The following is a 133,305-nucleotide window of genomic DNA, read 5'->3' as shown; positions in this document are numbered from 1 at the left end:
CTTAAGCATAAGTCTGAGGCTTAACCAACTGAGCCACCCAGGCAGCCCAAAGGAACATTTTAAAATTAGACCAAAATTAAATGTCACATAGCTATTACTAAGGAAGACACCAAATTAGATGTATTTAATATATGAAATCTATGAAATGTTTTAGGAACTCTTTTAGGACACAGACTGAGATAGCAAGTTATCTGTTTTTCTGAACTTATAATCCTAGTGTTAAAACTTGCCACAAAAACATAAATAGACAATATGCCCAGAATTGGTAATTAAAATGTGCAGTGTTATAAATTAGTAAATAAAATCTAGTAATCTATCGAAAGAAAACAAGTATCTGTCATAATCTGGATTTAGGAACAAAATGTCTCTGATAAACCATTATCCAAACTTCCTACTTGCTTTCTGAAACTTGAAAATCAAATTGATTTAGATAACACGGTATCCCTTAGTATCAGAAACTCAGGAACCAAATGGATTGGGAGAGCAAGGAATTCTTGGAATGCAATACAAGATAACTGACATGGAATTTCTAGAGTTCAAATAACTAAAGCACTTCAAGTGAAAATGCACTATCAAGCCCCAATGCCTTCTAGATGCACTCTTCTTGTTTTTTCTTAGCAGTATTTGACAGAATGGGATTATTTTATAAATAAAGAGTTATCCTACTTGCTGCAAAACCACAGCATTCATCCACTTACACCCTGTCTACTTCTCACTTGAAGTCTTTAAAACAGCCAATGAATGCAATCATTGCCATGTATGTTAGTACGAGGGTGAAGTGGGAGGTGGGAAAGAGATTATTAAACACAGAATTTCAACTTTCATTGCAATTAGAATGTAGAGGGGTACGAAAGGCCTTTACTTCCGCAACAGCAAGAAAAACCTTGACAAGATAAAAGTAATAGTTTCCTAAGGGACTAAGAGTGGCGGAGGCAAGGAAGTACTGAACTGAATTTCTGATAGAATAAGCCCTTTTTAGATGACCAGATTGCTATATGACTTTCCATACCTGGGTGCGGTGCATGGGATGGGGATGGGAATGGATATGGGTGGATGAAGGGAGTACAGATGAAGAGACTGCAGGGATAAAGAGAAATTAGAGCCTACAATGATACTGAGGACTTTCCGGATGGATTAAAATCCAGATTAAACAACACTATTAACCAACTTTCCCTAACGGATTTAATGATACTCTGTACTCTGTACCACAGAATATACTTGCTTTTCAATTGTACAGGAAACACTCAGACCACATGTTGAGCCATAAAACATTCAGTAACTGTCAACATACTAACATCATACAGATTATGTTCTTTAGTGCAGAACTAAACAGAGCTCAGTGATTAAAGATTATATAGAAAATCCTGTTTTCTTCCAGATGCTTGATAGTCTTAACTTTAGGTATGTGATTCATTTAGAATTGATATTTGTGTATGGGATAAAGTACAGGTTGAGGTTCATTTTCCCCCCTCACATAGATACTCAGTTCCAGTACTTTTTGTTAAAAGACTTTCATCTCCACTGAGGTGGTTTGGCACTGTTATCAAAAATCAATTGACCATAAATGTATACCTTTACATGAGCAATATACAAGTGTAAATGAAACAAAAAGCAAAATATAGTTTATTGAAGAACATAAGATACTTAGTTGAATAAGTGTAATAAAAGATATGAGAGACCTTTATGTAGAAAAGTACAAAACATTGCTGAAAGAAGTAAGACAAGATCTAAATAAATGGAGATGCTATGGCTATGGCCGGAAAACTCAGTATCTTTCATCAAACTTCCCCAAATTTATCTGTAGATGTGATGCCATTCCAGTCAAAATACCAGCATGCTTTTTAAATTTGCATTGGTAAATCTATTCTAAGATGTGTACATTAGTTCCCCTTCCCTTATCTGTAAGGGATATGTTCCAAGACCCACAGTGAATGCCTGAAGCTGCAGCTAGTGCAGAATCTGATTTTTTTTCTTTCCTTATGAAGTCAAGAACTTGCACCTTTTCCCTTACAGGAAGTAGTTTACAGCTTCTCTTTGACATTGTCAAATTGCCAGCATCACTACTCTTGTGCTTTGGGGCCATTAATTCAAATAAGGGTTACCTGAGTACAAGCACTGTGATACCACAAAAATTGATCTGATAACCTAGACAGCTAAGTGACTAACAGGCAGGTAGTATAGAAAGTGTGGATACACTGGACAAAGGGACACATCCTGGGTGGGGTGGAGCGGAATAACAGGAGATTTCATCACAGGACCCAGAATGGTGCACAAGTTAAAACATGAATTGTTTACTTCTGGAATTTTACATTTAACATTTTTGGACTGTGGTTGACTGTAACAGAGTAACTGAAACCTGGGAAAGGGAAACCGCGGATAAGTGGGGAGCTACGGTATAGAAACCCAAAGACCTAGAACAGTTAAAAATAAGCATTGAGAAAAAGCAAACTGGATGACTTACGGCATCGGATTTCAAGACTAGCTAGAAGACTATGATAAGGCAAGAAAGACTGTAGTGGCTGTCTAAGGATAGACAAACAGGTCAATGCAGTAGAATAGAGTCCAGAAATAGCAGTAAGCCTCAGAGTTCAACTTGTATATTGCAGCATGTCACAAATTAATTTGAAGGGGTGCCTGGGTGGCTCAGTGGGCTAAGTGTCTGACTTTGGCTCAGGTCATGATCTCACGGTTCATGAGTTCTAGCCCTGCGTCGGGCTCTGTGCTGATAGCTCAGAGCCTAGAGCTGCTTCGGATTCTGTGTCTTCCTCTCTCTCTTCCCCTCCCCTGCTCACACACATTCTCTCTCTCTCTCTCTCTCTCTCAAAAATAAATAAACATGGGGCGCCTGGGTGGCGCAGTCGGTTAAGTGTCCGACTTCAGCCAGGTCACGATCTCGAGGTCCGTGAGTTCGAGCCCCGCGTCAGGCTCTGGGCTGATGGCTCAGAGCCTGGAACCTGTTTCCGATTCTGTGTCTCCCTCTCTCTCTGCCCCTCCCCCGTTCATGCTCTGTCTCTCTCTGTCCCAAAAATAAATAAACGTTGAAAAAAAATAAAAAAAAAAAAGAAAGAAAAATAAATAAACATGAAAAAAATTAATTTGAGGGGCGCCTGGGTGGCTCAGTCGGTTAAGCGGCCGACTTCGGCTCAGGTCATGATCTCGCGGTCTGTGAGTTCGAGCCTCACATCGGGCTCTGTGCTGACAGCTCAGAGCCTGGAGCCTGTTTCAATTCTGTGTCTCCCTCTCTCTGACCCTCCCCCATTCATGCTCTGTCTCTCTCTGTGTCAAAAATAAATAAATGTTAAAAAAATGTTTAAAAAAAATAATTTAATGAAGAAAACCATTTTCCTCCTAATGGCCACTAACATTTGTGAGAAATAAACACAACTGGGAAGGATTTAGTTGACTAAAATGCATAAATAGCAGGATAAAGTTTAGGAGATTGCTGTAGGTAGCTAGCTAAGTATCTGGCATTAGAGGTTTTTCCAGGGCTCTAATACCAGGCCCTGGTTTGTCTGAGAGACTGGTCCTGCTCTGCAAAAGGAAATGTCCCTCACCAAAGGTGTCATAAGTCTTTCCTTCCTCTATAACTTTCTGTCCAGCCAGATCCTGTGAGAGAGATTTTCTTGAACATGATATTTGGGAATTATGGTAATTTCTACAGGAAAAATGATAATACATTAAATTGCATCGTTACAAATGTTTGAAAAAATCAGCAGTTATATTCTAAGGAAGAAAAACACGTGAAGACTTTAAAAAGACAGAAGTATCTGGAATTTCAGCTCTGGCTTTGTTTCTACTTCTACTTGAAAATTTGAATAGGAGCTATCCAAAATTGAACTTTTCTTTTCCTCGAATGTACATATTTTTAATATGTCTTTTATTATGTTCCTCTACCAAAATTACAGCAGTAATATATTTTCACAACTAGTAAACAACAATGAAAAGACATATAAATAAATATCATGCCCCGCTTCAATTCTTTCAGACCTATCTATAACTTCAACAAAGCTTATTTATCTTTTCGTACCTTTTTCCTTGCTCATATCAACATTACACGTTAGATTTGATTTGTCCTTGTTCAAGTTTTTAAATGGCACCAAGCTAGGGGCACCTAGCTGGCTTAGTCAGTTAGAGCACTGGACTCTTGATCTCGGGGGTCATGAGTTTGAGCCCCACATTGGGTGTAGGGATTACTTAAATAAATAAATGGCACCAAGCTCTGCATTGGTTCTCTCTCCTGCTCTTGGTTATTTGTGCCTTGTCTTTTCCACTTGATTAGTTTTTGCAGTGGTTAATAAACCATTTTTGAAGTCTTTTGAAGGAATGACTTGTTTTGTTTTGTTTTGTTTTTTACAAGAGAACAAGTCTACACCTTTATTTATTTACTTTTCAGTTAGTTTAAATCCTTGAGAGGTACAGCATCACAAGGATTCCGTGGCTAATGGCTTTAGCAGGAAGGTTGCTTCGGAATTTGGTGCAAACCATGCCACTGTTTCCATGAGCACGGGTTACTTTTCCCCAGATTACTCTGGTTTTATTCGGTTTGCCACCAGGAGTCACTGTGTTGTTCTTTGCTTTGTACACATAAGCACATCTCTTGCCTAGAAAGAATTCAGTTTCATCTCGAGCAAAATAAACACCTTCAATTTTAAGAAGAGCTGTGTGCTCTCTCTGGTTCCGGAGACCCCGCTTATAGCCAGCAAAAATGGCTTTGGACCACAGCCTTCCAGACATATTTGTCGTTTCAGGAGTCCTGTTCCCAGCAGGCCTCCACAAGTTCCAAGATGGTGGAAAGAGCTTGCTCTCTTGATTGGCTCTATTATGTGACTGTATTCTATTTTATTTAATCATTTATAATTTTCTTATTCATCTTTGGGTTTAATTTAATGTAATTTAAGGAATTGAGGTGAATTTCATTGATTTTCCCCATTTCTTCTTTTCCAATGTGTTTATTTGTGACTATAAATTTCCTATAAGTTTTACCTCATCTTGTTTCTTATGTTTTATTTTGATTACCATTTAATTCAAATAATTTTATAAGTCCAATGGTAATAATTTTCTTTATAATCGTAGAAGGAGGTCCCATGTACTCGGCACTCAGTTACCCTCAATGGTATATATTTTGCGTAACTATAGTACAATATCAAAAAAAGATTTCACCAGTTTCATATGCAGTTATTTCTGTATGTAACCGTTCTATATGGTTTTGTCATGTGTAAGTTTCATGTAGCCACCACCACAATACACAAAACTGTTTCATCACCACAAGGCTACCTCATGTTACCACTTTATAGCCATGCCACCCCTTCCCACATCCTTAAGCTGTGGCAACTTATATTAATATGTTTACCATTTTAATAATTTTTAGAATTTCAAGAATGCTATATAAATGGAGGCATACATATGTAACCTCTCATGAGTGGCTTCCCCCCCTTTTTTCTCAGCCTAATAGCCTGGAAATCATCCAAGTTGTTGCATGTACCAGTGGTTTGTTCCTTTTTATTGTTGAGTAGTATTCCATGGTGTGAATGTGCCACAATTTTTTATTTGTTTTTATTTTAATGTGCCACAATTTTAAAAATTGAAAGGAATCTATTCAAAGCACTCCTCCCCCTGCAGCCATGCTTATAGGCAAAACTCACAGGTGTCTACACTTGGTCCTAACTCTGTTTTTCTATGTCACAGTCCCCTACACTCTTGGAAAGTAGACCCCAACTACTAAACATATTCTTCTCTAGGGACACCTTGGTGGCTCAGTCAGTTAAGCATCTGACTTTGGCTCAGGTACGATCTCGCGATTCATGGGTTCAAGCCCCATGTCGAGCTCTGTGCTGACAGCTCGGAGACTGGAGCCTGCTTCAGATTCTGTCTCTGCCCTTCCCCCGCTCACACTCTGTTTGTCTCTCTCTCTCTGAAAAATAAATAAACATTAAAAAAATAATAAACATACTCTTCTCTAGCCTGACCACAACCCACATCCCTAGCAGGCCTCAAACAGAGTCCCTCAAAAACCTGCCACCTTCTGCTCTACCAGTCGACCCACCTGCTCCCCACATCCTCCCATGGGCACAGCTTTAACCCTCTCACATCCTTCAAAACCCCTTCAAAGGCCCAGACTGACAGAAACTCGGGGCTGACATTTCTCTTGATGTCTGACCCCTCTCCTCCCTTGGACAGTGAATAAACTCCGTCCTGCTTTTTGCTCCACTCTTTGTGCAATTCTTTGCCACATGCATCACCAGCCAGCCTAACAAAACTATTCTTCCACTTAAGGATATTTGAATGATTTCCAAGTTGTGGATATAATGAATAAAGCTAATACGAACATTTGTGTGCAGATTTTGTGTGAACACAGTTTTCATTTCTCTGGGATAAATGCACAAGAGTTCCACTGCTGAATCACATGGTAAGTGCATTTTGAGTTTTATAAGAAACTGCCAAACTATTTTCAACAGTGGATGTGCTTGCTGTATTACTATATGTACCACAATATATGGGTGATCCAGTTCTTCACATCCTCACCCCCATTTGCTGTTGTCACAATATTTTAGCCATCCTGATAGGTGTGTGGCTCTCCCAGAAATGGAATCTTAAACCAGTTATTCAGGAATTGCCTGATCAGCACTAATTAGGTAATCTGCTCGATGGACTCCCGCTATGCCTTAAAGGAAAGTAACTTTGCAATAACTACTCTAATTTTTTTGCCAAGTACAACTTACCTGTTCCTGCTCCTTTCTGCCTATAAAATCTCTTGCTATGTATGGCTCTTTGGAGCCCCTTTTTACCTGCTAGGTTGAATGCTGCCCGATTAATGAATATTGAATAAAGCCAGTAAGGTCTTTTTTTTTTTTTTAAGTTTATTTATTTATTTTGAGAGAGAGAGAGAGAGAGAGAGAGAGAGAGAGCATGAGCAGGAGAGGAGCAGAGAGAGGGAGAGAGAATTCCAAGCAGGCTCCATACTGTCATTGGAGATCCTGACATGGGGCTCAAGCTCATGAACCGTGAGATCATGACCTGAGCTGAAACCAAGAGTCAGACACTTAACCGACTAAGCCACCTCGGTGCCCCAAGCCAGTAAGATCTTTAAATTTTACCCAGTTCAATTTTAACACAGCAGCGGTCTTTAGTTGCCTGGTACCTGGTCCTGGGATGATTTAGGTTAGAGGAAATATTGACTTCATGTAGTTAGATAAGGAGATGGTTGGGGTCTATAGACTCTGGTTTGGTTGGTTTGTATATACAAGACATGCTTCTGACTAAGCCCCTTGCTTTCTCTAAGAATTGGTTAGCCCTAGGAGGGAATCTCTCTCTAGGTCTATAAGGCTCCCAAATGCCAGACCATCAATAATATAGAAAACAAGAAAATATAGTTAATGCAATTAATCCTGTGAAGAATAGATGCCAAATAGACAAATACAGACTCTAAGAAAACACAGATCACATATATACAATAGAATAATACCCATTAATAAAAAGGAGTTAGCTATGGATATGTGCAACAACTTGGATGGGACTTAAGAACATTACGCTTAATGGAGGAAAAAAAAGCCAACACCAAAAGGTAAATTTTGTGTGCTTCCATTTGTCATCTTCAAAATGACAAAACTCTAGTGAAGAGAATAGATAAGCAGTTCTCAGGGGACAGGAACCTGGATGGGGTTGAATGGGTCTGGCTATTAAGGCATGGCGGAGGGAGTCCCTTTGTGGCTACGGAACAGTTCTATCTCCTGATTGTGGTGGTGGTTACAGGAATCTGCAAACGCACACATACACACATGAGCAAATGTACAAATTGATGACAATGGGGAGTAGGGTGTGTGGCCTGGTTAACAGAATTGTACAAGATCAATTTCCTAGTTTTGATATCGTACCACAGTATCACTTCTGGGGAAGTTGGGTGAAAGGTTCAGGACTGAATGTACTATTTTTGCAACTTCCTGTGAGTCTATAATCATTATGAAATAAAAAGCTTAAAAATTATTTAAAAAGTAAAAAAAAAAATTTAAAAAAGAAGAGTCAGTGCCAATCCCAGACCAATCTAAAAGTCTCATTTTTGGGGCGCCTGGGTGGCGCAGTCGGCTAAGCGTCCGACTTCAGCCAGGTCACGATCTCACGGTCTGTGAGTTCGAGCCCCACATCAGGCTCTGGGCTGATGGCTCAGAACCTGGAGCCTGTTTCCGATTCTGTGTCTCCCTCTCTCTCTGCCCCTCCCCTGCTCATGCTCTGTCTCTCTCTGTCCCAAAAATAAATTAAAAAAAAGTTGAAAAAAATTTAAAAGTCTTATTTTTTAATTTTTTGTCCCCATTTATTACACTGATCACAACATGTGGTCATAAACTGCTGGTACCGGAAGCAAGAGTAATGCTGTCCTCAAAAACATACACCCAAGGGGGCCTCTCTCATGCAAACAAAACAAAGAAAAGCAAAACCAAACCAAACCAAAGGTTGCAAGCGGTAAGAGAGAGGATGGTCTCTCGATGTTTCATGTTCTTATACAAATACATTTTACCCCCAGTTTTCAGCCTTGGCGGAGCAGCTCTGGTCTCAGCCTTTCCATCCCCGCACAGGCAGCTGGGGCTCCTGCTCCCAGACCAGCGCCACCATCACTGGGGAGCTGAAGACTGTCAGGGCTGTTGCCTTGTGCACAGCCTCCCCTCAGGATGCCCTGGTCAGGATGTCCTCGCAGGCCGGAGTACGTGGCAGCCTCAGAGCAGGCTCCCCGGTGGACCCACTGACTTGTACACGCATGTGGGCAGCCCGCACGCATGCACAGTGCTCTCACTGGGCTGGGTGGGCAGTGTCTGCGTGATGTCTACCTGGACAGGCTTGAAAGGTCCCTGGGTGGACTGATCCCCAAATTCTCTAGAAGTATCCTGATGAGCGTCAGAAGTTTGAACCCTAGATGTTGACAGAAGCTATGGGTGCGAACAAAATCATCCATGTTTTTTTAAAATATTTTAAAAAATATTTTTATTTATTTTTGAGACAGAGAGAGACAGAGCATAAGCAGGGGAGGGGCAGAGAGAGGGAGACACAGAATCCGAAGTAGGCTCCAGGCTCTAAGCTGTCAGCACAGAGCCCGACCCGGGGCTTGAACTCACAGACTGCGAGATCATGACCTGAGCTGAAGTCGGACGCTTAACTGACTCACTACCCAGGCACCCTCATCCATGTTTTGAGAGATGGAGCTTCGGTTGTTGTGAAGTCGTTTTAAACTCTTCTTGAGGGAGGTGATGGGATAGGAAACCCTTGGCACGAAGGATGAAAGACCCAAAAATGAACAGTGGAGAACACTTCTTGGGAAACAACAGCATAAGTTACTCAGAAAGTGGACGTGAATGCTCCTTTTAGTTCCAGTCCAGGGAGTTGTACACATCAATCCCAGCCTCCGGGGAGTCACAGGATTCTGCTGTGTTGGGCTGGAGAGAACTGCAGTCTTGGTTTCCCCAAGGTTTATCACCATGGCTTGAAGTCACTCAGGCCCAGAGAAGCTCCTGGCAACAGCCACAAATCCCCTTGGCTGATGGCTGTGACAGGCAGCTGGTGGACTCTAGACTGGCAGAATGGAACCCCTTCTGCTCCATGCTACTTTCTAGTAGAAAGTCAGGGGAATGGAAATGGTCCCAGGGCAACCTCAGAACTGTTGGGAGAATATTAACTGCAACCATCTGGGTAAATTTCTAGGACTCTTCTCTGTTTTGTTATTGAAAAAAAAATCCCCCTTTGTTTGCCACTTGGGTCTCCTAAGGCCTACCCATCCAAGGTTATTGTATTAGAAACGGGAAAATTTTCTTAATTGGCTCAGAGGCAGGGTATTGTAGAGATTAAGAACATGGGACACTGGAAAGGTGGGGAAAACAGGGAGATGTTGGTCAAAGGGCACAAACTTCCAGTTTTAAGAGGGATTAATTCTGGGGATCTGATGTATAGCATGGGACTATATGCTAAGAGAGTAGATGTCAAATGTTCACGCACACATACACACAAATGGTAATTACGTGATGAATGTGTTACCTAACCATATTGTGGTAATCGTTTTCTGCAATATATACATGTGTCTAATCACCACATTTTACACCTTAAGCTTACACAATGTTATATGTCAGTTATATCACAATAAAGCTGTGAGGAAAAACGATAACATGGGACACTCACGTCAGAAATGTCTAGGTTCACATTCTTGCTTTACCACTTTGTAACTTTGTGGGTTGGGCAAATTACCTATCTGTAACCTCAGTTTATTGATATTGAATATGAGGGTAATGATAGAATATACTTCAAAGGGTTGTAGCAAGGATGAAAAGAGTTAATATACATGGAATACTTAGAAGAGTCCCTGACATTATTTATATTTAGTGTTTTCTCTTGTTATTGTAAGATAACTAAATTAAGGCGATCCATTTGATTAAACTATTTTATCTTCTTGGTGAAACAGGGGTTTATTTATGAAACTAAGCATTTTTGCGACTGATGACTCCTGACACTTTTTTTTTCTCCTATACAATGATTCGAAACAGTACATACTAAAGTAAAACATTCAGCATTTCAACCTAATCACCCCATATGTACATTAAACTTATTCAATAACCATCACTTTTGGTGATGTGTCCTGAAGCATTTAAATATTGTTCTAAAGGTCTTATTTTCCTCATGAGTAAAAAGAGAATAAAAACATCCCATTTATATTTGTCAGCAAGAATTAGCTTAGGAGTGCCTAGAGAGCTCAGTCAGTTGAGCATCTGACTCTTGATTTCAGTTCAGGTTATGATCCCAGGGTCCTGGGATCAAGCCCCATGTTGGGCTCTGTGCTGAGCATGGAGCCTACTTAAGATTCTTTCTCTCCCCTGCTCACACCCCACACTGAGTATAGAGATTAATTAAATAAAAAACTAAAAAATAATAAAATAAAATAATAAAATAATTTATTTCCCAGGGTTACATACACCTACAGAGGTTCATTTAAACAAGGATAGGATAATCATGCCCTACACTACCAGTCTGAATTCTTGTCTGGTTCTCAGTTCTGCAAGTTCTTCAAAATAATGTTTTCCAGGAGGTTCCGGGTACTAAGCAGCTAAATTAGCAATGTGTATTGTCTTTGGCAAAATTAAACCTCTTTGGGCTTTTGTATATTCTGGCTTAAAGTGTATATAACATAACCATACCTTCTGCCTCATAGAGTGGTCATGAAGATGGGTGAATCGATGTAACTAAAAATGCTGAGCAAATGGTAAAGGGATATGTTTTGTTATGAATTCGACAAAATTTACATTGAAGGCATAATAAAACTGCAGAGAATTGATTGGTGAAGTACCCACAATAAGGACAAAGAAAAATCTATGTTTGTAAGATTATTTTCTATCTCAAGAGTCTGAGCACTTTCCTAAGCAAGGAATTTCCTAAGCAAGGAATAAACACTGTCAATTTTTTTTTCAGTCAGCTACAAAACACTTCCAATTCCACTTGTTACTAAACTCATTTTGTTATAGCAGTCCTTCTTCACACTCTCCTGTGTTCAACCGCTCATGTCTCCCTTGGACACCATCACTAGCACACGTTGTATTTATCCTCACTATGTGTTCATGGTTATTCATTTCCCTTTCCAAAGCTGTCCTTTCTACCAAGGAGGCGGCTCTTTATCACAGCATATTGATATTATCCCTCACTCCAATTAGAATGAAACACAGAAGACCAAGATCCCACCACATTGATTCTGATAACAGTTGGTGCAAGTCAGTATTATCAATGCATATCTGAATTGACTTGACTGCTTTAACCAGCTTTATCTCAAAGATGGTTCCTTCTGGGAGGGTTTCCTATCAAACCAAGGATTAATCTAGAGTGATCAACCCTGCTGGTTTTCCCAGGATGAGGGATTTCATGGAACACAAGACTTTCAGATAAACCAGGATGACTTTGCCCTAAACTAAATATACTTTTCTCCCTCTGAGCTTCATAGAGCCCTCTGCTTTGGGCATGCTACCACTGCTCATAGTTCTCATATTTCTCTCTCACGTGGACAAGGCAAAGGCCTGAATTTGTTCTTTCTTAATCTAGGAGACACGACAGAATGGGATGAGTTTGAATCACTCTGTACCATCTGGTGGAATGGTCTCAAGGAAGCGGTCACCATCAAATGTATGGTTACCCCACTATCCTAGGACAAGGACAGCTGCCTGTCAAGTCACCTCAGCTTAACTCAGCCTAGAAAAGCGGTCTCCCAACCAACCTCCACACGTGTGAATATAAATACTTGTTTTACACCAGAACTTAAGGGCAGATTATTATGTAGAAATGGCAGACTGACATAGGGAGGTAAAATCTTCCGGAACTGAAAAGTTGGGAAGTAGGAACTCATACATTTATACTGGTGGGAGTGTAAATCTATGCAAGCACACTGGGAAGAAACTTCTCATTAATTAATAAAATTTTAAATGTTTGTACCCCAAAAATTCTATTTGTAGGAGCACAAAATGGAAAAATGTATATATATTCTCGTATCATAATGAACACATAAACTGAAATACATTGAGAAAATAGAATACTAAATTGAAGCTAAAAGAAATAAACTATGGGTTTCCAACTATTGCTCAACTATCAGACATGTAAAAGTACTACTTGAAACGTAATAATTTGCTTTAAGTACTTGCGGAGATTATACATGAAAATGATACCATTAAGTGGCTTGTAGTGCAACCAATGATATAAAACAAAAATATGCAGAAACAACTGTATCTAATGCAATGTATGGAAAATGTCACTAGAATACAGTAGTGATGACTCGTGAGAATTCTGAAAAGAAAACCTCATTCTGCTTGCAAGCAAAACTACAACCTTGAGCACCTGGGTGGCTCAGTCAGTTAAGCATCCGAATTCAGCTCAGGTCATGATCTCACGGGTGAGTTCCAGCCTCTCTTGGGGACTCTGCTGTCAGCACAGAGCCTGCTTCGGATCCTCTGTCTCCCTCTCTCTCTGCCCTTCCTCCACTCACGCTCTATCTCTCTCTCTTTCTCTCAAAATAAATAAACATTAAAGAAAGAAAAACTATAACCTTATAATTCTTGGGAACTATGCAGACAGTATTGGAATTTGTGGGGAAAAAAACTATTGCTATTGATATTGTCATATTTCTGATTATATTAGGTCCAAAGTGATAATTATCAACAAAGATTATTCTTCACCATTAGGGTATTATGGCTAACTGGGCTCAATCAAAAGAAGAAAGAAGACCACCATGAAAAAGAGATGTGAGAAAGTGACAACATGAACACCCAGCGCACCCACAACACAGTTTGAAGGACGTGGGAGTTAACTTTTAGACAGAATGGAAACACACACCCAAATGCTTAGAAACACAGTTTTTTTCAATATTGAGAACTAATGAGCACAATGAAAAACCATTCAAATTACAAAAGCTGCTTTTACTTATTTATTTAATTTGCAATGTTTACTTATTTTTGAGAGAGAGAGAAAGACAAAGCATGAGTGGAGGAGGGGCACAGAGGGGGACAGAGAATCGGAAGCAGGCTCCAGGCTCTAAGCTGTCAGCACAGAGCCTGAAGCAAGGCTTGAACCCACGAGCTGTGAGATCATGACTGGGGCCAAAGCTGGACGCTTTACTGACTGAGCGCCCCCCCGATACCCCATGAAAGCTGTTTTTAAGAATAGCAAGCTTTTACTTTTGCCCAAGGAAAAATAATTTTTAAGAATGAGCTACTTCAGGGACGCTGGATGGCTCAGTTGGTTAAGCATCTGGCTCTTGACTTCGGCTCAGGTCATGATCTTACGGTTCATGGGGTCTAGCCCCACATCAGGCTCCAAGTTGACAGTGCAGAGCCTGCTTGGGATTCTCTCTCCCTCTCTCTCTCTACCCCTCCCCCCTCTCAAAATCAATCAATCAATCAATCAATCAATAAACATTTTTTAAAGAAAGAATGAGCCACTTCTTCACCTCTTTAAATAAATGAATCTGGGAAGAGCTATTAACAACTAAAACAAAGCAAAATCATCTTTTATATGGATAGTACCAGAAGTAGTAACAAGCATGCTTAAGTGATGCATGCTTAGGCAAAAGGGAAAAACCCAAATCACCTGGTAATACTTTGGTTACAATTTTACAGGCTATTTATCATTTCTTTTTCTATCTCTTATGTATCAATGGATCTATTTTTATGTAATCATCAAGTTGATCAAGCAATACTCAAGGAGAGTAAAAATAAAACAGCTTCATTTTTATCTCTCATTGTCACTTTAAATATGTTAGGTGGAGCTAGATTTTCCCTAATCCTGCTGAAAATTTTATTTAGAGGTCATGATTTTTTTTTTAATCACTCCTACCTACTACAAATGGTTTCAGCTCAGTAATATAAATAAATGTTCAGTCTTCAGTGAAAATTAAGACTTATTCCTCTGCTTCTATCTGTTTGTAGTTTATGGTAAATTGCATTTTCTTTCTTTTTCTTAATTTTTTTATGTTTGTTTATTTTGAGGGAGAGAGAGGCAGAGCACGAGCCAGAGAAGGGCAGAGAGGGAGACACAGAATCCGAAGCAAGCCCCAGGCTCTGAGCTGTCAGCACAGAGCCCGACAAGGGCCGGAACCCACGAAGCACGAGATCATGACCTGGGCCAAAGTCGGACACTTAACAGACTGAGCCACCCAGGCGCCTGGCAAATTGCATTTTCCAAAAATGACCACAACTATATTTTTGGTGTCAGATGGTCTTCCAGAACCTTGCCACTTTCCCGTAAGGAAGTGGAGGCACTTTCCCTTTCCACTGAATCTGGATAGGCCTTTTAAATCATGAGCACAGTGTTAATGATGCGATGTGATTTTGAGGCTAGGCGTAAAAAGTGATATAGCTTCCATCTGGATCTTTCTTGGGACTCTTGCCTTTAGAACCTTGAGGTGCAATGTAAGATGTCTAAGGCTACCATGCTGTTAAGAAACCCAAAGTAGCCCACACAGAAAGACCACATAGAAACCCAGAGGTTACATGAAATAAGAGAGATGCCCAGCCAGCCCCCAGTGGCTCCCGGAACTGTGCACAGCTATCATGAAAAATTCAAGCACAAACTGTCAAGCCAGATTGTTCTAGAATTTCTGATCGAGAGAAACCATGAAAGATAATAAATGAGTGCTGTTGTTTGTAACCATTAAACTTGACAGAGTGGATATATACAAACAGATCGTATATAAAACAGAATTCTGACCTACAAACTCTGCAGCAGCCAACCAGTTTCCAACAGGAAACCAACCTACGACCTTGGCAGCAATCAGCCCACAACATCCAGGATTTGGACAATGACTGCTAGCTTCCCTAATTTTTTTTTTCCCCTCTGTCTCTGCATCCAGTTCAGGACCAACCACAGAAAGCCAAATTCTATCTTCAAACCAGTCATATAAAACGGACTGCTTCTCATTAGTCACCTCCAGCTTCTCTATACCAATAACCAGTCAATGTATTCCTGAAGGCTTCTCTTTTCAACTATAAAGTTTTCCCACTCCCGTGCCTGCCTTTGAGCTCTGCCAAACACACGTTATGGTGGCTGTAATACCGGTAATTTGAAAAAACCTAATGACAAGAAGATAAGACAATTACATAAGCGGCATGTAGAATTTACAAAATACTGCGGAAGAACACTTAATGTTCAATATATTTTTGATTTAAAAAGCAGGTTAAGATGACATAAATATTCATATAAAGGATATAAGCTTATATACAGCTATCTCTGGAGAGAGTAATTACTGGTATTTTTTATACCTGATTGCAGACGGCAGAGGCACGTGTCCGTTTTTGTGTTTGGGGTCCAGCCCTGCCAAAGGGGATGTCCCCGGCTGAGACTCTGGGTTCACCTGCACGGGTCTGCCCGGGTCTCCGGGAGGGGCTCCCTGCGCGCCCCCGGCCTGCGCGGGGGCTTCTGGGAGATGTGGTCCATCCGCCGGACCCGCGCACCTCCGTGCACCGCGGCACCAGCCGCTGGGTCTTATTCCGCGGTGCGTGTGGGCAGGGCTGGTTCCGGGGGACGCGCCCCGTGAAAGTCTAGTGGCGGTCTCCGTGCCCAAGACCTCCAGGCGTATACCTGGAGAGGTGAGTCCCCCAATCTTACGGGGGCGCTGATGGCGGCAGGAATAGCCGAGAGTACCCGGGTCGTGCGAAGGACGAACGAAAAACGTTCGGCGCTCGCGAGGTCTGAGGGATGATATAGGATCTTCTTGGTTCTGTTGAGATGTGGAGGATGGCTACGACTTTGTGTTCCCAGGCTGGTGGGCTGTCCGCATCCTTGGGTTGGGGGGCAGAAGCCAGGGGTCCTTGGATTTAAGGGACAAATCTCGCCGGGTATTTTGGTTTGGGGGCAGCTGCGACACGACAACCCCAGGTTGGGGGAGAGGACAGTGAGGTAGGTAGTACAGGGATTTGGGGGACCGTCTGGGGCTGTATGTTCTTAGGTGTTTGTGGTTCGTGGCTAGATCTGTGTACTTTGGGGTTTGGGAGATGAGGGAGGAGTTAGGAAGTGGATGCCCCTGGTTTGGGGATGTGGTGGGGTCTTCAGGGTGAGAATGTGTTCTGGCATCCCAGGATTTGGAGATGTGGCTTGGACTTTGAGGAGGGGGGTCAGAGTCCCCACTTTCCTTGTAGATGTTCCTTCCTATGAGACCACCTTCACCTCTGACTCAGAGGGCTTTTCCGAAAGTGGGCCAGGGGATGTGTTATCAGAGCGATGGGCAGGTTGTCCTGGACACCAGGGTGGGCTGTTCCTTTGGCCAGGCCCTCTGTGGGTTGCCAAAAGACTGCCCCTACTTTGCCTCTGAGAAGACCCAGAGCTCAAAGGGGTCAGCAGCTTCGCTACACACCCAGGTGCTGTGGAGTTAAAAGACCTAATCCTGGGGACTTGTTTCTGGCGGTAGTGAAGCCAGGAGTATCACACCTTATAATCACCAGCACAGATATCTGCAAAAGAGAATTCCCCATACTCTTGGCCACAAAGGCTGTAGAGATGTTGTTTTAACTTTGTTGTCCCAGTGGAAGTTATAGCTCCACATGTTACAGGTGGAGATGTGAGTTTAGTAACAGATGAGCCCTGAGTCACAGCCTGGCTGTGCAGAGATTCTTTACATTCTTTAAATTTTTTTTTTCAACGTTTATTTATTTTTGGGACAGAGAGAGACAGAGCATGAATGGGGGAGGGGCAGAGAGAGAGGGAGACACAGAATCGGAAACAGGCTCCAGGCTCTGAGCCATCAGCCCAGAGCCTGACGCGGGGCTCGAACTCCCTGACGGTGAGATCGTGACCTGGCTGAAGTGGGACGCTTAACCGACTGCGCCACCCAGGCGCCCCGAGATTCTTTACATTCTTTATGGTCTTGCAGGTGGAGGTTGTTTTTGTTTTTTGGGTTTCTTTTAGTTTTTATTTTAATTCCAGTTAGTTAACATACAATATTATATTAGTTTCAGATGTACAATATAGTGATTCAACACTTCCATACATCACCCAGTGCTCATTACAAGTGCACTCCTTAATCCTCATCACCTATTTAACCCATCCCCCAAACCTCTCCCCTCTGGTAACCATCAATTCTTTAAATTTTTTTTTTAACGTTTATTTATTTTTGAAACAGAGAGAGACAGAGCATGAACAGGGGAGGGGCAGAGAGAGAGGGACACACAGAATCGGAAGCAGGCTCCAGGCTCTGAGCCATCAGCCCAGAGCCCGACGCCGGGCTCGAACTCACGGACCGAGAGATCGTGACCTGGCTGAAGTCGGACACTTAACCGACTGAGCCACCCAGGCGCCCCAACCATTAATTCTTTATATATAATTAAGAGTCTGTTTCTTGATTTCTCTCTCTCATTAATTTTCCCTTTGTTTTGTTTCCTAATTCCACATGAGTGAAATCATATGGTTTTTGTCTTTTTCTGATTTATTTTGCTTAGCATTATACTCTCTAGTTCCATCCATGTAATTACAATGCAAGATTTCATTCTTTTTTATGGCTGAATAATATTCCATTGTAAATATAAATATAAATCCCACATCTTTTTTATCCATCAATTGATGGACACTGGGCTGCTTCCATATCTTAGCTGTTGTAAATAATGCTGCTGTAAACATTGGGTGCATGTATCTCTTTGAATTAGTGTTCTTGTATTCTTTGCGTAAATACTCAGTAGTGTGATTGCACAAGGTAGTTCTATTTTTAACTTTTTGAGGCACTTCCATACTGTTTTCCACAGTGGCTGCACCAGTTTACATTCCCACCAATAGTGCAAGACGGTTCCTTTTTCGCCACATCCTTTCCAACACCTGTTGTTGTGTTGTTGATTTTTGCCATTCTGACAAGTATGAGGTGATCTCATTGTAGTTTTGTAGTTTTGATTTGCATTTCTCTAATGATAAGTGATGATGAACATCTTTTCACGATGGCCACCTGTGTGTCTTCTTTGGAGAAATATATGTTCATGTCTAATGCCCATTTTTCAATTGGATTATTTGTGTTTAGGGTGTTGAGTTATATCAGTTCTTTATTTTGGATACTAACCCCTTATTGGATAGGTCATTTGCAAATATCTTCTCCCATTCTGTAGGTTGCCTTTTAGTTTTTGTTGATTGTTTTCTTTGCTGTGCAGAAGTTTTTTATTTTGATGTAGTTCCAATCATTTATTTTTGCTTTTGTTTCCCTTGCCTCAGGTAACATATCTAGAAAGACGTTGTTATGGCTGATGTCAAAGAAGTTACTGCCTGTATTCTCTTCTAGGATTTTTATGGTTTCAGATCTCGCATTTAGGTCTCTAATCCATTTTGAATTTTGTGTGTGATGAAAGTGGTCCAGTTTCGTTATTTTGCATACTTCTGTCCAGTTTTCCCAACACCATTTGTTGAAGAGACTGTCCTTTTCCCATTGGATATTCTTTCCTGCTTTGTCAAAGATTAACAGACCATATGATTGTGGGTTTATTTCTGGACTTTATATTAATACTTTTATTTTCCTTTTAGGTAGAGTGGATCTGCAGAGACTGGGTATGAGGATTTCTGGCATGTGACTCAATCCTCACTGCTCCTACCTCCCTATTCTGCCCTCTTGGAATCTGCTGGCCCTGAGAGATCTGTGAAGAGAGGAGAAAATGGCCCCTAGGTTCCTGGCAGCGAGACCCCAGTGAGTGGGATTTAACCTCTTTCATGCAGTAATCTCTTCCCCCAGTTAGATGACATGTGTTTATTTACTGCTTTGCAGAGCTCACTAAGTCTCTAAGACAAATATGAAATGTGGAACAGCTTTAAGAAAGTCCTCTTTCCCTCCTCAATGTACTCTCCCTACCTCACCACCATATCGGAACCCTGGCACACCTTAACCTTTGCCCCTACTTTCCATTAATTTAGTTCACAAATGATTCAGTATCTCTTCCACAAGCCCCAGTGTCTGCTGTGTACATTGAGAAGTGCTGTCTTTTCTTGAGGGCTTGTAGGCCTTGTTGAGATTTTTGTTTTTGTTTTTGTTTTTTACTGCAGAAGATTTTAAAATTTAAATAGCATCAAGTTTATAGATGAATTGCAATAATAGTACAAGAACATCAACATTCCCTTTACTCACATTCATCAATTGCCAACTTTTGCCCAGTTTCTTTATCTTTGTATCTCTGTATATTTATAATTTTCAGAATCATTTGAGAGTAAGTTGCAGACATCATCATGTCTTTTATCCCTAATTACTTTGGCATGCATCTTCTGATCTCTCCTCTCTCATTCATGGTTTTACCTATTTGGGTCCTCTGTCTTTTCTTTTTGAGAAGTCATATGTATATGTCATATGGAAGGTATATCAAAGCCTATGAGGACAGTAAAAAGATCAGCGGTTACCAGGGATTGATGGGAAGTGATGAATAGGTAGAGCGCAGAAGGTTTTTAGGGTGGTGAGAATACTCTGTATGATACCGTAATAATGGATACATAGCATTATACATTTGCCCAAAGCCATAGAATGTGCAAAATCAAGAGTGAACTCTAATGGAAACTATGAACTTTGAGTGATTATGATGTGTCAATATAGGTTCATCAATTGTACCAAATATATCCAGTGGGGATGCTGACAATGGAAGAGACCATGCATGTGTGGAAGCAGGGGATATTTTGGAAATCTTTGTACTTTCCCCTCAATTTTTCTGTGAACCTTAAACTGCTCTTAAAAGATAAAGCCTTAGGGGCGCCTGGGTGGCGCAGTCGGTTGAGCGTCCGACTTCAGCCAGGTCACGATCTCGCGGTCCGTGAGTTCGAGCCCCGCGTCAGGCTCTGGGCTGATGGCTCGGAGCCTGGAGCCTGTTTCCGATTCTGTGTCTCCCTCTCTCTCTGCCCCTCCCCCGTTCATGCTCTGTCTCTCTCTGTCCCAAAAATAAATAAACGTTGAAAAAAAAAATTTAAAAAAAAAAAAAAAAAAAAAAAAAAAAAAGATAAAGCCTTAAAAAAAACCTCACATAACACAAAATTAACCATTTTAACCATTTTTCAGTGAACAGTAGTACAATAGTGTTAACTATATGCACTTTGTTGTGCAACTAATCTTCAGAAATATTTACTATTTATTTATTTATTTATTTATTTTTAAAAGTTTGTTTATATATTTTGAGGGGGGAGAGCTGCAGAGAGAGTAAGAAAGAGAATCCCAAGCAGGCTCTGCACTGTCAGCACAGGACCCGACGCAGGGCTCAAACTCACAAACTGAGATCATGGCTGAATGGAAACCAAGAGTTGACTGATCAACTGAGCCACCCAGGAGCCCCTAGAGCTTTTTTGTTTGTTTGCTTTTTGTTTTTTAATGTTTATTTTTTTGAGAGAAAAAGAGAGAGTGAGGTGGGGAGGAGCAGAGAGACAGGGAGAGAGAATCCCAAGCAGGCTTCTTACTGTCAGCACAGAGCAAGATGCAGGGCTTGATCCCACAAACCATGAGATAGTGACCTGAGCTGAAGTCAGACACTCAACTGAGCTACCCAGGCAGCCTGAGAACTTTTTTATTTTGCAGAGTTGAAATTCTATGCCCATTGAACTATAACTCCCTATTTCTCCCTCTACTCAGGCCTTTCCTTTACTTCTTTAATCATGGTTTCCCTTAGGTCTGTGAGCATGTTTGTAATGGCTCTTTTGAAGTCTTTTTCTGATGAATCTGACAAGGCAGTTTCTCTTGCCTGCTTTTCCAGGGTATGGGTCATACTTTTCTGTTAATTTGCATGCCTCACAATTTTTGTTGGGAAATGGACATTTTAGATAATAGATTGTATTTAAAAATATTTTTAATATTTACTTTTGAGAGAGAGAGAGAGTGTGTGAGAGTGGGCAAGGGGCAGAGAGGGAGCCACAGAATCCGAAGCAAAATCTGTCAGTGCAGAGCCCAATGCAGGCTTGAACCCACCAACGGTGAAATCACGACCTGAGCCGAAGTTGGACACTCAACCGACTAAAGCTACCCTGTTGTCACCCTCCCCCCCTTTTTTTAAATCATAGCTGTGTTGGTGGCTGTTGATATTTTATTGTGGTTTTCATTTACATTTCTATAATTACTAATGATGTTGAGTTTCTTTTCATGTGTTTATTGTCTATTTGAATATCTTCTTTAGAGAAATGTTTATTCAAGTCCTTTGCCCTTTTATTTTATTTTATTTTATTTTATTTTATTTTAAGTTTATTTACTTTGAGAGAGAGACAGAGAGACAGAGAGAGAGCACATGTGCATGCAAGTGGGGGAGGGGCAGAGAGAGGGAGAAAAAGAATCCAAAGCTGGCTCCATTATCTGAGCTGTCCGCACAGAGCCCGACAAGGGCTGTATCTCATGAACCATGAGATCATGACCTGAGCTGAAATCAAGAGTCAGAGTTGGACACCCAACTGACTGAGCCACCCAGGTGCCTGAAGTATTCTTTATTTCTTCATGTGGATTGAGTTATTGTGTAGTGACATTTTGGTTAAGCCTAAAGGACTTCTCCCCTTATAATTTTTCGTTAAAAACCAGAACTCCTGACTATTATGACAACGCTAGAGATTATATTTGCCCCGTTCCCCAGGTTTACTTTGGTTGCTTGTTATAGTTGTTGATATTTGTTCATTTACTGGCTTTTCTGAACTAATTTTGTAAAGTCTAAATTCATTGTTGTATGTGGCCATAGAAGTCTCTTGTTCTACTGGTGAACTAGTGATTCAATAGAAATTTTCTTTCCCTGGAACCAGAAATAATGCCCTAGTCTTTGCAGATGGTGTGTGTGTGTGTGTGTGTGTGTGTGTGTGTGTGTGTTGTGGCACACTTTCAACACTTAGGCATTTGGCAACTATGCCTTTACTTTCACTTCCTGGTTGGATAGAGCCTGAAGGTAAATCAGAGGTGAATCTTAGGGCCTTCTCTAGTAAAAACTCATAAAGGGGTGCCTGGGTGGCTCAGTCGGTTAAGCGTCTGATTTTGGCTCAGGTCATGATCTCACAATTTGTGGGTGTGAGCCCCACATCGGGCTCTGTGCTGACAGCTCAGAGCCTGGAGCCTGCTTCGGATTCTGTGTCTCCCTCACTCTCTGCCCCTCCCCCACTCATGCTCTGTCTCTCTCTGCCTCTCAAAAATAAAGAAACGTAGTAAAAAATTAAAAAAAAAACCAAAACTCATAAAGATACAAGTAAAAATAATTTATTGAAGCTTTAGTTTTAGTGACAAAAGTATTTCAACATCTTAAATTATTATTATCCTATTATAGCCTATCATATAATGGAGGATACTTTAACTCTTACAAGGGATGAGTTTGCTCATTATCTACTGTTCTTTTTGTTTGTTTGTTTTATCTACTGTTCTGAAGTGATAGCCACGGTAAATTATTATATGAAAAAACTGAAATCATTTATAATAAAATAATGAAAACACAAAACTTTATGTATACTTTTGAATGTTTTCAAATACTTATATGAATCCTGGAGAACATTGTGGAAAGATGTTCATCATCTTGTTAACATTGGAATTGAGTTAGAGGATGAAGTGGAGGGGAAATACTGACTTTTCCATATATAATTAAACAGGGAAAGGTGAAGAAAACTGATTAAAAATGCCCAAAGGGAGAGGGAAAAATACAGCAAAATTTTAAAAAGAGTATAAAAGTAGCAGTATAGGGGCACCTGGGTGGCTCAGTCATTTAAGTAGCTGACTCTTTATTTCAGCTCAGGTCATGATCTCAATGGTTCATGAGTTCAAGCCCCACATCAGACTCTGCGCTGACAGTGCTGAGCCTGCTTGGGATTCCCTCTCCTCTCTCTCTGCCGCTCCTCCTGCTCGCACACGTGCTCTCTCTCTCAAATAAATAAACTTAAAAAAAAATTAAAAATGTAGCAGTATATCATGGTGACCAAGCTTGTGGACTCAGAAGCCAGTCTTTGTGGGTACAAATCCATTCTTTCCATTTGTTGTGTTACATGAGGCAAATTCTTCTAATGCCTTTTCTGGTCTTATTTTATTTTTTTTTTAAATTTTTTTTTCAACGTTTATTTATTTTTGGGACAGAGAGAGACAGAGCATGAACGGGGGAGGGGCAGAGAGAGAGGGAGACACAGAATCGGAAACAGGCTCCAGGCTCTGAGCCATCAGCCCAGAGCCCGACGCGGGGCTCGAACTCACGGACCGCGAGATCGTGACCTGGCCGAAGTCGGACGCTTAACCGACTGCGCCACCCAGGCGCCCCTCTGGTCTTATTTTATACATTTAAATAATAGGAGTAATTGTATCTCTCTCTCTCTCTCTCTCTCTCTCTCTCTATATATATATATATATATAGAACATATATGTTCTTTCTCTCATATATATATGATATATGTTTATTTATTTATTTAAGTGATCTCTACACCCAACATGGGGCTCAAACTTATGACCCCGAGATCAGGAGTCACACACCCTTCTGACTGAGCCGGCCAGGTGCCCCTATATATATATTTTAGCATGGAATGGCATAGTCCTTTTTTTTTTTTTTTTTACAATCCATGTAAAATCTGTACATGAGCCTGCTGTGTAGTAATAGCTTAACATTGCTTTAAAAAAAAACTATTACTTTTGATTCCTTAGAAGAATGTTGAATTATTGGATGAAAAGAGAAAGACTCTAACATTGGAAAAGAAATTTCCAGCTACATGGTGTTTATAAGAGACAGCCAAAACAGATTCATACACGCTAAAAATAAAAAGACGTTTTAAAATGGTATCACAAGAAAGTGTTAACAAAATAGTTTCAAGTGTAGCAATAATATCAGACAAATAGGAAGCAAGGAATAATATTAAATAAGGCAAAGGGATTAAAATTCTGTATCACTATATGGGAAGAAACTAAAATGAGTGGAACAAAAGTCAGGAATAAAAGAACAAGAAAGCAAAATAAATAGGATTTCTTGAATATGAAGGGAGCAGTGAGTTTAAATATTAAGCATACAAATATGTTAAACATAAATACCCTAATAGGAAAAAGCTACTTATTGTTGTACAATGTTAATTTTTTGGTTTTGATAATTATACCGAGATTCTATAAGATGTTAATATTTAGGGGAAGATGTTAACACACAGAAGGTCTCTATACTATTTTTGCGTCTTCTATGGTAGATTGTAGTTAAAAAGTTAAGCACTTACAGAACCAAGGCAGATGGCTAATAAAGAAAACAGGGCAGAATATTAGAATGAGTCTAATTACTCTGATCAGTGAAATATGAGAAGTTACTACTTTAAAATAACTTGGAAAATAAAAATGAACTTGTTGAAATTAAAAGCATAATAAATGGGCTGGATGGAAGAATGAATACAGTTTATTTAAAATTTTTTTAAAATGTTTATTTATTTTTGAGAGAGAGACAGAATGCAAGCGGGGGAAGGGCAGAGAGAGAGGGAGACACAGAATCTGAAGCAGGCTCCAGTCTCTGAGCTGTCAACACAGAGCCCCATGAGGGATTTGAACCCATGGACCACGAACCCATGGACTGAGAGATCATGACCTGAGCCTAGATCGTGACCTGAGCTGAAGTAAGATGCTTAACAGACTGAAGCACCCAGGCTCCCCAAAATGAATACAGTTTAAATGCATATGTTGAACAGGAAGATAGATCTGAGGAATTTTTCTGGATTCAGTGCAATTGACAGCTATGAAGCAACAAATGAAGGGCATGGAGGATTCTGAAGGTCTACTATGTTCTCATCTTAGAGAAATTCCAGAAGGAAAGAGCAGCCAACACAGGGGAGGAAAACACAGAAGCCTGTTCTTCATCCCCCGCCCCCCACCTCTGTCCCCAGCTACAGACCAATGGGAGTCCACTAGTCCAAGGGGCCACAAATGGTCCTGAGTGGTCATGTTGGCAGCTGTGGTAGAAACAGACACCCCAATAGGTGGCTTCTGGGAAAGAATATTTGACCAGACAGTCTCACAGTGCCTATGAAAAGTCAAAATGCACAGACTCTTTGGTGAGCAATTCCAACCTAAATCAAAAGTCACATCACATAAATGAAAAAAGGTAACACTTTAAAAATACTCATTACAGTGTTGCAGTGAAATCAAAACACTGAAAATAATTTAAATATCCACCAGTAGGGAATGGGTAAATAACCATGGCTCATCTTTACTGTGAAACTAAGCAGTTTAAAACAAATTTTTTAATGTTTATGAGCGAGAGAAAGCACGTGCAGGTGGGGGAGGGGCAGATAGAGGGGGGAGACAGAATCTGAAGCAGGTTCCAGGCTCCTGAGCTGTGAGCACAGAGCCCCACACGGGCTCAAATTCACAAACTGCAAGATCATGACCTGAGACCAAGTCGGATGCTTAACCAACTGAACCACCCAGGCGCCCCCAAACTAACGAGTTTAAAAAAAAACTGAAATACTTGTATGTACTGAGATGGAAAAATTCCCAAGAAATAATGTTAACCAACTAAAACAAGTACAAAACAGTATGTGTAATTTATTTAAGCAAAGCAAAACTACGTATTTCTTTTATTTATTTATTTATTTATTTATTTATTTATTTATTTAATTCCTTTATTTATTTTAGAGAGTGAGAGTGTGGGAGCAGGGGAGAGGAGCGGAGAGAGAGAGAGAGAGAGAGAGAGAGAGAGAGAGAGAGAGAATCTTAAGCAGGCCTCACACTCAACACGGAGCCTGACATAGAGCTCAGTCCCACAACCCTGGGATCATGACCTGAGCCAAAATCAAGAGTCAGGCGCTCAACTGCCTGAGCCACCCAGGCCACCCCCAAAACTACCTATTTCTACATGTTTTATACTCAATATAAATAAGTTCAACTCTTAAAAATGTACACACTAGTAACAATCACTTAGAAAATGTAGTATATAATCACAATATAAACTATCATACAAATAAGACCTTAGACAGGTCTAAAAATAAGTCTTGGAATAAAGCCTGAGAAAAGTCTAGAAAGAATAATGGTAGATCTGTATAAATAAAAGTATAAAATTTTACTGAAGGACATAAAAGACCTGAATAAAGGGAAAGAGATATCCCAATTCTAGATAGGTAGGTTTAGTGTTAAAATGTCAGTTCTTTCTAAGGTAATCTTTAAATTCTAGGCCATCGCAATCAGAATGCCAGCATCAATTTTTAAAAATAGAATTCACTAGCTCATACCAGTTCTCAGTTGGAAGACAAAATGGGCCAGAAGAGCCAGAAACGTTTTGGAAGGTAATTACATTAATGGAAAGACTTGCCCTATCAGGAGCCAAATATTCCATAAAGCTTCAGAGTGGTATTGGGATAGGAACACAAACATAAAGAGAGCTGGAAAGAATGGCTGTTCTGTAAATGGTGTGTGGACAGTTGTTTATCTGGGGAAAAAAAAGTTACATCTCTACCTCACACTGTGCTCACTTCAGCAGCACATAACTAAAATTGGAATGACAGGCTCCGTAGCTCAGGAGTTAGAACACTGGTCTCATAAAATTGGAATGACAGAGATCAGCATGGCCCCTGCTCAAGGATGACACCCAATTTCATCTCTACCTCACATGGTACCCCAAAATCAACTCCAAAAGAAATTTAAGAATCAGAACGCTAACATAATTAGAAGAAAATAAAGGGTTTTTAAAAATTTTTTTATTTAATGTTTATTTATTTTTGAGAGAGAGGGAGATACAGAATCTGAAGCAGGCTCCAGGCTCTGAGCTGTCAGCACAGAGACCCACAGGGGGCTAGAACTCATGAATGGGGAGGGGCTCATGACCATGAGCCACCCAGGCGCCCCTAAAGGTGTTTTTTTTTTTTTTAAACGAAGGATGAAAATACCTTTGCATGTAAGAAGCGAAATTCAGAATCCATAAAGGAAGAGAGTGATAAATATAACAGCAAAAACTGAATATTTTAAAAGTTCAAAGACGCCACCCCTTCCACCCAAGATGTGTAAATTGAGATTGAAACCTCTGGGATCAATTCCAATCCAGTCAAGGGAGGAGAGACTGGGGACTAATATCCTCCTCAGATCCCCGTAGAAGAGAGAGGTGTGCCTAGTACAGACTGGGAAACCTGACTAGGCAAAGGTATGGTGTAAAATAAAGATAGCGGAATAAAGACACCGCCTTAGTTGGCGCATCTCCCACCCTTCCATGCTCCCTCCTCCCCAGTTCCTACCAGGCTCCAATTCTGCCCTCTCCCCAGGTATCTCATATTTAAAACCTTCCGGAAAAGACAATGATTCTTCTGTCACAGCCTGGGGATCCTGCGTGGGCAAAGGTGTGGAGAAGCCCGTTCCCCCTCCTCCCCTCCTCCCCCACAACAGGTACCCCGGACCTGCCCCCTCTTCCAAAATCCCTCTGAGAAGCGAGCGAAACAGCCAATCTAGCTGGGACAAGAGCCAGCACGCGACAAATACTTGCGGTAATCAGAGGCAGACGAGTGAGATTAGCGCAGTGATTTAGGAAATAGTCCCGAGACTAGAGAAAACTCCACAGCGGAAATCGGCACACTGGGACCTCATAGGGAGATGAGCCAGTAACAGAAAAATTCTGGGAGAAAGGATCTAATCAAGACCTGAAAGGCCCTTGGTTCCCAAAGCAACGCTTCAGCGTCCCTTGGTGCGGTGGATTCCTCCCAGGGACCTTTTGCTGTTGCGAAGACCTGCCCCCACCGGTCATTCACAGCCTGATTGGCCCGGCTTCGCAGGACTCCCCTTAGCGCCGTTGTTGTTGGAAGGTCCAGCCTTAGGAGCGCTGGTCTGTCGATCATGGTCTCTTTCCGTCCTCCTGTCCCTCAAAACCACCGTCCACGTGCATGGCACTGTCTGGGCTTGAACGCAAATGCCCAGATCAGAACCAGAGAGCCAGTCTGCATAATACTGTTCCCTCTATTTGGAAAACAGTCGCGGAGCAGAATAGGGCTCTGAATTCTGTGGGTGGAGATTGGAGTCGACTGGCTCGCGGGTCCCAGGGGAGGAAACAAACAAACGCAAGAAGGCCACAGACCCTTCGAAATGGAAATTTTAAACTGTTCCCTCCAAAGAGAGTTCCAGATACCTACATAAGAGGAGTTTGCTGAAATTAAACCCGTTGGTCATGGCTTCCTATAAGCGAAGCGCAGCGCCCAGAACTGAGGCAACCTGGAGAACATTAAAATGGCTGCAAACCCTGGGACTTTACTGACAAGTTATTTGAATCAAATGCAAAGCCCTGCTACCTGCTCTCTCTGTACTCTGATTGCTGGTTGGAAACCTGCAACTTGCCCCTGGATTTGGTTTTTGCAGAGAAGGGGCCCTTCACCGCAATAGTCTGATTTTATTCATTAATATCTTCTCTGTCCATTTCCTTTATTATTTATGATTTATTAGTCCATTGGTAAAGAGACCTGCCGTGTACCAAGTCGAGTCTCGGAGTTTACGGGTCGTAACAAGGCCAGAGGGTCTCCTGCGCCGAGTGCAAATCTCCGAGAAGATGAAGCCAAAAGCGCGAAACATGATTGCAAGCCGAGATGCTGCGCCCAGGGCAAGCGTTCCTGCCCAGGGTCGCGCAAGAAACTTTTGTTATTGTTTGTAGGTGGGCGTCCGCAAACGCTTTTTATTTGTCAAGAAGAGGAGAACCCCTCTTCCCTTGCACATCCATTGGCTAAGGACTCTTATGTTTGAGATACCTTCATTCTTCCCTTCTTCGGTGTTGCCTTGAAACCGAGTACAGTTATTAACATTTAATCGGGTTTCCCTTTGACCGCCGTTTCCGAAAGCCCGTCCCCACGCGAAGGCACAGGCGAGCGCGGGGCCGAAAGAAGCCGTACTGGCAGATGGCGCTGAGCGTTGTTCCACATTTTTGCGTTGTCCCGGCAAGAGACCGCCCGACGAGGGACGCAGCCACCCTGAAGTCTCCGGGTGCGTAGTGCGTGCCTGGGATTTCAGCAGTCGCTAGGGTTCCAAATCCCAGAGGTAAACCTTCAGCTCTGCCTGCTCCAACCGGATTTGGGCGCCGTCGCAGGGACTGCTCCACGTGGTTTCCCGACCACCGACTGGCAGGGTCTTGATATTAAAGGTAAAAGCGAGCATTTTTCAGTCCACCCGGGTAAAGGATCCTTTTATTTTTCGGCAGGTGTTTTTTGCAGGACACCCTTCAGGAACAGTTGGCTAGTGGGTTCAAGTTTATTAAACAAATTCCTGGTTTAGAATGTATTGATACTATAGCGCCCAACCTTTAAAAAAATTCCATTCTCGTTAGCTCTATTATTTAGTGGAATGTCTGTGATAAGGACAGCCAGTTATAGCGGCTTGGGGGATTTTATGTTAAAACCAACTCTTAGTTTTGGGGCGCCAGGGTGGCTCCTTCGGTTAAGCGTCCAACTTTGGCTCAGGTCATGATCTCGAGGTTTTGTGAGTTCAAGCCCCGCGTCCAGCTCTGTGCTGACAGCTCAAAGCCTGGAGCCTGCTTCCGATTCTGTGTCTCCCCGTCTCCCCGTCTCCCCGTCTCTCGGCCCTTCCCCTGCTCGTGCTCTGTCTCTCTCTGTCTCTCAATAATAAATAAATGTCAAAAAAATTTTTTTAAACCCAACTTTTAGTTTTGATTGTCCTAGGCTTCATAACATTTATTTTGAGAAATTGCTGTGAAAGGCACAGCAAGTTACTCTGGAATTTTGTTTGTTTGTTTTAAGGGAAAATAAGTTACTGATTTTTATATTTTAGTAATAATTCCCCAATTTCTTTAAAATCTTATTTTTTGGGAAGAGATATATAGAGTGGTTTTTGTAAAAGGAACAGCTAGTTAAGGAGGTTTAGAGATTTTTGTTTTGTTTAAAAAACAAAAACAAAAACCCCTGGTTTGACTCTTTTAATAATAGGTAATAGCACTACCTTCCCAAATTGACCTTCCTACTACCTTCCTTTAAAATATTACTCAGTGGATCTCTTATTTTGGTAGGATTTATTTCATGACTTTGGGTGAGAGACCTCATATAGGCTTAGGTCCCTATGCCAAATGAAATTTTTTCCTTGGGAATATTGCATTTTCTTCTTTGACCATGCATCAGTTTAGAAATGTGTTTACTGAGTTTTCATTTTCTCCTTTTTCTTCTGCCTTGTCTAGCTCACAAAGCAAATACTAACCAAAAAGAATAACTTGATGGATTTGGAGAGATATTTTGATTGTACTTATCACTATGAGAGGTTGATTTTTACTCATTGAGCATCAGGCACAGTCCTGGGAGGCCAACAGCCTCATTCAGATCACATATCCAGCCTTTATTACCTGTCTGACCTTGAACCTACCAATGAACCTCTCTGTGGCTTTGATTTGTCATAGGGAAAATGGTAGCATTCAGAGTGACTGGCTGCCAGGTTCACATTGATGATCCAGGGGAAGTGCCTGCTCCTTGCTGCCCCAACCTTTGCCCTGTTAATTGAAGAAATACTGCTATAAACACTTCCTGGAGGTGCATTTACTCTCCTAATGGCTTATGGAGAAACCCCTTCACATTTTCAGTTGCTTCCTCTGCTTTTTGTCATTCTTAACCCACCTCACTTGACCTCGTGTGATCTTAATTGTGTGTGTTTGCACTGATAGAATTTTGGCTTACCTTTCTCTTCAAAGCCTGATTGCCCACCTCCTACCTCTGCCAGAATGTGGAATTTCTCAGGACCCACTTGCAGCCCATCCCTAGAGTCTTGTATGACTCCTCCCCCATCCCCATCACTGCAACTTTATTGATTTAATATTTCATGGTGGGCATCCCTTCCTGACTTTGTATTATGTTAAATTATATTGAGTTTCTGTGCTGTGTTACAGTTCATGGAGGTAGGTGGGCCTGGGTAAGATTTTGCCTTCTGCTCCTGAAGGAGGGTCACAAGAGTTGTTGAGAGAGATGGGAAGACACTGGACTGATATTTATTTATTTAAATTCCAGTTAGTTAACATATAGTGTAGTTGGTTTCAGGAATAGAACCCAGTGACTCATCACTAGCATATAACACCCAGGGCTCATCCCAAAAAGTGCCCTCCTTAATGCCCATCACCCATTTAGCCCATCCTCCCACCAACATCCCCTCCAGCAGCCCTCAGTTTGTTCTCTATTTAAGAGTCTCTTATGGTTTGCCCTCTTCTCTGTTTTTATCTTATTTTTCCTTCCTTCCCCTATGTTCATCTATTGTGTTTCTTAAATTCCACATGAGTGAAATCATCTGATACTTGTCTTTCTCTGACTGACTTATTTCGCTTAGCATAATACACTCTAGTTCCATCCACATTATTGCAAATGGCAAGATTTTTTGATGACTGAGTGGTATTCCATTCTATATATATACATCTTCTTTATCCATTCATAGTCGATGGACATTTGGGCTCTTTCCATAGTTTAGCTATTTTTGATAGTGCTGCTATAAACATTGGGGTGTATATGCCCCTTTGGATAAGCATTTTTGTATCCTTTGAATAAATACCTAGTAATGCAATTGCTGGATCGTAGGGTAGTTCTATTTTTACATTTTTGAGGAACCTCCATATTGTTTTCCAGAGTGGCTGCATCAGTTTGCCTTCCTACCAGCGGTGCAAAAGAGATCCTCTTTTTCCGCATTGTCACCAACATCTGTTGTTGTCTGAGTTGTTAATGTTAGCCATTCTGACAGGTGTGAGGTGGTATCTCATTGTGGTTTTGATTTGTATTTCTCTGATGATGGGTGATGTTGAACATCTTTTCATGTGTCCATAAGTCATCTGGTTATCTTCTTTGGAAAAGTGTTTATTTGTGTCCTCTGCCCATTTCTTCACTGGATTGTTTGTTTTTGGGGTGTTGACTTTGGTAAGTTATTTATAGATTTTGGGTAACCCTTTATCCGATATATCATTTGCTAATATCTTCTCCCATTCCGTCAGTTGGCTTTTAGTTTTGTTGTTTACTTTGCAGTGCAGAAGCTTTTTATCTTGATGAGCTCCCAACAGTTCTTTGCTTTTGTTTCCCTTGCCTCTGGAGACATGCCTTGTAAGAAGTTGCTGCAGCTGAGGTCAAAGAGGTTGTTGCCTGTTTTCTCCTCTAGGATTTTGATGGTTTCCTGTCTTACATTTAGGTTTTTCATTCATTTTGAATTTGTTTTTGTGCATTGTGTAAGAAAGTGGTCCAGTTTCATTCTTCTCTATGTCACGATCCAGTTGTCCCAGCACCATTTGCTGAAGAGACTGTCTTTTTTCCATTGGATACTCTTTCCTGCTTTGTCAAAGATTAGTTGGCCATACGTTTGTGCGTCCGTTTCTGGGTTCTGTATTCTGCTCCGTAGATCTATGTGTCTGTTTTTGTGCCAGTACCATCCTGTCTTGATGATTATAGCTTTGTAGTACAGCTTTAAAGTCCAGAATGTGATGCCTCCAGCTTTGGTTTTCTTTTTACTTTGGCTATTCGGGGTCTTTCCTGGTTCCATACTAATTTTAGGATTGTTTGTTCTGGTTCTGTAAAGAATCCTAGTATTATTTTTTTTTAATTTTTAAATGTTTATTTATTTTTGAGAGAGAGAGACAGAGCGTGAACAGGGGGAGGAGCAGAGAGATAAGGAGGCAGAATCAGAAGCAGACTCCAGGCTCTGAGCTGTCAGCACAGAGCTGGATGTGAGGCTCAAACTCACAAACTGTGAGATCGTGACCTGAGCTGAAGTTGGACACTTAACCGACTAAACCACCCCACCTAGGTGCCCTTTGAATGCTAGTATTACTTTGATAGGGATTGCATTAAATGTGTAGATTGCTTTGGATAATATAGACATTTTAACAATATTTGTTCTTCCAGTCCATGAGCATGGGATGCTTTTCCATTTCTTTGTGTTTTCTTTCATTTCTTTCATAAGCTTTCTATAGTTTTCAGCGTACAGATCTTTTACCTCTTTGGTTAGGTTTATTCCTAGGTATCTTATGATTTTTGGTACATTTGTAAATGGGATTTATTCCTCAATTTCCCTTCCTGTTGCTTCATTATTGGTGTATAGAAATGAATCTGGTTTCTGTACATTGATATTATATCCTGTGACTTTGCTGAATTTATGTATCAGTTCTAGCAGTTTTTTGGTGGAGTGTTTCAGGTTTTCCATGTAGAGTATCATGTGACCTGCAAAAAGTGAAAGTTTGACTTATTTGCCAATTTGTATGCCGTGTATTTCTTTTTGTTGTCTGATTGCTGAGATTAGGAATTCCAGTACTATGTTGAACTAAGTGGTGAGAGTGGACATCCCTGTCATGTTCTTGACCTTAGGGGGAAAGCTCTGTTTTTCCCCATTGAGGATGATATTAGTTGTGGGCCTTTCATATATGACTTTTATGATGTTGATGTATGTTCCTTTTATCCCTACCTTCTTGAGGGTTTTTACCAAGAAAGGATGCTGTATTTTGTCAAATACTTTTTCTGCATCTATTGAAAGGATCATATGGTTCTTATCCTTTCTTTTATTAATGTGGTTTATCATATTGATTGATTTGTGAATATTGAACCAGCCCTGCAGCCCAGGGCATGATCAGGATCCCACTTAATCATGATGAATAATTATTTTAATGTACTGTTGAATTCAATTTGCTAGTATCTTGTTGAGAATTTTGCATCCAGGTTCATCAGGGACTGTAATTCTCCTTTTTGGTGGGGTCTTTGATTTTGGAATCAAGATAAATCTGGCTTCATAATATGAGTTTGGAAGCTTTCCATCCATTTTTATTTTTTAAGAACAGTTTGAGAAGAATAGGTATTAACTCTTCTTTAAATATCTGGTAGAATCCCCCTGGGAGCCATCTGGCCCAGGACTCCTATTTGCTGGGAGATTTTTGATAACTGATTCAATTTCTTTGTTGGTTATGGGCCTGCTCAAATTTTCTATTTCTTACTGTTTATGTTTTGGTAGTGTGTGAGTTTCTAGGAATTGTCTATTTCTTCCAGATTGTCCAGTTTGTTGGCATATAATTTTTCATACAGTTGTTTGTATTTTTGTGGTGTTGGTTGTGATCTCTTTCATTGTGATTTTTATCTATTTGGGTCCTCTCTTTTCTTTTTGAGAAGTCTGGCTAGGGGGTTATCATTTTATTTATTCTTTAAAAAACCCAGCATTTTAGTTTCACTGATCTGTGGTATTTTTTGTTTGTTTGTTTCTATATTGTTTATTTTTTGCTCTAATCTTTATCATTTCCCTTCTTCTGCTGGCCGTGGGCTTTATTTGCTGCTCCTTTTCTAGCTCCTTTAAGTGTAAGGTTAGGTTGTGTATTTGGAACCTTTCTTGCTTCATGAGATAGACCTGAGTTGCAATGTACTTTCCTCTTAGGACTGTCTTTGCTGCATCCTAAAGGGTTTGGACTGTCATGTTTTCATCTTCTTTTGCTTCCATGTGTTTTTAAATTTCTTCCTTAATTTCCTGGCTAACCCATTCATTCTTTAGTAGGATGTCCTTTAACCTCCATGTATTTGGGGGCTTTCCAAATTTTTTTGTGTAATTGATTTCAAGTTTCATAGTGTTGTGATCTGAAAATGTGCATGAAATGATCTCGATCTTTTTGTACCTGTTGAGGGCTGATTTGTGACCCAGTATGTGATCTGCTCTGGAGAATAATCCATATACACTCGAGAAGAATGTGTATACTACTGCTTTAGGATGAAATATTCTGAATATATCTGTTAAGTCCATCCAGTCCAGTGTGTCATTCAAAGCCATTGTTTCCTTGTTGATTTTCTGCTTAGATGATCTGTCCATTGTTGTAAGTGGGGTATTAAAGTCTTCTACTATTATGGTATTATTATCAATGAGTTTCTTTGTGATTAATTGATTTATATATTGGGTTCTTCCAAGTTGGGAGCATAAATATTTACAATTGTTAGCTCTTCTGGATGGATAGACCACTTAATTATGATATAATGCCCTTCTTCACCTCTTGTCACAGCCTTTGTTTTAAAATCTAGTTTGTCTGATATAAATATAGCTACTCCATCTGTCTTTTGACCTCCATTACCATGATAGATGGTTCTCCATCTCCTCACTTTCAATCTGCAGGTGCCCTTAGGTCTAAAACAAGTCTCTTGTAGGTGGCATATAAATGAATCTTACTTTTTATCCATTCTGATACCCTATGTCTTTTTTTTAACGTTTATTTATTTTTGAGAGAGAGGCAGAGTGTGAGTGGGGGAGGGGCAGTGAGAGAGAGGGAGACAGAATCTGAAGCAGGCTCCAGGCTCTGAGCTGTCAGCACAGAGCCCGACACAGGGCTCAAATTCACACACTGCAAGATCAGGACCTGAGCCAAAGTCAGCTGCTCAACCAATTGAGCCACCCAGGTGCCTCCCTTCCCCCCCCCCCCCCCCCCCGCCCCGGTCTTTCAATTGGAGCATTTAGTCCATTTACATTCAGAGTGGTTATTGACAGATATGAATTTAGTGCCATTGTGTTACCCGTGGAGTTGGTGTTTGAGGTGGCGTTCTCTGGTCCTTTGTATTCTTTCATTGCCTTAGCCTTCTTTTTTTTCCTCCACTCAGTCCCCCTTAAAATTTCTTACAGGGCTGACTTAATGGTCATTAATTACTTTAGTTTTTGTTTGTCTGGGAAAGTCTGTATCTCTCCTTCTATTCTGAACGATAGCCTTGCTGGATAAAGCGGTCTTGGCTACATATTTTTCGTATTCAGCACATTGAGTCTTTCCTGCCACTTCCTTCTGGCCTGCCAAGTTTTCAGTGGACAGGTCTGCTGCTACCCTTATGTGTCTACCCTTCTAGGTTAAGGACCTTTTGTCCCTAGCTGCTTTCAGAATTCTCTCTTTATCTTTGTATTTTTGAGGGGAGTTGATTTTGAAGAGAGTTCTCTGTGCCTCTTGGACTTGAATGACTGTTTCTTTCCCCAGATTAGGGAAGTTCTCTGCTATAATTTGCTCCAATAAACCTTCTTCCCCCATTTCCTGCCCTTCTTCTAGAATTCCTATGATACGGATATTATTTTGTTTCATGGAATCACTTAGTTCTCTAAGTCTCCCCTCATGATCTAATAATCTGCGTTCCCTCTTTTTTTCAGCTTCATTATTTTCCATAATTTTATCTTTTTTCACACATTCTCTCCTCTGTTTCTTCAGTCCTTGTTGTCAACTGTGTCCAGTTTATTTTGCATCACAGTTACAGCATTTTTTAATTCATTCTGACTAGTTCTTAGGTCTTTGATCTCTGCATCACGGGTGTCTTCTATGCTTTTTCCAAGCCCAGCTAGTAGTGTTATGACTATTGTTCTGAATTCTTGTTCAGATATATTGCTTATATCTGCTTTGAGCAAATCCCTGGCTGTGATTTCTTCTTGACTTTTCTTCTGGGGAGAATTCCTCCCTCTTGTCATTTTGGCTAAGTTTCTGTCTTTTGCATATTTTAAAGGTTTGTTATGTGTCCTGCACCTGAGAGTACTACCATATTAAAAAGCGGTCATACACTGTCCAGGGCCTGGTACTTCAAGAAGGGTTTCTGGTGTATGTTGCATGCACTCTGCTGTTGCATTTTTGGCTTCTCTTCCCCACTGGTCAGTCCCCTGCAGAGCTCCTCCTTGCTTGTAGTGATGGAATGTTTGGACCTTAAAGCAGGTGTGCTTTGATTTGTTTGTTGAAATAACCCTGGAAACAAAGGAAAAAGGGGGTCAGGGAGACTGATCCCATATAAAGAGAAAAATGAAAGGGGAGAAAAGAAGACCAAACAGAGAATCGAAAAACTATAAAACTGATTCCAAAAAAACAGAAAGGGAAAAAAAAGTACAAGGAAAGAAAAAGAAGGAAAAATAAAAGAATAAAAAAGACTGATCTGCCCCCCAAAAAAGAGAAAAGAAAAATGAAAAAAATAAAAAAACAGATAAGAAACTATGAGCCTGAAACCAAAAGAAAAAAAGGAGCAGGAGACAAAAAAAGAGTTGTCTTTTGGCGCATGTGGAGTGCTGGCTGTGATGGTCTGTAGGAGAGGCTGGCTGTGTTGGCTCAGAGTCAGTCTTGCCCCAGTAAATAAACAGTTGCCAGGCACAGAGTGGCAGGGTTTGGTGTTAAGTGATCCCGCCTCCACTGGGGGCTTCTGTGTTGCTCTCTGAGGTCCCACAGTGTTGATTTTGGGGGGGAAATGGCACCACGCAATGTCTCGTCCCTGCCCAGGGATCTCAACCCCTGCTTATTCATACAGCCCTAAAGGAATAGCGAGGGCAGTTAGCTTGCCCTGCACCACAGTTCTGCAATTTTTTATTTGGTGTGTGGCTGGGATTCAAAACCCAAAGTGTTTCTTAAAAATTTTTAATGTTTATTTATTTATTTTGAGAGGGGGGTGCAGACAGAAAGAGAGAGAGGGAGGGAGGGAGGGAGAATCCCAAGCAGGTTCTGCACTGTTGTGTAGAGCCCGACACAGGGCTCGATCCCATGAACCATGAGATCATGACCTGAGCCAAAACCAAGATCTGGAGGCTTGACTGACTGAGCCACCCAGGCACCACCAAAACCCAAAGTCTTAAAGGACCCAGTAAGGCACGGATCTGCTCCCCTTATCTGGAGTAGAGCCTCTCCACCCTGCTCATGAAAGGCCTTTGGCTGGCACCTCCAGGGTCTCTTGTCCTTGGGGAGGCAATATATCCTTTTCCAAAAATACTCCAGGAAGGGGACTGTTCTCTCCCAGTGCACCCTGGAGATCTCTACACCACACTATGCACTGTGGGGGCAGCTCCCTCCTCCCCAGGAGCACCCGCCACAGCTCTGCTCTGGAGAAAGTCATGCACTTTCAAAACCCCAGAGTTTGAGCTCCAAAAGCTGTTTGTAAAAAAGATCTGGGACACTCAGTACTTCTTTCTCCCCAGTCTGTGGTCCAGAAAAGTTTGCCTGTTGTGCTAACTTGATGCCACACTAACTCAACTCTTTCTCTCTTTTTTGACTTTCCATGGAAAGGGTTCCTTCCCCCTCTGTGGCACTGCCATTTTTTTCTCCCAGTTCACATCCACGCACTTCACATCTGCCAAGCTGTCTCCCTCCAACTGTGGAGATCTTTCTGCCACTTTCAGTTCAATTTCTTGAGGGTTCCAAGTGATCTGACCTCAATAGAGCTATATTTGAGAGACAAGGAAAGCCTAGGGTGCCCCTACTACTCCGCCATGTCAACTCCTTGGACTAATAGTTCTTTAAAGGTTCCTCTAAGAAGGAAGAGACTGAACCTTCTCAAGCAAATCTTGTTTTTTATTCTTTCAGGTCGGAATTTTGGGCAAATCTTGTAGAGATTGAAGAGGTAAGGCTAAGCTTTCAAAATTCACACCAAGAAAGGCCCAGGAGATGACTTGGGCTGTCGTTCGGGGTGGCAAAATGGTAGATGAGTGGACAACAGGAGGATTTAAACATAACCCAGAGGGAGAAGAGAAAATGCCCTTCAGAAATCAGGGCAAAATTCCAAAGTATCTCTTTCCCCATGGTATTGCTAGGATGTGGATTTCCCTCCCAGCTCCACCCTTGCAGTGCCAGTGAGGGACAGAGGAGCTGTGGGGTGAGAGTTTGATCCTTCTGTTCAAATGCACACCTAGATGCATGTGTGGCACCTCCTGGTGTGCTGCCCCAGTGGATAAGTTCAGTTGCCTCATCAGGCACAGCATATATTTATTTCAGTTGAGACATCCAGTTTATATGGCACCTGCTGATTTGGTTTTGATCTCACGTCATGGTGATAATCGAGACAATGACCCTACCAGTTTAAAATTATTCAGCTTGTGGGTAGGTGAGTGGGAGATAGTTTTTATGTCTTAGTCACCTGTGATAGTTGTTATTTTTTACACAAACTATTGAGAATGTTTTTATAACTATATATAATAAAGAAAGCACTAATCATGTTAAAATTCTCCCATTTTTTGGTCCAGAGCTGGGACTGGACCCCTCATCAGTGAGGACCCCTGAAAGTTGGAGTAAAAAAGCAAGTGTTCCTTTAAACCTCTCATCTGTCTTTCTCTCCCAATGCCTTCTTTAATTTTATTCACATCATTTTAAGGGGTTATATTTGGCTTGTTTAGACTCCAGGATAGAAAATGTCCCAGCTGAAGACTTCATTTTTTTTTTTAAGTTTATTTATTTATTTTGAGAGAAAGAGAACAGGGGAGGGCCAGAGAGATAGGGAGAGAGAAAATCTCAAGCATTCCTAGTGGAGAGCCATAATGGGGCTTGAACTCATGAATTGAGATCATGACCAGAGCCAAAATCAAGAGTCAGACGCTCAACAGACTGAGCCACCCAGGCACCTCTGAAGACCTCAGATTCTAACCATATTACAAGAGTTGTCTGGTTTTGTTTTGTTTTGTTTTGTTTTATTGTTATTGCTAGGTTCCCATTGTGGGTATGCCATGAAGGAGCAATACAGATTCCTTGAGTAGTTTCCAGATCTGTAGGCCTCTTCTGTTCTCAGGAGCAGTTCTATCAGAGTAGGAAAACCTGATCTTGGATATTTAGTTTCAATCTTTTGTGAGAAGTTATAAAGATAATTTTCCACCTCTAGCTGTAAAGTGCTCTTGGTGCGTAGGAAATTAAGTCCTTCAGGGGGATTAAAATCTCATCTGGGTTACCCTAATTCCAAAAGTTTCGGTTGTTAGAATTTTCTTGAATTTTCATGAAAAAGTATTTCATATTTCCCATGAAGATTCATTCTCCTTAGCAGTGAATTTTGAACTTTGTTTTCTTAAACATCCAAATTAGGTTTTCCCCTAGTTTTTCTGTTACTGATTTCTAACTCAACATTAGCGGTAACTTCGTCAAAAGGGCACAGTGCAGAGATCACAGTAGAAGGCACCTTCAACGCCACTGGGGAAGTGAGATTCCTGCTCCAAACAGAAACATTCTCACAATCTCAGCTTATTGGTTTGGAGCTTCAATTCTCTTATAATTTGCACTTTAATGGAATTGGAGGGGGGCGGTGTGGAGAAGTGGGACTCTGTTGTTACCCAGATAGTTTTGATGCTGTGTATGTATATATTATTTGTCCTAAGTATTTCTTGTTTCAATTACAATTTTTTCTGTGAGCTGTCATTGATATAACAGTATTTTTTAAAAAGTTCTGTAAAACTAGATAGTTTCGAATGTCAGCCTAGCACCCATAGGTGTCACCCATGCTAACCCTGCTGCTATGCATAAATGAGGCATGTCCACACCTGAATCGCCAGTGTCCCCCAGTGCCAGCAAGTGAAGCTGCTTCCCAGGGGTGTCTCTGTCACTTCCCTCCACCCACCCCTCCTATGTCCTTATGACCCTACCCTGCTAGAGACCATTTCTCTCCAGAACAGTACTTATAAATAGATATATAATGCAAGCTGCATATGTATTTTTAAATTTTCTAGTAGCTACTTTTGGGAGATTAAGAAGAAACAGGTGAAATTAATTTTAACATTTGGATAACCCAATGTTTCCAAAATAGTATGGTCTCAACATTTAATTGATATAAAACTTATTAATGAGTTAATTGACTTTTTTTTTGAGATTTTATTTTTAAGTAACACGCAACGTGGGCTCAAACTCACAACTCCAAGATCAAGAGTTGCACACTCCACGGACTGAGCCAGCCACGTGCCCCTTAATTAGCATCCTTTTGTGTCTTCAACATCTGGAGTGTATTTTGTACCTATACCATTTCTCAATTCGGCCTAGCCATGTTCAAGTGCTCAGTAGCCACGTGTGATGAGTGGCTACATTATTGGACAGCACAGCTCTAGAGAATGATTCTATGTACACACTCCACCTCTCTTGCAGTGTCCATTATTCTCATGGACCTCTACATCCCTGGAGTCTGTGAGCAACATCCCTGTTGCTCCCTCTTTTCTCTCTTTTCATTTGTCGTGTTTCTTTTCTGATCTGGAGACTCATTTCCAGTTCCTTAACATTTTGGCCTGATTTATTCTGTCTTGCTTTTCTTTGAGGGTCATAGTTTTTTCCTGTAACCCTCATTTCAGCCTTTTCCCATAGGAGGTGACATGCTTTTTTATCTTGGTTGGGTATTTATTTGCAGTTACTTACTAATGATTATTTTCTTTGCCCCATTAGTTGAGTTAGACACTTTCCCCATTTTTTTTCAATATATGAAGTTTATTGTCAAATTGGTTTCCATACAACACCCAGCGTTCATCCCAAAAGGTGCCCTCCTTAATACTCATCACCCACCCACCCCTCCCTCCCACCCCCCGCATCAACCCTCAGTTTGTTCTCAGTTTTTAAGAGTCTCTTATGCTTTGGCTCTCTCCCACTCTAACCTCCTTTTTTATTTTTCCTTCCCCTCCCCCCATGGGTTTCTGTTAAGTTTCTCAGGATCCACCTAAGAGTGAACACATATGGTATCTGTCTTTCTCTGTATGGCTTATTTCACTTAGCATCACACTCTCCAGTTCCATCCACGTTGCTACAAAGGGCCGTATTTCATTCTTTCTCATTGCCACGTAGTACTCCATTGTGTATATAAACCACAATTTCTTTATCCATTCATCAGTTGATGGACATTTAGGCTCTTTCCATAATTTGGCTATTGTTGAGAGTGCTGCTATAAACATTGGGCTACAAGTGCCCCTATGCATCAGTACTCCTGTATCCCTTGGGTAAATTCCTAGCAGTGCTACTGCTGGGTCATAGGGTGGGTCTATTTTTAATTTTTTGAGGAACCTCCACACTGTTTTCCAGAGTGGCTGCACCAATTTGCATTCCCACCAACAGTGCAAGAGGGTTCCCATTTCCCCATTTTTTTTTTAATGTATCTTTCTTGACAGATCTCCAAATTAACTAGCGTTAAACTGGACAACTGGAATGCATAAATTTAGAGGTGTGTAGCACCCCTTATGTTTTTGCCTTGATTAAAAAAATTTTTTTAATGTTTATTTATTTTTGAGAGAGAGAGACACACAGAGTGTGAGCAGGGGAGAGGCAGAGAGAGAGGGAGACACAGAATCTGAAGCAGGTTCCAGGCTCTGAGCTGTCAGCACAGAGCCAACATGGGGCTTGAACTCACAAGCCGTGAGATCATGACCTGAGCCAAAGTCAGATGCTTAACCGACTGAGCCACCCAGGCGCCCCTGCCTTGATTTTTAAAATATCATATGTAGCTATATATAATTTAGGATGTATAAGACCTCACTCTTAAGTACTGCTTTGCCTCGTTGAGTATTTTTGATAATCATTTTTATATCTTTTCTATGTATTTTAGGATTTCCATTAAACTGATAAGAAATTTTGTATTCTTTTATATGAAAAAGAAAAAGAAAATTTTATTTTTAAAAATTTCTACATGAGTGGTATTTTTACCTAAGAAAGTCCATAAATACCATAAAATGGGCATATCAATGATGTTCTTTCCTGTGCTGTGATGGGATGTTATCAGCGAACAGAGTATCAGATCTCAATGAGAGAGGGTGGAAAGTAGGATTTCTCAGAGCACCAGGGTCACAGGTTTTGGGGAAGGTTTACATAGGTACATTGCTTGGGCCTGTCACTCTACCTGACAGAGCACTCCCTCCATGGTACCTTTTATTGTAGACATGATGCTGTAAATGCTCTTTCAGCGTCTTAAAGGTTTTTACGTTTGAGGAGTTTACAGAGAAGCCCCTCCACGTAGTCTTTAAGTTCCTTCTGTTGCTTCTTTTATCTTTAGTACCTCCTCCTGACCTGGTGTTAGACTAGATCTATTTTTTTTTTAATGTTTATTTATTTATTTTTGAAAGAGAGAGAGAGAGCAGTAGCAGGGATGGGGCAGATAGAGATAGAAAGAGGGAGATACAGAATCCGAAGCAGGCTGCAGGCTCTGAGCTGTCAGCATAGATCCAGATTTGGGGCTCAAACTCACAAACCGTGAGATCATGACTTGAGCTGAAGTCGGACACTTAACTGACCAACTGAGCCACTCAGGTGCCCCTAGTGTTAGACTAGATCTTAGTATGGTCCTTGGACCAGCAACATCAGTGTCATCTGGAAACATGTTAGAAAAGCAGATTTTTAGGCCCCACACAGACCAGTGAATTAGAAACTCCGGGTGAGGCCCAGCAATCTGTGTTTAACAAACCCTCCGGGTGGATCTGTTGCACCGACATTTGAGAAGCACTATAATTAGATGATGTTTGAGTTCATGCTAACGTACTAGTCACATATGTCTGCTCACTGCTTGGCCCTTGCACAGGCATCTGGATCCTCTTGGAATCACTACTCCCCAGTGCCTTCTCCTGGACTTTATAGTCCCTCTTACTTGAAGTCTGTCTTCCGCAGTCTCTGCACTTCCTGGCTTTAGTTTCTAGTGAGGTCTGTGGTATGTATATCCATGTTTATGACATTGTAGAAGTAGCCCGTGCTGGAATTGGCCTCTACTGCTGCAGGCAGTAGTGGTGTTCAGAAGGGAGGTGAGAAGCTGTGTTTGTGTGTGTCTCACAAAATAGAGTGATGCTCTCTAACCGCTTTGTTTTTACTTCATCTTCTGTTGACTTCACAGTGTGAGTGCAGTTTGTGTGAACATCTCTACTGGTTTATGCATCTCTATGGTGCATAAATATAAGTATTTATGAACATATAAAGCCTGCATATGTGGATAAACTCTCCTTACATATAATTTATTTATCCATCATTACACATCTGTGGTGTCTGATTCCTCTGTCTTATTTTCTGCCACTGTACCCACCTCTATTTGAATGTGTATGAAATATTTTATTATAAAAATATACAAATTCTGTGTTTACTTCGTGTTTTTTCTCTCACTGTGGAGCCTCCTCCCCGCTGGGGAGTCACTGTGGCACCAGCGGGTCTCCAAGCCCTTTGGGAGGCCCTGGCTTCTCCCTGACTTCTGCTCTAACTGCCTTCTCTGGCCAACTCTGTTGGAACAGAAGGTGTTGCCTGCTAGCCTGTGGCTGCAGGGACATAGCAGAGGTGTGGGCAGCCATCTCTTACCCTCGAACCCCAGAGTTCCCACATGAGTATTTTACTGGTGTTTCTTTCCGAGGACAGGATTGTGCACATTTTCCTCATCTCACTCTTTCTTTTTAAGAGTTTATTTATTTATTTTGAGAGAGACAGAGATGGTACAAATGGGGGAGGGGCAGAGAAAGAGAATCCCAAGCAGGCTCCTCACCATCAATGCAGAGCCCAACATAGGGCTTGAACCCATGAAGAAGCTGTGAGGTCATGCCCTGAGCTGAAACCAAGAGTTGGACATTTAACCCACTGAGCCACTCAGGTGCCCCCCTCATCTCACTCTTGAAGGCTGTTTCCTCTACTTATTTATTTACCCCATTTGCCCATCATGTGCTGATGTCACTCATGCCACCCTCCCATCTGTGCATAGGATGGGAAAGGCTCTACACTTGACTCTTTCGTAGGTTGTTTTTGTTTTTTTTTAACAATCTGATATCAACCCCTGAATATACCTTCCAGGGGTAACTGTCATCTTCCACATCTAGTATGATCCTTTGTGTACCCCCCCCCCCCGCAAGGACTGTCTCTGTAATGACTTTACGCACAAACTGCACTTCTGCCTCCTACGTTCCCATAAGTGCCCCCACCCACCCTCATCTGATTATTTCTTTACTCTCTCATATCCTTGTTTTCCTGTTCATTTTCTGACCTAAGAGGTGATTGCTAGCTCCTTAGTTTTCTGCCTCTGCCTTAATGTCTAAGTCATAGATTACTTTCAGGCTAAAAACTTCCCTCTAACCATCATTTTTACTCATGATCATTCACTGGAAATTAATTTTTAATGATTTGACTTTTTGGTGATTTAGACTCACCCACACCCCCTCACTGTCCAGTTATGGAGTTTTGTCCTTCCCTTTTTGTGATCAGTTTTATTTAAACTTTCTGAGTTTATTCCAACTAGAAATTCCTCCTATAGTGCTTTTGGGGAGGCACTGTTTTTAAGATCTCTGGGTGCCAAAGTACCCTTATTCTAGTATTTTCACCATTGTTTCTTCCAGTGATTTAATAGATTGCAGGTCAATTTCTTCTTTGTCATCAGTGACACAGTAGTTTGTCTGGCTTTTAATTTCAAAGAATATTTCTTCAATTTTTTTCTTCTTAATTGATTTTCCTAGATGGGCATGACTAGTTTTTTTTTTTTCCCCCACTGTGTTTATAATTTAAATGGATTTTCACATCTCTGAGCCTCAGAGTGCAATTAGGAGTATGGGAAATAGGACTTCTCAAAGCACAGAGATTGAATCTCAAAGCACAGAGATTTTGGGGCGCCTGGGTGGCGCAGTCGGTTAAGCGTCCGACTTCAGCCAGGTCACGATCTTGCAGTCTGTGAGTTCTAGCCCCGCGTCGGGCTCTGGGCTGATGGCTCAGAGCCTGGAGCCTGCTTCCGATTCTGTGTCTCCCTCTCTCTCTGCCCCTCCCCCGTTCATGCTCTGTCTCTCTCTGTCCCAAAAATAAATAAAAAACGTTGAAAAAAAAATTAAAAAAAAAAAAAGCACAGAGATTTATTAAGGAAACTCAGGTTCAAGATAAAGGGGTCCTGCAAACTGAGGGTTGATGGGGGGTGGGAGGGAGGGGAGGGTGGGCGATGGGTATTGAGGAGGGCACCTTTTGGGATGAGAACTGGGTGTTGTATGGAAACCAATTTGACAATAAATTTCATATATTGAAAAAAAATTTTTTAAATTAAAAAAAATAATAAAGGGGTTCTGCACCTTAATTCCAACTGTGGGTCCCCCCCCCACCCCGACACACACATTCAAGAAAGTCTCAGACACCAGCTGGGTGTCCTACATTTCAACTCCATTCTGACATTGCCTTCCTGGAGACAGTATCACATGGCACAGGTTAAGGGCTCAGTCCTACAAGACTCCCTCCCATCCCCCCATTTAAGATGCCAATTACAAGTCCACGTTGTCACCTGGGCTTTGACCAACTGGCTATAGATTGGAGGCTCCCACAACTCCCTCTTCAGGTTTATTTAATTTGATAGAAGGCTCACAGATTTCAGAGAAACATTTTACTTACTGGATTACCAGTTCATTATAGAAGGATATAGCTCAAGAACAGCTAGATGGAACAGCCACAGGGCAAGGTATGGATAAGGGTCACAGAGCTTTCATGCTCTGAGTGACCACTCTTCCTGAATCTCCACCAACCTGGAAGCTCTCTGAACTCCGTCTTTTTGGCTTTTTATGAAGGCTTTTTGGGTTTTTGCACAGGCAGGCATGATTGATTAAGTCATTGGCCACTGGCGATTGATTCAACCTCCAACCCCTTTCCCCTCCCTGAAGGAGAGAAAGGGGTATGAGTAAGTTTGCAGAGTCACATCATCACCTGACCTGCTTTTTTTTTTTAATGTTTATTTATTTTGACAGAGAGAGAGAAGAGAGAGCAGTGTTCATCTGATCAGGGGAGGGGCAGAGAGAGGAAGAGATAATCCCAAACAGGCTCCACACTGTCATCGCAGAGCCCAACAGGGGGGTTCAAACTCATGCATCGTGAGATCATGACCTGAGTAAAATCAAGAGTCAGATCCTTAACTGTCTGAGCCACCCAAGTGCTCCTCACCTGACCTGCTGTGTTATATTATGTTTGACTTCTTACAGGTAGCCTATCAGCCTAGGTTTCTCTTCACTGACTGTGTACACACATGTCTACACATAGGGATCTGGATAATCTCAGAATCTTACCTCCAGTCACCTCCCCCCACCAGCACCCCAATCCTTTCTCTAAAGCTTTCAGTCCCTCCATTTCATGTATGCTCTTCACAGCCCCATGCCTGACTTTGGTTCGTAGTGAGTTGTTAGCAAGCATTTCACATTCATGGATACGAAACTCTTGGTGAGGTATGCCACCAGGACTGGAATAGGTCACTGGGCCGATCCTCATTCCTAAACACCATCCAATGGGGAAGGCTGATACTAACATGCAAACTTTGTTTTTTTACTCCTTCAGGTAAAGAGATATTGGAAGATATTCTGGAGTAGGGTGTGAAGATTCAAGAGTAGTCTTCGAATACGTGCACCATGATAGGTCGTGGAGGTGTTTTGTGGGTGGGGCTTTGGAAGGTTCAGTTATCAGGAAATTGTAGATACTAAGGAAATCAAGAAAGAGAAGATAACCCAACTCAACCATTCAGGGTAAGCTCCCAAAGGGCTCTTTCTGGCTACTTAATGCCCAGAAGCCAGGCCTTCATCTCCTATCAACTCTACAAGCCAGTTAGGTGCCAATGAGGTTCATATAGTGTCAGATCTATTCATGCCTTTCCCTACAGCCAGGACTTTGGGGGCAAAATATAAGGGGCACCATAAAAGTTCAGTATTCAAGATAAATATTTTAAGGTAGTATCTTTGAAAATCAGAATTCATGCAAAAAAATCATGATGAACAAAACTGTCAAATTATGCTTCCTCTTCACTCCTCATCCCCCCCGACCTCCCAACCACAACCCCTGTAAATTTATTCTAAGTGTCACCTGTCACCTAGCTACCAATTAAAAAACAAACAAACAAACACCAAAAACAAACAAACAAACAAAAACAAAAAACCCAGGGACTACGTCTACCACCAGGGGGCCTTGTGCTCTCGGCCTCAAGTCCGGCCTCCCTATCTACCAAAACCCCGGGGACACAAGACCAAAGCTTGGAGTTAGCCCAGCCAATCCCGCTCTCCTCAAAAATAGCCTTGGCGTTCTCTGTCCATACTGGCGCCCCTCCTACCTCCGGGGACCAAGGCGATGTCGCTCTTATCCCCGAGTCCCAACAAAGCATCACTCCACCGCTTCATCCCTCAAGTGCTCTGCCGTGACCGGCGCCCACTCGCGCCAATCTGGACCCTGGTTTCTGCTACGGGAAGGGCACACGGGGCGGCGCCTTGGCATGAGTTACCCCAGTTCGTCCGCGCCGCTGACCGTCAGTGCACAGCCTGGCCACCCGCCTCCGTAGCACCGGCGGGAAGCCAGGATCACATATCCTAAAATCCTCGGGCACTTCTGCGACTCTCTCGTGGTCCGCAAGATCTCACTGCCCTTCGGAGGAGAAATATGTGCACCTTGCGGTCTGGGCATCTTAACAGTGGGCTCCTAAACTTGGTTGTATGAGAGGTGCAGAAGTCAAAGTCACCTTGCAGTTAGCAAGCCTACTCACCCACCACCTCTCTGTCTCAAAGACTACATAGTCCAGAAGCCCCTGCGGCCACTTCCGCCCTCCCTTCCGCTCCCCCTGTTTTTGAGTTGACGTAGCAGGAGCATTTCCGGTCCGTGGGATCCGCCACTCGCTGTTTGGAAGTGGCGTCGGCACTTCATTCGGGATTTTCCCGTACTTCTGCACTTCGTTCCCGAGTCTCAGCCTCAGGATCGGCAACGTGCACCCCGCGTTCCGTGAGTGCCCTATAACCATTGCCTCGTCCAGTCAGCGCATCCCTCTGCTTGTCCCTGTTTTACTCGTGGGGGAACAGGCTGCCTCTGTACTCGGGCGTTCTTCTGTAGGCACCTCCAGGCCTTTATATTTTCATTCCAGCCCATAAGGTTAGAGACGGACCCCCCACGCCTCTGCAGGGGGCCATGGGCTCCACTCCCTGGCCAGAGCTTGGGGCTGAACGTGAGGGTGCTCGGTCACCCTGGACCCTTTTCCCAGGGCTCTGGATGGGAATTGGGTTGTGCTGGTGATTTCTGGACACTCTCAACCCGCAGTTGTGGGGCTCCGGAGCCGACCCCCCCCACCCGACTCTTGGGGAGGGGTTTCTCCATAGGGGCATTTCTCTTCACATCCCCAGATCTGTCTTCTGAGACTTTGCCCTTCTCCAGAGAGAGCATTCAGGAGACCAGGAAAATGGCCACGGGGCTCCTGAAAGCCAAAAAAGAGGTGAGAATTTTCATCAGATTCCATGCTGACTGCCAACAGAATGGCTCTGTTCCTTTTTCTTGCACTGCAGACTGCCTTGTTGGTATTGGGCCAAGTTCGCTCCTGTTCGTGGAGGCGTGGTGGCTCATCTTACATAGAATCCCCCCTTCACCATTCCTTTCTGTTTCTTCCATACCTCGGCCATCCTCGAAATGGTCAGTTTGAACAGCACAGGTAGAACAGTTTAAATAAAAATACAGGAACATCCAAGCTTAATTGTCCAGTGATAAGGATGAAGGGTAGGGACAGCAGAGATGCTTGTGACCTGAGGTGGTTAGGGAGGGCTTCCAGAAGAAGGGCTGTCAGAACTGCCCCTGAGGGTTTGGCAAGTTGGAGAGTTGGCAGAGCAGGGAGGAGAGCAGGAAGCATGGTTAGTCTGAGGCAGGGCACACTGCCCTCGCCACAGTGTGGCAAGGTTGTAGTGGTTAATGGAATGCTTTCAGGTTGATTTTTATGTGCTGGTGAAGATACAGACGCATGGAACAGAGAGGAGTTTGATGGTCTGACCTGAATTTTACATTGAGAGCCTTTTCAGCATTTGGAGATTTCACCAAAAATTCTGGATTGCCTGCTTCTCTGAAAATAAACTGCACTTAACTCTGGTGTCAGGTAATTCACACTGAACAGTGTCTTCATCATTTGGACAGGTCCTGCCGAGTTTATTTGCTGCACTTTTCACAATATCTTCCAAACTGAGGTTGAAACTATTGACCAGCTATCATTTTGCCTGCCTCTCTCATTTATTACCTATCTTGCCCCTGAAGGATTTTCATTTTTCACCTCTGAGTCTGGGTGTCTAGGTTGAGTGCCAGACTGAGGCGTGTAGATTTTGTCTTTGAGTAAACTAGGTTTTGAAGGATGTTGAGAAGGAATTTGACATACAGAAATCAAAGGCATGGATGTATAGGGATTTAAGGGGAAACTTTCTAACCCCTGTCAATGGTAGCTATGATGACCTTCCCTTAATTGAATGTGATTAACATTTATCGAGCACCAACACAGTTGCCAGGCTGGTTTACTGTGATTTTTGACACACATTACTTGGTTATTTCAGATCTGCTTTGACTATCCATATAAAAACAAATCAGGAAAATTTAAACAGAAAATGAGACGTTGATTTAATCCTGAGCTTCTGTGGTAGTGATTTACAATTTCCTGGATGTGATCAGAACAACTATGAGAGTTCTTTGTTTCTCATTTGTAAAATATTTCATTCATTTGAAAGTGTTAGTACCAAGAATGCATAATAAATCTGAGGACATTACCTAATGTAACATTGAGTCTTTTGTGTGTATTTTCTTCACCACTCGTAATGTTAATAGGAAAGCGTTATGATTTCTGGGAAAAGCTAGATATTTGTGTGGGCTGATTTTTCCTGCCCCTAATACTTAAAAAAAAAAAAGTATTAGGAAAAATTGATCAAAGGGTACAAGCATTTGAATGGATAAGTTGTTTAAGATGAAACTTCTGTGCCTAGAGGAGTACCTGACACATAAATGTTTGGTGCATAGAGGAACCACAAATTTAAATAAATTTATTTGAAGGAACTAAGTAACAAAGGAGTTTCTGTTGTTTGTATTGTTATGTTATTTGGGGCGCATAATTAACTATATGTTTCAGGGGGTTTGGGTAGACCATGCAGGTACTCCGATATGCATGACATCTGAATTATGCAAACCAATTTAAACAAATATGCAGCAGGATATTGGGTGTCACTGCCAGGGACCTTTGCCTGAGAGAACAAATGAGAATTTGTAACAAATGAGATGGGCTGGCAGACACAGGGTATTGCTAAGCTTCAGCATTTTTTCGTTGATTTCATTGAACAAATTTGCTGAATGTCTGCTGTGTGCAGAGTACTTGGTGGACAACATTCAGTAATGTGGAGGGGCACAGCCTGCACACTAATGAGTCTTCCATTTTGTTTTGGGATTCTGTTACCATTGGGGTTTTTGTTTAATTTTACACACACACACACGCACGCACGCACGCTCGCACATACACATTTTGATAGACCTTAATGATAAAATCACTATATTAAAGCTAGTACAGTGTATCTATCCAGACGAATTTTTCATAGGTGGAGGGTTAGGGTTACCAACACTTATCCCACTGGATGTGATTTATATAATAGTGCAATGAGTGGATGAACCCATCCACTATTAACCAAGTTGGGGGAACGTTTTTATTATTATTTTTTAATTGTAGTATAGTTAACATACAGTGTTACCTTAGTTTCGGGTGTACAATATAGAGGTTTAACAATTCCATACATCACCCAGTGCTCACCACCAGTGCAGTCCTTAATCTCCATCACCTAGTTTACCCATCCTGCCACCCACCTCCCCTCTGGTAATTATCAGTCTGTTCTCAGTAGTTAAGATTGTGTTTCTCAGTTTCTCTCTCTCTCTCTCTCTCTCTCCTTTGCTTGTTTGTTTTGTTTCTTAAATTCCACATATGAGTGAATCATACGGTATTTGTCTTTCTCTGACTTATTTTGCTTAGCATTATACGCCCTAGTTCCATCCATGTTGTTGCAAATGGTGTGATTTCATTCTTTTTATGGCTGAATAATATTCCATTATATATTTATACCACATTTTCTTTATCCATTCATCTATGATGGATACTTGGGCTGCTTCCATTATTTGGCTCTTGTAAATAATGCTGCTATAAACATAGGAGTGTTTGTATTCCTTTGAGTTCATGTTTTTGTTTTGTTTTATTTTGTTTTGTTTTGTTTTGGGTAAATACCCAGTAGTGTGATTACTGGATGGCATGGTAGTTCCTATTTTAACTTTTTGAGGAACCTCCATATTGTCTTCCACAATGGCTGCACCAGCTTGCTTTCCCACCAACAGTATAAGAGGGTTCCGTCCACTTTGGGGGAACATTTAACTTGTTCGCAGTTATTTTAATTATTGTAAATTTTGCTTCTATGATCAATCTTGTGCATGCAGTTCTTTTTATAGATTTGTATTTACTCTCATAACAAGAATATGATAAGGTAAATGGAAATGACTGTTTTGAAGCAGTGGGGACTCACACCAGTTGGAGCTTTGGAACTTTGCCTGTTCTAAAACATTTGATACTGTGGATTATTTCTTCCATTTTTGAGGCCCCCTTCTTCCATCACGAGGTCTGCTTCATGTTGTGCAGTTTTCTTGTTTTTGTTTTTATTGTTATACTGTGTAGTTTTACATCCCCAGGGTAGACCTGCTAGTGCAGATCTTTTTTCTCATGTGAATGTTCAGAGTCGTGTCCCAATTTGTTTCCGCGTGTTGATATAGTCCTTTGCTACCCACTGTGTGTTTCTATGATTCTCATTTTCCCCAAACATTACGGTAACATCAGTTTTCTGTTCAGAAACCCTCCTTCAGTGGCTCATGACAGTGTCTTAGATATTCAGGACACTCTTCATTTCAAATGTGTGGTCCTTTTCTGACATGTTCTGATTATTAGTTCTGTAAGTGTGTTTATTGTCAGCACAGTGGAGCCATCATATATACTTTTAACTTAGATTAATTCATTTTTTAGGCACTTGGCTGAAGAAAGGGAAAAAAATAACTGTTCAGGTCATTCAGATGAATCTGTCCTCTTTTCCAAGTAATGACTTCATGCTCCAGAGTGAGAGAAAAACAGGAGGACTGAATCTATTCCTTGCCAAATCTAAGGAGTTTCTGACAGCGTTAGCATCACAGCAAGTCAAGGATGATATTAGTTGTAAAGTATTTTTCATCTAACATGACATTCCTTTATCAGGTTATCAGTGAGCCTTTGCTGCGTAACAGACCACCCCAAAGCTTATGGACTTAAGACAAAATAATTTATTCGCACACAATTTTCTAGGTCAGCATTTTGAACTGGGTACAGATGGGTGTTTTGCAGGTTTCACCTGGGCTTGCTCATGTTGCTGCAGGCGGGGGGCAGTTTGGGACTGGAGACCATCCATGCATGACCGTTACCAGGCTAGTTGATTAGGGTGCTCGGTTTGTTTTTTCCCCACGGGTCTGTATTTTCTCTATGTTATACTTATAAACTGCTTAGTTGCTTCTTTAGCTCTTCTCTTTCTATAGGTTATCGTATGTAGCTAGGAACATCCAACGGAAGCCTATAACGGGGTTCCCAGAGATCTCTTTAGCCAGATCTGAAAATCATGAAGTGTTTTTTTCTATTTTCCAAACTAGCACAGGTGACATCTTTGCCAGCATGTAGAATGCATTCCCTTTCTCAAGCCGCCATAGTGGTTTCCTCGCTACGTTTCTAGTCTGCACTAACAGTTTGTTTACTACTTTTCCAACTTTTGCTAATAGCCTGTTTTTTTTTATATTAAAAATTTTTTTTTAATTTTATTTTTTTAATTTACATCCAAATTAGTTAGTATATACTGCAACAATGATTTCAGGAGTAGATTCCTTAATGCCCCTTACCCATTTAGCCCATCCCCCCTCCCACAACCCCTCCAGTAACCCTGTTTGTTCTCCATATTTAAGAGTCTTATGTTTTGTCCCCCTCCCTGTTTTTATATTATTTTTGCTTCCCTTCCCTTATGTTCATCTGTTCTGTGTCTTAAAGTCCTCATATGAGTGAAGTCATATGATATTTGTCTTTCTCTGACTAATTTCACTTAGCATAATACCCTCTAGTTCCATCCACATAGTTGCAAATGGCAAGGTTTCATTCCTTTTGATTGCCAAGTAATACTCCATTGTGTGTATATATACCACATCTTCTTTATACATTCATCCATTGATGGACATTTGGGCTCTCTCCATACTTTGGCTACTGTTGACAGTGCTGCTATAAACATTGGGGCACATGTGCCCCTTCGAAACAGCATACCTGTATCCCTTGGATAAATGCCTAGTAGTGCAACTGCTGGGTCGTAGGGTAGTTCTATTTTTAGTTTTTTGAGGAGCCTCCATACTGTTTTTCAGAGTGGCTGCACCAGTTTGCATTCCCACCATCAGTGCAAAAAGATCCTCTTTCTTCGCATCCTCGCCAACATCTGTTGTTGCCTGAGTTGTTAATGTTAGCCATTCTGACAGGTGTGAGGTGGTATCTGTGGTTTTGATTTGTATTTCCCAGATGATGAGTGATGTTGAGCATTTTTTCATGTGTCGGTTGGCCATCTGGATGTCTTCTTTGGAGAAGTGTCTATTCATGTCTTTTGCCCATTTCTTCACTGGATTATTTGTTTTTTGGGTGTTGAGTTTGATAAGTTCTTTATAGATTTTGGATACTAACCCTTTATCTGATATGTCATTTGCAAATATCTTCTCCCATTCTGTCAGTTGCCTTTTAGTTTTGCTGATTGTTTCCTTTGCTGTGCAGAAGCTTTAAAAACAATTTTTTTAATGTTTATTTATTTTTTGAAAGAGAGAGACAGAGGATGAGCGGGGGAGGGGCAGAGAGAGAGGGAGTCACAGATTCCGAAGTGGGCTCCAGGCTCCGAGCTGTCAGCACAGATCCTGACACGGGGCTCTCAAACTCAGGAACCATGAGATCATGACCTGAGCTGAAGTCGGATGCTTAACCAACTGAGCCACCCAGGTGGCCCTACTAATAGCCTCTGTTGTTCCTGTTCCCAAAGCTAATGCCATGTGTTTTCGGTATTTGTTATGGTAGTTTATTTCTATCTATTGGTTCTTCATTTCTTCATTTCTATGGGGCTTAAAACAAAAATCATTTGTTAGCTCACAATTCTGTGGGTCAGCCATTAGGCTTGGCACAGATGAGTGGCTCTTCTGTTAATTTACCTGGCCTTACTCATGTGGCTGTGGTCAGCCGGCTGCTCAGCTAGAGCTGAATGGCCTTCCATGTCTGGTGGTTGACAAGCTGAGGTACCTGAGTTCTTGGTTCTCTCTGTGGTCTCATTAGCAGGCAAGCTCAGTTTATTTACATGGTAGCCTCAAGGTTTACTGCAGAGAGAGAAACAAAGCTAACCCTGAACCCAAATGCTTTTCAAACCTCTACTTACATCATGTTTGCTAATGTCTCATTGGCTAAAGCATGTCACATGGCCAAGCCTAGAACTAGTTCAGGCTGAAAATGTATAAAGGGTAGAAAAAGAGAGGCATGAGTGAGTAGGGGGCCATCCATACAAGATAGGATGTTATACCTTTTTGGCTCTAGGCAACAGGAAACCCTACTTAACTATTCTAAACAATAACTGAGCCCACCTAAAATAAAACCCAGGGGTAGGGGCACCTGGGTGGCTCAGTCAGTTAAGTGTCCGAATTTGGCTCAGGTCATGATCTCACAGTCTGTGAGTTCAAGCCCTGTGTCAGGCTCTGTGCTGACAGCTCAGAGCCTGGAGCCTGCTTCAGATTCTGTGTCTCCCTCCCTCTCTCTCTGCCCTCTCCCACTCGTGCTCTGTCTGCCTCTCTCTTTCTCTCCCTCAAAAATAAATAAACATTAGGAAAAAAAAAAAGAAAGTCCAGGGGCGCCTGGGTGGCTCAATTGTTTGAACCTCTGACACTTGATTTTGGCTCAGGTCATGATCCCAGGGTCGTGCAATCCAGCCCCATCGGGCTCTGCACTGAGCGTGGAGCCTGCTTAAGATTGTCTCTCTCACCCTGTCTCTCTCTGCTCCTCTGTCTCTCTCTGCTCATGCACTTGCACACACTCTCTCTCTCTCTCTCTCTCTCTCTCTCTCTCAAAATAAAAAATAAAAAGAAAGTTCAGAGCCAGGGTACACTTGGAGGGGTTGGTTCTCTCGCTTCATAAGCTTATCAAGGACTAGGAGTCTTTCATTCCTCTCATCAACTCTGCTCACAGTGTCAGCCTCATCCAGGCTGGTTCCCCTCACAGTCATAGGATGTTTATTAATAGCAACTTTAAACTTCACGACAACCCTAAAAGTAATATTATTTAAATACCCATTTTTAGAAAATTGAGACACAGAAATGTCATGTTACTGGTACAAAGTCATGGGAGAAGGAGGGCTGTCATTTAAACATGGTTGTCTCCAAAGTGTGCTTGTAGCTACTATTTCTCAAACTTTTCTATGAATCAGAGTCACTGAAAAGGCTTGTGAAAGCAGATTGCTGGGCCCCACACCCTAGAATTTTTGATTCAGTGGTTCTGATGGGGCCTAGGAATTTGTATTTCTAACAAGTTCCTCAGGGGTGCTGGTGCTGTGGGTTCAGGGACCACACTTAAAGCCAGTGCACTTATCTCTACTGCCTCAGTTGGGTCATCTGTGCCCACCTTTGTGAGCATCACGAAAAGGATGGACTCCCCGTCACTCCATCTGAAAAATGAAGTCTGCTAGGATCCAGCAGCAGGCTACTTGTGTCTTGTCAGGTAGCATCAGCCTCAGATCCATTTTCCAGCTGACAAAGGGACAGATTGCTTTTACACCAGTCTGGCCTCCCCTTGATTTGGCTTTAGTGCCCCACGCTGCCAGCTGAGTTGCTAGCCAGTGAGAGAGGTTTGGAATAGGTCATGGAGTGTCATCCATTTAGAGTTAGCACACTCCCTATGTGTATGGTTCTCCGACAGAGAAACCACGAATTTTTCCAGGGTTGCAGGAATACCAGTTGTGTTAAACTTGTTGAAAAAAATGTGAGTTGGTCTCCAGTGTAGCTACTTTATCGGAGATTTCAAAGCATTTGTGTGTGTATGTGCGTGTGTGTGTGTGTGTGTGTGTGTGTGTGTTCATTCTAAGAAGGGGTTGTAAAATCGAATCACCAGAAGGACTAGGCAGGTATCTGAAGGAGTGAGTAGTCTTTTTCTTTCCAATATTTAATTATGAAAAGTTTCAAATCTACAGAAAAAATACAAAGACTTTAACATTGACTCACACACCCACCACCTACATTCAATAGTATTTTTTTTTAACGTTTCATTTTTGAGAGACACAGAAAGACAGAGCATGAATGGGGGAAGGGCAGAGAGAGAGGGAGACACAGAATCCCAAGCAGGATCCAGGTTCTGAGCTTTCAGCACAGAGCCTGACATGGGGCTCGAACTCATGAACCATGAGATCGTGACCTGAGCCGAAGTTGGATGCTTAACTGACTGAGCCACCTAGGCACCTCTAGATTCAATAGTATTTTGCTAAATGTACGTTACCACCTGTCTATCCACATGTACACTCCTCTACCATCAGTTCAAGGGTATTACTCAAATACTACCTTAAATGCACAGTACAGGATAGGATTTTATATTCCTTTGGCCTTTCAAACCCTCTGTAGTCTGTTACAAACTACCTACTGTCTTTTCCAGCTAGCCACTTTTCTTTTTTTTTCTTTAATTTTTGTTTTAAATTTATTTTTGAGAGAGAGACAGAGACAGAGCGTGAGCAGGTGAGGGGCAGAGAGAGAGACAGAAACACAGGATCCGAAGCAGTCTCCAGGCTCTGAGCTGTCAGCACAGAGCCCAATGTGGGGCTCGAACTCGTGAACTGCGAGATCATGACCTCATCCGAAGTCAGATGCTTAACTGACTGAGCCACCCAGGAGCCCCATAGCTAGTCACTTTTCATTCTTTATTTCCTCCCATCCTATATGTCTTTTCTGGAGTGCCCACCTCTGTTCTTTCTCTTTGACCCTTCAAAATACTGTGTGCCCTTTAAGACCAAGATCATACCTTCCTCTCATAAAACCTGGTCTCATCTCTCTATCCTGAGATTCCTCTGCCCCAGTGATTTTAAGCCATGGCTGTACTTAAGATCCTTTATTCATTCATTCATTCATTCATTCATTCATTTTTAAGTTTATTTATCCATTTGAAAGAGAGAGAGAGCAGGGGAGGAGCTGAGAGAGATGATCCTAAGCAGGCTCCATAACACCAGCACAGAGCCTGACAGTGAGATTCAAACTCATGAACCTTGAGATCATGAGACCTGAGCCAAAACCAAGAGTCAGACACTTAACTGACTGAGCTACCCAGGTGCCCTTACTTAGGCACCCCTATGGAACTGGGTGAGTCAATCGGTTGAGTGTCTGACTCTTGATTTGGGCTCAGTTCATGGTCCCAGGGTCTTGGGATCAAGTCCCACATTGGGCTCCATGCTGAGCATGGAGCCTGCTTAAGATTCTCTCTCTCTTTCCCTCTGCCACTCTCCCCTTACTCACACTCTGAAGGAAGGAAGGAAGGAAGGAAGGAAGGAAGGAAGGAAGGAAGGAAGGAAGGAATGGAGGGAAGGAGAGAAAGGGAGGAAGGAGGGAAGAAAGGAAGAAGGGAGGGAGGGAATGAAGGAAGGAAGAGCTAAGGATGAGGGGTAAGAACCATAGCTCTCATTCATCCTGTCTGTGTTTTATTTATAATCATTAGTTTGGTGGAGGGCTGGTTCTGGGATTACTGTAGGTGGGGGACAAAGTGGGGTCCTGTCTTAAAGCCATTCTACAACCAGTATAGAACAGTTGCACTGATAGGGGACAGGAAATTTGGGGAAGGGTCCCCTGAGAGGGGAGAGACACAGTATCATCCCTCAAGGAGTGATGATGTTCTGAGAAAGGATGCAAAGTCAAATCACCAAAGGGAACAGGCAGGTAGCTAAATGAAACAGATAAGGTAGGAGTTGCAGCAACCTGCCAATAACATGCCTAGGGTAATGGACCCCCAGTGTGAGTCACGTTCAGCCAACTGTGGCCCTGCAGCAGTGCAAAGCCCAGAGTAGTCAGATTTATGAATTTTTTTTTAACAGGACTCATAAGTTGATATTTTCATGTGAAATCATCCATTATATAAGTAATCTAAATAAAACTTTTAATGCTTTGTATGGCTCAAACTAACCCTATCTGTGGACTGCAGGTTTTGCCCTCTTTTAAATATTTATTTTAGGGGCACCTGGGTGGCTCAGTCGATAAAGCATCTGACTTCAGCTCGGGTCAGGATCTTGTGGTCTATGGGCTCAAGCCCCACGTCGGGCTCTGTGCTGACAGCTCTGAGCCTGGAGCCTGCTTCAGATTCTATGTCTCCCTTTCTCTATGCCCCTCCTCTGCTTGTGCTTGGTTTCTCTCTCTCAAAAATGAATAAACATTTAAAAATTTTTTAAATAATAATAATAAATAAATATTTATTTTAGAGAGAGAGCATGAACGCTGATGGGGGTGGGGCAGAGAGAAAGGGAGACAAAGGATCCAAAGCCAGCTTGAGCTGACAACAGAGAGTCTGATGGGAGACTCATGCCCCGAGCCAAAGTTGGATGCTTAACTCACTGAGCCACTCAGGCATCCCTTGCCATTTTTTAAAAGACAGAAAAACTGATGGGGTAGGAAGAATCTCAGAACTGGATACCTAGGCTCCTTGGAGCTTGGTTTCTGCACACCTCCAAGCCAAGACACCTCACCAGTACTTTCATGCCAAGGGCCATTATATATTCCCACTTTCCAAAGTACAGCGTTCTAGGTAGTAGAAGGCCATTTGAAACTTTGTTCAGGGAATAATAATAATAAATGCACATTCAGTCATCTAAAAATATTTGACTGCTTAGTGTTTGCAGGCTCTGTTCTGGGCACCAGGGCAATAGCCCTGTGAACAATGCATATGGAACTTAGAGTCTAGCACAGAGTCAGAAAATAAATATGAGTAACATGTGCGTTATCTAGAGTGAAGGGGATACATTAAAGCAGGAGAGGGGAATAAGAACCTGAATGAGAAGGAAGAATTTTCATAGAATGGCCAGGGAATTCCTCTCTGAGCACTCACTGTGTGCAGCAGACATTTGTCTTGAATCCTTACATTTACCAACTTCTCTGATCCTCAGCATAATCCAGTAAGATAAATGCTGTTTTTCTTGGTTCACAGAAGAAACGGAAGTGCTGATAGGTTAACTAATTGGCTGAAGAGTACTCTAGTTGGGGACAGGTGAGTTCCAAATCTAGTTGGGGACAGTGTGATCTGAGTCCACAGTCTTCCCAACCACCCACTTGCACTCTTCAGGCCACATCAGGGCAGTGGCAGTGTGAGGGAGAGGGAGGGATGGGTCCTGCTACAAATACCCAACCAATACCCCTGTTGGTTGGTATTCACCCCCTCAAGACGCTCAGCTGCTTCAAGCAGGTAGAACATAAATGCTTAGATCAAGTAGTCTCTAATATCCTTCAAACTCAGTAAGATGATTATTTTTTATTGTTTAAGTTTGTGCCTGTGATGGCTTCCTCTTCTTTCTACCTAGATTTAAAGCTCTCAATGTGGGGCGCCTGGGTGGCGCAGTTGGTTGAGCGTCTGACTTCAGCCAGGTCACGATCTCGCGGTCCGTGAGTTCGAGCCCCGCGTCAGGCTCTGGGCTGATGGCTCGGAGCCTGGAGCCTGTTTCCGATTCTGTGTCTCCCTCTCTCTCTGCCCCTCCCCCGTTCATGCTCTGTCTCTCTCTGTCCCAAAAATAAATAAAAACGTTGAAAAAAAAATTAAAAAAAAAAAAATAAAGCTCTCAATGTGAAGGGACTTGTGTTTTACTTTTATTCCCCATAGCAGCTAGTCTAAGATGTTGGCAGTAATAGGTGCACAAATGGTGCCAGCTGGATAAAGATAGGAGAATAATGGTCTTTTATTTATTTATTTTGAGAGAGAGAGAGAGCACAAGCAGGCGAGGAACAGAGAAAGAGGGAGAGAGAGAGAATCCCAAGCAGGCTCCACACTGTTAGTGCAGAGCCTGATGTGGAGCTCGAATTCACAAACCGTGAGATCATGACCTGAGCCAAAATCTAGAGTCAGAAGCTTAGCTGAGCCACCCAGGTGTCCCCAGAATAATGGTCTTTTAACCCTTGGCACTAAGGTCATATATAGGGGAAGAAAAAAAAAATCAGTTTTCCTCTACCTGTTTTGAGTTCATTGGCCAGGGCCTTGTAAATTACACTGACAAAAAGACAGATTAACAAGAGAAAAACAGAAGTTTACTAATATGTACCTCATACCTACCATGGGAATTTCAGTGTTGAGTAACTCAAAGGGGTGGTTAGAACTTGGGCTCATATAGCATCTTAACAAAAGAACAGTAACTTTTTAGAGATGTGACAAGACAAAGGAAAAGGATTTTGAGTTTCCAAGGTGGCAAGTTGTGGGGAGGTAAATACATGGGAGAACTGATGGAAGGTAGGGGCTAGTTAGTAGGGTTTGTTGTATAAATTCCTCCGGTGCCATCTCCTGGCTGATAAATTGTTTCCAGTGACTAACTTCTATTCTTCCTGGTTGAAGGGAGGGAGGGGAATACCCTCACAAATTTATGTTCTTCTTTTAGGCAGATAGGAGGAGTGCAGAGAACTTTTCTTGTGTCTGCTTCTGCTCAGTTTCCTTCAGCTCAAAATAATACTTATTTCAGGGGCTCCTGGGTGGCTCAGTTGGTTGAGCACCCGACTTCGGCTCAAGTCACGATCTCACAGTGGGTTTGAGCCATGCATCCGGTTCTGTGCTGACAGCTTGGAGTCTGGAGCCTGCTTCGGATTCTGTCTCCTTCTCTCTCTGCCCCTCTGCTCACATTCTGTCTCCCTCTCTCTCAAAAATAAACATTAATAAAAAATAATACTTAGGTCAAAATGGCGTAGTGGCATATCCTGTTACCCTTCATTTACAAAGTAGGGTTTAGAAATGTCTGCCTCCCACAGGGAAGCCTTTTCATTCCTCATCCTGAGTTGTGAGCAAGGCGAACTCCTGGATGAGCAGCAGTGTGTTTTGTGTTAAAGGCATTCGTGGCATTCAGGGATGTGGCTGTGGACTTCACCCGAGAGGAATGGAGTTTGCTGAGCCCTGCCCAGAGGACCCTGCACAGGGAAGTGATGCTGGAGACCTACAACCACCTGGTCTCACTAGGTAAGGATGGCTTCCCTTAGCACTTAAAATCTGTCCCACAGAGTATTTTCTACACACCATGAGGAAAGCCTACCATGAAGCAACTGGCCTAGGGTTGGGCTTAAAAACAATAATTTACATTTTCCCTCAGGGTAAATCTGGATTTATTAGAATTAGAAACAGGCGGATTTACTCATGTTGCATATAATACTGTGTTTCCAGTCCTCTTTCTCAAGTCTGGGGGCTCTCCTCTCTTTTTACTTTACCTTGTTTGAAACCTAGGAGATTTTCATTCACCAAGTATTAATATGCTGATTTTCTGATTAGAGTCACCTTTACTTACTCAACTCTTCTTCTGTAGAGAGTTCACTATTTTTTTAATGGGTTTTTTTAATGTTTGCTTATTTTTGAGAGAGGGGGAGCAGGGGAGGGGCAGAGAGAGAGGGAGACAGAGAATCCCAACCAGGCTGTCAGTGCAAAGCCCAATGTGGGGCTTGAACTCACGAACCGTGAGATCGTGACCTGAGCCGAAGTTCGATGCTCAAACAACTGAGCCACCCAGGCACCCTGAGAGTTCACTGTTATAGGTCCTTTGTACCACCCTTTGGGTTTCCCTCCCCATTTTGGCTCTGAGTTCTGGAATGGCCCCTTGAACCCATAACCAAAAATCTCCTTGTTTGTTTTTTTCCCCCTATGAACAGAAATTCCATTTTCCAAACCAAAACTCATTTCTCAGCTGGAGCAAGGAGAAGAGCCCTGGATTGAGGAGAAACGATGTCCGCTGGTCCTCTGTCCAGGTAAGTATGACACAGGGAAGATGGGACCATCTGCAGCTTGACAGATAGGGAAGGAGGACGCATCTCTCAGGTACAGGAAAGAAGCTCTTCTCGGGTCTCCTAGGTCGTTGGTAAGTCTGCCTGGCATGAGTTCCCTTCCAGAATATCATTTTCAGTTGAGGGAGGGACTTTCTTGGTTTCCTTGTCTCTTTCCTCTACCAGGAAGCCTCCCTTCCTCTTACTTGGCTTGCCTTCTTCATCATGTTTAGTCTTTCCTCATGCGTGGGCTTCTTTCTCTCATCGTGATCTTAAAAACTGTACCTGCCCCATGGATATGAAGTCTGCTACTCTTCAGATACTTTCCAGTTTCTCTTAGGCAAAACATAATCGATTATCTCTACATGTCCAATTCCCATAGTTTAAAAAATGCATTACTCAGTAATGAAGATTAAGTTCCCATGAGCCAACATCCAAGCTTAAAAAATAAAACATTACTTAAACAATTGAAGTTCCTATTTCCCTTTCCCAGATTCTACCCTATACCTTCCCACACCTCTGCCCAAAGAGTAGTGTTTTTTCAAAATTAGGGATTTATAATTTTATGCATGGCTTTTTGTTTTGCTTCATAAATATGAATCCCTCAACTATCTATAGTTGTTTGGCATATTTTTAAACTTTACATTAACGTCATCATAATATGTATATCCTTCTGTAGTTTGCTCTCTTGACTGACACTGAGTTTATAAGATTCATCCATGTTGATATAGGTTGTTCTGGTTCATTCATTTGCACTACTATATCGTGTTTATTGTAGTCTATGCATAATTAAAATACAAAATTCATTTATCCATTTTCTTTTGTTGGACATCTGTGGTTTTACCAATTTTGGCTATTAAAGAATGCAACTATAAACATTATCATACAGGTGTCCTTGGGCATAGAAGCATTTGTGTCTTTAAGATATGTGCCCAGGAGTAGAGTAGCTGAGTCAGAGAGCATGCACTTGTCCATCTGGCCTAGGCAATGCCAGCTGGCCCTCAACAATTGTTTCATTAGTCTGCAGGGTTGCCATCACAAAAGGTTTTAGTTTTTGACCATCCTTTGGGTATGAAATGGCCTCTCACACTAGTTTTAATTTGCTTAGCACGGAGTTTGAGCATCTTTTCAAACGTTCATAGGTTGATTAGCATTGAATTCTGTGAATTGCCTGTTCAAATCTTTTGCCTGCTTTTCTCTTTTCTTGTCCATTGGCAGAAGTATTTAAATAAATCCTGGAAATGAATCCTTGGTTAAATGTATTATGTCCATCTTCTTCCAGTCTGTGGGCTGCCTACATGCTTTTCAAAAAGCTGTTTAATTTTGAAATAATAGAAGTCTCAATCTAAAAATAATGCAGAAAGTTCCCATCTACTCTTCTCTCCGCTTTCTCCGATTTCAAAACCCAAGAAGTTGACATTGGTACAGTACTATTAAATAAACTGCAGACTTTAATCAGATTCAGATTTTGTCAGTTTTTACAGGTACTCTTTTTTTTAAGTTTATTTATTTATTTACTTAGAGAGTGTGCAGGGGAGGGGCAGAGAGAGAGAGGGAGAGAAAGAATCACAAGCAGGCTCTGTACTGTCACTGTCAGCCTGGAGTCCGACATGAGATCATGACCTGAGCCAAAATCAAGAGTCAAATGTTCAACCAACTCAGCCACCCAGGTGCCCCTCATTTCCTACAGCTTTACAGTAAGTCTTAGTGTTTGGTAGGTTAAGTCCTCCCATCTTATTCTTCACGTGTCTTTGTAGCTTTACCCATTGAACTTTTACAATCAACTTGTCAGATTTCATAAAGTATCCTGTCAGGATTTTTGTTGTAGTTGCATTGAATTTATATATTAATTAATATACATGTATTAATATATTAATTTGGAGAAAATTGACCTCTTTTACAATATTAAGTCTTTCTCTTAGTGTGGTGTATTCCTTCACTTATTTATTAATACATCTTTATTGCTACCTTTTGGTAGGTTTTATAACTTTCTGTAAATGTACGTCTTTAAATTTATACATAGGCTTATTTTTTTTTTTTAAAGACTTTTTTTTTTAATGTTTATTTATTTTTGAGACAGAGAGAGACAGAGCATGAATGGGGGAGGGGCAGAGAGAGAGGGAGACACAGAATTGGAAGCAGGCTCCAGGCTCTGAGCCATCATCCCAGAGCCTGACGCGGGGCTCGAACTCACGAACTGTGAGATCGTGACCTGAGCCGAAGTCGGACGCTCAACCGACTGAGCCACCCAGGCGCCCCTACATAGGCTTATTTTTTTGGAGAGTTATATTTTTACAAACTAAATTTGTATAATTTATTTGTTAAAATATGTAACTAAAATTCATTTCATCATAATGATCATATACCCAGTGGCCTTGTTGAGTGGTTTAATTAATTCAATAATTTGTCCTGTTGTATATTCTTTGGAGTTTCATACGTAGACAACTGTTTTACCTGTTTATTTTGCCTTTTGTTGTTGTTTTTTTTTGTCTTTGTTGATCATGTCTATTGTATGTTTTATGTCTGAACTTCTGTTTAATATTTCCTTTCTCTTCTTACTTTGGGCTTATTTTATTATTCTTTTTCTGTTTTTGAGATAGATGCTTAACATTATTACGTTTCAGCCTTCCTTCTTGTCTAGTATAAGGATTTAAGACTATAGATGTCCTTGTATCCCTAACACATATTTGCAGCTTCTGTTCCACCTCTGAATCCTTACCTCTGGTACCTTGAGCCCATAAGGCTTTGGTGTTTCATCACTATTTCTCCACTGCTGTGGTTGTGTGTGTCAGGAGTGCTCTTTAGCAAGAAACTCACAAATGAAATTCTTACCCTTCCCTTTCCATTGCTTTTTTAGTGTAAACTCTCTCCTCCAACCAGTTTCTGGTTGCTTTTGAGTGTTTTCCAGTGACTTTAAGTAATTATTTCTTGTATTTATCCAGTTTCATCATTGTTTTCTGTAGGGGATTCTTGTGACCAATTCAATATATATATATTTTGGACTTGAGATTTGGAAATTACTTCAAAATTACAGAAAATTTGCAAAAATAAAATTAGTACAGGGGCACCTGCGTGACTCAGTTGGCTAAGTATCCAACTCTTGATTTCGGCTCAAGTCATGGTCTCACAGCTTGTGAGATCGAGCCCCACATCAGGCTTGCTGATAGTGCAGAGCCTGCTTAGGATTCTTTGTTTCCCTCTCTCTCTGCCACTCTCTCTCTCTCTCAAAATTAAATAAAAATTAAAAAATAAAATTAGTACAAAGAATACCTTATATCCTCTACACACACATATGTGTAAATATATATGGCATATATGTTATAAAATAGCATCATAAAATTACCTATTAATATTTTACATTTGCTTGTGTGCCATCTTATGTACTTGTTCTCCCATCGCCTTCTCCCCTCTCCAGATGTATGTGGATATATTTATGTATATATATGTGTGCATGTAGGTTCATATGTGCATTTTGTTAAAAGATTTTTTTAAGGAGGGCAATGTTGTCATATAACCATGGTAGTTATCAACGTCAATAAATTTAACTTTGATACAGTAATGTTATCTACTATCTACTTCTCATATTATAATTTTGTCAGTAGAAGCAGTAATATCTTTTTTTACTCTCCAGAACATCCAATCCAGGTTTAGGTAGCACATTGACATGTCATGTCTATTTAATCTCCCTTAATACAGATCATTTCAGTAACCTTTCCTGTCTTTTGGATACTGACATTTTAGAAATACACAGTCTTACAGTTCCTGTTTTTTTTAAACTTCATTGAGATGTAATTTATATACCATAAAATCTACTTACTGTAAGTTGCATTATTTTTGGTAAACGTTTATTGTTGTATGATCATTTCTTCCATTTAACTTTAGAATAGTCCATTGTTCCAAAAAGTTCCTTTCTGCCCATTTGCATCTATTCTTCCAGTGGTTCCTCCTAGGGAACCACTGATATGCTGTCTCTCTAGATTTGCTGTTTCTGGACTTTTTCTATAAATGGTATCATAAAATATATAGCTTTTTGTATCTGGCATAATGTTTTTGAGTTCATCCGGGTTGTGGCATGTATCAGTAATCCATTCCTTTTTATTTCCATATAATATTCCATTGTGTGAATAGAGCAATTTTGTTTACCCATTCACAGATTGATGGATATATGGGTGGTGTCTACTTCTGACTATTGTGAATAGTGCTGCTAAGAACAATCATGTACCAGTCTCGATGTGGGCATACATTTTCATTTTGGGGTAGATAAGTAGCTATAAAATTTCTGGATTGTATGCTTTGTTCACATTTAACTTTTTAAGAAGCTGCAAATTGTTTTCCAAAGTGGCTGTACATTTCTATTAGCATTTCTATGTTACATTTCCGTTTTCTATTTTTACATTTTCTGTTAGCGGGATGTTAGAGTTTCACTTTCTCTGCATCCTTGTCAGCACTTGGAATTGTCTCTAATTGTGATTATAAACATTCTGGTGGATGTGTAGTGGTATTTCACTGTGGTTTTAATTTGCATTTCCCTAGTATTGATGATGTTGATCTTTTCATGTGCTTAGAACCATTACATATCTTCTTTAATGAAATAGCTATTCAGTTCTTTTGCCCATTTTTCAATTGGATTGTTTTGTCTTCTTTTTCACTTGTAAGAGTTGTTCATATATTTTAGACACAGTCCTATATCAGATATACGATTTTCACATACTTTCCACTCTGTAAAATGAAGTTTCAGAAGACAAGTCTGTGGCTTGGCTTTTCACTCTCTTTAATGGTGTCTTTTCTTTCTTTAAAAAAAAATTTTTTTTAATGTTTATTTATTTCTGAGACAGAGACAGAGCATGAGTGGGGGAGGGGCAGAGAGAGAGAGGGAGACACAGAATCCGAAGCAAGCTCCAGGCTCTGAGCTGTCAGCACAGAGCCCGACATGGGGCTCGAACTCACAAACCATGAGATCATGACCTGAGCCGAAGTCGGTTGCTCAACTGACGGAGCCACCCAGGCACCCCAATGGTGTCTTTTCAAGCATAAGTTTTACACTTTAGTGATGTCCAGTTTTTAAATGGATTGTGCTTTTGGTGGTGTAACTAAGAACTTTTTTGCCTTTTGTTTGGAGTGTTCGGTTTGTTCATATTTAATACAATTATTGATTGCATTAAGTCTGCCATTTAGCTATTTTTTTTTTTTACATGTCTCATGGTTTTTTTTATTCCTCTCCCTTCCTTTTGGCACAAATATGGAGTTTTGGCAGTTATTTTCTTAGTGCAGCTCTAGGAATTAAAATATGCATCTAATTTATCACAATCTAGTTAATAGTTTCAGTAAAATAGATATTTTATAAAGCCCACAATATGGTGTTATAGGCCTTTTATGATAATCTTAGGCACTTTAGAGAAGTTAAGAGAAGAAAAGAGAAAAATATACAGACATAGTCTTTTATATTCACTTACATATTTACCAGTGTTGATGGTCCTCATTTGTTCCTGTGGATTTGAGTTAGTGTCTGGTGTCATTTCTTTTCAGCCTGGAGGACTTACTTAGTATTTCTTGTAAGGCACATTTGCCAGCAATAGATACTTTCTGAGTACTTTTTAATCTGTGAATATCTTTGTATCAATTTTTTTCTTCTTTTTTTTAAATTTAAATTTTATTTTTAAGAGAGAGAGAGAGCGAGCATGCACATGAGTGGGGGAGGGGCAGAGAGAGAGGGAGACACAGAATCCGAAGCAGGCTCCAGGCTCCCAGCTGTCAGCACAGAGTCCGATGCAGGAGTTGAACTCATGAACCGTGAAGTCATGACCTAAGCTGAAGTCGGACACTGAACCCACTGAGCCACCCAGGCACCCCTATCAATTTCATTTTTGAGGGATACTTTTGTAAGAATAGAATTCTCCCTGGCTAGCTTTTCTTTCTTTCTTTTTTTTTTTTAATTTATTTTGATAGACAGTGTGCACATACATGCACGTGGGGTAGGGGCAGAGAGAGAGGGAGAGAAAGAATCCCAAGCAGGCCCCTATACTGTTAGCTCAGAGCCCAATGCAGGCTCGAACTTATGAACCATGAGATCATGGCCTGAGCAGAAATTGGAAGCTTAACCAACTGAGCCACACAGGTGTCCCCTTCCTTGTTAACTTTTTAACCTTTATTTCAGCACTTTGAATAAATCACTCCACTGCTTTTTGGTCTCCATTACTTCTGATGAAAAGTTAGCACTAATCATACTGTTTCTTCCTGTGCATGTTGAATCATTTTCCTTTTACTGGTTTTAAGATTTTCTCTTTGTCTTTTTTTTCTGATAGTCAACCATCTGGCTATGATGTGTCTCTCTAGGACTTTATGTTTTTCTTGGGGTTTGTTGAGCTTCTTGGATTTGCAGATTAATGTTTTTCATCAAATTTCAGACTTTTTAGTTACTATTTCTTTGGACATTTTTTTCCTGTTCTTTCTCTCTCTTGTCTCCTTCATGTGTCCTCGTTGTGCGTAGATTGGTTTATTGGATGGTGTCCCACAGGTTTCTGGGGCTCTTTGCTTTTCTTCGATCTTTCTTTCACCTGTTCTTCAGTTTAGGTAATTTCTATAGATTTATCTTCAACTTCATTGTTTCTGTTACCAACTCAAATATGCTGTTGGATCTCTCTAGTAATTTTGTAATTTCAGTTATTTGACTTTTTAATTCCAGAATTTCCTTTTACTCCTTTTTAATAGTTTTTATTCTTTATTGAGATTTTCTATTTCTTAAGTGGTCATACTTTCCTTTAAGTTTTTACACACTGTTTCTTTTAGTTCTTTAATTATATTCATAATACCAGCCTTGAATGCTCTTTTTCCCTCATACATCAACATCTGGGCCACCCAGCAGAGTTTCTGTTGGCTACATTTTTTCCTCCACATAGGTCACTCTTTCCTGTTTCTTTGAAAACTGGATATTTTAGATACTGCATTGTATCCCTTCTGGTATCTCATGTTTCCTGCCTAGATGTTGTTGCTGTTTTTGGTTTAGAAACATTTCTAACCTTAATACAAGGAATATGCTTTTTCTGTGAAGATGATGTTTCTGTGTGATTTGTTATTTTATTCTTGTGTTTATTTTTAATCCTGGCTTCCTGTTTTCAACCTTGTGTCTGCAGAGCTTAGTGAACTGTGACATTAGCAATAGGTTGTGTTCAAAGACTTTGAGCCAGTAAGGCTTCCTGCCTCTGCCACTGGATGAGTGTGTGGGGTGGGGAGCTCAAAGTTCAGATAGCTTTCAAGCCTTTTCTGGCCTTTTACTTTCCACTGACCCCTCTGATGTTTTCCTCTTTACTTGGTTGTAGCCTCTGTATCAGGAGGGTTATGTGCATCAGTCACATCAATCTTCCCTGCTTTTGCAAACAGCCTTTCAGTCAGCCAGGATTGTGTGGAGAGTTTATCAAGCCCTTCCCTGGCTCTCTCACTTTCAGGTTTCTCTTGCTACATTTCTGGATGGTCTACCAGTCTTTTTTGTTGTTGTTCCCAACCAAGACTGAACCTCAGACAGCAGTCCCTGGTGGCCTTCCGTGTTCATTTACCACCTAGATCACATTTATGGACAGTTCCACTGGGCATTGGTTTTTCACCTCCCGCTCAAATCAAGTGACTGCCCCTCTGGCAGCAGCAGCACTGATCCTTCTATGGCCTGTCCTAGTATAACGACCACACCAACCAAGCTGGGGGATTGGAAGGGTGAGAGCAGCTCCAGGCAACAGTGCTGCAGATTCCCACTTTTCTTATCTGGAGTTCAGTATTTTTTGTGAATAAACACTTCTCAAGTTATTGTAGGTTTTTGATTGATTTCTGGAATTAAACTTTGTAGTCTGTCAGGTATTGTGAAAATAAGTTTTTAGTATGAGTTTTCCACATTGCCATAGAACAAGGGTCAAAAACTTTTTCTGTAAGGGGCTACATTAGTAAATATTTTAAGCTTTCCAAGTTATGTGCCCCATTGGTTGGTTGGTTGGCTTGCTTTTCTTTCTTTCCTTTCCTTTCCCCTTCCCTCTCCTCCTCTCTTCTCTCCTCTCCTCCCCTTCCCCTCCCTTGCCCCTCCCCTTCCTTCTCTCTTCTTTCTTTCTTTTTTCTTTTCTTTCTTTTTCTTTCTTTCTTTCTTTCTTTCTTTCTTTCTTTCTTTCTTTTTCTTTTATCCTTCCTTCCTCTTTCTTTCTTTCCTTCTTTCCTTCCTTCTTTTTCTTCCTTTCTCCCTCCCTCTCTCTCCCTGCCTCCCTCACTCTCTCCCTCTCTTTTTCTTTCCCCTTCCTTCCTTCCTTCCTTCCTTCCTTCCTTCCTTCCCCTAGAAAGGTAAAATCCATTTTTAGCTGGTGGGTCATACCAAAACAGGTTGCAGGCTGAATCTGGCTTACTAGACAAGTTTGCTAACTCCTGTACTTAAAAATGTAATGTTTAAATTCAAATGAAAAATAGCCATTTTTTATGGATGCAAGGATGTCTGAGTGGGAGACATGCTGTGATATAAACATATTATGAATGACCAACAGGCAGAGTAAAATGGCCCAGGCAACCCTATCTCTGGCTACTCTGACTAAATATATTCTTTTTTCACCAGGATCAAAGCTAGAAATTCAACCTTATCCCCCCTGTCCGCTGGCATTCTCTAGTCAGCGAGGCCTCAGCCAACATGTGTGGCTCAGGCATCTTCCTCAGCTCTTCTCAAGTTACTGTGCAGGAAATCATCTCCGTCTGGGGAAACCCTATCCAGAAGATCAGAAACAGCAGCAGAAACAACTCTTTGATCAAGCCTGCTTGAATGACAAAGCAGAAATTCAAGAGACAGAAGACTCCAAGCCCTTGTTCAGGAGAGTAAGCAGAAGAGGCACTTGGGAGGTGTTGTCCAGCCCACTGCAAGAACAGCCAGTCAGGTCCAGGGAAGACAACACGGTGCTGGATTTAGGGCCCAGCCTAGGCCAGAGGACAGACCTTGAGGAATCAGACAAAGGATCGCGTGGTGTAGAAGTCTCAAGATTTGGGGCAGTCAAATGTGGGGAGTTTGGGCGAGGCTTTTTGAGGGAGTCAAACCTGCTCAGCCTCCAGAAGATGCATACAGGGGAGACACCTTACATGTACACTGAGTGGGGACAGGGCTTTAGCAACATGTCAATCCTCATCAAAAACCAGAAGAAACACTCTGGGGAAAAACCTTATGTGTGCAAGGAGTGTGGACGAGGCTTTACCTGGAGGTCAAACCTCATCACACACCAGAGGACACACTCAGGGGAGAAGCCTTATGTGTGCGAGGAGTGTGGACGAGGCTTCACCTGGAAGTCAAACCTCATCACACACCACAGGACACATTCAGGGGAGAAACCTTATGTGTGCGAGGAGTGTGGACGAGGCTTTACTTGGAAGTCAAACCTCTTCACACATCAAAGGACACATTCAGGGGTCAAGCCTTATATGTGCAAGGAATGTGGGCAGAGTTTTAGCCTGAAGTCAAACCTTATCACACACCAGAGGGCACACTCTGGGGAGAAGCCTTATATTTGCAAGGAATGTGGGCGTGGCTTTCGCCAGCATTCACATCTCATCAGACATAAGAGGACACATTCGGGAGAGAAGCCTTATGTGTGCAGGGAGTGTGAGCAGTGCTTTACCCAGAAGTCACATCTCAGTAGACACTTAAGAACACACACAGGAGAGAAGCCTTACGCGTGCGCGGAATGTGGGCGCCGTTTTAGTTGGAAATCAAACCTCAAGACACACCAGAGGACTCACTCCGGGGTTAAACCTTATGTATGCCTGGAGTGTGGGCAGTGCTTTAGCCTGAAGTCAAACCTCAACAAACACCAGAGGTCACACACGGGGGAGAAGCCATTTGTGTGCAGAGAATGTGGGCGAGGCTTTACCCGGAAGTCAACCCTTATCACACACCAGAGGACACACTCAGGGGAAAAGCCATTTTCGTGCAGGGAGTGTGGACGAGGCTTCAACGATAAGTCAACCCTCATCTCACACCAGAGGACACATTCAGGGGAAAAGCCTTTTGTGTGCAGGGAGTGTGGTAGAAGGTTTAGCCAGAAGCCAAACCTCTTTAGGCACAGGAGGGCACACTCGGGTCATATGCCCTTTGTGTGCAAAGAGTGTGGGCAGGGCTTCTGTGATAAGTTAACTCTCGTCACACACCAGAAGGCACACTCCGGGGGAAAGCCTCACGTGTGCAGGGAGTGTGGGCAAGGCTTTAGCCGGCAGTCACACCTCGTTAGACATCAGAGGATACATTCAGGAGAGAAGCCTTACATTTGTAGGAAGTGTGGGCGAGGCTTTAGTCGGAAATCAAACCTCATCAGACATCAGAGGACACACTCAGGATAGACACCTTGGGTGTACAGCGAGTGTAGTGAAATCTTCAGTCAAGAGTCCTATTTCACAAGATGCCAGAAGTCACACCTAGTGGTTTTAGTAAGAAGTCAGCCATTACCAGACACCAAAGTGGAGACAGCTACTTACGTGTGACAGGAATGTTCACGAGCCCAATGGGAAGAGTCAACCTCTCCAGTCCGCCTGAAGGAGAACTACTGGCTCATTTTCAGGAGCTCTGGCTTCCCCTAGTGGGGATGGTGGGTTGTGGAAGATCAGGTAACTTGATGGAGGGAGCACTTAGAAGTAGATTGAAATAAAGGAATGGAGACTATTCTAATGTCATTTCCTGAGAATATTTAAACCCTCCTTACACAGTAGCCTGGATGTTAGAGATAACAGCAATAATAGAGCTTGCCCCTTAAAATCTGTCCGACTTTCTGAGAACAAGGGACGTGACAGAGACCATTGCTGATTTAATCTTGCTTTCCCAGAGCAGGACCCAGCAGCAGTCAGCTTCAGGGAAGTTTGGGAAATGATGAATTCATGGAGACAGAGGTAGTACGTGGGTAGAAGGTTTTATTATGCAAAAGGGCTTACAAGTGAGGAAGACCATGACTGTCCTAGCTCTAGGTTTTGGGAGGAAGTATCCATTTTTGCTTGCTTCCAGGGGCTGTCTCTGGTTTCCAGGTTGAATCCATACTGAAGATATTCTTATTTACCGATGTATTTAGACTAGAAATGTATTATATGCTTTTATGAAGAAAACTGGTAGTAATTTTTGTGAATTTGACTTTCAAACCAAAAGTTAGAATATTGAAAAACAACTGTCGCCATGAACTTGACAGCTTTCCACTACTTAGTCTTTTGTGACAAGATTGCTGATGATATTAATGAATGTGATTTTGTAATACCATATAATGAAATACGTAAACATTTGGAAGATCTGCCTAACTATTGAACAAGTATTTTCCAAATGATTAGTGTGTGATGCTACAAAATCATCCATGGTGATATTAAAGTATAATATAGGCAAATGGATTTCAGTTTAAAAGATAAAGGTACCTGGCTGGCTCCGTCAGTAGAGCATGCAGCTCTTGATCTTGGAGTTGTGAGTTCGAGCCCCACCTTTAGGGATAGAGTTTACTTTAAAAAAGAAAAGAAAAACCAAAACCAAAAATTAAAATTAATACCAATCTTTAAAAAAAAAAAGAGAGAGATAAAGGCCAGATTCCACATTACAGTAACCTTTAAAAAATTATCACTTGTTGACTTTTGGTATACTTTGGTATAGTCAAAGAATAATATTAACAAATATCTGAAAAGGTCATTAAGATACATCTCCATTTTTTAAATTTGTACATGTGAGGTCATATTATTTATCTCAGCAAATTAAATGCAAGAGCACATATAAAATACTAGCTATATTAAGATTAAAGAGATTTTCTTTTTTTTTTTTTTTTAATTTTTTTTTCAACGTTTATTTATTTTTGGGACAGAGAGAGACAGAGCATGAACGGGGGAGGGGCAGAGAGAGAGGGAGACACAGAATCGGAAACAGGCTCCAGGCTCTGAGCCATCAGCCCAGAGCCCGACGCGGGGCTCGAACTCCCGGACCGCGAGATCGTGACCTGGCTGAAGTCGGACGCTTAACCGACTGCGCCACCCAGGCGCCCCAAGAGATTTTCAAAAATACAAGATAATGCCACTCTTCTCACTGATCTATTTTTTTTTTTTATTTTTTTGGTGGAAAATATTCAAACCCAAGTGAAAGTGAAGCACTTTACTTCTCATTTAAAGTGCATTGTTTCTAGATGTTTATGGTTTTGGGGTACCTGGCTGGCTCAGTCGGTGGAGCATGTGATTCTTGATCTCAGGGTTGTGAGTTCAAACCCCACACTGGGTGTAGAGATTACTTAAAAATAAAGGTTTTTAAAAAAAACCAAACAGGTTTGGGGTTGCCTGGCTGGCTCAGTTGGTGGAGCATGCGACTCTTGATCTCAGGGTCATGAGTTCAAGTCCTGTGTTGGGTGTGGAGCTTAACAACAAAACGTTTAGATGTTTATGGTCTATATCTCACAGCAAAAAATACTTCACACACACTTAAACACCAAAAAACAAAACAAAACAAAACAAACAAAAACGTTACCTAACATACTATTATACTTAATATAATTTAAACTAGGCATGGGGCACCTGGCTGGCTCAGTTGGTGGAGCATGAGAATATTCATCTCTGCATCATGATTTCGTCCCCATGTTGGGTGTAGAGATTACTGAAAAAAAAAAAAAATAAACTTAAAAAAATTTAAACTAGACATAGAAGAAAATTACCAAATAACACAAATGCAAAGGAAATGCTTGTTAACACCCACTGGCAGATGTAAACCTACAATTGAAGTATGCTGCTCTATCTAGACAAAACACACAAATCTTGGGGAATGCTCATTGCTAGAACTAAATTATATAATTACTTAATCTCTGTGCCTGTCGCTATGTCTCTTCCTAAATATTCTTGCCAATTTTTCTATTTTTTATTAAAATCTATTCTTTTAATCTTTTCAATGTGTTTTTAACTTATATTTTGTTAATTTTTGTTAATATTTACTAATATCTTGAAGCTAGTTTTTATTAATTGCTTTTTGAAGCTTATTTAATCATACTTCAGGGTTTTTTTACCTTTTCCTTTTTATTTTCTTCTGAAAGTCAAATCAGTTATAATTTTTATCTTTATTTTCTCTTTTAGCCAAGAATTACTATTTCTACAAATGGCTAGATGGATGTATTCATTTTTACACTCTCCTAGTATTTAGGTTTTTTTTTAATGTTGTAGCATTATAGTCAATATATTTTTGTAGTTTCTTCCATTTATTTTATTAATGTATTTATTTAAATTCAAGTTAGTTAACATACGATGTAGTATTGGCTTCAGGAGTAGAACCCAGTGATTCACACTTCATATGACACCTAGTGCTCATCCCAACAAATGCCCTCCTTAATGCCCATCACCCATTTAGCCCATCCTCAACCCACCTCCCCTCCAGCAACCCTGTTTGTTCTCTGTATTTAAAAGTCTCTTATGGTTTGCCTCCCTCTCTGTTTTTGTCTTATTTTTCCTTCCCTTCTCCTATGTTTATTTGTTTGGTTTCTTAAATTCCACATATGAGTGAAACCACATGGTATTTGTTTTTCTCTGACTTATTTTGCTTAGCATAATACACTCTAGTTCCATCCACATTGTTGCAAATGGCAAGATTTGATTCTTTTTGATCGCCAAGTAGTATTCCATTGTATGTATGTATGTATCTTCTCTATGCATTCATCTGTGGATGGACATTTGGGGTCTTTCCATACTTTGGCTATTGTGGATAGCGCTGCTTTATAAACATTGGGTGGGGTATGTGTGTCCCTTCAAATCAGCGTTTTTGATTCCTTTGGATAAATACCTAATAGTGCAATTGCTGGGTCATAGGGTAGTTCTATTTTTAATTTTTCGAGGAACCTCCATGCTGTTTTCCAGAGTGGACTTCCAGTTTAATTCATAAAGTTTAGTTTTGAATCTAATCAAGCTCTGAATTTTCATGTATATCTTTTTTTTTTTTTTAGTTTATTTATTTTGAGAGAGAATAGGGGAGGGTCAGAGAGACAGTGAGAGAGAGAATCCCAAGCAGGCTCCACACTGTCAGTGCAGAGCCCAATACAGGGCTTGAACTCACAAAATGAGATTATGACCTGAGCTGAAACTGAGAGTCAGATGCTTAACTGACTGAGCCACCCAGGCACCCCAGTTTTCATGAGTATCTTAAAAAGCAAGTATGTAACATGAGTATGTGTATTTTAACAATATTATACCAAAATTAACACAAAAGGTTATAAATGTTGATGTTTTCCTATATCGTTACCTTATTCTCCTGTTGTTTTGTATTAATTTCATATTTATTTCTATGTTAACATGTGAAATTAGATTTGTAATGTAAATATAGATACAAGTAATATTAACAGAATAAGCACCATTGTACTCACCCCAGAAGAAGTAGTAAGCCTTAATTATTTTTAAAAACTTAGCACTTCCATTTCTGTAAGTGAAATAGTCAATAAATTTATGATCATGTTAAGAAACATTTCTCCATGTATTGCCATCAAATTTTGCTTAATACATTTCAAGGCTATTTTATTTAGATCTATAGAAATTAATAAAATTTCTTCTTGATGGGTTTTCTCTTTTAAAACCATTGAGCAACCCCAGGTCCCATTCAGTGCTTCTAATTAGTCCGTTCTCAATACTGTTTGCATTTGCCTTTTTTGGTAGTATCTGCTATACTCACTTTTTCATTTTCATCTTGATATTCTTGTTTTGTGAATAGAGCATCCTATTCAAGTACTGGAAGCCACAGTCAGAACAATTAGGTAAGAAAGATAAATAAATACAAAGCATCTAAATTGGAAAGGAATAAGTGAAACCATCTCTATTTACAGACATCATTTTATATATAGAAAATCCAAGTGAACTCAAACTGATAAAGCTAATCAACAAATTGAGCAAAGTTATAAAGTACAAGATCAACAAACAAAAATCTGAGAAAATAGAGAATTCTGTTTTCTTTAAAAAATTTTTTTTTTCAACGTTTATTTATTTTTGGGACAGAGAGAGACAGAGCATGAACGGGGGAGGGGCAGAGAGAGAGGGAGACACAGAATCGGAAACAGGCTCCAGGCTCTGAGCCATCAGCCCAGAGCCCGACACGGGGGTCGAACTCGCGGACCGCGAGATCGTGACCTGGCTGAAGTCGGACGCTTAACCGACTGTGCCACCCAGGCGCCCCTGAGAATTCTGTTTTCTTGAGGGATCTTGGCTGATGGGTTTCCACTGAGTAATGAATTGGGTGACCATGGAGGTATGAGTACTATATACCCTTTAACTCAAAGTTTCTTAGATTTGACCAATGGGAGCCCCTTCAAGCTGGCCTCTTGTGTCTTTCTGACATGTCTCCATTCATTAAGCATCTCCTTAATTTCTGACAGATAGTAAAGGCTCATTTTGTACTTTCTCAGCCCCGGCCCTGGAATTCACCATTTCTCTAAGAAATTATAGTTGCTTTCAGTGGAGAATGATATTTAGGAACCAAGACCTAGGTAATAGGTGTGCTCATTGGTCTTAGACCATCTCTGCTGACAGAGCTAGGAAATTTACGTGTGTGTGTGTGTGTGTGTATACACAAATACCTGTTTATATCTGAAAAAAAAAATCAGTTCATATGGATACTTCCAATTTCAATCCAACATCACAATGTTTATTCTAACCTTCCTTTCCACATCTGTAACTCCCTTTTCTTTCTTTTTTAACGTTTGTTTATTTTTGAGAGAGACAGCATGAGCGGGGGAGGGGTAGGGAGAGGGGGAGACACAGAATCTGAAGCAGGTTCCAGGGTCCTAGCTGTCAACACAGAGCCCAATGTGGGACTCAAACCCACAAACCATGAGATCATGACCTGAACCGAAGTTGGATGCTTAACCGACTGAGCCACCCAGGTGCCCCTGTAACTCCATTTTCTTATAGTGAAAAACCTGGTTCTCATTATCCATCATATATTTACTTATTTGCTCATTCTTGGAATACATATTAAGTAGTTTCAGAATTGCTAATGCATACAATTGTGATAAGCATACCTACTCATTGGAGTTCATTATTTTTGTAGATCTTTTTGTCTTTGGCCTGAGGACAAATTACTTACTACATTTGAATTACTTGGGTTAGTTCTTTTTCCACCCTTCACTGCGGTTATGTTATTCATTTGATTTCTGTTTGTGTTTAGTTTTAGGGTTCTCTTCATCTTTGCTGTTGTGAACACATTTAGGGTGTCTCCCATGATTCTCACTCCTAATAACCACACTGTTGAGTAATCCCCTCCCCTTGAGTGTGGGTGGGACTATGAGCAGCTTCTAACCAACAGAATATGGTAAAGATTATGGGATATCACTCTTGTTTTTATGTTAAATTGTATGGCAAAAGTGAAGGGATTTTGCAAGTGTAATTAAGGTTCCTAATCAGTTGACTATGTAGGGGAAAGGGAAATTATACTAGGTGGCTCACCTAATCTGGTAAACACTTTAAGAGGGCCTCAGTCAGGGCACCTGGTGTCTCAATCAGTTAATCGTCCAACTTCTGGCTCAGGTCATAATCTCATTGTACATGAGTTCAAGCCCCACTTTGCTGACAATGCAGAGCCTGCTTGGGATTCTCGCCCTCTCTCTACCCCTTCCCCACTCACTCTTTCTCTCTTTCTTAATAAATAAAAACTTAAAGAAAAGAGCCCTGAGTTGGGCTCTGTGCTGACAGTGTGGAGCCTGCTTGGGATTCTCTCTCTCCCTTTTTTCTGTCCCTTCCCCCACTCTCTCTCAAAATAAATAAGCATTTAAAAATTAAAAAAAAAAAAGACTCTGAGAATCAAAGATTTTCTCCTTATTGCTAGCTCTGAAGAAACAAACTGCCATAAATTATTTTTTCTTTCTATTCTTTTTATTTTTTTTTTTTTTTTTTTTTTTCAACGTTTATTTATTTTTGGGACAGAGAGAGACAGAGCATGAACGGGGGAGGGGCAGAGAGAGAGGGAGACACAGAATCGGAAACAGGCTCCAGGCTCTGAGCCATCAGCCCAGAGCCCGACGCGGGGCTCGAACTCACGGACCGCGAGATCGTGACCTGGCTGAAGTCGGACGCTTAACCGACTGCGCCACCCAGGCGCCCCTCTTTCTATTCTTTTTAAAAGTAGGTTTCACATCCAGCACAGAGCCCAATGTGGGGCTTGAACTCACGACCCTGAGATCAACACCTGAGCTGAGATCGAGTCAGATGCTTAACCGACCGAGCCACACAGGCACTCCAAACAGACTGCCCTGAATTCTATAGTCACAAAGAAACTATTTCTGCCAACTACCTAAAAGAGCTTGGAAGCTAACCCTTTACTTGTCAAGTCTACTGATGAGACTGCAGCCCACCTGACAGCTTAACTTCAGCTTTGTAAGACCCTGAGTAGAAGAGCCAGCTAAGCCCAGATTCCTGACCCACAGAAATTGAGATAATAAATGGGTCTGTAGTAATTGGTTGTATAAGAACAGAAAACTAATATTTGTTAATTTTATCTACTCTTTTAATATGTGAAACACTAACATTTCTAAAAGTCTAAACTACCCAAAACAGTTCACTCAGGGAAGTATAACTCCCTCAATCACTTCTATTCTCTCCCCTCCCCATATGCTCTTCCCCTTCTGGATTTGGACTCAAGGCATCAGAATGTCTGGCTGTGGGCTGATGTGCCAAAGCCAACAAGAAATAGATACTGCAAGAATTAGGTTCTCTCAGCCAACATGCAGAAGCTGCAATGAAAATTAGGTTAAAAAAAGCTGGAAGGCTCTTGAGAGAAGAAGAAAGTCATATAAATTCCTTGTGATACATCAAAATACAGGTAAATGAATATGCATTTAAATATTTTAGGATAGGGGTGCCTGGGTGGCACAGTCGGTTAAGCGTCCAACTTCGGCCAGGTCACGATCTCACGGTCTGGGAGTTCAAGCCCCGCGTCAGGCTCTGGGCTGATGGCTCAGAGCCTGGAGCCTGTTTCCGATTCTGTGTCTCCCTCTCTCTCTGCCCCTCCCCCGTTCATGCTCTGTCTCTCTCTGTCCCAAAAATAAATAAACGTTGAAAAAAAAATTTAAATATTTTAGGATAAAACTCAAATGGTTTTGGCATGTATCATTTTTTTCATGATTTCACACTAAAGCCAAATTTTTGCAATTACTCAACCAACTGCATTTGATAAAAGGTATCTACTATGAAAATAAATGACATAAAATACTTTTGATATAATCATTCAGCTGCTAAGCTAACTGAACGTTTTGCCAAGTGGAGAAATAAATACCTTTATTGTAAAAGCCACTTCCACTTGGGCATTATATAACTTCCAGCTAAAAGCATCTTAATTGAAATTCCCACATTCTTACTCCAACTGCCAACCTTTCCACTGAGCTACATCCACGTCTAAATGCCTACTTGATATCACCTCTTTAACATTCAACAAGTATCTCAAACTTAACATGACCTCACCCTACATAGTCACTGTTTACCATCTTAGTAAATGAAACTACCATTCATGTAGATGTTCAGGATGAAAATTTAAGCATTGCATTTAACTTCTTTCCTTCCTATTCACATCCAAGCATCAGCCAGCCACTCCTGTTACTTCTACACTCAAATTGTATCATTTTGACCATTTTTCATTGCCTCCAACATTTACTTCCCTAATTCAAAGCACCCTATCTTAACAAAATCAGTGGTGTCCAAACAGATTGTAGAGGAAGCAAATCTGCCACTGACATTTAGAGACCTGGGTCAACATACAAGTAGAAGTCACCAGCCAGCTCCCTTCTCTTAACCATCTCCACTTTTGTCCCACACCAAAAAGGGGCCTCATGTTCACATTTGTGGGCACTCCAGATTGTATGTCTAAGCTGTCTAGTCTCACCATGTAGCTACCACTTGGCCACCTTGTGCACATAGGCAGCACATTGACCTTCCAGAGGACAGATGGAGGGAGGGAGCTTTGGACACAGAAGAGGCACAGACTCTGGTAGCAACCTTGAAGCTACTTGAGTGGAAAATTCGCAGATACCCTGAGCATGGTCTAAAGGAGGTTTCACGCTCTGGACACGAATGTGTCTTTGCATCTCGATTTCTCACCAGGAAGGAAAGGGGCTTGGCCAAATGAGGGCCAAACTGTGACCCTTTGTATGTTTAATAATTATTAAAATGTAAAATATATTTGTTACTAGATACTGATAATTGTATTAACCGAATCTTTAAAAATCATTTTGACACTTATAGAGTGTTTTGGTCACAGGGAAAAATTAAAATTTCATTTTTGCTGCAGAGAAGTAAATCAAGATGATTAGTAAAAGATTTTTAAGGATAGGCAATTACTGCATTAAGACAAAATTCAGTGATGAAAGTTGAATGGAAATGATTTCAAGACAAAGGCACAGTGCACACTTTCCAAACGTTAAAAAAGCTTATGTATGTTTAATTGATATTGGTGTAGAAAATATGCTACAATGGTATCTTTGAATCATTTAAACTTATAAAGAAAATACTGTAGATGTCAATAATGTAAAAGGGGATACATTAGTTTTTGAAACTGTTGTAAGGGGAAGGTAGCAAAACATTTGAAAGACCACTACTCTGATAAAAGAAGATCAGGTTTAGTAAATGATGTATCAAGGTGTACCATCACAGACACGTGATGCTAAAGAGAAGTAAATGAGGTTGACTCCTATCTCATACCAGCTATCTCAACTTTTACAAGTTGTCACACTCCTGAGTCCCCCAACTGAAAAATTGGATAGGAATATTTATTTGTACTATTGTGAAGAACAAATGAAATAACATTTATAAAGGAAATCGCACAGTGTTTGGATCTTAGACATTCCCCAGAAGTCAGCCATGGGTTTTTTATTTATCTGGATTTGACATTCATGAATTATGGTGTGAGAAGATTCTTCACTAGCATTAATAGTAGGGTCTGGATTCTTTACAAATGCCCCAATAAGCAGTGCTAAGTAAGCCCTGGTAAAATTGTGCTTTATCCGTCCCTAGGCAGGATTAGAGAAAAACATTCTAGTGTAAAGAATATGGGTGGTCCCTCACGCCAGTCAGAGTGGCCAAAATGAACAAATCAGGAGACTACAGATGCTGGCGAGGATGTGGAGAAACGGGAACCCTCTTGCACTGTTGGTGGGAATGCAAACTGGTGCAGCCACTCTGGAAAACAGTGTGGAGGTTCCTCAAAAAATTAAAAATAGACCTACCCTATGACCCAGCTGTAGCACTGCTAGGAATTTACCCAAGGGATACAGGAGTACTGATGCATAGGGGCACTTGTAGCCCAATGTTTATAGCAGCACTCTCAACAATAGCCAAATTATGGAAAGAGCCTAAATGTCCATCAACTGATGAATGGATAAAGAAATTGTGGTTTATATACACAATGGAGTACTACGTGGCAATGAGAAAGGATGAAATACGGCCCTTTGTAGCAACGTGGATGGAACTGGAGAATGTGATGCTAAGTGAAATAAGCCATACAGAGAAAGACAGATACCATATGTGTTCACTCTTATGTGGATCCTGAGAAACTTAACAGAAACCCATGGGGGAGGGGAAGGAAAAGAAAAAAAAGAAGTTAGAGTGGGAGAGAGCCAAAGCATAAGAGACTCTTAAAAACTGAGAACAAACTGAGGGTTGATGGGGGGTGGGAGGGAGGGAAAGGTGGGTGATGGGCATTGAAGAGGGCATCTTTTGGGATGAGCACTGGGTGTTGTATGGAAACCAATTTGACAATAAATTTCATATATTAAAAAAAAAAAAGAATATGGGTGGTCAATCAAAATAACTAACACAAGAAATCTTTCTTGGCTTCTTCATTCTAAATTTGATTTTATTCTCAATTCAGAATGACTGCCTTCAAATAAGAAAAAGCTAAAAAAAGAAAAAAACCTAAACACATCAAAGAGGGGCAGCTGGCTGGCTCAGTAGGTAGAGCATGCAACTCTTGATCTTGGGGTCATGAGTTCAAGCCTCACACTGGGGTTTAAAAAATTTTTTTTAATTAAAAAAAAAAAACACATGAATGATACAGAACAAATTGGTGGTTGCCAGAGGCGGGGTATGCAATCTAGGTGAAATGGGTGAAGGGGCACCTGGCTGGCTCAGTTGGAGAAGCACGCAGATCTTGATTCCGGGTGGTAAGTTAGAACCCCATGTGGTTTAGATATTACTTAAGTAAAACTTAAAAAGAAATAGGTGAAGGGGGTCAAAAGGTACAAACTTCCAATTATAAAATAAATAAATCATGGGGATGTAATGTACCACATGGTGACTATAGTTAATACTGTATTGCATATTTGAAAGTTGCTAAGAGTTAAAAAGTTCTTATCACAAGAAAAAATACTTTTGTAACTATGTATAGTGATGGATGTTGACTAGACTTATTGTGGTGATCATTTCACAATATATACAAATATTGAATCATTATGTTGTACACCTGAAAATGATATTATATATCAATTATATCTCAAAAAAGAAATAACTAATATAATCTAAGTTTATTTTAAAAAATCACATACCATGAATTTCACACTTATTAGGATATTGTGAACTGTTAAGTCATGGGGGCAATTAGTGGTTCACCATGAAATATTTATATTAGATGACACAAAGTTAGAAAATGTATAAATCAATATTTATTATCAAAATCACAACAAAATAGGTAAAAACATGAGTTCATCCAAATAGCTACATGTTATATACTGATAGCTATTTCAGAATTTGAATTGCTTTGTTATTAAGATACTATTACTAAATATGCACCATTTTTTGTTATTTAATAGGATTCCTTTATAAGGAAGTAGTGACAATGTTAAGAAAAGTTTCAAAGAAGAAAAAGTAACATGAAAAATTATATGAATTAATTTATTTTCCAGAAAATTTAAAAAGGATCATAGACTGATCATTTCCCTGTCATAGTTTTGGCTTCAAGCATGCCTTTCTCTATTCTGAGATGCTGGAGCTGGGACTTTGACAAAGATGTCCCAGTCTCCCTTGCTACTGTTATAGTTTGCCAATGGAGGCATTAAAGGGAGACTGGAAGGCTCAGTAGGGAGAAGAAAAGGGGAAAGCGAGAAGGAATTCACTTCTGTTTTCCAGTTCTTTCAGTATCTCTAGCAGTAGAGGAGAGCTATAGCTTGCCTGCAAATTCTTTTTGCTTTCTCAGCACCAGACTGCTAAACCCAGTTAACAGCCATGTTAACAGACTCCTCTTCCAAACTCTTAGGTTCTGGTAAATCCTTCCTCTCTCCTTTGTTCCCTAAGCTCTATGGTGTTAGCTGTTTCTTGAAGTTACAAATCTGTCCCCTTTTTGCTCTTTCAGTCATCCAACATTGTATAATCAATTTCCTGTAATTAAATATTGTTTGAAATTACCAGTATAGTTCTTTTTTTTTTACTATATCCTGATGGACATAGTCCTAACCACAATTTGTTTTAGCAGTACAACTGCTTACTTGTGGGAATACTTTGAGGACCACTGTCCTACACTACTGGAGATGACTAGAGTCAAACCAGTGTTGGACTTGGTGGTATGACATAAGAAAAATAAATAAGGGACAAAAAGTCTTCCTATGATCAATTACTGACATTTGAAGAGATAGTCGTACACAAACTTCCTCTTTAAAAAAAAATTGTTTTTAATGCTTATTTTTTGAGACACACACACACACACACACACACACACACACACAGTGCGAGTGGGGGAGGGGCTGAGAGAGACTGGGAGACACAGAATCCAAAGCAGGCTCCAGGCTCTGAGATGTCAGCACAGACGCCGACATGGGGCTTGAACTAAAGAACCGCGAGGGGCGCCTGGGTGGTGCAGTCGGTTAAGCGTCCGACTTCAGCCAGGTCACGATCTCGCGGTCCGTGAGTTCGAGCCCCGCGTCGGGCTCTGGGCTGATGGCTCAGAGCCTGGAGCCTGTTTCTGATTCTGTGTCTCCCTCTCTCTCTGCCCCTCCCCCGTTCATGCTCTGTCTCTCTCTGTCCCAAAAATAAATAAACGTTGAAAAAAAAATTAAAAAAAAAAAAAAAAGAACCGCGAGATCATGACCTAGGCCAAAGTCTGATGTTTAACTGACTGAGCCACACAGGTGCCCTTAAAGTTTCTCTTGAAGGTATATTATGCCAGTCAAGAATGGAGTATCTTAAATTTCTAGCATTTAGTATGAAATGTCCAAGATGATCTCTTTCCTGCACTGATAATCAGATCCAGGGAAGAGCTGTTTGATGTATTGGTCAAGTAGCCAATCACAGTTATCCAAAGAACACTTACCTAGTACATTTCCCCACTGAAGCAACCCAATTATTAAATGTTCTAGAGCCTTAAAAAAAAAAAAAAGGTGCTTGACTTCTTCTGAAAGTAACAGTGCCCAATTTCACATTATAAACAGCAAATCGCTCAACCCTACTAGCCACACTCCTTTTGTCCAACTCTCCAGCCTTAGCTATTAGAGGTTTCTTGATGGGATGGGGATCGGAGGATTTATTCTCCAAAGATTGGTTCTCATTTCAGGAACTTCCCCCCTTGTTTCCACATACCTCTATTTACCAAGATCTTGACTTGGGTGCACCTTCCAGATCTTCCAGGGTCTGGGGGTGGGGAAGAATGCTGCTTTGTTCAGAATTTTGACTGTTGGAGCACCTGGGTGGCTCAGTTGCTGAAGCGTCTGACTTCGGCTCAGGTCGTGATCTCAGGGTTTGTGAGTTCAAGCCCCGCGTGGGGCTCTGTGCTGACAGCTCAGAGCCTGGAGCCTGCTTTGGATTCTGTGTGTGTGTCTCTCTCTCTGCCCCTCCCCCGCTCATGCTCTGTCTCTCTCTGTCTCTTAAAAATAAGTAAATGTAAAAAAAAAAAGAAAAAAAGAAAAGAAAAGAAAAAAATATATTGACTGTCAAATACTCCCTCCTTGACCAAATTTTAGTTAGGCTCCTCTGGACTCTCTTCTCAACTAGGATTCAACTTTTGGCTTCAGTGTTTGTCTTTGCATTACCCAGTTTTAGCAAGAATTCGGTCAACTCAGTTTAGCCAGAGCTCTTGATATCTCATTACTCTTAATATCTAATTAAAGTCTTCATCCACCCAGGAGATACCTGATATCAAGAACTCTCTTGGTCAGTCCAGCAAGAATTTCCCCTTACCTTTGATGTCTCCTCTTAATTTTCCATCCACTGACTTCCCCCCACTCCCACCAACTTGCTATTACATATAAACCCTATTTGTTCTTTCTGTATTTGGAACCGAGCCTGGTTCTATGCTGAAGTTTCTTCTCCCCTATTGCAGTGTTCCTGAATAAAATCTATTTTTGAACTTCTTTAACTACTGTTCAGTTTTGGTTTTCTTTATCATCACTCAGGGCCTCGCTTTCTTGTCTTCCTGACTGTGGATGGTTTTCTTGAAGCTGGACCCTAATTGAAGTTGCAAGGTAAAAAGGTGGAAGCAGCATCAGGAGAACCCCCAGAGCTACTGGCTATCACACTATAAAGGGCTCTGGTGCAAATGAGCGTCTCCCTAACAAACGGAATGTAATCACCCTTCTGTGGTATCACATGAGGTCCTAGTAGAAAAGGGATATAAACATGAAGGTAGCAGTGACCCGGCCCATGGCCGGGGATGAGGGGTGGCGTGGGGGGCTGGGAGAACAGTTAGATCTGGAGACAGTCACACACAAAGGCACACAAAGAAACCTCTTCCACAGGCTCCACACTAAAAGCCAGCCCAGAAACGAATAAAGCTCCACCTCTGGTCACAGGTAAACTCCTTCGACCTCTGGGGTAAGAACACAAAGAAAGGCTCGTCCACTTCAGGCACCGTCCCTCTCACAAACCCACAGGCACCCGCACATTCTCGGCGTCACACATCGACCCACAATCACGGGACGTGATTTTAAATACAGAAGCTGACTGCGCTGACAGAAGGCTTCGCCCCGTGGTGCACAAGCACAAAAGTGTGCAGCGACGGTCACACAGAAATCGCCACATCTGAGAATTCAGTAACGATCACGGACGTGCGCAAATTCACGGTTTCCTCACGCACAGCCGCCCACAGTCACTTGCGTGCCCAAGATCCGCCAGGGTGGCACACAGTTCTCGGGTCAAGACTCCCACGGCTGCGGCCACCTGCGCAGGCGCGGAGTAGAGGCGGGCCTTGGGGCCCTCTGGGAAATGTAGTTCAGCAAATGAAGGCCGCGGCGCAAAGCTCTCTGGGGCTGGTGGTTCGAAGGGTCCTAAGGAAAAGCTGAGCTGCGTCCAGTCCAGCTGGATGTTTCCCCAGAGGAGCTCGGGGTCCCGCACGGCTCAGTCCCTGCTCCGCTTCGCTCCGCGGGGCATTCTGGGAGGGGACGTCGTGGGTCTCGGGTCGCTGGGCGGGTTTCCAGAGCCCGCGGCGCCGGGAGGTGAGTTGGGCCTGGCTGAGCGCGGGAGCCAGAGGTCAGGGCCGGGCTTGAGGTGGACCGTCAGGGACCGGGATGGGGCCAGGGGGGTGCCCTCGGGGGTTCCTGTATAACTGTGTGAGAGGTCGCGATGTGACAGAGTGTGATCTTGTGTGGCACCGTGTGTGTGATTATGAAAGATTATATGTCTCAGCTATAAAACTGTGTGTGTGTCTGTGTGTGTGTGTGTTTCTGCAGGTGTAACTACGTGTTACTGTATATGGGTTTGTGAGAAACAGCGGGTGTGACATTGTGTTGCTGTATGAATATGTGTGATTATGTTTGACTACTTATCAGAGGTGTGATATAGGCTCTTGTCTCTATATGACACGTGTAACAGTGTTTGAATGTGTGTGACAGCAGGTGGGATTGCGAACCCATGACCATCTTTCTCTGCAGGTATAAATTTGTATGAGTAATGGTGACCGGATGTGTGACCTTGTGTCCTAAGTCACTGCGAGATTGCGTGGGACTGTCTGTCGGAGTAACTGTGTGTCATCATCTCTGTCTTTGGGTTAATGCCACTGTGTATGTGTTTGACATTACAGGTGAGCTTGTGTGACCATGTATAGTGTATGTGTGTGACTGGGTGAGAATTTGTATGTGTACGTGAGACTGAAGGCTTGATTGTGTGGGACCTAGTGTGTGATTGTGGGCACAGAGAGATTAAAATTACTTGCCCAAGTTCAGACAGTTAATAAGTGACAGAACAGGGTCTTGAACCTAGGCAGAGTCCTTGCTTTTAATTACTAAACTCTCTTGGTCTTTCCCATACCGTGAGAGTGAAAACTGGGGGCCTTGGATTCTGAGGGTGTTGGAGAGGATTGTCCCTGGTCTTGGACGAGGAACTGTCAGGATACGGGAACTTAATGTGGGTCTCATCCTTCAGTCCCCTTGTGAGTCACAGAACCCAGTCTAAAGACATTGTAGTGAGACCATCCTCAAACTGACTGCTCTGGGGATGGAAAGCTCAGTCTGAAAGCCGGGTCTGCCTCACCTTAGGCCATGCAGTTTCAGATTTTAGCTTTGTCTCTGTCAAAACTCTTCCACATTCGGTGCTGAGAGAGGCCAATCCATGGCTCTTTTTCTGATATACCAAGTTAGCTAAATTTTGCTTCTGACTTTCTTAGTTAATAAAGAAAAATGGTCTCATTTCCTTTCCAAACAAAGGTAGCACTTCTTTACACCAGCAGTTGGCAGTGAGACAGTGAGGAAAGAAAGGTTCTGAGAGATGGAGTAACTTGCCCAAGGTCATGCAGCCAATGAATGAAGGAGTGGAGAGTCACCATGCGCCTGGGGGCTATATGAAGCCCAAGGCTTTAACATCACCTTCTTTCGGAGACTGATGGCTTATCTCAAACTTTGGAAATATTACCCCAAGTGATGCACCACTCTTTGCAGACAGAAATATAAAAGACATTTTTTGGGGGCGCCTGAGTGGCTCAACACTTGAGCTTCTGACTCTTGATTTCAGCACAGGTAATGATCCCAGGGTCCCCGGATCAAGCCCCATGTTGGGCTCTGTGCTGAGTGTCGAGCCTGCTTAAGATTCCCTCTCTCTCTCTCTCTCTCTCTCTCTCTCTCTCTCTCTCTCTCTCTCCCCCCCCCGCCCCCTCCCCTGCTTGCGCTTTCTTTCTCTCTCTCTCTCTATAAAACAATAATAAAAAAGTAAAAGACATTTCTTTTATGCAGATGCTATGTAGGGGCTCCCAGATGCAGAGAAAGCTTCATTGATTCTCCTTTCAGGTTGCAAAAGCTTTTATGGACGATTTCAAGCTGTGTTGCACTAAGGAAATAACTTTCTCAGAGACTGATTGGCCAGTGCAGAGTAGCCCAGATTTAGGAGGTCGTATATCCTGAATTCTAGGTCAAACATGACTATCCTCATTTTCAGATTGAAGAAATGTTGGCTCTGAGAGAACAACGAATATTTCAGGCTGTGCAATTTGTTATTGGTTTGTATTAAAATTTAGCAATGCCTGCCTTAAGCTCTATTTCTGTGAAGTAATAAAGGTAATACCTGCATCTCTGAAAATGCCTCTCTAGTAGATATATGGCTTTGATTCCCCAGGTTATGTTAAATAATTCCCATTCAGACGTTGTAGGCTCTTGAAAGAGGACCAGTTTTGAGTCTCGTTGCAGTTGATTCTTATGACTTTGAGTTGGTTGCTTTAGCTTTTTGAACCTCAGTTTTACTTGTTGGCAAGATAAGGATGATAATATTTACCTTTGCGTTTTGTGAAGAATAAAGAAAAATTGTGCCTGGGTGGCTCAATCAGTTGAGCACATCTGACTGTTGGTTTCACCTCAGGTCATGATCTCAGGGGTCGCTGACAGCGCAGAGCCTGCTTGGGATTCTCTCTTTCCTTCTCCCTCTGCCCCTTCTCTGCTCAGGTGTGCGTGCGCTCTCTCTCTCTCAAATAAATGTTAAAAAAAAAGATAATGACATGTACATCATGTGTAACATCGCTATTTATATTACAGGAGGCCCAGTAGGATTGATTTATTCATTTAATAAACATTTTTTAAGCTTTTATTTTGAGAGAGAGAGAGAGAGAGAATGAGTGGGGGAAGGAGGGGCGGAAAGAGATGGAGAGAGAGAATCACAAGCAAGCTCCATGCTGTCAGTTGGGAACCCAATGCAGGGCTTGATCCCACGAACCGTGAAATCGTGACCTGAACCAAAATCAAGAGTTGGATGCTTAACCCTACTGAGCCACTCAGGCGCCTCCATTTAACAAATAATTTTTGAGTGCCTGCAAAGGTTCTGGCATTATTCTAACACTAGAGATACAATCAGTGAACCAAACAAATCCTAGTTCTATTAGATCCCACACTGTTGTTTGGGGAGACAACAATAAACAGAGAAAAAAAGTAACATGTCCAATGGTGTCAAAAGCTACGGAGAAAAATCACAATAAGGAAAAAGAGACTGGAAGGGAAGTTATCTTTAGATAGAATTTTCAGGAAAGTGCCTCTCATGTGGTAACAACTGAGCACAAACAGGAATGAAGAGAGGGAGTGAGCCATGTCCAGGCAGAAGGAAAATCAAAGGTAACAGCCCTGAATGTGGACTGTGCACAGTGTTTGAGGAACTGTAAGAAACTGTGTGCCTGGAGTGGGGTGAGCAAGCAGAATGAGGGTAGGAAATGAAGTCTAAGGGGCATCCAGGCGCCAGATCATAAACGACCTTGTTGGCCGTTTAGATTTTGTTGAGTTCAAGCTATATGTTCTTAATACCAGTGAGGACTTCAGGGGTTAAGTTAATCTGTGGCCTTTTCTCAGATCTTAGAAGGCTTAGGGCTGGCCTATGTAAGGAGGCTGTGGAGACCATAAAGGGACAAGAGTTCTATCTTTGTGAATCTGAGATCAGCAATCTGGGGCTGGTTTGCCATTTTTTCCCCCCTTTAATTCTCGTTTCTCAGGACATTGTGCTCCAAAAGAGAAGATTAAAGAAGAAAGGAAGAATGGCTGTTGGATTTTGTAAAGCCATGTCTCAAGTAAGTTGGTGTTTTCACTTTGTTTCCAGAAATTCTACTTCTTTTTTTAGGACTTTGTGACTTCAGAAAGTCGCAAATAGCCCAGTGAGCACTCTCACAGTTGTCTCTCTCAACTACTTCATATAATCTCTCTATAAATCATTTAGTATCTTTTTTACTCAGTGCTGTGCTCAAATATGTGATGGAAGAGAACTATCCTTTTTAGGTAGCTCATGATTTGTTATGCTGGAGATTAGTGCAAGTGGAATAAAGGACAGAGGTGTGATTATTGAGCGCCCTATTAAATAGGGAAGTCAAGGATGGCCTCTCTGAGGAAGTGACATTTAAGCAAAGAAAAACCTCAGTGAAAGTAGGGATTAGGTTTCGTGGAGATTTGGAGAAGAGCTTTAAAAGTAGAAGGAATAGCAAATATGAAGTTATTATGGTGGGAACATGTTTGATGAGCTCTAGGAATATCATTGAGCCAGTATCCTCAGAGGGAAATGAGCACTATGAGATCAGAGGAGTAGCTGGGGAACAAGTTATATAGGCCCTTGAAACTCATGACCAGAACTTTGAGGTTTGTTCTAAGGGTGAAGGAGAGTCATTGGAGTGTTTGTAATGTAATTTGATTTATATTAAAAAAATTTTTTTTATGTTTATTTTTGAGAGAGAGAGAGACACAGAGCACAAGCAGGGGAGGGGCAGAGAGAGAGGGAGACACAGAATCTGAAGCAGGCTCCAGGCTCTGAGCTGGTAGCATAGAGCCCCATGCGGGGCTCCAACCCACAAACCATGAGATCATGACCTGAGCCAAAGTCAGATGCTTAACGAACTGAGCCACCCAGGCACCCCAATTTGATTTATATTTTAAAAGGAAAATAGAAAGGAATTAAGGGTGGAGTGGGCGATCAGTTAGGAGACTATCACAATAATCTAGGTGGAAGGTGATAGCTGCCTGGACCGTGGTGGTATCATTGGAGCTGCTGGGATTGGGGTATATGTTGGAGATAGAAAATGTGGGATTTGGTCAGGGGTTGGTTGTGGAATGTGAGAGGAAGAAAGAAGTCAAGGATAACTACAAAGATTTTTGACCTGGGCAACTGTACAAATGGTTGTGCCATTTACTGAGATGGAAAGACAGGGCAGAATGAGATGGGAACAAAAATTGAGTTCTAGATATATTAAGTTTGTGAGATTGGGTATCCAAGTGCAACATTGATTATACACTGGAATCATGATTGGGGGTGTGAATTTGAGAATGATTAGTGTATTTAAAGCCGTAGGACAGGATAGGATTATCTGATTGTGAGTGTCTATAGGAAAGGTGCCCAAGGACTCAATTTGGGTATTCAGTATCTAGAGGCTGACAAGAAGAAGAGGAACCAGCAAGAGAGACTGAGAAGGACTGATGTAGAAGGAAAACCAGAAGAGTGGGGAAGTCAAAAGTACTGAGTATTTCAGAGAGGATATGACCAACAGAATTAAATTCTTCTGAGGAAGATGCAGACTGAGAACTGACCATTGGATTTGGTAACTTGGAAACTACTGATATTCTTGACAAGAGCTACTTCATAGAGGGTTTGAGATGAAAGCATCATTACAGTGGGTTCATGAGGGAATACTGGCCTAAAAGGTGAGAATAGAGATGAGTCTAGACCTAAACTGCCCAGTAATGTACCCCGTAGCCACATAAGACTGCTCTGAATTAAGATGTGCTATAACATATATGCCAGATTTTTAACTTTTATTAGTATTGTTATTTTTTTATTTTAGAAAGAGAAAGAGAGAGAGAGAGTACAAGTCAGGGAGAGGGACCAAGGGAGAGAGAGAGAGAATTTTAAGCATGCTCCAAGGAGCCTGATGTGGGGCTTGATCCCAGGACCCAGGGATAATGACTTGAGGTGAAATCAAGAGTCAGACATTCAACCAACTGAACCACCCAAGTGCACCAAATATATACCAGATTTTGAAGATTTAGTACAAAAAAAGAATGTAAAACATCTCATTAATAATTTTTAGATTGGGTATATGTTGAAATAATATTTTAGATATAATGGGTTAAATTAAGTATATTATTAAATTTACCTATTTCTGTTTACCTTTTTTTCCTTTTTTGCAATATAACCTAGTGATTCAGCATGACATTTGGTCTTAAACATCTATAAAATGTGTTTTATACTTTTTTCTTACTTTTTTAAAATAAGTTTTACAGTGAGATTAAATAAGATAATAACTGTAAAATGCTTATTAGGGTGTCTGAAATGTAGTAATTGGTCAATAAATAGCAGAATATAAATAGCAGTTATTCTTATTTTTTCCATTATTAAATCTATTTGCTTTGTTGATGTAGCTACTAAAAATTTTTTAACATTTATTCATTTTTGAGAGAGAGAGACAGAGTGCGAGTGAGGGAGAAACAGAGAGAGAGGGAGACACAGAATCTGAAGCAGCTTCCAGGCTCCAAGTTGTCAGCACAGAGCCTGACGCAGGGCTTGAACCCATGAACTGTGAGATCATGACCTGAGCAGAAGTGACACATTTAACTGAGCCACCCAGACGCCCCCTAAAAAAATTTATTATGTGGCTTACATTGTATTTCTATTGGATATTGCTGGTGTAAACAACTCTTTGGAAGAGTTTTCTTATTTTTTTAAAAATTTCATTTAAGTAATCTGCACACCCAACATGGAGCTCGAACTCACGATCCCAAGATCAAGAGTTGAATGTTTCTCTGACTGAGCCAGTCAGGCACCCCTGGAAGAGTTTTGTTAAGAGGAGTAAGGAAATGGGACAATAACTACAGTGAGATTGTGGAAGGGACTTTATCTATTTATAAGATGAAAGGTATTGCATCAGTTTGTATACTGATAGAAATAATCTAGTAAAGTGAGAAAATACCGATAAGGGAGATATCTTATATCTTCCTGATAATTACAAGGGAGAGAGGTGACAGTGTCTTTGTATGGACAAGTGAAGGGATTGGTCATAGATAGGAGCCTAGAGTTTTATGCATTGAAACAGAGGGAAGACAGAATATATGAGTACGGATACAGGGCAGCAAGGACTTGTAATGAACAAGAAGATGAGGAAGTTCAAAGTGAGAACAGAGTTGGTGGTAGTTTGAGAAAGAGAGAGAGACAGAAACTATGAGAGTTGGAAAGTGAATTTATTAGGGAAGTGTAGTGGTGCTTTTGTGGAATCTCTGGTCATATCCTAGAAGTACATTGGGTTAACATTTTATCAGTCAGGGTTCCAGCAAGAAACTCAAAAGGGGACTCTTTATAAGCTATGATCAGTATATAAAGAAACCACAGAGGATAGTGCTATACCCTGGGACTCATAACAATAAAACTTGGGCCTGAACCCAGAGACAGAGAGATCTGAGTGCAGAGGGCCACTGACAGACATTGTGACCTAGGAGTGAAGGACAGGGACCACACAGGGCGGAGCTGCAAGGAGGGTGCCAGCAGAGTAAAAATTGTGCTTCGCTTGCCTCTCTCTCATCTCTTGTCTGTGGCTGAACCCAACTGAAGATGGGGTCGGGAAAGGGAGTCTATTAATGCAATTAATACAGGTCAACCTCACAGGACATAGAGAAGTGTAGAGGGGCACACGGAAGTTATACAACAGTATGTATTTGTCTGATGTTTTTTCTCTGGCCACATTCACCCACATTTCTACTATGTAGAATAACCATATTTAATATTTATTTATTTTTGCAATTTGATGGACAACAATAGAACATTTAATTTGAAAGCACTAGCAAAAGAGATTATTTTCTCCATAAATTTAAAATATAAAAACCAGCTCAAAAAATAGAAAACTAAATAGAGCAATGTGCAAGAAAGAGTTAACATAGCAGGCCCGAAGCTCCTGTGTTTAGAAGAACCCACTTGCAGGTTGGATTTGGCTGGCGTCTGAGATCTTGGCACTAGATTCATTCTCGGCACTGATAGAGATTTTATTATTTTTAATAAAAAATGAGATCATACTCTGCAAAACGGAACTTAAAATGTCATTTTAAGCATTGAGTACTCTTCCTTCCTATGGATATACTATAGGAAACTACCGTTTATTCACTGAGTGGCAAATATTTACTGTTTACAATGTGACCGGTTTTATAATAGACACTGGATAATCAAGAGATTGTAAAACAGATATCCTTCCCTCATACAGGTTATAGTTCAGTGGTGTAGGCTAAACTCTTATTTTTTGATATGTAAGTTTTTTTCCAGATGTAACCTTCCAATGAAAATTCTATCTAAATATCTTCACATATACTTTATTATGTCTTCAGGACACATTTTTGGAAGTTTTTCCTTACATACAGAGTCTAAGTTTCAGACCATACCCTTTAATTAAAGCCCAATTTAAGGCCTTTCTTCACTTCTCTGACCCATGTGATATCCCAGTTTGGGGAATATAAAGGAATCATCCCTATAAGAATTTCCTGATACATAGCGTATGTAACATAAAACAGCCTTGTTCACATACTTTCATGTTATAAACTCATGTTTCATGCCATAAGCTATTTTTTTCCTGTGTATAGGTCTTTTTTTATTTACAAAAATGTGAAATACTTTTCTCTCAAAATATTGACAAACCTGGACATGTACTTGCTCCCCAATAATCAGTTTCCTTGGACCACTTAGAGAACTCTGGCAGAAGTCATCTTTTCTGCCAGGACCATATGGGAGCACTTGGCAAATGAGATTTTTTTTTCTTTTTTCTTTTTTTTTAATTTCAGGGTTTGGTGACCTTCCGAGATGTGGCTCTAGATTTTTCCCAAGAGGAATGGGAATGGCTGGACCCATCTCAGAAGGATTTATACAGAGATGTCATGTTGGAGAACTACAGGAACTTGGTATGGCTTGGTAAGGATGTCTCCCCCATAATTCAGAATCTTCCCTCGGGTGTTTTTGCTTCCTCCATTAGGAATATTTAGGTCATCTTGAGTGCTTAGCTGAATTTCTTCTTCCTGTTCCCAGGAAATAATTTGAAGTAGTTTCAAAGAGTTAGAAATGAATAGTTCCCATTGTTGGAGAAGGATGGTTTGGAATAGCAGCATCAGTATGGCGTAGGAATTTGTTAAATTGAAAATTATAGGATCCCACTATAGACCTACAAAATCAGAAACTCTGGGAATAGGCCTAGTAATTTGGGTTTTTTTTTTTTTAACGTTTATTTATTTTTGAGACAGAGAGAGATAGAGCATGAACGGGGGAGGGTCAGAGAGAGAGGGAGCCACAGAATCTGAAACAGGCTCCAGGCTCTGAGCTGTCCGCACAGAGCCCGACGCGGGGCTCGGACCCACGAACTGTGAGATCGTGACCTGAGCTGAAGTCGGACGCTTAGCCAACTGAGCCATCCAGGCGCCCCAAGTAATTTGGGTTTTAATGAGCCCTCCTAATGATTCTGATGCCCATTAAAGTTTGAGAACCACTGTGGTTTCTGATTCAGTAGGTCTGGGTTGAGGCCTGAGAATTTGCTTTTTTTTTTTTTTTTAATGTTTATTTATTTATTTTGAGAGAGAGAGAGAACACATGTGTGCTGAGCAAGCAGGAAAGGGGCAGAGAGAGAGACTCCTAAGCAGGCTTCTATCTGTCAGGGTGAAGCCCAGCTTGGGGCTTGAACTCACAAACCATAAGATCATGACCCGAGCTGAAATCGAGAGTAGGACTCTTAACTGACTGAGCCACTCAGGCGCCCTGAGAATTTGCATTTCTAGTAAGTTCCTAGGTGGTGGTGCTTCTGCTCTAGCACTTTGAGAACCACTGCTACGGAAAGAGTTTCATCTTCATCCTTCATACCAACATCATTCCCTTCTCTGGCCCTTCCTCTAATTGCCTTTCTTGCTTAATGACCAAAAGATTGCGTTTGAGTCCTAGAAAGGCTAAAGCAAGTTGATTGTCTCTGTTTGTCTCTTTCTTGCTCTCATTTTTCTTCTCCTGTAAACAGGACTCTCCATTTCTAAGCCCAACATGATCTCCTTATTGGAGCAAGGGAAGGAACCTTGGATGGTGGAGAAAGAGATGTCAGATGGTCAATATGCTGGTGAGTGACAGGGAACTGGACAAGGAGTGTTGTTGTAAGGTGCCAGCCCAACTGGTCATGAGAATGCTTCCCTGCACTTGAGGAGGCTACCCTGGGCTTGGTGGGGGTGGGTTTCTCTCTATTTCTATCAAAGTATATGCTCTATGATTCGCCTAGAAATAACCCAAATCTCAGTCCTTGCCAGCTCTTTTCCTTTTAGGATCGGAAATGTGTACATTTCCAGATTTCATTTTAGAGTTTTTATTTTTATCCAAGTTATTATAAAAGTTATACATGCACATTTCTTAACGAGTCAAGTAGGTTTAAAAGGCATATTCCCTTTAAAAAGGCAGTCTTTTGGGGCGCCTGGGTGGCACAGTCGGTTAAGCGTCCGACTTCAGCCAGGTCACGATCTCGCGGTCCGGGAGTTCGAGCCCCGCGTCAGGCTCTGGGCTGATGGCTCAGAGCCTGGAGCCTGTTTCCGATTCTGTGTCTCCCTCTCTCTCTGCCCCCTCCCCCATTCATGCTCTGTCTCTCTCTGTCCCAAAAATAAATAAACGTTGAAAAAAAAAATTAAATAAATAAATAAATAAATAAAAAGGCAGTCTTTTTTTCACCTCCCTAGTTTCCCTCTCCTTAAATGGACCAACTTTCTTTACTTTTGCAACTTTTTTGATGTTTTCTTCATTTCTTTAACAAATATGTATATGTTGCTATTTCTTAATTACTTTTTCAGGTTTAGTCCTCAACCAATATCTTCTAAGAAAATAAGAATTTTGTTTTTGAAAATAAGAATTTAATACTTTCTTATCCTAAATCAAATACATGTATGTGCTCACACAGATACACACATACACACACACACACTTCCCATCTCCTCAGTATCATAATTTTGATTGAATCACTGTTCAGGGTTTATATTATTGTGGCTATTTTTTTTTTTTTAACGTTTATTTATTTTTGAGACAGAGAGAGACAGAGCATGAACGGGGGAGGGGGCAGAGAGAGAGGGAGACACAGAATCGGAAGCAGGCTCCAGGCTCTGAGCCATCAGCCCAGAGCCTGACGCGGGGCTCGAACTCACGGACCGTGGGATCGTGACCTGAGCTGAAGTCGGACGCTTAACCGACTGAGCCACCCAGGCGCCCCTATATTATTGTGGCTATTAAGTGCTAGTCATAGCCATTCTGTGTATATACCAAGATTACTTTTCCTACACAACTTTTTTTTTAATGTTTATTTATTTTTGAGAGAGAGAGAGAAAGAGACACAGCATGAGTGGGGAAGGGGCAGAGAGAGAGGGAGACAGAGAATCTGAAACAGGCTCCAGGCTATGAGCTGTCAGCACAGAGCCTGATGTAGGGCTCGATCTCAGAACTGTGAGATCATGACCTGAGCCGAAGTCAGACGCTTAACCAACTGAGCCACCCAGGTGCCCCTCCATACAACTTTTTATTTTTCCTGGAGTTAATAATTTCTGGGGTGGGGGTGGGGTTGTCTATTTGTTGTTTTTTTTTTTTTTCCTCTTGATTTTCTGTATACCTATTCCTCACTCAATTCCCAACTCTCCATCAACTATCTAAATCTCTTAAGACAGTCAGACACATTAGGTAATCTATTGATTTTATCATCTTGGAGAAATCTCTCCCAGACTCTTCAGATATACTTCAGTCTGGACAAATTGCTCATTACATCTCCTTGTGCTCAGTTTCGGTTTATCTGATGTTTTCTCGTGATTAGATTGAGGTAACGCATTTTTGGAAAAAGTGCAACAGAAATAATGTTAAGTTCCACTCAGTGCAACATACTGGATTCATAATATTGATATGTCTTTGATCACTTGGTAAGGTAGTGTCTGTCTGGTTTCTCCAATGTAAAGTTACTATTTTTCTATTTGTAATTAATAAGTATCTTAGGGGAGATACTTTGAGGCTATTCAGTTTCTTTGAAACTTTTGCCCACTAATTTTAGTGTTCATTGCCCCATTGGATCTTGTCTGCAATAGTTATTACTGTGATATTGACCTAATGTTGATTTTTCCATTTTCCTCCTTTACATATATTAATTAGGATTGTCTTAGAAAAACTGTTTCTTTTCTCCCATTTGTTTATTTATTCAATTATTTCTTTATGGAATCATGGATTTTTATTTTTTCTGGGGGAGATAAATCCAATACATCATTATTTTGTTGCTCAAATTGCCCTAGCTTTGACCATTGGGATTTCATTCCAGTTGGTTTCTTTGACCTTTTAACATGCTCCTATCCATTTTCGAGCACTTCCTTCTTCCCCAGCTCTGGGTGTTCCCGGTTCATCTTGTTTTCCTTGCCCCAGCCTTGAATCAGGTCCTGCTCCTAGGAGCTCTGGTTCCTTTTATTGGGAAGTGATGTTTAGAAACCAAGGTGTAGGTGCTATGAGTGCTCATTGCTACTGGGATGTCTTTGCTCCTAGACCCTCACAGCAGATTGAGCTGGCAAATATATGTATATATACCAACACACACAGGTACACAGACATTCTATATTTATTTCTGTCTCAGTTTTTTTTATATATATTAAAATTACCAGTTTATTTTGATATCTTGATTCTAGTTTTACTCCATAGGGCTTATTGTAGCCTTCTTGCTTATCTGTAATTTGTTGTTCTAACAATAAGAAACAATGTATTTACTTATTTACTCAATTTTAGCATACACAAAATTTCAGAATTTCCAAGATACTCCTCTGTTGGAAACAAATTTACTAACTAGATTACATTATTCATATATGGTTCCTTTTGTCTTTAGTCTTATAGTATTCAGCCAAAATACTATTTTTCAAAGTTACTTAGGTTAGGGGCGCCTGGGTGACTCAGTCTGTTGAGCGACCAACTTCGGCTGAGGTCATGGTCTCATGGTTTGTGAGTTCGAGCCCTGCGTTGGGCTCTGTGCTGACAGCTCAGAACCTGGAGCCTGCTTCGGATTCTGTGTCTCCCTCTCTCTCTGCCCCTCCCCCACTCATGCTCTGTCTCTCTCTGTCTCAGAAATAAATAAACATTTTAAAAAAAAGTTAGGTTAGTTCTTTTAGGTTCATTTGTTACTGTTTGTATTCTGTTTGGGTTCTTACCACATCCTGGTTGATTTTAATTACTTATTTTTTTGGTATCTGAAACATTATTATGCTTTTAAGAATCAGAGCTATACAAAAATACATCCTCAGAAATGTGTTACTCTCTCCTCATCCCCACTATCCTATTTTTATCTCCTTAACTTCTTCCTATCTCTTTCTTATCTGCTTCTTGTAGATACCAATCTCTGTATTTTCAGGTTTGTCCTTTTTTATGTTTCATTTGTACAAATGAGCCAACATATGTGTAGTTTCTTGTAAGTCTTTGTACGTTACATGAAGGGTAGCATACTGTAGATACACTTTGCATTTTACTTTTCTCACTTAACTATATACACAGGCAATCACTCCATATTATTCATGGAGATCTTCCTCATTTTTTTAACAGCTGCAAAATACTTCATTATGTGGGTGTTATGGTAATTTATTTAACTACTTTCTGATGTGTGGACTTTTAGCTGTTTGCACTATTTTACAGTTATAACCAGTGCTTCAGTAAATAACCATGTTCATACGTATTTTCATAATGTCAAGGCTATGTTTTCAGGAGAGATTATTGGAAATGGGATTCCTGAGTAAGTGCATATGTAGTTTTGTTAGGAGTTGCCACATTCCCCTCCAGAAAGGTTGTGCCAGGCTACTTCTGTATTAATTTTGTATTGCTGCTATAACAAAGTACCACAAATTTAGTGGCTGAAAACAACAGGAATTTATTATCTTATAGCTCTAGAGGTTAGAAGTAGAAAATGGGTCTTACAGGACTAAAATCAAGATGTCAGCCAAAAAAAAAAAAAAAAAAAAGAAAAAAGATGTCAGCAGCCTGCCTTTTTTGTGAATGCCTTAGGGAAGAATTTGTTTCTTGCCTTTTTATGCTTTTTTTTAGGACCTTTACTCAGACTTTTATTTTTAATTTTTAAAAATCACTTTATTTTAGGGGCACCTGGGTGGTTCAGTCAGTTAAGCATCTGACTTCAGTTCAGGTCATGATCTTGTAGTTCGTGAGTTCGAGCCCTGTGTCGGGCTCTGTGCTGACAGAGCCTGGAACCTGCTTTGAATTCTGTGTCTTTCTCTCTCTGCCCCTCCCCTGCTCACACTCTGTTTCTCTTTCTCTCTGGAAAATAAATAAACATTAAAAAAAAAAACCACTTTATTTTACATGTGGCATTTACATACAGTATAGAATTGAGTCTTGCTTTGTGAACCAATCTAAGTATCATTTCAATTTAATAGGTGAAAATCCAGGTACATTTTTGATATGTTTGGCCTTAACTCTGTATATTGTTTTATGTGATGTTTTCTGGTATTTACAGTTTTTAAAAAAGACTTTACTTGTCTGTTTCCCTAGGCTTTATTTTGGTCATCTAATACTATAGCTTTTATAATAATGAGGAAGATTTTTTGTTGTGTTGTTCTAGTGTTGTCTTTGAATTTTTTTTTTTTTTTTTTTTGGCGGGGGAAGAGAGACAGCAGGAGAAGGGCAGAGTTAGAGAATCCTAAGCAGGCCCCATGCCCAGTGCAGAGCCTGTCTCAATGGGGCTTCATCTCTTGACCCTGAGATCATGACCTGAGCCAAAATCAAGAGTTGGACGTTTAACTGACTGAGCCGCTCAGGCATCCCCTTTTGTTCTAGTGTTATTGTGCTGTTTCTATATACAATATTTATTCCTTCTATTACTTAATAAGTTGGCTTTAAATAAACTAGCCCTTGATTTTTTTTTTTTTAAATTTTTTTTTTTCAACGTTTATTTATTTTTGGGACAGAGAGAGACAGAGCATGAACGGGGGAGGGGCAGAGAGAGAGGGAGACACAGAATCGGAAACAGGCTCCAGGCTCTGAGCCATCAGCCCAGAGCCTGACGCGGGGCTCGAACTCACGGACCGCGAGATCGTGACCTGGCTGAAGTCGGACGCTTAACCGACTGCGCCACCCAGGTGCCCCTAGCCCTTGATTTTTTAATCTATTACAGATGAGTCAACAAGTAGGTTTATGTCACACCTTCTCTTCCCAAATTTTGTTAGTTGTATGTTTTTTATATTGTCACAGCATATTATATTTACATGCTGTTCTGTCACATTTATTCCAGCCTTTCATTTTGTCTTTTATGGCTAAATATATTCAGTGTTTTTCACTAGATCCTTTTGCTAAAATTTCTCTGGAAATTTCTCTAGATTGTCCTCTAGCAGTTTCCTCAAAAAGAGCTCATGAAAATAATGTCCCCTCCCCCAAGTTCTATCTTGTTCATAATTGGCCATTCTTTCCTTAAATTTATTATAGCATAGTATTAATGTTGAATATTATTTATGAAGAAGTCTGACGCCAACTTGATATTTTCCCTTTAAGTATATAATTAGCTTTATATTTTGTTCTGGTCTCCTAGATGGTTCTTTAATTAAAAAAAATTTTTTTTTGTCGTTTATTCATTATTGAAAGATAGAGAGAGACAGAGCATGAGCGGGGGAGGGGCAGAGAGAGAGACACACACACAGAATCCAAAGCAGGCTCCAGGCTCTGAGCTGTCAGCACAGAGCCCAACGTGGGTTTTGAACTCACAAATCATGAGATCATGACCTGAGCCGAAGTCGGACGCCTAACCGACTGAGCCACCCAGGCACCCCGATGGTTCTTTAATTTTGAAGTTATTTAATTAGATACGTCTCAGTCTGACCATTTTGGATCACTTTTTCCTGAAATGTGTGTTGTCTTTCAGGATGTAGAATCGAGTTTTTATTTCAGGACATATTTTTATTTCTTTTTATAGACAAAGTGAAGAATACAGGAAAGTACAGTGACTAATACAATAAATGGCTACCACCTGGAATTGATCATTGTTAATGTTTTGACATATTTTCATTTTTTGATGAAGAGATAAACTGTCTTAAGTACAAGTTCTCTTTGTTTCTCATTCTCAGTTCATTTTTCCTCATCTGCTTCTTGCTCTGAGAAGCAACGTCATGAGTTCAGCATATGTCCTTCTAATTCACTTTGTAAACATATTTTGTAAATATCTATGCATTTGTTGAAAAACGTTATTTTCTTTTCTTTAATGTTTATTTATTTTGAGAGAGAAAAAATGTGTGCATGCACACACAAGCCAGGTAGAAGCAGAGAGAGAGGGCGAGAGAGAATCCCAAGCAGGCTCTGCACTGATGTGGGGCTCAATCCCACAACTGTGAGATCATGACATGAGTCGAAACCAAGAGTCAGTTGCTTAACTGACTGAGCTACCCAGGCACTCCAAAAGTGTTTTTATTTTCATAGGTAGTATTCTTTACATTTTCTTCTACAACTTGCTTGTATTACTCAACATTTTTCTGAGATTTATCCTTGGTAAATCTATGTGTAATATATTTCCATTTTTTAAACTGTTGTATACTATTGCATGTTTTGAATTTGCCACATTTTATGTAACTCTTTCCCTATAGATGGCCATTTAGGTTGTTTCTATTTTTTGCTAACTCACATAGTAGCAGGGTATGTTTCTATGCACATGCACGTAAGAGTTTGTCAAGGGTTTGTACATAGTAGTAAAATTGCTGGAGCATAGGAGTGCACACTTTGTTTTACTTGATACTCAAACTGCTCTTGAACATGATGGTATTATTTATACCTCTACTAACAATATCTGAGAGTTCTAGTTTCCTTATTCCCTTGATATTCTCCAACTTAAGTTTGTGATAATTGCCCTTGATAAATTTTTACCAGTATGATGAAAGAGAAATGCTCTTGAAGTTGTTTTAATTTGCTTAGTAAGACCGAGCATTTTCCCGGAAATGCACTGTCCATTCAGAATTTCTGTTCTGTGAATTACCTTCTCATATTTTTAACCCATTCTTTGAGGTAAGGTTATTTGGCTTTTTCTTACTGACTTTTAGAATTTCTTTTTGTTAAAAAAATTTTTTTTTTTTTAATTTTAGAGAGAGAGAAAGTGCATGTGAGTGGAGTGGGGTGGGGAAAGGGAGAGAGAGAGTATTTAAGCAGGCTCCATGCTGAATGTGGATCCTGACCTGGGGCTCGATCCTGCAATCCTGGGATCATGACCTGAGTCAAAATGACCTCAGTCAACTGACTGAGCCACCCACCCCTAGAACTTTTTTTTAACATATTCTGAGTATTAATCATTTTTCTATGATACGTGTTTTTGTCGTCTTTTCCAGACTCTCCCTTGCCTTTTACCATTGTGGTGCCTTCTCTCACCCAGTTTTTTTTTTTTTTTAATGTTTATTTATTTTTGAGAGAGAGAGACAGCACGAAATGGGGAGAGGCAGAGAGAAAGGGAGACAGAGGATTGGACCCTTAACCTACTGAGTCACCCAGGTGCCCCGACTCACCCAGAGGTTTTTTTGTGTGTTTTTTATTTTTTTTATTTTTTTATTATTTTTTTAAATTTTCTTTTTTATTTTTTAAAATTTACATCCAAATCAGTTAGCATATACTGCAACAATGATTTCAGGAGTAGATTCCTTAGTGCCCCTTACCCATTTAGCCCATCCCCCCTCCCACAACCCCTCCAGCAACCCTCAGTTTGTTCTCCATATTTATGAGTCTCTTCTGTTTTGTCCCCCTCCCTGTTTTTATATTATTTCTGTTTCCTTTCCCTTATTTTCATCTGTTTTGTCTCTTAAAGTCCTCCTATGAGTGAAGTCATATGATTTTTGTCTTTCTCTGACCAATTTCACTTAGCATAATACCCTCTAGTCCCACATAGTTGAAAGATTTCATTCTTTTTGATTGCCGAGTAATACTCCATTGTATATATATACCACATCTTCTTTATCCATTCATCCATCATTGGACATTTGGGCTCTTTCCATACTTTTACAGTCTTCTCCTATAATCCATCTGAGCTTTAATTTTAAAATATGATGTATTAGGCCTTTTTTTCCACATGGAGTTTTCCCAGTACTGTTTATTTGTCCATTTCTTCTCTATTAATTATAATGTCACCTCTGAAATATGCTAAGTCCTTATGTTTGCATGAATCTTGTTTCTGTCCTCTGTTTTTTTTGTTACATTGATCTATTTACTTATTCCTAAGCCAATGCTATACTATTTTCCTTACTATGTAGCATTATATACCTTTAGATGTTTGGTTATTGTTGGTATATAGAAAAAGTATTAATTTGCATTATTGTATCATCTATCTAGCCAGTTCAATATACTCTTTTTTGTAGTAGGTTTTCAACAATTCTCTGAGTGTATTAGTCAACATAAATCTAATTATTTTAACAAAGCCTCAGTGAATAAAAACAATAGGGATTGTTTCTTGCACATGTCACAGTCCAGTGTGAGGTTATCCTGGGCCTCTGCTGCATGCTGTCATTCAGCTATACAGCTCTATTTCATCTGTTGGCTGTGTCATCTCTTAGGACTCACCATTGCCTGGAAGTCCTCTGTGCAATCCTCTGAAGCCAGCCACTGAGAAAGAAAGGGGGAGATAGAAACACACGCACACACACACAAATGGATGAAGGATCTCTCAGGATGTTTTTGATGGACTGGTCTGGAAGTACCATTTGTGGCATCTATCACTTCTGATTAGCCAGAATTCAGTCACTCGGTTGCAAGGGAGTCTGGGAGATGTTTCTATGGACTTAAGAGGAAAAGGCAAACTATTTGCTGGATGTAATAATACCTTTCCAGTGTATATGTTCCCTTTTCCCTTTTTTTATTTTAATTCCACTTTATCAACCACAGTTTCCATATTTGTGTTGAACAATTGCTATAATTTTTTTCTTTCTGATATGATGGGACATTTTTAGGGGTTTCAAACTAAATGTGCCTATTTTTTTCTATCCCTAGCACTATGTATTGTATGTACGGATGTATATATTTTAAGCATGAGAGGCTTTTGAATTTTATATATTTTCAGCATCTTTCAAGGCAATTATTTTTTTCTCTTTTACTATTTTTTCTTCTATAAAAGTTATAGAAGAAAAATTCTATAAGAATTTATAATAGGGGCACTTGGGTGGCTCAGTTGGTTAAGCATCCAACTCTTGATTTTGGCTGAGGTCATGATCTCATGAGCATGAGATTAAGCCCTGCGTTGGGCTCCATGCTGAGCATGGATCCTGCTTAAGATTCTCTGTCTCCCCCACTCATGCTCTCTCTCTGTCTCTCTGTCTCTCTCTCAAAATAAATAAATAAACATTAAAAAAAGAATTTAAAAAACAAACAAAAAAGAATTTATATAGTAAAGATTTCATCTTGCTGAACTATTTTTATATTTTGGGATTGCATACTTGCTTCTGTGTATTATTCATTCAATATAGTGCTTGATTCAATTTTTAATATTTAAAATTTTGCCTGTTATCTATGGGGGAGAATAGTCTGATACAAAGACAGTGAAATAGATCAGTGGAACAACAGAGAAAGTACAGAAATATACCCATGTATACATGAGAACTTAGTATTTGATAAAGGTAGCTTTTCAAATCAGCAGCATGGAGAGATTTTTTTTTAAAGTTAAGGATGGTATTTTTATAATACTGGATTTTGGAAAGTCTTTCTTAAAATGACATCAAGGCAAGACTCTATAATGGAAAACTGGGAGATTTGACTTCATAACATGCTTTCAAAAATTTTATCGAAAGCACTATAGATGAAGATGACATGTGACAATAAAAAATGATGTGACAATAAAAAATGGCAATTTGAGGGAAAAAAATACTATAAAGCCTTAATGCCATAAATGTATAAATGACTTCTTTAAACCACTTAAAAGAAAATGCTAGTGCAATTAAAATATGTGTGAAGGATATGAATAAAGAATTCACCAAAGATGAAACCACAAAATACATAGTCAGTACATGTATTTTATATCAATATATAAAAATCCTCTTTTCTATAATCAGAAATTTGGAAATTATAAAATAATGAGGTACTCTTTCCTTACAGGGGCAAAGATTTTAGAATGATGTTAGGATAGATGAGTTTGATGACATGTACTTTATGTTCTGGTAGTAATGCAAATTGATAAGAATTATTTTGGAGGGCAGTTTGACAATGGATATTAATAGTTAAAATATGTATCTATATAGTGTTATTTAATTCTTTTATAAATCTATAGAAATATAAAATTGTGCAAAACAGACTGCTGTTTATTTGATTTGTAAGTAATTACTTTTTTAAAAAGTTGGTTATGAGGAATCATGAAAAATACACACGTGAGACATTTTATTTTAACTGTATAACATATATAAATATTCATTAATTTTCTGATACAGTTATAAAGCCTTTATTTGAATATGATTTGTTGGAGTTTAGCACTGTCCTCCTTATATAAGCCACACTCATGATGCACTATCTACAATATCTATTGCTCATTTTTTTTAAGCAAAGCATAACATTTCAAACCAGTGTGAATAAAGAATCTTTGTAGAGATTTTAACGTTTTTAATAGGCTTTCACAATTCTTTTCCACATGGAATACAAAAGCAAGTTTTTAAGTGACACACTTTTAGCCTATTTTTCTAAAAACTTTCAACTTAGTTTTCATTAAAAAACAGCTTTCTTAGTCTTTCTCAGTCTGAGTTATTTCACTTAGCATAATTCCCTTTAGGTCCATATGTTTTCACTCATATCTGGAATCTAAAAGAAACAAAACAAATGAAACAAACTCAAAGTAGAATCAGAGAACTCAAGTAGAATGGAGAACAAACTGACATTTGCCAGAGGGAAGGAAGTGGAAGGATGGGCAAAATGGGTGAAGGGGGGTGGGAGATACAGGCTTCCAGTTATGGAATGAGCAAGTCATGGGAGGGAATAAAACACACAGCATAGGGAATCCAGTCGGTGATATTATAATAGCATTGTATGGTGACAGATAGTAAGTACACTTGTGGGGAGCATAGCATAAGGTATACAGAATTTGGATCACTGTGTTGTATAGCTGAAACTAATGTAACATTGTATTTAAAAATTATTTTTCTCCAAATTTTTATTTAAATTCCAGTTAGTTAACAAACAGTGTAATATTAGTGTCAAGTGTAGAATTTAGTGATTAATCACATACATACAAACCCAGTGCTCATTACAAGTACCCTCCTTAATACCTATCACCTATTTAATCCATCCCTCTGCCCATCTCCCTCCAGTAACCATCAGTTTGTTCTCTGTAGTTAAGAGTCTGTTTCTTAGTTTGCTTCTCTCTTTTTTGCCCCTGCTATATTCATTTGTTTTTGTTTCTTAAATTCCACATGAGTGAAATCATATGGTCTGTGTCTTTCTCTGACTGACTTATTTTGCTTAGCATAATACTCTACAGCTCCATCCACAGCATTGCAAATGGGAACATTTCATTCATTTTTATGGCTGAGTAATAATCCATTGTATATATGTACCACATCTTTATCCATTCATCAGTCAATGGACATTTGGGATGTTTTCATAATTTGGCTATTGTTGGTACCTCTGCTGTAAACATCAGGGTGCATGTATCCCTTCACATCAGTATTTTTGTATCCTTTGGGTAAATTCCTAGTAGTGCAGTTGCTGATTTGTAGGGTAGTTCTATTTTTAACTTTTTGAGAAACCTTCATACTGTTTTCCATAGTGGCTGCAACAGTTTATATTACCACCAATAGTGTAAGAGCATTCCCCTTTCTCCCCATCTTTGTTAATACTTGTTTCCTGAGTTGTTCATTTTAGCCATTCTGACTAGTGTGAGGTGATATTGGAGTTTTGATTTGTATTTCCTTGATGATGAGTGATGATAAGCATCTTTTCATGTGTTAGTTGGCCATCTGTATGTCTTCTTTGGGAAAATGTCTATTTATGTCTTCTGCCCATCTCTTCACTGGATTATTTGATTTCTGGGTGTTGAGTTTGATAAGTTCTTTATATATTTTGGATACTAACCCTTTATTAGATACATCATTTGCAAATATCTTCTCCCATTTTGTAGGTTGCCTTTTAGTTAGTTTTGTTGATTGTTTCCTTCTCTGTGCAGAAGTTTTTTATTTTGATTAAGCCCAATAGTTTATTTTTGCTTTTGTTTTCCTTGCCTCAGGAGACATATCTAGTAAGAAGTGGCTATGGTCGATGTCTAAGAGGTTACTGCCTATATTCTCCTCTAGGATTTTGATGGTTTCAGGTTTCACATTTAACAAATACTGAATTTATTTTTGTGTATGGTAGAGAAACTAGTCCAGTTTCATTCTTTTGCATGTTGCTGTCCAGTTTCCCCAACACCATTTGTTGAAGAGACTGTCTTTTTCCATTAATATTCTTTCCTGCTTTGTTGAAGATGAATTGACCATATACTTGTGAGTTCATTTCTGGGTTTTCTATTCTGTTTCATTGATCTATGTATCTGTTTTTGTGCCAGTAACCATACTGTCTTGATGATTACAGCTTTATAATATAACTTGAAGTCTGGAATTGTGATGCCTCTAGCTTTGCTTTTCTTTTTCAAGATTACTTTGGCTATTCGGGGTCTTTTGTGGTTCCATACAAATTTTAGGATTGTTTTTTCTAGCTCTGTGAAAAATGCTGTTGGTGTTTTGATATGGATTGCATTAAATGTGTAGATTGCTTTGGGTAATAATAGACATTTTAACAACATTTGTTATTCTTCTGTGGCTCCTGTAATATGAATGTTACTACTTTTGATGGAGTCACTGAGTTTTCAAAGTCTATTCTTTGATCCATAATTCTTTCTCTCTTTTGTTCAGCTTCATTATTTTCCATTATTCTATCTTTAATATCACTTATTTGTTCCTATGCTTTTTCCATCCTTGTGGTCATTACATCCATTCTGTTTTTTTTTGTTTTTTTTTTTTTGGTTTTTTTTTTCAACGTTTATTTATTTTTGGGACAGAGAGAGACAGAGCATGAACGGGGGAGGGGCAGAGAGAGAGGGAGACACAGAGTCGGAAACAAGCTCCAGGCTCTGAGCCATCAGCCCAGAGCCCGACGCGGGGCTCGAACTCACAGACCGCGAGATCGTGACCTGGCTGAAGTCGGACGCTTAACTGACTGCGCCACCCAGGCGCCCCATATCCATTCTGTTTGAATCTCAGTTATTGTATTTTTCATTTCCCACTGATTGTTTTTTAACTCTTTTATCGCTGTGGTAAGGGCCTCCCTGAAGTCTTCCATTTTTTTTCTCAAGCCCAGTAAGTATTCTTATGATTGTTTCTTTAAATTTTCCATCAGGCATATTACTTATGTCTGTTTCCATTAGATCTCTGGCTCTGACCTTGTTCTTTCTTTTGGGATGAATTCCTACACCTTGACATTCTGTCTCTGACTTCTTCTGTATGTTAGAAAAGCCTGTTATGTTTCCTGCTCCTGAGAGTAATGGCTTTATGAAGAAGAGCTCATATAGTGTCCAGGGCATGGTGCTTCAAGGAATGTCTCTGGTGTGTACTATGTGCCCTCTGTTGTTATGTTTTTTGGCTGCTCTTTCAGGCCAGTCATCTGCAGAGGCTCTCCTTGCCTGCAGTGGGCAGTGTTTGGTCCTTGGCCAGAATGTAGTGAGTTTTTTTTTTTTAAACGTTTATTTATTTTTGAGACAGAGAGAGACAGAGCATGAATGGGGAAGGGGCAGAGAGAGAGGGAGACACAGAATCGGAAGCAGGCTCCAGGCTCTGAGCCATCAGCCCAGAGCCCGACGCGGGGCTCGAACTCACGGACTGTGAGATCGTGACCTGAGCCGAAGTCGGACGCTCAACCGACTGAGCCACCCAGGCGCCCCTTTTTTTTTTTTAAACGTTTATTTATTTTTGAGACAGAGAGACACAGAGCATGAATGGGGAAGGGGCAGAGAGAGAGGGAGACACAGAATCAGAAGCAAGAATGTAGTGAGTTTTAACTAGATGTGGTTATGTACCTGAAACTATGTAACATTATGTGTCAGCTATACTCAAAAACATTTTTTTTTAATCTCTTTCAACACTCATTAAAATTTTTTTTGAAAAATGTTTATTTATTGCAACTACATGGATGGAACTAGAGGGTATTATGCTAAGCGAAATTAGAGAAAGACAAATATCATGTGACTTCACTCATATGAGGACTTTAAGACATAGAACAGATGAACATAAGGGAAGGGAAGCAAAAATAATATAAAAACAGGGGTGGAGACAAAACATAAGAGATTCCTAAATATGGAGAACAAACAGAGGGTTGCTGGAGGGATTATGGGAGGGGGGATGGGTTAAATAGGTAAGGGGCATTAAGGAATCTACTCCTGAAATCATTGTTGCACTATATGCTAACTAATCTGGATGTAAATTTAAAAAATAAAGTAACAATAAGAAGATGTTTATTTTTGAGACAGAGAGACAGAGCATGAGCAGGGAAGGGGCAGAGACAGGGGGAGACACAGAATCCTTAGCAGGCTCCAGGCTTGGAGCTGTCAGCACAGAGCCCAATGCAGGGCTCAAACTCACAAACCGTGAGATCATGACCTTAGCTGAAGTTGGACACCCAACCAACTGAGCCACCCATCCACCCCAACAGTATTTTAATTTTTTTTAAATATATATTTTTTTATTTGAGTAAACTCCATCATCCTGAACACACTTAATTGAAGGGAATCTTATGGAAAAAACACATGGAAGGATTCCATATCTATCTGAATATGTATGAGAGGTGCAGCTAAGGACCAGCTAACATTTTCCTTTTTTTTTTTTTTAAGTAATCTCTACACCCCATGTGGGGTTTGAACTTACAATCCCTAGATGAAGAGTCACATGCTCTACTGACTGAGCCAACCAGGCACCCTTTTCCTTTTTTCTTTTATTAAAAAGATTTTTTTAATGTTTAGTTTTGAGAGAGAGACAGAGACAGAATGTGAGTGGGGGAGTGGCAGAGGGAGAAGGAGACACAGAAGCTGAAGTAGGTTCCAGGCTTAGAGCTGTCAGCACAGAGCCTGATGCAGGGCTCAAACCCAAAGACCGTAAGATCATGACCTGAGCTGAAATTGGATGCTTAACTGATTGAGCCACCCAGGCGCCCCTCCTTTTTTCTTTTAAATAGAAATAATATTTATTAGAAAATATTCAAGCAATTAACAAATGTATAAAGTAGAAAGTATACTCTCTCAAGATATCATCCAAAGACCACTCCTATTCATGGTTGGATCTGTATTTTTCTACAATGTCTCTTGCACAGATACACACACACACACACACACACACACACACACACACACACACTTTTTATATGCATCTATTTTCAACTTGCTTAAAAAGACTTTTTTAACTTAAAACATTGTATTGATGAGGATGTGGAGAAAAAGCAACCCTAGTGTACTGCCAGTGGGAATGTAAACTGGTACAGCCACTGTGGAAAACAGTATACAAGCCCCCCCCCGCCCCAAATTAAAAGTAGAAATACCATATGTTACAATAATTCCACCAGTGAGTATTTACCTGAAGAAAATGAAAACACTAATTCAAAAAGATATATGCACCCATATATTTATTGCAGCATCATTTGTAATAGTCAAGATATAGAAGTAACCTAAGTGTCCATCAATAGACAAATGGAGAAGTAAGATACGGTGTATATATGCACAATGGAATATTACGAAACCATAAAAAGACACAATCTTGCCATTTGTGACAACACTGATGGACCTCTACGGGGCATTATGCTAAGTGAAATAAGACTGAGAAAGACAAATACCATATGATTTTACTCAGAAGTGGAATCTAAAGAAGCTAAAACAAAAAGCAGAATCAGACCTATAAATATGGCGAACAAACTTATGGTTGTGAGAGAGAAGTGGGGAAGGGGATGAACTACAGAGCTCTTTGCTCTGATATCTACATCCCATAAGCTTGCATGCTTCAGGTGTTTCTCTTGACATTTCCCTATAATATTAGAGAATTTTACAAGTCACCCTGGTTGAGTCCTTTCCTAGGGATTTTAATGAAATGAAGGTATAAAATGCAATGCTTAGGTCATATTATTGGTCCAGAAACTTTTTTTCTTCAGAATTTTTTTTTATATTATTGCTCATTTTTTGCCATGAATCCTTTAAAATAATTTCATAAGTTCAGAAATAAAATCCTTGATTTTATAAAAATAAAATTCTGATTGAAACTGACCTGATACAAATTAAGTTGGGGTAAACAAGCATGTGTATCCATTTTTTTTCTTTTGGTACAGTTATATCTTACATTTTTATTTACTTAAATATTCTTTGAAAAAATCTTTGAAATAATTTCATACCATTTTATGGGACCTTTTTGGTGTTTCTATATACCATATTCCCTTCTCTCTTCCAGTCACTTCTGTACCAATTGTAATCTCATTTCCTTTACTTCAAATTCTCTTGCACTGTCTTACCACTTGCAGTCTGGCTTCTACCCCTCTAATTTTGCTAAATCCAGGACTCTTTATTTTTTACTTGTCAGCATACTGAGATGTATAAGATAGTTCTGCTATCCTTTTTCTCTGTCCAAAGTTCTGTTCTGTTTCTTTCTCCCTTTAACCTACTCCTGTCCCTATTTTTCTGTCTTTTCCTCATTCAAACATAAGATCTTTGTCATGTTACTTTGGATCTCTATCCAGTGCTGTCTAGTAGAACATTCTGTGAGGATGGTTATGATCTGTGTTTGTGCTTTCCAGTATTGTAGCCACTAGCCATATTAGGCTGTTGAGCACTTGAAATATGACGAGGCATTACTGAAAAACTGAATTAAATTTTTTTTATTTTAATGAATTTAAATATGTGTTGAATTGCCATATGTGGTTAGTGGCTACCATATTGGACAGCATAGCTCCATACAGGTTTTGTTTTTGCTTTTTGGTTTTATTTTTGGAGAGAGACAGAGCACAACTAGGAGAGAGGGACAGAGAGAGAGAATCCCAGGTAGGCTCCATGCTCAGTGTGGAGCCTGATGCGGAGCTCAATCTTATTACCCTGGGATCATGACCTGAGCTGAAATCAAGAGTCAGATGCTCAACTGACTGAGCCACCTAGGTTCCCCTCTATATGGCTTTTTAAAGGTGAAGATCCAATCTCTAAGTCTATGGGTCATTGGTCAAGTTATTCACTGGAACATGAATTCTGGGCTTTAGCAGTAAACTTTCTCCTTCTTCAGACTTCTCCTTAGGTCCTGTCCTTTTTTCCCCAGATTTCCTACTAGAATCTTCTGGGTTTCATGCCAGGAGATTACTTACTTCATCAGGATATCTACCAGTTTGTCTACTGCTCATCAGTTCAGCATGTGGGAGACTCTACAGTCTAGTAAGAAAGAAATTTTCCTCTTCCAACAATAAATAACTATACTTAATACTTTCTGTGCAGTTCTGATTGGATTCCAAAGTTGATCATTCTTTGATTTTTAATTTCATCCATTTATAGATTATAATTAGTTGGAAATCACACATCTCTAATTGCCTGGATATATTTTAACCCCAAAGGGTTTACTTCTCCCATTCTGTGTCTTGCCACTTGACCATCAGTCTATTTCATAATCCCTTTTCAGACATAATGGTGTACGTATAAGAATAACTGAATGAATACATATTAATTTGTTTCATTGTGCGGTAAGTGTCACTGAATACCTATAATGAACCAGATACTCCTAGATATTTTCTAAATTTATTATCCTTTATTCTTATACCATACTAGTAAGGTCACCTCATTTTGCCTGCTGTGAAACTGAGGCTTAAGAGGTGGGTTAATCAATTTGTTAAAGGTAGAATAACTAGCTAGCTAGATGCAGAAGTAGGATTAAACTCGCCTATGACCCCAAACCCTATGTTGTTTCCATTGTGACACATGGATGCCCATTTGGCTCTCTCCCAATTTACCTGAATCCATAACTTCCCTTTTCCCCTCAATCACTGATATGAGTGAGTTGTCTTCTCTCTTTTGCTGAATGTCACCATAGTATCTTAATACCACTGATTTCTAAGTATTTCTTTACTCCAAGCATAATGAATATGTCTTCCTTCGTACTTACTTCTTGCTGTATACTTTCCCTAGGCTATACTCTATACTTTCCCCTGGAGTGCCCTATATGGAGTTCCTTCCCCTATAGTATTCATTTGCCTAAGTACAGAATATCTTTTTTTTTTTTTTTCCACAAAAAAGCTTGGAGCTCTAGGCATCTGGTTGGAGCTCTAGGCATCTGATGTTGGAAAATGTTTGTAATCTTCTCCCATCAGTCTTCTTTTACTCAGCATTACAGTAGGTATTGTATAAAGCTTCTGGAATAGAGAAAAGGTTTATTCTTGGTAAGAGGAAATGTAGTGACCCTAGGTGATGAATATAGGAAAGGAGGTTCTAGGAGAGTTGGTGAGGGAACAGAATGAGTTTCTGCCAAAAAAAAGAAAAAAAAAAAGAAAGAAAGAAGAAAGAAAGAAAGAAAGAAAGAAAGAAAGAAAAGAACAATAGTGTAGACCTAACAGAGGATAAGTGAACAAATTCCTCTCAGGCCTTGGTTGAGATAGAGCCCCAAGTATGAGAAAATCTGTGGCTGTGCATAGGAGGGATAGGTAGGGATGGGGCTTTCCTTGAGTGGAGGCTGTATTGGAAAGAAGAAAGATACAGATGCATAATGTGTTCTTTGCTTTTTAATTTGTGCTGACCTGGCCTGGAAGCAGCTTTTCTTTCAATAGATGGGATGCTGTTCTGGAAAAGACTATAATTAACTAAAAAAAAAAAAAAATGCTAACATGTACAGTTCTGAAATAATCCCTGTGAATATCAAAACATGAAAGTGACTGTTAATAAAATAATCACTGCATTTTAGAAGCTTGATCATAGCCTTGAAAATAAAGCTCAGATTCTCCAGGAATTATTCCTTAACTAAACTAGTGAGTTTTGATCTCTCTTTTCTGACACTTATACTACTAATAATCTGTATCATATTAGCTAGTCCTTCATTATGTGTCATGTTGAATTTTTGTATGCACAAGTTTCACCTCCTTAGAGTTTAAAAAAGGGAGAAGCACCTGTGTGTGTCTCAGACTTTTTTTCCTCTACTGGATGCTGGGCACATAGTAGTAGATTCTGTACAGTTGAATATATTGGCTGATTATTGTGTGTGACATGAAAAGGACTTTCTCAGGGCGCCTGGGTGACTCAGTTGATTGAACATCCAACTTCAGCTCAGGCCATGATCTCACGGTTCATAAGTTCGAGCCCTGCGTCGGGCTCTGTGCTGGCAGCTCAGAGTCTGGAGCCTGCTTTGGATTCTGTGTCTCCCTCTCTCTCTCTGCCTCTCCCCTGCTCATGCTCTGTCTCTCTCAAAAATGGATAAACTTTAAAAAAAAAAAAAAAAAAGAAAAGGACTTTTTCATTTTCCTTTTTTTAATGTTTATTTATTTTTGATAGGGAGAGAGAGACAGACAGAGCACAAGCAGGGGAGGGGCAGAGAGAGAGGGAGATACAGAATATGAAGCAGGCTCCAGGCTCTGAGCTGTCAGCACAGAGCCCTGACACGGGGTTTGAACTCAAGAACTGTGAGATCATGACCTGAGCTGAAGTCAGATGCTGTCACCCAGGCACCCCTCCTTTTTTTTTTAAGATTTTATTTTTAAGTAATCTCCCCACCCAACATAGGGCTCAGACATACAACACCAAGATCAAGAGTTCAAGATCAAGAGTATGCTCCATGCTCCACCAACTTAGCCAGCCAGGCTCCCCTCATTTTCCTTTTTTTGTTGAGGTCATCTTTTAAAAACAGTTTTCTTTCCATCTTGTCTCAACCAACATCCTCTCCTGAAAATATCAAGTGTCTGTTCTGTAGGTAGCATTTTTCTCTCAATGATGAGAAAAGCTGACCTCCAGATTTATTCTAGACACCTAAAAAAAAAAAAACAACCCAAAACCATGATAATTTTTTTCTGGTCCTTGATAAAATCTTAGAAGTTGTTGAGCTTTTTGTTAGCATTCATTCATTCAACAAAATGCTACCATTGTCCTAGGCACTAAATGCAGCAGTAAGAAGAAAAAGAAGTAAACATTAGTCACTGACTCATGGAGCTTTTAGTCTTATGAATAGGACTAGATAGTGAATAGGACTTGAGACTTCAAGGCAGGGAAACTGATTATGATCTAATCAGTTGTTTTCAATTTCTTATTTTCTCAGCCTTTACCTTTGTCTGCATCTAAGTACCCTACATTTTATCTGTATATAAATGTGCTTTGTGCCTTACATTTCCTCTATCACCTCGTCACCATCACCAACACATATATCTTCCTTTATCAGCTCTCTTCGTTCTTCTTTCTTTGTGTTTTGTTCATATTGCATGGCCATATTTGAAAGGTGTCAAAACCATGTGCTTTCTCCCCTCCATCCCCCCAAATAAATTCTTATTTCTTCTATAACAGTTTTCTCCTTGCAAAGGAAAAAAAAGGACACATTTGCTTTCTTGATATTTTTCAGACTGGGAGTCTTGGTATGAAATCAAGGAATTACCTCCAAAATGGTACATTGATGAAGAGGAAATATCCCAGGGCATGGTAATGGAAAGACTTACAAGTTATAACCTTGAATATTCCAGTTTCAGAGAAGCCTGGAAATACGAGGGTGAATTTGAGCGGCATCAACAAAATCAGGAGAGGCATTTCAGGCAAGTGACAACTCTTAGGGAAATCCCTGCTGTGAAAAGAGACAATAAATATAACAATTCTGAGAGAAGTGTTCTCTTGAAGCCAGTACTTTCGACACAAGAGAGAGTTCCCACAGTAGAGCAAATGCATAAATTTGATATTTATGATAAAATGTTTCCCCCAAATTCCATCCTAATTGAACATAAAAGATTACCTGCTGAGAAAGAATCTTTGATAGATAATGAATGTGAAGAATTCAACCAGAATACATACCTTAGTAAAGATATAAGAAGTCCTCCTGGGGAGAAACCTTATGAAAGTAATGATTTTTCAAATCTCTTAAGTTTCCATTCATTACTTACTCAACATCAGACGACTCATTTTGGAAAATTACCACATGGATTCAATGAATGTGATGATGCCTTTAGCTGTTACTCATTCTTTACTCAACCTCAGAGAATTCACAGTGGAGAGAAACCATACGCATGCAATGACTGTGGAAAAGCCTTTAGCCATGACTTCTTTCTCAGTGAACATCAAAGAACTCATATTGGAGAGAAACCCTATGAGTGTAAGGAATGTAACAAAGCTTTCAGACAGAGTGCACACCTTGCTCAACATCAGAGAATCCACACCGGAGAGAAACCCTTTGCATGCAATGAATGTGGGAAGGCCTTTAGCCGTTATGCCTTCCTTGTTGAACATCAGAGAATTCACACAGGGGAGAAACCATATGAATGTAAGGAATGTAACAAAGCCTTCAGACAGAGCGCACACCTCAATCAACATCAGAGAATTCACACTGGAGAGAAACCCTATGAATGTAATCAATGTGGAAAAGCCTTCAGCAGACGCATTGCCCTTACTCTGCATCAAAGGATTCATACAGGAGAGAAACCCTTTAAATGTAATGAATGTGGGAAGACTTTTGGCTATCGCTCACACCTTAATCAACATCAGAGAATTCATACAGGTGAAAAGCCCTATGAATGCATCAAATGTGGGAAGTTTTTTAGGACTGACTCACAACTTAATCGACATCATAGAATACATACTGGAGAGAGACCTTTTGAATGCAGTAAATGTGGGAAAGCCTTCAGTGATGCTTTAGTTCTAATTCATCATAAGAGAAGTCATGCAGGAGAGAAACCCTATGAATGTAACAAATGTGGGAAGGCCTTCAGTTGTGGCTCATACCTTAATCAACATCAGAGAATTCATACTGGAGAGAAACCCTATGAATGTAATGAATGTGGGAAGGCTTTCCATCAGATCTTGTCCCTTAGGCTACACCAGAGAATTCATGCTGGAGACAAACCCTATAACTGCAGTGAATGTGGGACTAATTTTAGCTGTGCCTCAGCCCTTAGACGACATCAGAAAATTCATAATAAAGAAACTCTCTGATTATAACAAGTATAAGGAAGAAAACAGTCACCACTCAGTCCTTATTAAATAAATATCAGTCAATTAGTTCTTTGGTTAATGATTCTATGAATGTAGTAAATATGGAAAAAGCCTTCAGTTTATGAGCATCCCTTATTTGAAATAGCCTGAATAGTAGACATCTGTTACTTTTGGATCTGTTCTATGCCCCGTTTGAAATTTACCTCACCCTCATTGCGTATCATTCTGATGAAACTATTAATCAGGGAAAGCAGTGGATTGGTCATGGGCTGGCCACAAGCTAGTTAATAAGGGATTGGCAGATGGCCTTGTCTGGACCACTAGAACCCAATAACAGGGTATTGTTATGGATAGTCAGAGAAGATAATGTTTTTCCTGGAATTGCAAGCTGCAAGGACTTTTTTTCAAGGTTAAAAACTCACCAGTAGCCTTTTTGCCACTACATGAGGAAAGCCTTCCCAGGATCAGTCCAACACAGAGAGACAGAAATCTGATGACATTGTTTTATCTTCTCAATTCAATCATGCCTGAAGTCTATACCATCTTTTACTTTTTCATTTTTGTGATACAATAAATTTCCTTTTTTTGCTTAAGTTAATTTGAATTGGATTTTTGCCTCTTGGAATTATAGTACTGATTCATGCACCCTTTATTTGCTACATGTGAGAAAGCCTTAATATTTTATATGGTGTAATTATCCTGAGAAACCTTTTGCTGAAACAAGTTTATGGAAGTTCAATATACAGCCTTCACAAAGCTGAGAGAATTTTTACATTGTTGATAAAAGTTAGTATTTATTAGACTGCTTCATAATAAGGATAATTTTTTTAAAAATTCACTTAGTAAAACTCCTTAACAGGCTTTCCCATAAGGAATTAAAATCATCTGTGGTAATGACTCACCATAGGCCTTTAAAGAAAGAATGACAAGCTGAGAGAAAAGTTCATGAATGGCTCTTAAAGGAATTATTTGATTTTCTGTTTACAGTATGGATTTAAATATACTGTGTAATAGAATATAATAGAATTGTAAATGAGGTCTTCTTTTGTGGGTAGATTATAATTTTGGTTTAAGAAATTTTTATCTTGTTTGGAACTAGAGATTCAGACAGACATTACTGGCAGAAAGGATGCGACATTTTCGACTATGGCGAAGGTAAAACAGTTGGAGCGTAAAATTTTGAGGGCATAAATTATTACCATTCTTCAGAGTAATAAGGAATATGAAGGTATAGGGCAGTATATTCCTATTTTATTTGAGTGGATGTAGGGAAGTAAACTTTGATGATATGGTAATGGGGCCACCTTGAACAGTTAGAACCATTAGAATTTTGGACATTGTCTGGACAGCATCTATGAAAACAACAGAACAAAGGAATTATGAAAGAATAAAGGATTTATATATGTGCATGGAGTGAAACAATGACTACTACTCTTAAAAGTTCTTTATTAGCCAACTTATTCTTATATCTAATACAAATCTGAAAATTTCCCAAATATTAAGACAAATGGCCTTGAAACAACTTAAACCATAGATTTAGTATGACTTAATACTTCAAACCTTGAACAGAAAAAAATGATTATAAAACGCTGCCAAACATACCACATCTAACCTAAAATGTCAATATCATATGCTAAAAATCCATGTCACTTCTTTATTCTTTCTTATATTTCCTAGGTGTATAGAAATACTTATTTTAATACTTTCTAAGAGTTGAGTAATAACTTATTTTGGAACACTCCCCAAGGTTACAGTAAACTTAACAGGCCTAAAAGAAAAAGAATAATGACTCAGACCAAAGAAGAGTTTGAGTTATTCACTAATTGATTCTGATCTAAGTATGGCACCTGATTTCTTCCTCTGATTGATTGTTTTTTCAATTAAACTTCACTTGTAATGTTGTAAAATCTTTTACACCCATGCCTTTTGCATAGGTGTTTGTACTTATATCTGGTGTTTTACCTCACAGTGAGGTATTAAATTTTATTTATCTGCAACTATACAACCCACTGTCTTATTGTGATATAGTGACTTGATCTTTTAGCATTATTAAAAACTTATGCATTATTGGGATGCCTCGGTGGCTCAGTTAAGTGTCTGACTTCGGCCTGGGTCATGATCTCATGGTTTATGGGTTCAAGCCCTGTGTCGGGCTCTGTGCTGACAGCTTGGAGCCTGGAGCCTGCTTCAGATTCTGTGTCTCCCTCTCTCTCTGCCCCTCCCTTCCTCATGCTCTGTCTCTCTCTGTCTCTCAAAAATAAATAAACGTTGAAAAAAATAAAAAAAAATTATGCATTATTAGTATCTTAGAGTTATTAGGATCATCTAGAGATTTCTTGTCCAAAGAGATGTGGTTTGAGTTTGTTCAGTTAATTCTCTTTAGAACATGGACTAATTGATTTAAACACAATGGCAAAACCCTTTCCACTTGGTTATTCTATATGATCAATGGTGATGGAACTATTGAATTCCTTTTTTAATCTGGTTATTATGCTGAACATATCTTTCTGCCTTGTCATTTTATGCAATTTTTGCTTCTCATATTTAAAATTTTTCTTTTATTTACTCTTGATTAAACAGGAGGGGTGTGTGCCTGTGTGTGTGTTTTATTGAAAAACTTTGTATAGAGTACCTACTGTGTGCCAGGCTTTGTTCTAACCTAGGCATTGGAGATACAGTAGTGAACTACACAGACAAAAATCACTGCTTTTTTATAGAGCTAATTTCTAGTGAGGAAGACCAACAATAAATAAATAAATAAATAAATAAATACACACACACACACACACACACACACATATATATGTATATATATATATGAAAAAATATAATATGTAAGAGAGAAAATTCTAAGGAGAAGAAGATGAAAGAAGAGGTAGGGGACTGGGTTGATATTTTAGATTGTATGGCCAGGGAAGGAAGCCACCTTTGAAGTTGACTTTTGATTAAAGACCTGGGAAAGGTAAGATATCTGTCTACCTATACTGTGTACACACACACACACACACACACACACACACACACAGAGTTATATGCCTGTTGGAAAGATAATCCATATAGATATATATATATGTAATCCATGTATGTAAATATTACACTTTATACTTACCAAATTCATTCTCATATTTTATTATGCCTCTGTATTGGCATATTGCATTTTAACATTTTTCTTTTTAGTTTCATGCATTCATGGTCTTTTAAAATCCTAATACATTTCAATTGATTATGTATATTTTTTGATGCTCATTGTCAGAATGAGCCATTGGGGGCCGCTTTAGGCTAACTCTTGCTCCCTTCAGCACTGCTCTGACATTGTTGCAAGCATCCTTACTTTCTGGCAATAATAGGATGTTCCAGGCCCATCATCATTGTTTCCTGCCTAAAGTCATGAAGTTAGCTACCTTGCAAGGAATTTAGGGAGGGAGAAAACAAGCATGCATTCAAAAGGGGATATGAAATCAGAAAGATAAATTTCCCTCTTTTTTAAAAATTTAAATCCAAGTTAACATATAGTGTAATAATGATTTTGGGAATAGAATTTAGTGATTCATCACTTACATTTAACACCCAGCGCTCATCCCGACAAGTGTCCTTAATACCCTTCGCCCATTCAGCCATTCCCCCCCCACCCAACACCCCACTAGCAACCCTTAGTTTGTTCCCTGTATTTAAGAGTCTCATGGTTTGTCTCCCTCTCTATTTTTATCTTATTTTTGCTTCTCTTCCCTTATGTTCATCTGTTTTGTATTTTAAAGTCCTCATATGAGTGAAATCATATGATATTTGTCTTTCTCTGGACTGACTTATTTCTCTCAACATAATACACTCTAGTTCCATCCACGTTGTTGCAAATGGCAAGATTTCATTCTTGGTTGCCGAGTGATACTCCATTATAAATATATTTACACACATCTTCTTTATCCATTCACATGTCAATAGATATTTGGCTCTTTCTAAATTTTGGCTATTGTCGATAGCGCTGCTATAAACATTGGGATGCATGTGCCCCTTTTGAATCAGCACTCCTGTATCCTTTGGATAAATATCTAGTAGTGCAATTGCTGGGTCATTCTGTTTTTAATTTTTTGAGGAACCTCCGTACTGTTTTCCAGAGTGGCTGCACCAGTTTGCATTCCCACCAGCAGCGCAAAAGGGTTCCTCTTTCTCTGCATCCTCACCAACATCTGTTGTTGCCTGAGTTGTTAATTTTAGTCATTCTTACAGGTGTGAAGTGATATCTCATGGTTTTGATTTGTATTTCCCTAATGATGAGTGATGTTGAGCATCTATTCATGTGTCTGTTAGCCATCTGGATGTCGTTTCCCCCCTTATGAAAGGAAATAATGTTCTTCAGTTAAAGGTATTGCTAGCTAGACTTGGGGACCTAAGAAAGAGTGTAAAGTAAGATTGCATTTGCCATACGTACTGTATTTTCTATTATTCCTGTTGCCCAACAAGAAAAATCCCAATTTCATGGTAGAACTTACTTTAAATAAGTATATACTAAGCTCACACTAATAAGAACTATGTATTAATTACCTTTTATAAAACTTGAAGTTGTTTCAGAATTTTTGAAACACTTTTAAGTTAAAAATTACCAATTTAAAATTAATGATAATTTAAAATTACCTCAACTGTTGTAAATGAGTCAAAAGGAAATGTGGCTAAGCTTCTTCAGGTGTGTTATGATTCCACTTGTTCTCTTCTGCACACAGACGTGTTCCATTCTTTTCTAAAGTTTTCCAGATCTCTCTTCCTGAGCAAACACAATACAAAACTTTGATATATAAGTAAATTTCCCACAGAGTCCTGTACCTTTTTGTAGTTACTATATTTGTATGCTAGGACTTTGCGTGAATTTAGGGCAAAATTGCTGTCATTATGATAGGGCCTCTTTTAGAGACAGCTGGAAAAATGTTTCCTTTTTTGAATATAATTTCATATTGATTTTGAGTTCCTACCTAGCATGTTAATTTGCTGTATCCTACTAAGATTTTCTACTTTGTCCATAAAGCTCAAAAGAGAGACAATGGGTTATATGGTGGAGAAAAGCAGATTCCTTGAGGCCATGAGGTGAGGATACATTAGTGACAGAGAACTGACTGGTCAGCTTTCTTAAAGGCATTTGCATGATCATTCATCACATATTCTTCCAGAAAAGATCTGCTCTTTGGTTTATTGGCACAAGTAGAGGTGTTGGAGTTAGACCTTCATATGGATGTCAACTCTTTTAGGAAAAACTGAAAAGTGATTATACTTCTTTCTTTCTTTTTTTTTTATGTTTATTTTCAGAGAGAGAGAGAGAGAGAGAGAGAAACAGAGCAAGCAAGCACAGGGGGAGGGTCAGAGAGAGAGAGAGGGAGAGGGAGAGAGAATCCCAAGCAGACTCCATGTTCAGTGCAGAGCCCCATGACAGTGAGATCATGGCTTCAGCCATGAAACCAAGAATCAGACACATGGGGCGCCTGAGTGGCTCTGTCGGTTAAGTGTCCAACTTTGGCTCAGGTCATCATCTCATGGTTTGTGAGTTCAAGCCCCGTGTCAGGTTCTGGGCTGATAGCTCAGAGCCTGGAGCCTGCTTTGGATTCTGTGTCTCCCTCTGTCTGCCCCTCTGCTGCTTGCACTCTGTCTCTCATATTGTCTCAAAAATAAATAAACGTTAAAAAAAATTTTTTAATTAAAAAAAAAATCAGACGCTTAATCAACTGAGCCTCCCACATGTCCCTGACTACTTCTTTCAAGCTCAATTTAGTTAACTATAAAACTGAAGTGATAATTCTAGCCTTTCAAGTTTTTGTAAGGATTACTTGAAAGAATGTAATATGTGTAAACAGTTAAGATGGGATTTATTAATCATGAAATCAAGTAGAAAGTTGAATTGCATGCCTGAGAGCCAGCTGCTCATGTGAGACAGAACTGTAAATTCAGCCCCTGTGAATTTGCAGCTCCAGAGTCTCGGAGTTCCCTCTGTTTGGATATTTGAGGCTGTTAGGACTCTGCCTTCTATTAAGATAGAGGCCAAGAAGGTATGGCTCTTGGTTATTTAAATTTCCATTTATATTTTTGGACTTCATAGTACATTATCAAAATTGTTTAGTCCAACACTCATTTCTTGGTTTATTTTTTCCCTCATAATTCCCAATTCCTATTCTCCTCCATAGGCATGCACCCAGGCATGCATCCTTAAGTGTGTATAAATCGCTTATAAAATCAGTCACATGTATGCTTGAAATTTATACCAATGGTATTATGCTATAAAAGTGTCATTTTTTCCTATTCACTGTTTTTGTTTGTTTGTGGTGTGTGTGTGTGTGTGTGTGTGTGTGTGTGTGTGTGTATGTGTGTGTTTAAAGTTTTCATTTTAATTTCAGTATAGTTAACATGTAATATTATATTAGTTTTAGGTGTACAATACAGTGATTCAGCAATTTTATACATTACTCAGTGTTCATCATGATAAATGTACTCTTTAATTCTCATCACCTATTTCACCCATTCCCCTACCCCCTTCTCCCCTCTGGTAATCATCAGTTTGTTCTCTATAGTGAAGAGTCTCTTTCTTGGTTTCTCTTTTTTTCCCCTTTGCTCATTTGTTTTGTTTCTTAATTTCCACAAATGAGTGAAATCATATAGTATTTTTTTCTCTGACTTGTTTTGCTTCGCATTATACTCTCTAGCTCTATTCCTATTGTTGCAAATGGCAAGATTTCATTCTTTTTATGGCTGAATAATATTGTTTTATATATATACCACATATTCTTTATCCATTCATCTATCAATGGATACTTGAACTGCTTCCATATTTTGGTTATTGTAAATAGTGCTGTGATAAACATAGGGGTGCATGTATCCCTTTGAATTAGTGTTTTTGTATTTTGGAGGTAAATACCTAGTAGTGTGATTATTAGATCATAGGGTAGTTCTATTTTTAATTTTTTTATGAAACTCCATAATGTTTTCCACAGTGGCTGCATTGGTTGGCATTCCTAGAAACAGTGTACAAAGATTCCTTTTTCTCTACATCATTGCCAATACCTGTTGTTTTTTGTGTTGTTGATTTTAGCCATTCTGACAGGGGTGAAATGACATCTTATTGTAGTTTTGATGTGCATTTTCCTGAGTATCTGATGATCCTCATGGGTCTGTTGGCCATCTGTATGTCTTCTTTGGAGAAACGTCTGTTCATGTCTTTTGTGCATTTTTAATTGTATTATTTGCTTTTTGGGTGTTGAGTTGTATCAGTTCTTTATATATTTTGGATACTAACCCCTTATTGGATAGTCATTTGCAAATGTGTTCTCCCAGGTTTTTCTTTTTTAATTTTAAGGAGGCTTCATGCCCAACGTGGGGCTCGAACTCACACCCTAAGGTCAAGAGTCACATACTCTGCTGACTGAGGCAGCCAGGCGTCCCTTATCTTCTCCTATTCAGTAGGTTGCCTTTTAGTTTCTGTGATTTTTGTTGTTGTTGTTGTTGTGCAGAAGTGTTTTATTTTGACATAGTCCCAGGAGTTTATTTTTGCTTTTATTTCCCTTGCCTCAGGCAACATATCTAGAAAAATGCTATGGCTGATATCAAAGGTTACTGACTATGCTCTCTTGTACGATTTTTATGGTTTTGGTTTCAGGTGTCACATTTAAGTCTTTAATCCATTTTGAGTTTATTTTTGTGCATCGTGTAAGAAAGTGGTCCAGTTTCGTTCTTTTGCATGTAGCTGTCCAGTTTTCCCAACACCATTTGTTGAAGAGACTGTCTTTTTCCCATTGCATACTCTTGCCTCCTTTGTTGAAGATTAATTAACCAATAATTGTGAGTTTATTTCTGGGACTTCTATTCTGGTCAATAGAAATTGATCTATGTAGTTTTTTTTAATGCCAGTACCATAGTATTTTGATTACTACAGCTTTGTAATATAACTTAGAGTCTGGAATTGTGGTGCTACCAGCTTTGTTCTTTTTCAGGATTGCTTTGGCTATTTGGGTCTTTTGTGGTTCCATACACATTTTAGGATTGTTTGTTCTAGTTCTATGAAAAATGCTGTTGGTTTTTTGATAGGGATCGCATTAAATCTGTAGATTGCTTTGGGTAATGTGGACATTTTAACAATATTTGTTTTTCCAGTCCATGAGTGTGGATTGTCTTTCCATTTCTTTGTGTCATCCTGAATTTCTTTCATCAATGTTTTTTATATATAGTTTTCAGAGTATAGGTATTTCACCTAGATATTTTATTATTTTTGATACAATTATAAATGAGATTGTTTTCTTAATTTCTTTTTCTGCTACTTCATTGTTAGTGTATAGAAATGCAACAGTTTTCTATACATTGGTTTTGTATCCTGTGACATTACTGAATTTATCAATTCTAGTAGTGTGTGTGGGGGGGAGAGACTCTTTAGGTTTTTCTATATGTAGTATCATGTCACCTGCAAATAGTGAAACTTTTACTTCTTCCTTGCCAATCTGGATGTCTTTAATTCCTTTTTGTTGTCTGATTGCTGTGGCTAGGACTTCCAGTACTATGTTGAATAAAAGTGGTGAGAGAGTATATCCTTGTCTTGTTCCTGACCTTACGGGAAAAGCGCAGTTTTTCCCTGTTGAATATGATGTTTGCTGTGGGTTTTTCATATAAGGCCTTTATTATGTTGAGGTATGTTCTCTCTAAACCTCCTTTTTAGAGGTTTTTTTTTTTTTAGTCATTAATGGATGTTGTACTTTGTCAAATGCTTTTTCTGTGTCGATTGAAATGATCATATGGTTTTTATTCTAGTTTACTGATGTGAGGTATCATGTTGATTGATTTCTGAGTATTAAACCACCCTTGAATCCTGGGAATAAATCTCACTTACTTGTGGTGAATGATTTTTTAACATATTGTTGGATTCGTTTTGCTAGTATTCTGTTGAGAATTTTTTCATCTATATTTATTGAGATATTGGCCTGTAGTTTTCTTTTTTTGGTGTTGTCTTCATCTGGTTTTGGTATCAGAGTAAAGCTAGCCTCATATAATGAATTTGGAAGTTTTCCTTTCTCTTCTATTTTTTGTTTTTGTTTGTTTGTTTGTTGTTTTTTGGAATATTTTGAGAAGAATAGGTATTAACTCTTCTTTAAATGTTTGGTAAAATTCCCCTGTGAAGCTGGCTGGTCCTGGACATCTGTTTGTTGGAGTTTTTTGATTACTGAGTCAATTTCTTTGCTGGTAATTGGTCTGTTCAAATTTTCAATTTCTTCCTGCTCCAATTTTGGGAGGTTATATGTTTCTAGGACCTTATCCATTTCTTCTAGATTGTCCAATTTGTCGGCATATAATTGTTCATAATATTCTCTTTTAATTGTTTGTATTTCTATAGTGTTGGTTGTTATTTCTCCTTTTTCATTAGTGATTTTATTTATTTTCATTCCCCCTCTTTCTTTTTTTTAATGTGTCTGGCCAAAGGTTTATTAATTTTTAAAAAAAATTTTTTTTTCAACGTTTTTTATTTATTTTTGGGACAGAGAGAGACAGGGCATGAACAGGGGAGGGGCAGAGAGAGAGGGAGACACAGAATTGGAAACAGGCTCCAGGCTCTGAGCCATCAGCCCAGAGCCCGACGCGGGGCTCGAACTCACGGACTGCGAGATCGTGACCTGGCTGAAGTCGGACGCTTAACCGACTGCGCCACCTAGGCGCCCCAAGGTTTATTAATTTTGTTGATCTTTTCAAAGAACTAGCTCCTGGTTTAATTGATCTGTTCTATTGTTTTTTTAAATTTCTAAATCATTTATTTCTGCTTTAATCTTTATTATTTTCTTCCTTCTGCTAGTTTTGGGTTTTGATCTTTTCTAGCTCATTGAGGTGTAAGGTTAGGTTGTTTATTTGAGATTTTTTCTTGCTTCTTGAGGGAGACCTATATTGCTATAAGCTTTGCACTTAGAACTGCTTTTTGCTGAAGCCCAAATATTTTGGACCATTGTATTTTCATTTTCAAGTTCCAAAATGTGGAAATGAGTAACAGTGAAAACACTAAATGCTAAATTGTAGGACACAACTTATATAGTAGAGGGAAATGCAGCAGGGGCACCTGGGTGGCTCAATCAGTTAAGGGATTGACTTTGGCTCCGGTCATGATCTCACTCTTCCCAAGCTGTTTGAGCCCTGTGTTGGGCTCTGTGCTGACAGCTCAGAGCCTGAAGTCTGTTTCAGATTTTGTGTCTCCCTCTCTCTCTGCCCCTCCTGCTCATGTTCTGTCTCTGTCTCTCTCAAAAATAAACATTAAAAAAAATTTTTTTTTAAAGAAGAACAAAAAAATCTAAATCCGCAACTCAAAAATGTAGGGACAGAGCACACTCAAACAAAGAATTAAATTATAAACATAAAGGGCAGAAATCAATAGAGAATTAGAAGAAATAAGAGAAAGGAATAGCAAACCAAGAGATAGGTTTTTAAAAGATCAATGATCAATAGGTTATATAAACCTCTGTCAAGGATGATAAAAAGTACAAAGATGCAAATAAGAAAATGAGTAAGATGGGAATGCAAACTGGTGCAGCTACTCTGGAAAACAGTATGGAGCTTCCTCAAAAAATTAAAAATAGAACTACCCTATGACCCAGCAATTGCACTACTAGGTATTTATCCAAGGGATACAGTCGTGCTGTTTCAAAGGGGCACATGCACCCCAATGTTTATAGTAGCACTATCAACAATAGCCAAAGTATGGAAAGAGCCCAAATGTCCATTGATGGATGACTGGATAAAGAAGATGTGGTATATATATAAAATGGAGTATTACTCGGCAATTAAAAAGAATGAAATCTTGCCATTTGCAACTATGTGGATGGGACTAGAGGGTATTATGCTAAGCGAAATTAGAGAAAGACAAATATCATATGACTTCACTCATATGAGGACTTTAAGATACAAAACAGATGAACATAAGGGAAGGGAAGCAAAAATAATATAAAAACAGGAAGGGGGACAAAACATAAGAGACTCTTAAATATGGAGAACAAACAGAGGGTTGTTGGGGGGGGGAGGTTGTGGGAGGGGGGATGGGCTAAATGGGTAAGAGACATTAAAGAATCTACTCCTGATGTAATTGTTGCACTATATGCTAACTAACTTGGATATAAATTTAAAAATAAATAATTAAAAAAAGAAAATTAATAAGAAACCAAATGAAGTTAGAAGAATAATAAAAGAATCTTATGAATGACTATTTACAAATTTTATACCTTAGACAAATGAATATATTTCTAAAAAAAATACCAAAATTGGCATAAGAAACAGAAAATTTGAATAAACCTGATAAGTTGAAATGGTATACAAACAGTTCCTCAAAGGAAAACACCTTAAGCCCAGATAGATTTACAAGTAAATTTTAACCAAACTTTTATGAATGCAGTTGTTTACATATTTGATAGGAGACAAACAAGGTAAGAAACAACATTTGATAGAGTCCAAATGACTTAGAAGTATATGAAGATATGCTCCAACTCACCAGTAGTCAATAATGCAAACTAAAACAAACAAACAAACAAACAAACAAACAAAAACAACCAAGGAAGATATAAAGTTTTACCAGGACATAGAAAAAGGTGCTGCTGGTGAGAATGTAAACAGATGCAGCCACTATAGAAAGTAAGCTGGTTGTACCTACAAAAATTGTGTTGAAAAAAAACAAAAACAAAAACAAAAAAACAAAAAAGCAGATGCAATACTCCTGGGTAAATATTCTAAACTAGTTCAGATCTGCAAGGGGATACACTCTGGAATGTTCTTTGTTGCAGCCAGGAGTTGTATCCTTCACTTCAGCCAGAAAAGAATAAATAAAACGTAATAGATATATACTATTAACTACTATGCAAGTGTTAGAAGTGATGAATGGCATTAGGTGACTGTCCATAGAGGAACATGATATATCTAAAAACAGTGCTGAGTAAATGGATGTCAAAAGAAAGCCAGGATAGCATTAATTATATTGGACAAAATAGAATTTAAAACAAAGACTATATGTAACAAGAGACAAAGAAGGACACTATATAATCATAAAGGGGACAATCCAATAAGAAGATACAAAAATTGTAAATAATTATGCACCCAATATGAGCGCACTCAAATACATAAGACAAATAATAACAACATAAAGGAAATAATCGATAGTAATACAATAATGGTAGGGGACTTTGACATCCCACTTACATCAATGGACGTATCATCTAAACAGAAAATCAAAAAGGAAACCATGGCTTTGAATGATACACTAGACCAGATGGATCTACATATATATTCAGAACATTCCATCCTAAAACAGCAGAATACATATTCTTGTCAAATGCACATGGAATATTCTCCAGAATATATCACATATTATGCACAAAACATTCTCAAAAAATTTAAAGCATTGAAGTCAAACCATGCATCTTTTCTAACCACAGCGCTATGAAACTAAAAATCAACTACGAGAAAAAATGTGGAAGGAGCACAGATACATGGAGGTTAAAAAAAAAAAAAGGAACACGTAAAGTGTGATCTATCTATTTTGGATATTCCATATAGATGGAATCATATAATATGTGACCTTCTGTATCTGACTTCTTTAGCATAATGGCTTGCAGGTTCGTTCATGTAAGCCTTATCTGTTACTTCTGTACTCCTTTTTTATGGTTGAATAATACTCCACTGTATGTATATGCCACATTTTGTTTATCTGTTAATATTTTGGTAGAGATTCGGGATAGTTACACCTTTAGGCTATTGTGAATAGTGTAGTGCTGCTATGAACATGCATGTACATGTTCAGTTCTTTGGGATATATACCTAGGAGAACTGTTGGCTCATATGGTTATTCTGTGCTTAATTTTTTGAGGACCTGCTAACTGTTTTTCTACAGTGGCTGAAGCATTTTGCATTCCCAGCAGCACTGTACAAGGTTTCCAGCTTCTCCATACCCTAACACTTATTTTCCTTTTTAAAATTATAGCCATAGTAATGGATGTGAAGTGGTACCTCATGTGGTTTTGATTTGCATTTCCCTAATGACTGATGATGTTAAACAACTTTTCCTGTATATCTTTTTTGGAGAAATGTCTTTTCAAGTCCTTTGCCCAAATTTTAACTGGGTCATTTATCTTTTTTGTTGTTGGGTCATAAAGAGTTCTTTATATATATTGGATTCTAGATCCTATCGTCTGTAAAAGATTTGCAAAGATTTTCTCCCATTCTGTATGTTATCTTTTCATTTTCTTGATGATGTCCATTAGTGCACAGTAGTTTTAAATTTTTATCAAGCCAAATTTACTTGAACAATGAGATGGAAGCAAAGGGGATGATTGTCGTTTCTGTGCCTGCTTTCTCTGACCTTCCTCTGCCCTACTGGCTGGGAGATACTGAGAATTTTAACATCCCCTTTTGCCCCAAAGATGGAAATTACTTGGTTAGGAAAAGCAGAGCAATTCCACCAGTCGTGGACTGCCCTTACCTAGACTCTCATATGAGGGAGGAAGAAAATATATATTTAAGCATCCAACTCTTGATTTCTGCTCAGGTCATGATCTTATG

At 40.0% G+C, this 133,305-nt stretch overlaps 3 protein-coding genes and 1 long non-coding RNA gene across 7 annotated transcripts; 3 read left to right on the top strand and 1 right to left on the bottom strand.

The window, feature by feature from the left end:
• Window positions 1–4,398: 4,398 nt before the first annotated feature.
• Window positions 4,399–4,799, bottom strand: LOC125153610 (60S ribosomal protein L35a-like). Its single transcript, XM_047836984.1, has one exon. The coding sequence runs from the start codon at window positions 4,732–4,734 to the stop codon at window positions 4,399–4,401; it is 336 nt and encodes a 111-aa protein (XP_047692940.1). The 5' UTR covers window positions 4,735–4,799.
• Window positions 4,800–16,027: 11,228 nt separating this feature from the next.
• LOC125153635 (uncharacterized) lies at window positions 16,028–47,475 on the top strand. Its single transcript, XR_007147530.1, has 4 exons — window positions 16,028–16,088; window positions 18,994–19,153; window positions 38,643–38,679; window positions 47,313–47,475. It is a non-coding gene; the product is annotated as an uncharacterized LOC125153635 (long non-coding RNA).
• Window positions 47,476–48,412: 937 nt separating this feature from the next.
• ZNF875 (zinc finger protein 875) lies at window positions 48,413–74,667 on the top strand. Its single transcript, XM_047836784.1, has 5 exons — window positions 48,413–48,734; window positions 49,130–49,218; window positions 61,890–62,016; window positions 62,697–62,792; window positions 71,386–74,667. Exons 2-5 carry the CDS (start codon window positions 49,186–49,188, stop codon window positions 73,146–73,148), a joined length of 2,019 nt encoding a protein of 672 aa, XP_047692740.1. The 5' UTR covers window positions 48,413–48,734; window positions 49,130–49,185; the 3' UTR covers window positions 73,149–74,667.
• Window positions 74,668–87,982: 13,315 nt separating this feature from the next.
• ZNF527 (zinc finger protein 527) lies at window positions 87,983–120,364 on the top strand. 4 transcript variants are annotated; one of them, XM_047836801.1, is made up of 5 exons: window positions 87,983–88,180; window positions 91,642–91,716; window positions 96,446–96,562; window positions 97,657–97,752; window positions 118,193–120,364. In XM_047836801.1, exons 3-5 carry the CDS (start codon window positions 96,493–96,495, stop codon window positions 119,764–119,766), a joined length of 1,740 nt encoding a protein of 579 aa, XP_047692757.1. In that variant the 5' UTR covers window positions 87,983–88,180; window positions 91,642–91,716; window positions 96,446–96,492; the 3' UTR covers window positions 119,767–120,364. The 4 variants fall into 4 exon arrangements, with proteins under 4 accessions (XP_047692757.1, XP_047692756.1, XP_047692758.1 ...); XM_047836800.1 differs by having other exon boundaries at window positions 96,446–96,572; XM_047836802.1 differs by lacking the exon at window positions 97,657–97,752.
• The last annotated feature ends 12,941 nt before the right edge of the window (window positions 120,365–133,305 follow it).

This window comes from Prionailurus viverrinus, chromosome E2 (genome assembly GCF_022837055.1).
Source record: "Prionailurus viverrinus isolate Anna chromosome E2, UM_Priviv_1.0, whole genome shotgun sequence".
In the NCBI taxonomy this organism is placed as follows: domain Eukaryota; kingdom Metazoa; phylum Chordata; class Mammalia; order Carnivora; family Felidae; genus Prionailurus; species Prionailurus viverrinus.
Note: the sequence above shows the minus strand (reverse complement) of the source record. Positions and strands in the feature narration are given on the sequence as shown.

Bases quoted from the DNA above. Each gene is read 5' to 3' on its own strand.
- LOC125153610 (XM_047836984.1), bottom strand. From the start codon at position 4,734: ATGTCTGGAAGGCTGTGGTCCAAAGCCATTTTTGCTGGCTATAAGCGG.
- ZNF875 (XM_047836784.1), top strand. From the start codon at position 49,186: ATGGCCACGGGGCTCCTGAAAGCCAAAAAAGAG. The intron at 49,219-61,889 runs GTGAGAATTTTC...TTTGTGTTAAAG, and splicing joins TCCTGAAAGCCAAAAAAGAG to GCATTCGTGGCATTCAGGGA. The intron at 62,793-71,385 runs GTAAGTATGACA...TTTTTTCACCAG, and splicing joins TCCGCTGGTCCTCTGTCCAG to GATCAAAGCTAGAAATTCAA.
- ZNF527 (XM_047836800.1), top strand. From the start codon at position 91,684: ATGGCTGTTGGATTTTGTAAAGCCATGTCTCAA. The intron at 91,717-96,445 runs GTAAGTTGGTGT...TTTTAATTTCAG, and splicing joins TTTGTAAAGCCATGTCTCAA to GGTTTGGTGACCTTCCGAGA. The intron at 96,573-97,656 runs GTAAGGATGTCT...TCCTGTAAACAG, and splicing joins CAGGAACTTGGTATGGCTTG to GACTCTCCATTTCTAAGCCC.